The sequence below is a fragment of the Thunnus thynnus genome, chromosome 18, assembly GCF_963924715.1.
Source record: "Thunnus thynnus chromosome 18, fThuThy2.1, whole genome shotgun sequence".
In the NCBI taxonomy this organism is placed as follows: Eukaryota; Metazoa; Chordata; class Actinopteri; order Scombriformes; family Scombridae; genus Thunnus; species Thunnus thynnus.
In genome coordinates, this window is record NC_089534.1 from 12,516,841 (window position 1) to 12,661,019 (window position 144,179).

Genomic DNA, 144,179 nt, shown 5'->3' on the forward strand with positions numbered 1-144,179 from the left:
GAATATCATCTATTTGTGGGTTTGCCCATGCAGAGAGCATTTGTCTACACTGTACTAGCCCATTAAGCCTTCCTCCAAATGTAACACACATAAATTTTAAATACACACAGGTGAACGCATGTACACACAAGTCCACAGTGGGGAACACATTCCCTTGGTTTGCTCTCTCTCACTGACATAGTACGCGCATATTCACATGCACGCAGTAATATAACATCAGCTGCTCTAAATCAGGCCACTAAATGGCATGTGCCAGATACAAAATGACAAGACTAGGTCAAAACCTAGTGTATGGCTGAACTGTGTATGAAACACAAGAGGGTTTTTAATTTGTACGTTGCCTGGTTACCATCAGACATGGATATTGTCAGCATTTTTAAGATGTTTCTTTTTATGTAAGTTTCAGTTTATTTATTTGTATAGCCCTTTTCATACACTAGTTGTAACTCAAGGTGCTATACACATAAGAAAAACATTAAAAATACTTAAAATACATTGCACCAGATGTTGGGCATAGACTATATGGTGCTGTTGTAAGAAGGGTTGAGTTAAGATTATGCTATTTTTTATATGTTTTATATATTATTTCACTTACCCACAACCCGAAAAATAGTTTTAATGCAGTAGCTATTAAATTCATTATTAATGCTAAGTGTAAATGATCCCAATAGTGTGTTTCATGTTGTTATATTGTTTTTATTTTATTTACTATGAACACAGAAGTGCTTTATTTTGAATAGACACTAGACGAATGTAACATGCAGAAATTGACAGTAAGACAGCGCACAGATCCTCACATTGCACCTAAATGTCACATGACACAAACAAGCGTTATTTGGATAAACTGACCACATGTTGGGAATCGAAATGGTTACTTTCTCACCTGGAAAAATATTAACACTTAATAAAGTGACATATTACCAGTCCTACAGCACCCTGTTTACTAGTGAGCACATGTAAAATGCGACTGTGTGTTTTTAAATTTTATTTTGGGGCTGCGCTCACTCTCAAGCTTTGTTTGTACTTACGCCAGACACCGTGGCATGGGCCTCCGCAGATGGTGTGTGAGTAACGTTTTGTCCGTTGCAGTATTCTCCAAAACACCAGGGGGCGTACAAACAAAATATTCTGTGAATAAGCAACAAGTCAACAAGTGTTCTTTGTTACAATATTGGGTCTTTGTTTATTTTGTTCTGCATATCACGACATAGGAAGAGTTGTTGAGTTATTTTTTTCTGTTTTGTTGTGTGGTCACTTTCTGATAATAAGTAAAAGAGAGCAAAACACATGAAATGAACTACGAGAGAGAGTGGAAGTAAAGGAAAGTAGGTGGCCTGGCAACAGTAGTAAACACTGACGCACCACCAAACATTGCATTTGTGTAGTGTAATTACTATCGCTTGTTCGTCTCTCGATTTTAGATGAACTGGGACAGCCATCCCAGCTCCACCAGAATTGATGGGACCACTTGTGCAGTGCGTGCCTGGTAACAAGAGGTCAGAAGTGCAAGACCAAGCGTGGCGACAACTTGTGGAGCCTTTGTGCTTGACATGAAAGACACGATGACGTAATTTTTGCCACGCGCACCCTCACACTGAGGACACTGTGTCGAGCATAAACTTAGCTTCCGTCTCGCAGAGAGTGAGCTGCACTTTGGGCTGCACTCAGTCCCGCTGAGAGGCTGAATGCTTGCGGACATGACTGTGGAAGCGCTGTAAACGGTCCCTGCGGTCCAGCCAAAAAACTATGTACTCAGTAAAAATGCCCTATTTTGTTTTCTGTACTTCGGAGCTTGAGATAGAGTGAGGATAAATGGAGGGAACTCTTGCTGTTCCTTGAGCAGGGGTATAGAAGCATGCTGAGTGTTACTGTGATTTGCTATGACAGCCGTGCCCCAGTGCAACATTCATTTAAAGCACCAAGTAAGCTATGTCCATTTGTTGGAGTGTGTGTGCAGGGGTGGGCGCACAGTAGGGCTGGGCAATAAAACGATCTCGATAGGGGATCACGATAAAATTTATGTCCATAACGAAGATAAACTTTGGACATTTTTTACTCGATATGGATAGATCTAACAGAAATAAACGTGACAACAGCTGTTCAGTCTGCAGTATTTGGCCTGCACGTCAAAGAACACACCATTTCCTACTGCAAAGCATTGTTTGAGCTACTGGCCCACAGCTACCAGTGAAGAAAGTGGATGTGAAAGTGAATGTCCTCTGGAAAAGAGGGAAAAAAAATGAGTGGAACCAAGGGGCACGAAAGCGACGTGAAAGTGAACTTGCTTTATCCTCCAAAGCTGAGGAAATTGTTGACAAAAAAGGTAACACGACGTAGGGAGGCCGGCGGCTTCCTGACCAAACACCAGCGTTGCATGGCTGAGGATGTGGGGGGAGGGTGAGTGATAACGCCAGGGCAACAAGCCTGTGGCTAGCATGCTAATCTGCTAGCTCGCACCAACAACGACATATGCAAAATGTACCCTAACAAACTTTTCTGAGGCAGCACTGCATGAGAAAAAACACAATCCTGAGACAGTCGACAGATTAGTCTTTCTTGCAAGAAAACTTGTAGTCAACTTGCCAAGAATGTGCAATATTCAAATAATTTACAGTAGCATAATCATCCTCAATATTTACGTTTTTTAATCAATGTTCAGTATACTACCTCTAAAATGTTTGAGAGGTGAAGACATTTGATGTGATGGGAATTACAGCAGTTGTTTACACATTTATTATTTTATTTTTATGTTTGTTTTTTTTGTTCAGTGTTTAAATGTTTGTCACCTATTTGTTTTGATAATAAATAATTGTATATTATAAACCATAATTAACCTTTCTTTAGGGTTCTGTCTGAAGGAGAATACTCTTAAAACTGTAAATTGAGAATTATTATTATTATTATTATTATTATTAATAATAATAATAATAATAATAATAATGATAATAATAATAATATTGATAAATATATATATCATGATAATTATCAACATTGATCAATATAAAAAACCATTGTGATAACATTTTTGGCCATATCACCCAGCCCTAGTGTGCAGGGTGTTCAGGCAGGGTAGGCACTAGATGAAAGCAGAACAGTATGCATTTCCCAGCCAGGTGGAATCAGGACACTGTCTTCTTTAAATGACAGATGAGCTCGGAGACCATCTACATACATCATGTTTTGCTAGAACGATCAGGAGAGAGAGTGGGAGCCAGACAGAGAAATCCTCGTAGTGCAGGGTTTTGGACTTAATAATTTCATGAGAGGCTGAACAATGTGAGAATTACAGACAGACAGAAGAGCCTTCTTATTTTCAGCCCAGTTGGGTGGTATTTTTGCTCAGTCTCCCTGACCGCTTTTTCTGTTGAAATGCATCACTAGGTCAGACTCACAAGCACTCTGCCATTCCCTCCATTTTGTCCCATCTGTTTAACATGGCACATTACTAACACAATCAGCGGATCCTGGCACAGTGTGTGCCATACGCTGGTAGAACAACTGCCGCAGAAAACCACTGTATTTACACCAGATTTTCTTTCTCGCCACTCCTGTGTCAAAGGATTTATTTTGAAATTGTATTACTTCAGCAGAGCCAAAATTGCTTTCTCACTGGAAAACAGCTGCCTGCTGAGAGTGAACCAAAAGTTACAGGCCGGACAGCTTAACAATGAGCTGAAACTTGCTATGAAGTTCTGTAAAGCCAAGGGGATCTGCAGAGTCGGGTGATAATTCACTGTAGGTTCATCACTCTTAGCGTTTTTCCATTGATGGGATTTAACAACCCTTAACCTGGAGCTTCTGTTAACCAGAACCTTTGAGAACTTGCAGGGAAAAGGTTCTGCCTTGCTTTTCCATTGTATTTTACAACCCAGGAAGGATTGGATGTATATCACTGAAAAGGCAACACCGCTTTGATCATATGTAATTCCAAAGGCGCTAGCTTTGGATGTACGTCATTAGAAAATTAAAAAGTTTTTAGCTTAAAGAGTCCTGTAGATGGAGAGTCGATGTACACACAGATGTGAAATGGTAGTCACTGCTATGTTGTTGTGCTTGTTGTAGTCGAGCTGTGGTGATACATCTGCCTGACCAATCACGAGCGACAGTCCTGCGAGCCCCACCCCCATCCTGCCCCCCATTCCACCGCAAGTACCTGGAACCTGATTTGGTACAACCTCCTAAAGGGTGCCAAAGTTTAGCTTGCAAAACTTGTCTCCGAAGTAGGAGCAGGACAGTAGAAACAGAAGCAGAAACCAGGACAAAGGCTACAAGTTCAGTTATGGGTCAGTAATGGAAAAATCATTGGTTAGTAACTAGGCTTTGTCTGTAATCATTCCCTACATACTATACGTATAGCACACTATACGCCATTTCATTTGAATGACCAGATTCTGAGCATGAAATGACTGTCTGAAATCTCTATTAACTGCTTACTGTAGAGGAAACTACTGAGCGTTTATTATGTAGGTAGCAGTAATGGAGTGAGCGAGGGAATGATTTAGGACACAGCGTTAGTAATCATAGTGTAAATTGGTTGTTAGGAAACACTCAAAATAAATCTGCTATGTGAACACAAGGTTACTGTAGCATTACAAGATTTAACATAACTTCCAAAAATAATTATTTTTAGGGGACCAAATAATACTTTGTTTTATTTACACATGGAGAAATATGTGTGGTTTTTGTTTGAGTTTTTTACCAGTAGTATTCATGCACTTAGCCAATGTCACTTGGTCAGTTGGCGTAACATTTTGTAGTTAAACTGTTTTTTAATGTAATTTAAAATCTCCCCAATGTAAACTATTAATTAAGTGATTAAATGTCAGGGTTGGTTTTTAAATGTTGTTCTATGGGAAGCACATTAAATTTCTTTTATATTCGAAAGGTTTTATTCACATACACTTGCCTTGCCTGCCACAGCGTGATGACATCTGGATCCTGCATCCATGCGTTTCTAATTATTCACAATTTCTTCACAGTTTTGGGAGTTCAGTACTGTTTTGTTTGTGCAAGCTGTCTGAATTACTCATCCTTTCTATCTCTCATGGCCCTGACCATGTCCGTGACTCTGAGAACCATTTGTTATGCAAGTTCATGAGATCAAGTGGGTGTTTGTCATTCCCAAGCACACTCCTCCACAGTGGTTGGCTGCCTGTCTCCCGGTGATACCACAGTGAGGAGAAAACAGCATGACACAGACCACGGTCGTCTGCCTCGCAGAAGATGAATGTACAGAGGCCACTTCTCATATGCTGCTCTGATTTGCTCCAATGTTACATTGATTTGCCGGCAAGATGGTCGGGCAGACGGTATTCGCTACATTCTACTGTCAGTCATGCAGCAGCTGCTCATGCTCTGCCAGAGATAAGAGAGATGCACGCTGGAAAAGGGGGCTCACACAGACACACACACACGCGCGCACACACAGACAGTCACGGCAGGCATGAGTGTGACCCCACAAATAGTGATGAGGTCATTACAGCCGACACAGGCAGGGCTGGAGCTTGGAGACTGGAGGCTGTGCAGCAGTAAAACAGAAGAGAGTACAGCATGTTCCTCAGAAAGGCCAGAGGTCAGGACGTGCTAGTCCCCCGCGCTTGTCCTCGGCGGTGGATACAGAGGACGGGGAGCCGGTGACATCACACAGGGCCACTCGCAGTGACTCAGAGACACTAATTATGGTTTCAACCTCCTGCTCTCGCTCAGTTTGACTCCTCTCCACCTCACTGCTGACATTTCCACCTGTGACATTTTGACAATCTCTCTCAAATCTCTTGTTCTCTCTTGCTTTTCTCTCACCTTCCTCTGTGTTGTGCGCGTGTCTCTCTCTCAACACACATCTAGTATGCAATGTTTTAATACAACAGCAAAATTTACATTTGGTTTATCCTTTTTTCTGTCTTGCTGTCTCATTTTCCCTCGGCGTACCCCGCCATTTTTGGAATCCACGTTCTAGCTCCTGTGAGAGCAGAGAAGCAATTGTGAACTGCGACTTAAGGAGATGGACTGATTGGTGATAACACGCTGCCCCTTGACTGGAAAAAAAGGCAACATGTGCCGGGATAAAGAGGGTCTTTGGTCGGGTCTGTTGATATCCTGGTAAGGGATGATTCTCCACATATCCACTCCAAGACAGATGAATAGGGGTAGTAGAGGGGTTGAGGGGTTACATAGTGCAAAGCAAGATTCGAAAGGATGAGGCAGCAAGGAGTGGGGAATGTAAGGAAACTTTGTAAAAAAAAAGAGGTTTATATATATATATATAGGGAGAGAGAGAGGAAGTAATAGAGAGGGTTTGGTCGGCAGCAGCAGTGGGTGGGTTTCTGTTTGTGCTCCCGGTTAGCTCTCAGCTGGCTGATATGAAGGAGCCTTGGCAGAGCAGTCAGCCAGCAGCCAGCACACCTGAGGAGTAAACATGACAGATGCTGATAGACCCTGACACAGACTGATAAGCGCTCTCCCACAATCCCCCAGTGCTGTCCACAGCAGTGCAGAAACCTTATCGTGCAATGCACCAAGCCTGCCTTCCCTTACATCGCCACCATCGCAGCCACCGTGCGGCCGCCCTGATAGCCAGGCAGCACCGTGTGATCCTCTCCCAGAGCGAGGCGTAGGTTGCGCACGCTCTCCCTGGTGAGGCTGGAAATCATACTTGACTCCTGCCATTATTCATCTCATCTTGGTTATCAGCATATTTTATTAACATCCTGAGGCTTGATTGAGTACCACTCCAAATCCAAGTGTAATGATGTAGAGCAGACTATCGTAGAAGAAGAAAATGAATGATGAGATGCCAACATTACACCAGTAATATGTAAATTAGCTAATAAAGATAGCTCCCTATAAAATTATGTGTAGGCGGAGAAATAAGCAAATCAGACACTTAGGCTTGTTAATGTACAATATTTCTTTGCATGGAGAGCATTGTAGAAGCAGTGAAAGCGACACAGCCATTCAGGAAGAGAAGTAGTGGTGGCAGTATTATATGACCGTAGAGTTATAAGGTTTTATCTGACATGAAATATTCTTTGACAAGTTATTAACATTTTGTGTTGGTTTATTTTTTGTTTTCCACATTATTGGCACTAAAATTTGATAAAAGAAAAGTTTCTATCTCAAAAATCAATCTCTTACTTGGTTCTATTATTTTCCATCTGCAAAGCACCAATCAGTGCTCAAAGTGCAGACAGGAGGACCAATTACGTTCCACCTCTTTACTGTGTGAACTCACAGCTCTATGGCTGTGGTTATAGCAGCTGAAAAGATCATGAAATGTTGCTCAGTATTAAGTAAACTCAAATTTTCATTGAGAACAGAGAAACTTTCCACTTTCAGCAGATGAATGTGGAAACAGCCTTCAAGTGTCAAACTCTGCACATACATCATTCTGCACAGCGAAGCTCAAACATCCAACTGTAGGAACAAGATGAAAAACACATTTTTGACTGGAGGGGGGCTTTAAGTTACTGTGACTACTTAAAAAATGACAGCAATGAAAGCCAAAATTCTAATATGTAAGAAAATGAGATACATTCAGGCTGCTAGCTGCTGATGCTAGCTCTTGTTGAGGTGCCTTCTGGTGTACATTCTCTTCATTATACTTATGCATACAGTATATTAAGTTTTTTTTTCCTGAAGTCATAGTAGTAGTTGGAGTTTTGTTTTTCCACATAAGCTATAATAATGGCATTAATCCATAACACCTCTTAACTCTTGGTGTCACTCAATGGTACTTGTTAAAACATTTGTAATTTCTATTGACCCTTCCCCATTGATCTCTCTATCTGTTTATACACACACACCTAATCAATTGGAACCTGGCTCTAACTGATCCCTATCACTCTCAATTACACCAATCGGAGTTCGGTCTGCTGATACTGTACCCTCCGGCCTCTAAATATGTGGACTCTGCGTCATGTTAACTGGTAACGGATCCTCTGGTGGGCGGACAGGCTGGAATCAATAAACGCAGAGAGGATCCCAGTGCAGCAGCGGCTCACAGCAGAGAGCGGGCAGGTCATGTCGCCGCAGGCGAACAGACAGTGAATCTACTGGGAAAGACATATCTCAGCACCAAACAATAATGCACTATACTATCCTTTTCTGCGTGACTTCTTAATCCTGTGCTTGTCATTGCTATTGGCGAGGAACCATTTCTCTGTAACCAAGTGATTTAACCTCTCGAGATCCCTGAAGTCATGGAAAATATATCTAAAGTTACTGTAAAAGGAACATAAAGCAATTTCAGGGAATAAAAATGCACAGACTATACAGTATATTATGGTGTGGAATAATACATTATTTAAGTTTACATAACTTCCCATCTGAAGAACTGTTCTTCACAAGAACATGTCATTAGTATTGAAATTACAGCTTTAAAAGGCTTAGGAATCCTCTCTGTCAGGGTGACTGTTGGAAAGGCATCCTCTTAACACAGGTATCCATAAAGGGAGGCTTTCACTTAAAAAAAAACGTAATCAGCAGTGAGTGCTGAAAGGTCAGAGTGGCAGTTCATGCATAGATAGTTCAAGGAAGCCAGCATTCCACAACAAATAGTTGTTGATCTGGATTTCCAATTCAGCTTTGAATGGCAACCAAGCAGTGGCGTATCCTATACATTTTGACTGGGGTGGCCAAGATGGGACACAGAGCTAGTGTGGGGTGGCCATGGCATAGTGAACCTTAAAGAATGGCAGGTGATCAAAATGTGTAACTACAGATTTTCAATGCATTGCATTGCTTCAACCTACGCACAGATAAATCATAACTGAATTCCAAAACTCATGTTAGCTTCCATTGTAATGTTTGTACTCAAGGCCAGGTCGATGTTTTTACATTAAACTAAATCCACCCACAACAACTAAAATTAACATTATAACCTAGAACAGCACTAACCTGCAGCTTCCATTCTATTCAGTTTTCTATTTCATGTACATTACATTTTCCAATTCCACCTATCACAGTTTCTGGGAGGCAGTGGTTAGTTAAACATGTCTATTTTCAGTCAGTAATTATGATATGTATTCTTGTATGCATGTATTTCTTTGCACAATGGAGGGGTGGGGGTAATGTGTATGTGATAAATAAAACTTGAGTTGAGTTGGTCAGAATAGGCTACACATTTTCTGAGAGCTGTTTCTTGTAGTGGAGTAAATATTTTATTTGTTACAGGTTCAGTATGAAGCTCTGGGTCCAAACTAGTGCAACACATTTATTTACAGGGATCACCTGTGCAAAACGTATTTAAAACAGTTGTCAGCAATATTATTCAACTCAGCTTGCATCAGCTCTACTATCTCTGAACTGTGAACTTCATTGTAATAGCTTCAGCTTACAGTCCTGCTTTAAACTTCTCAATGGACTTCACTTACTTTAAACATCCCATACACAACGCTACAAACATCTACATGTGTAAACTGCACCTGAACATTTTCTACACAATACAGGAACAATATGGAGCATACACAACCATAAACATTTTCTCATCTGCAGGAGTAAAACTCTCTTATGTTCCATAGACTGCTCTTACTCAGTTTAACTAATTGAAAACATCACACCTTTAATTCTCTTTACTGAATGATAGGCAGTCTAACAATGGCTGGGAAATACAATAAACCCAGCTCTCTACAGGCTCACAGGTTTAACTTGGTTGCCTGTATTCTAGCAATAATCTCACTCTTATGCACTCTAAACACAATTAACATGACCTATATGACACAGTAAAATTCAATTAAACAAAACTGAACAAACTACTGCGGTGGGTGTACATAAACTAAATTTTTCACGGACTTTGTTGTATCAAAATGGCCAACACATTAGACTGTGAATTACACATACTAAACGCTAATGCTAATATTAGCCTGCAAAACACCAATGTTTCTAATGTGCATATTCATATTTTGAATACTCCTGTTATCTAGCCGCTAATGTAGTTAGCTGACTGGCTAATGTTAGCTGCTATCGCTAGCTAAACTACATTGGAAAGCACTAGCTAACGTTTGCCTGCTAGGTTAGCTAGCTTTAATCAGTGTCAACCACGAGGTTTCAGCTCAACTTTCATACGATGATGTCATAAATGACTTTGCAATAAGCAAGGCCAGGAAAGCAAAATTGTAACCTCGCCTAGGGCACCAAATGTGCCAGGGCTGGCCCTGATCACTCGAGAGGAAAATGGCTTTCTCTGCAATGATGGCATAAGGACTGTGTGTCATATTTAATGCCTGTCATTTTCTGACATGTAGGTCCGTCCGCAGAGATGTTGTGCGTAATAGCCAGAGGCATAATGGTTATGGTAGGAGTGGGGTTAATAAAAAAATAAGTAAGAAGGGCTGGAACTGGAGTGAGCAGGAAAGCCTGCTCTCTGTGCCCCCATCTGAGCTGTTGGGTTTTTCAAACTGCTCTCTGATCCTCTCTGGCTGCATCATGCACACATTCATCCTGAAAAATAGAGCTGCATCTGTCACATTGTCATCCTCCTCCATCTGAATTACCTACTTCAAATATTTAAAACAGGGAGGGGAAAGAAAAAAAAAAAAAGGTTTGGATGAAAAAGTCTCGCCTGCCCATTACTCCAAACCCCACTAGTAATCGGCAGAGGTGTTGTCACGGAAACCGGCAGCCACTTTTAACAATCAAACATGCGTGACAGTTCATTTTCGCTTCTGGATTAGAAGTGTGAGCGCCGACGTGCGAACAGACATCAATTGGATGGCAAAGACACAGACATTTCACGACTAGAGGCACAGTGGAAAGAATTAGCAACTACTAATAAGATCAGTGGGCGGCAGCTGTTCACTCACCATCTTCAACATCTGCTTATCATTTCAAACAATTAAGGAATTTAAAATTCAGATGCAGCAATTCGGCAGCGCCACATAACAAAATATTTACATACTGGAGTTGCAGACATGGAAATCACATATCGATCCATCATTTCTTCCTCTGCCTGTCATCTCTCCCTGCATACTGAAGATATCCTGCTTCTTTAATATGCACTTCAATATAATGTTCATGCAAATCATGTTAAATATTCAATTCCACTCAGGCTGCCTAAGAGATTCATAAATGTGGGCAATGAAAAATGTTAGCATGGGTCATATTCGGGCCAGCCATTGTGAATTCAAAGGTTAACATCGAAACCATTGTACCAAAGAGATTGACAGACGTGGTTATGTGCAGATATTTCCATATTGCATAAAGGGTTATGGTCATGTCTAGTCTCTTGGAGGCATAAAGTACTGTACATGAATACACCTATATTCATACCTCCAGCATGGTGAATATGCACCATACATGTGCGTGACCGTGATTGAGGATTATAGCGAGAGACCAACCAGTAAAGTTAAATATATGGTGTGATTGCCAAGCCGTGACCTGTGTGAGAAATAAATTACAATGCTGACAGAACATCACATCCTCTTAGCCTGGGGAGAAGCTGTAAGACGAGGTCCTCTGTGACACCATTTCTTTGCGGATTGTTAAATGCCACTATTTGATCTTTTCCATTTATGAGTCATATTTTTTTCCGCTGCCCCTGAGCACTATGCTGTGCTAAGCTACATACGACGGGCCAGTGAAACACTGAAACAACAAGCGACCTCCACCATCGCATTATAGTTTCCAGTGAATCTCCAAAGCAGAGTCTGAAGTTGTCTGACCTGTCATGTTGATGACTGATTTTAGCAACAAAAAAAAAGAAATTGCATTGATTCACTCTTTTTTCCTTCGTCTTTATTCCTCCTGATGACAGACTCATAGTCTCTCTTCCTCTCCCTTTCACACATTCGCAGGCTGCCACCAACACAACATACATAAAGACAGTGGGAGATGTCGAACACAGAGCAAAGATTAGAGCTATCTGTTGGAACATTTTATGTGTTCACTCTTTGACTTGTCTTTTTGTTTGGCGAAGGCTGCTCTCCCGCTGTGCCTGCCCTACGTTGGCTTCTCTTTTCTGTTCCAGATGTACTCTCCACTTCAAATAGCATGGCGTATTCAATTTGACGAGCCCCGAGCTGACAGCCTGATCGAGCCTGGTTCTTACCATTCTGCATCTCTTTCTTTTTCTTTTATTTCCCCCTGCGTCTGGAGAGCTCCTCCCCAGAGAGCAGCACAACACCTCCTGTCACCTCACCTTCCAGTGCCCGCCGCCTCTCTCTGCCACTCTCACCTGTGGTACAACACTGCCCCCAAAGGTATGTTTGGGCTTTGCAGCATCTTTTCACTGGTTGGTTGAGGAGCAGACTGATTTATTAACTGCGCAATTTCGCTTTTGAGGGTTGGTGTCATACATGATAATCTCAGTTAAAGGAATGTTTTTATTCATGGTGTTGTAAACTAACGTTTGAAGTAGGGTCGGTGGCATCCTTGTAAAACTCTGTTGTCATAAATGAGTTCTTTCATTCATGCGGAGAACCTAATATGTGTAAAAGCAACATGTCCACAACCTCCAAAGAACAAATCCTTCTCAGCGGACCAGCTGCACACAGTTATTTGATGGATTCCTCTGCATGCACAGTGTAATTTATGAAATTTACCATTATGAAAACCGATATAGTACATGCTGAATACCAAACAGCCTTACCCGGCTTACTTTTTCAATTTGTCATATTTGGTAAGAAACACATTTTTCATTTTTGGCTCTGCATTTATTACTTCGGCTGTGAAATTAAACAGTGACTAAGAGGTGTAAATGTACATCATCAGCCTGACATTGCAGACATTTGTGAGGCGTTCCATATCCTCCTATTATCCTTCAGGTGAGAGACTTAGCTATTCATATTCAGTGTGTTAGTGTTATGTTTGAACAGTATAGCCTTTTGAGCTTCATGGGCCAGTAATCTATTTTTTGTATTGCTTGAGATTGTCTTTCCCATATGACAACCAGCAGTCTGAGGACACATACAGAGTTTTGGTGTCATGTAGGCCTGGCAGAATCAGATTAAACTCTTCACCCCTTGAACTGAGACTTGCACAGGTGTAACTAATAACACTAACGATTGCTCTGCTCCATTTAAATGCCCCAATAAGCCTCACCAGTGAGCCAAAATGCAGCAGGACCCTGGAACTAGCACACTCAAATGGAAAGCAGCCATCATTAAAATTATTAATTACACCTGCGTGTTTCCTGCTGTGACACGTCAGCTGTGAAAGCAAATGCTCTGGCTCATGCTCTTTCATGAGTGGCTGATGTTACTGACATTTTATCATCTTATGTAACATTAACCTGAAGAATTTAGACTGGAAATGTCTTTACTGTGTGATATGGACCACACAGTTGACTGTAATAAGGTCTGCGTTGTGGGCATTGCCTGAGCAATTTCTGTCTTCAATGCCCCTGAAATCTATAGAGAAGTGAATGTTTGCTGAAGTCTTTGAATCCTAAATTGAGGCTTTACAGCCAGAGGATGCTTATTCTGTGGTGGTTTGAGAATTAGGCCCGGTTTGACTGGAACAATTGAGTCAGCCAGGTGCTCCATACTGGGCTGCAATAAGCTCAGTGTAGTGCTCAGCTCACTTCTCATGGGAATATACTGAAACATTAAAAAAAAAAAAAGGCATGGGGAGAGGTCTTAGAAAACACTATGGTCTGGTGATTTGTGTGGCTGTAGATATCACTGTTCTCTAATAAAAAGAATAAATGGCCTAATGAGGATTTTCTTTACCACTCCAATGACTATTGGTTAAAGAAAATGAGTGTATCATGCACAAAACATCCAGTAATTGTCAATACTTAGAGCTGCTTACATCATAGCTTCTTAGTCGCTGCATAATTTCACAGAAAGTGTAAACAGTTCTTCCTTTACTGTTGCTCCCTTTTTTCAATTAATCTTTCTATTTGTTCTTTCTGTCTCTGGCTGCTGCACTTTTTTTTTTCTTCTTTTTCGCCATCACTCAGTCAACACCGATCCCACTCAGTGGAAATTGAGGGGGAACATGAATGAGCCGTGTGTTTGCTCACAGTCCTTTTGAGGAACCTTACAGCGAGAAGTGCCTCAATTGAAAGCAGGTAAACCCAGAGGAATGTTTCCATGCCAACAGTGCGCCGTAACATTTTCAATTCACTTATTTTCCCTATAATCTAGGAGATGGATTGGAGACCTCAGCAATGTGCCTGGCAGTCAGTCAGGGCTGCACTGGGACTTTGGTTCCCAAACCATCACAGGAGAGCTCCCTTCTGATTTGTTTTGTTCAGGTTTGCTTTCACTGTTAAGACATGGTTGTTACCGCAAAGTGTGCAGACCATAATATATGTATAAGGGAGCATGTACTGTACAAGCTTCACTTACTGTACATACATGTGTGCTCAGAGTCTTCCACAACCACAAACAATTGATTTTCCCCACATGTACATCATCACTGCAGCATATTTGTCACTTAGGGATGATAAAATGGGAGCACGCAGCTTACTACCACTCCCACCAAACTGTCTACTCTCAGAGTAGCAGCACACTTCCTCACAGTGCACATTAACACAGGCATTGACAGCTGATGGAGAAGCAGTGGCCTCATCGTGTCGCTGAAGTGAAGAGGAATGAACAGCGTTGTTTACAAGATGTCAATAAATGTTTTGAGTTATTGATAGTTTTTTTTGCACTCTCTGAAAGTCTGCATTTTAGCTTTCTGAGTGGTTAAACCCTTATCTGTATTTGAATATCTCACAGCAGCACTATATTTTTTTTATCATACTAGCAATGAAAGATGTTATCGCACAACTCTGGAGCTTTACTGAGTTTTTGGGTTTTACACATGTACTGTATAGTGGAGTCTAAGGATGTTTTCAGACCTGCAACCTGTCTGATCCATTTTCACCCTAGGTGGGATTCATTTGGGCAGGTCTGAATACAGCAATTATACTTGGGTGCGGACCAAAACAACCGCTCCAAGACCCTTTGAGGAAGTGGTCTCGGTGTGGTTCTCTTTTGGCTTGTAGTGATGCATATTGGCTCGCTTGAATGTTTGTATGAAAAGAAACTGAAACAGTGGGGAAACACATCAAATTTGCCAACTCATCCACTGATTCAACCTAGAGAGAACAGCCAATAGGTTTGCTCTCATTAAAGCCATTTCCAGCAGCAGGCAGCTGTTTTCAGTAGACAAAATGTAGGCTTAAAACTAGCAACCAGCTAGTGAAGAAACTATGGGCAGCTAAAGACCTTGGTATATTTTAGAGCATAAGTCAAAAGGAGAGTCAATATAAAACTTACATTTGCCAAGCAGCCAGAAACAGAACTCAAAATGAATGCTAATGTTGTTCCGTGTCTACTGGATGTGTAAATATTCGTATTTGAGAACAGATTTGCCATAGTAACTTTTTAAGGCAATAAGACAGGTTGTCTTTGAGCTTGCTTTGGAATTCTTCTGCACCCAAGTTGCCACAAATCAATTAATGCTGCTTTAAGATATAAAAAAAGATGACTGAGAAAAAGAAGGAGAGTACAAACGTCTCATGGCGAGCAGGGTAAAATGGTCAGAAGATCCTTCAGGATGTGCATTTCACCTACAAACAGATCTGACCACCCAGAGGTATTGAACAAGAGGCTCAGACTGGATTGAAAAGACATCTCAACATGGCCTATCAGGCGGTTGTCTCAGCAGCGATGTGCTGAGGAGGCAGCATAACAAAAGCATTAACGCACTGCTGATAAAATGGAACTGAACTGAACATCAAAGACAACACCTTCCACCCACCTCCGTAGAGGACTGATGCAACACGGAGCACTTCTGTGTTCAGCTTCCTCCGTCCTCACAGCCTCAACCTCTACCGACCTGTGAAAAGCAGTGTTCCTGCACATACGGTTCACACAAGGTGTCTTTTATGCATAATGAGTTTCTTATACAATACATACACATTTTATGCACAATGCACATGAGCTTTGCAGATTTTTCTGTACATAGTGTGCATCCATGTGAAGGTCTTAATGGGACAATGATGCCCGTAATCAACTCCTGGCATTGTGTATTTGATAATGTGTTAGGTTTAAGGTCTGCACAGTTAATTACTTCATTTGAGTGTATGTATATGTTGCTGCTGACATTGGTTGAGGTTTTGAATGCACATTGGATTTTCTGTGCCATGAGGTTCAACTTCTGCAATTTTGCACACTGCCCTTCTCTTTTTATACATTTTGTTATTCTATACATGTTCTAGTACTAAAACTGTATGTTGTGCGTGTTCATATAACCTTCATTTTGCTATGATCTTTTTTTTTTTTTTTTTCCCACATTTCAGGTTCCCCAGTGAAATCATTACAGTTTCATCTTAATCCTGCTGAGCACAAAGAGATCTGTTATTTATGATAAACAGAATTTCACCAAACATGATTTATTTGTTGTCTCGGATAGACAAAATAGGACCAATCCCAAAACCTCCGGCTATATCATCAAAGTGTGAGGTGTGATCTAAATACACACTGTAGATTCAGAATGAATCAATTTGAAAGTGTTTTTTTTTTTCTTTTCTTAAATACAAGTAAAAGAGTGTCTACCTGACTAAAATATTTCCTGTGTTCTCTCAACCTGTCTGGAAGAGCTCATTTTCATCAACTTGCCTAAAACCTCACATTAACCGTGCAGTTGGGAGACCAGCAAGACGTTAAATTAAGCTTCTATAACTGAGACGGTGCAAAAGGTCTGGTTGCCTCACATATGCTGAATGCTGAAGAATATCTGAATGCATGCAGCATTGTTAAGTGCTATTTAGTGTTTTTATTGTCACTGGCCTTGAATCAAGAATGTGAAGTGTTGCTGCCATCTAGTGCTTTAAATTTAACCCTGTTTAAAAGACAGAGGACAAAAAAAAAAAAAAAAAATTACTTTAGTAAATCCTGGCCAGTATGGATCTGCATACAAACCCACACACCAAGGTGACTGGCTGCTGCTTGTGCTGATCTTTTTCAATTTCCAAAGTTTGGTAGCCAAAGTCACAAAGCACTAAGCAATTAGCCACGCTACAGGGGACTCATTGGATTGTGTTAAGTTTTGAACAGGACCAGCATCACAGCATGTTGCCAATTCTTGGATGTGAGAGGGGCACGCCTTTTCATGTGAATGCTTGCTGACTTAGAAATTAACGTTGGCAGCTGCAAAGGGACATCGGTTGCTCTTTATGGCAGTGCCATTTATTAAGATGTACTGCTACAAGGAATAATTGCAATACTTGTTTTCTTGCTAAGTATATCTGATATGTCCCTTTAAAGTTTGTTGGTGATGAAATGCAACCACATAATCACAAAATACATCCTAACGAGTAAGTTTCCATTTTAAATAGTTTGCCTCAATGCGGTAGTTTGTCATCAGACAGGTGTGGCTGATGTGTCTGAAAGCTGCTCTCCTACAGTGTTTCATCAGCTTTTCTATTTGTTTTCCTGACATCACTCATTAAATGGATGCCTGCATCTTTTACCTGAATAGTGCTGGAACCATATTTCTACTGGCAACAAAACTGAATCATGAGAAACAAAAAAACCCCACTTGACAGCTGTGCAATAAATTCCATCATTTGAATAAGTTTTGATTGAGACTGCATTCATTTTGTCATTATGCAAACACTTTTAGACACTGTACAGGACTGACAAGTGTCTTATATGTTGTACACACTTACATTCATAAGGAAGTGAACATATTACAATATGTAATTCAAGAGTGACACCACAAGCTACAGCCTGATCTAATTTCAGCTGAACATTTTAACAGCCAGATGTGTATTTAATGCAGGACTTGTGTTGGATTTAAGGGATTTGTATTATTCAGAATGATTTCAAAGAAGGCAGGAGCCACAGTGTATACCTTCAAAATGATCAAATTAAGTGACACCACCAAATGATAATAGTGGTAGTCCATATTTAAAACTGCAAATGCCCTACACCTGATAAATTTCCACATCATTCCACATATGAGACATTGCGAAAATATTGTCAACCATGCAGCAGTACAAGTATTATCATTTGGCCATGTACATTATAAATATATTCCCATATAACTCAAGGGTTGTACCCAGAGATGAAAAATCTGCACATCATTTCTCAAACAAAAATATAAGGCCACCCTTGTTCACAAATATTGCTTTAGTTAACAGATTGTACTTATTCTATTAAGATAACAAATTTAGTGTTTTGTATAGTTTAAAAGACAACTTTACTTCATGTTTACATTGTTTTACACTTCATAGTTTCCATTCCTGATCTTCCCTGTATATTACTAACTAAATCTATCCTGTATAATGTGTCAAAAACAGTGCATGAAATAAACACACCATACTTTTAGCTTGGAAAAAAAAAACATTTATTAGCAGTGCTGAATTATCCCATCTTGGTTGGCCTTCCAGATGTCACGTTGACCCAATATGAGGATATGTCGGCACAAGACCTCTAGTCCAGCTGTATGAAAAGGAAATAATCAAGGTATTAGTTAAGTGAATATATTTGTTGTCAACATCATTGTTCAAATCCACAACCATTCGCTATGATGGCTTGAACAGAGCATGGATGCTGAATCCCAGACATTTTCTTCGAGATGTAACATTTACTAAATTAATTCTTAGATTAACTTAAAAAAATGACAGTTGCTGTGAAAGAAAATTACAACTTGGATCGACTCAATTAGCAAAAATACTATAATTGTGTTCAGGCACTTCACCTGTAGTTCAGTAACAAAGACACTGTTGACTTTCAACACCTATAGACAGCAGAAATTTGAATTCACCACCACGGAAATGAGATGAAAATGAGAAGTAGTACTTGCCTTGACAAAACCGATGTCTTTAGCGTACTGCCTGAAGCACTGGCGGCACATGTTGAGCCCGTATTTACGGATCAGACCATGTCTGTTCGAGCATACCCGGCTGGACAAAGAAGAGGAAAACAAGTAGTTAGTCTAGTATGAACGTGGAAAAATGAAATATGAGTGAAAAGTACACAGGCACACAGGCTAAGCCGGTTTTAAGAACGTCATTCATCTGTGCATCACGGTTAGCTTAAGATGAACCGACAACTTCTATAGCAGCAAAAACATTACAGTTGCTGTTACAGCCCAACAAAGTGTACTCTGACCAACTCCAGAAATCGCTATGAACATGTAATCAGCTTCTTGGACATTCAGCGTGAGTAGTTTGGTTTTAAAAACAATGTGCAGCTAAATTTGAGCTAGCGCTAACAGTTAGCAAGGCGCATCCTTCGCCGCCATATTAGCTCGGGATCAGTTTCCATGCGGTGCACGTTTGGTGATAAATTATCAAGTACGAGAAGCCGCAAAATCCTCCAAACGGACCCGCTTTAGCACATATATTGATAAATGTTGCATTAAGGGCAGAACTGACCAGGATCGGGATCCCTGTCCGAATTTTCTGGGGTGACTCCAATAGAGCTGCTGGTGGCCCATCTTGTCTCTTTCGCTCGAGCGTCGGAAAGGAAGAAAGGTGGGCGCGCGTGCGCAAATGAAGCCCTCAGACGCTGTCTTCCGGCTGTGCAGTCTGCATTTGGCGCCCTCTGGTGAAAACACTGCAGCATGTAGAGGCACAGCCTCCAGGCGGCGTCATACAGGAAGAGTCCTGTCACTGATGAGTAAAGGCATTTATGTTGACATATGGCGAATTAGTGTAATGTGGGACACATAAGCTCGAATGCATCTATCTCTTTTCCTACCAAATGCTAATGATTAAGACTGCTGTCATGTAAATCACATGACTCCATCCATGTGATGCTATAGTTTGGAGCAGGGCAATCTTCTTCAGTGTTACCAATTGTCATCAGATTGTGTTTATGATATATTCATGCCTCAAAATAAGCTTTAATATGGTGAAAACATGTTTCGTATTTTTTATTTTAGTCAATTTTTCATTGTCCCACTTTAGAAAATGTATTTTGAAATGTGGGACAGCATGGTTTTAGTAATTTGGAACAATCATATATGGTGTTAAATTGATGAAATATGCATTTAAGTACATTAAATATGCAATGCCAATAGTTATTCAGGTTTTGCAATGCTTAATTTTAATTTATTTTTTGGCAGGTTGCAAATTATATTATTACTGATATTTATACATAATATAATACATTACTATACTATCTGTAACAACAAAAACATTGTAATTACTGAAATGACCAAATGCACTTTGGCCTTGAATGTTTTTATTGTATGAATTAAGAGATACAATTCAGCCTAGGCTTTTCAGCCTCCAAGCGAGTGTCCCAGATTTCAGCCTGAACTGTCCCACATTAGGAAATGCATATAAGCTGGTACAATTTGGCACAAGGAACACTTTTATATCTGCCATTTTTTCTCAGAGTGTAATATTTGCATTCTCTTTCCTGATATGATTAGAAAACTCCTTGGGGATTTCAGAATGCTATTGGGTGTGGATATAATGTACTGGCTTCATATCGAAATATATCAATGAAGTGCCATTTGCAGAAATTGTCCCACATTAGTCTTTTCCACCCTAAATGTATTTATGTTACCACCAAATGTTATTTGAATGAAGGAAATGCATTTTAAGGGGAGGAACAACAATCTGAAAATGACCAAAAATGATTTCTATCAAGAATGTTGGCCTAAGTTCTGCACACAAGTTTTGTTTTTACCAAAAAAGAGATAATATTTTCTTAAACAGTCTAAATTTTTACATTTGTTACAATCTAAAGATTACAATCTTTAGAAATATACACAAGTAATGTCTATACATGTTAAACCATTTCTGTGCACTGTAAACAGGATGCAAATAGTGCAAAGAAGCGAAGAGTGCAAGGAGTGCTGAAATAAATATTGAATTCCTTTATGTACATATAGTAGGTGGTTATGTACAGTAGCCTGTACGCAAATATACAGTAATGAAAGAAATTATTACACATTTTGTATTTTAAACCTATATAAAAATGTGCATAATTTGCAGTGGTCGTGCAGTGGTATGTTTTAGAATATAAACTTTATCCTCTGCCTATAATTAAATCACACACACACACACACACACACACACACACACACACACACACACTAGATTTTCTATTTAAATGTAAAGCCTTATTATGAACTTCTACTTAAAGCTATAGTAAACCCATCTCTGCCTATCATGAGCCAGAGGAGGGCTCACAACATCAGCAGGGATATTTAAGGTGTCTCGGGTGCCCCCCGCTGGACCGGTGCATTGTGGGACAGCGGCAGGCAGCGGTTCCGTATTTGGGTTTTTTTTTTTTAAACTGATAGTTGTCTCCATGCAGCCCGCTGGAAGGTATGGAGGAAAACGGGACGCCACCGTACTGATATCTCTCACCGAGAAGACTGCACGGCTGCTCCGGTTTTAGGTAACTGCTGCTAATATGGTTGCTCTGCTTCGCAATGGACGCTGTTGTTGACGAGGTTTTTTTTGGTCTGCTTGTAAGTTGCTAGCCGAGCCGTTGCTAACTTACTGTTAGCATGTTACGGATGCTCGCTGTCATAAAAAAAAAACAAGCGAAGCCGCGACGCCAACTGTTGTTTCCAGTCGCTACGGGAGCATTTTTTAATTATTATCACTCGGCGAAATAACAGTAAAATTATCTCATGTTAAAATCTGTTAAAGCTGTCGCTGGCTCCGTGTGGCTGACAGCGGCCAGTTCAGGACAGAAAAAAAACTAACAATGGTTAAGCTTCGAGGGAAACTGTGTGTTTTTTACACGAGCAGTGAAACATAAGAGACACATTAGCAGAAAAAGCTGCGTCTTGATTTAGTAAAAAATGCAGGGTTTTTAAGTACTTTGAGCTGCAGAGCAAACGTCTCACTTGATCTGGCACCTGATTTGGTGTGGAAACGATTCAACAAGAAAAAAGCCATATAGGGACATGCACAATGAAAACGTATTAGATATGAAACTGTGGGTTGCACAGCTGTGTCATCTAATCGATTATGAACGACTACAACTCAAATACTTTCACCTCAAAGTACTTTGTTGAGTTTTGTATTGATTTTACCTGGAGACTCTTTGACTGAATGGTCACTAATTTGATAATAAACAGATATAACCAGCAGCTATGACCAGACAGGGCCAATCATTACAGTTAAGATTTATACAGAAGAATATAAAGCATAGATCAATAATCAACAATGACAATATAACTTAAGCAGCAGTCCAGAGTGAGGCATGTATACAACCATGTTTGTGTCTATTCCTGATATGTGAAATGATATTGTTGTTATTTTTGTACATGCACTTCCTTTGGGGATGGACGATCTATTATTTATACAGTTTAAGCAGAATCATATCATGATGATCTAAATATGGCAAATTTCTGCTGTCCAAATGAATGATTATGAGCAGGCTGCGGTTAATTAATTCATCTTCATCTCACAGTGTTCATCAGTGAATAGAGGGTGCTCAGTTGTCATGCAGTTAGTTCAGTTGATCATCATGTGACCTACATAATGCATGGGCCTCTGTCAAAAGCTAATAAGTGGACCTTAAGTTAAGCTACTATTCCTGAGGTCAAGAATGAATTTTCGCACTTGTGTTTTAAGTTTTTGTTTTGTATGTTTGAAGAGTTTTGTCTCATGAACACGGCTCATTGGCTTGAACATCAGTTTGATTTGATTTAGTGTATATTTTCCACATTGTGATATACCGCGTGTTAATATCGGAAAATATCCTTGAAATTGTGATAGTTACTTCTCTCCTGCCATGATGCACCTAACTTTATGTATTGATTTATTTTTCATTCAGGCAGTTCATGCACACTGCTACCCTGCTGCCTCCCAGCGACCGTCATGCCTTACGGACTATTCATCTGCCACCAATGACATTCCAGCGGGATCCATGTTTACAACAACAGTTCATTGTGCCAACAATTAGCCTCATTGCAGCTTCTTTTTAATCAAGCTTGCTCGCTGCGCAAAGCACACCATCACAATCTCAAAAAACCTGCTCTTTCATTTTCTCTACAATCAACTTCTCTCCCTTCGCAAGAGGCTGACCCCCTATCATGAGATTCCGAATCTACAAGAGGAAGGTGGTGATACTGACTCTGGTGGTTGTCATCTGTGGCTTAGCTTTCTGGAGCAGTGGAAGGCAGAAGAAAAACGACAGTGGAGCGTTCCCCAAGGAAGTGGAGACGGCGCGGAGAAGCAGCAGCAGCATTAGCAGCAGCAGTAGTAGCATCAATAACAATATCCAGGTGCAAGCCACACCTGCTGTTAGCCGGGCACCTGCTCCACCCCCAGTTATCATACAAGCAAATGAAACACACCCCGAAAAACTAAAGGATAAAGAGAAAATACCCAAACCAGATGTAGACAACACTACTTTAGTCTACCGTGGTATTGTCTTCCAGCTTAACTTCGACCAGACGATAAGAAATGAGGAGAAGTTTAAGACAGCGCGACAGAAAGATGATCTGGTTGTTGTAGTTCAGGTCCACAACCGACCGGACTACCTTAAGCTGTTAGTGGACAGTTTGCGGAAGGCTAGAGGTGTGGAAAGCATACTGCTGATATTCAGCCATGACTACTGGTCTCCTGAGATAAATAAAGTGGTGGCCTCTGTTGACTTCTGTCAGGTCCTTCAGATTTTCTTCCCTTTCAGCATCCAGCTGTACCCCCAGGAGTTCCCCGGAAACGACCCCAGAGACTGCCCCAGAGACATTCCCAAAAAAGACGCCTTAAAGCTGGGATGCATCAACGCAGAATACCCTGACTCATTCGGCCACTACCGTGAGGCCAAGTTCTCCCAGACCAAGCACCACTGGTGGTGGAAGTTGCACTTTGTATGGGACAGAGTTCGGGTTCTGAAGGACCATAAGGGTCTGGTCCTGCTGATCGAGGAGGACCACTTTATGTCTCCGGACTTTATCCATCTCTTAAAGCTGATGTCGGCTCTCAAAAGGGAGCAGTGCACTGACTGCGACATCCTCTCGCTTGGGAGCTACAGCCACATCGGCTACTCCAGCAAAGCAAACAAGGTGGAGGTAAAAGCCTGGAAGTCCACTGAGCACAACATGGGGATGGCTCTGAGTCGAGAAACGTACCAGAAGCTCATCCAATGCACCGACACGTTCTGCACTTACGACGACTACAACTGGGACTGGTCCTTACAGCACCTGACCGTGTCCTGCCTGCCCTCTTACTGGAAGGTCATGGTGAGTGAGGCACCACGGATTTTCCACGCCGGGGACTGTGGCATGCACCACAAGAAGGCTTCTTGCATGCCGATAAGCCAGAAAACTAAAATAGAAAACATCCTGCAGAGCAGTGGGAACCAGCTGTTCCCAAAGAACCTCCTGATAGCTAAGAGACTGCCAGCCAACGGGGCCGGAGGTGTGGCCCCACACGTGAAAAATGGAGGCTGGGGAGATATCAGGGACCATGAACTCTGCAAGAGTTATGTTCGATTACAGTGACCTTAATTGCTACTATTATATATTATTGTCTCTTTTGCATCCTCTATAAAGAAAAAAGCCTTTTAAAAGTAAGTCTTTATGGACTATTCTTCATATTGCCTGTTTTATTGGACTGTTCCAAATAAAGACGAATGTTGGATTTTTGGCTTCTTTAACACAAATATGTCTTTACATTGAATTATTTAAGTGATTCCTGGCAAGTCTATATTTTGTTTTGTAAGTTGTAATTAACAAGAATATACTAAATAATATATTGTTGTGTCTTCTCTCACAAGGCTCAGATTAAAATTTATCTGGTGTCTTTAAGTTGCCAAAAATATAGAACATCTCTAAATAGTGGTAAATTGGGAAGAGCTGGCAAGTTATCTTTGGGGCAGTCAAATCTGGTGAATATGTGGACTTAGCATTCCCACTGTGCATGCATAATTAATTTGAAGATATTTATATCACACAAATTTGCTGAGATCAAAGGAGATCCTTCGAGACACCTTGTTCCATTTAAATAATCTCTCACTTAGTTCATCTTCAACAGGTTTCTAGAACACACTGAGATGTCTCATTAATACTGTGACTGCAGAAACGATGTCACTTAAGGTACACGGCATCGGTAAACCTATGGCCAGTGCAGGGTGCTCGTTTTATTTTGCTGCAGTGCATTACTGTCCAGCTTAACACACTGTGTAGAATATGGTGATTCAGGCCACCGTATCTTTGCGCAGAGATTTTGATTTCACAGATAAATGCACACAATGCACCCGGAGAAATCCCAAGACACTGATACAACTTTCTCATTGCTGTTGTTGCTATTGAAGATGCATTTACATTTTAAGTGCTTAGACCACAGCTCAGTATCGATGGTTTCCGCTGAGGACCCAGCTCGGTGGCTTCTCTGAGGCTGCATTGATCACCCCCCCCCCCTCCGGCAATGTTTAACAATCGGTTCTGCACACTGTTCAAAATCTGGAATAACTGCTGCAAACTTATCGCTGACTGGACTCTCTGTACAGTTCATATTAAATACAGACTCTGCTGGAGGCCTTTCAGTGTCCCGGCTTTCAACATAAAATCCCTAAACATTGCATGAATTATATATCAAATGGTTAATGTAAGGCATATATCCTTAGCACGGTTGTTCACTAGGACAACAACACTGATGAGGTCGGACAAAGCTTCCCTTGTGACAAACATCATCTGCTCTAAAAAAAAAGCAAACAAACAAACAAAAAGTCACATTCTCTGGCTTATTTTACTTCCTATGTGTGAACTTTAATACCTAATGCAGTGTGAAGACATTTGACTCTGGGCTGCTGTGCAGAGTTCATGTGACTGGCAAATTGTGCAGCTGCTCCCATGGTGGAGGCCCAATAATTAGGCCTGTACCTCAAGGGAGAGACGGCTTAGAATAGAATTGAGAATAGGAGGAAGTGGCACTGTGCTCCTGATTCTTGGTGACTAATGGTTAACTGATGCCGAGGCCTTTGAAAGTGTACTGTACTGTTTCCTCTGAAAGCTCTCGGTTCAGTTTCATATTTGAGGGCAAGAAATAGAAATGAAACCCACACTTTTAATTTGAACGCTGAAATAAGACAATCAGACCACATAGCAGACAAATAGACTGATGAAACACAAAATTAAATCACAAATAAGACACTTTATCTTAATAAGTTCAGTATAAGATGAAGTGAATGTAAGAACTACTTCTATGTAACAACCGAAGTCATGAGCAGGATGAACAGATAAGCTACTGTCATAATTTAAATGTTATAATTGGAATTGTGATGCGCCTTGAGGTAGCCACAGGCCTTATCATTCCTCCCAATGAATTATTGTTAGAGTAGAAAGTGTTGATTTTTTTTTTCTTCCTCTTCACCTCTTTACCTCTGCTGCGGAATAACATAATTGGAGCATGCATATATTTTTCACATGGTTTAAATCCTGAGGCTTGACTTGACAGTGACTATATGGGTATAAAATTAGTAGATTTGAAATTCTCAGACAATAATACAGTACTTTTAAGAGTGTATGCGTGTCATAATCAGCTCCTGAAGGTTTTGGTATTCCGTATCTAAACATGTGCACAAACAATACCCTACTCCTATGTTTCCTAATTTCCAGAAACACAGTTGGTCATACGCACATCTAAATTATTCACTAGTCGCTGGATGAAAAAAAATAAATCACTTAATCACTGGAATCCAAGCCAATTTACACAAGAGGCTTGGATTCCAGTGTCATTTACAAGTCTTTTTGCAAACTTAATCCTACGCATTCATTTTCTCTGTCCATTATCTTAAACTGTCAGGCTTGCAGCTCTGAGACACTGTATTAATCATTTATAGCCGTTGCACACATTGCTAGGTAAACAGAGCTCTGGGTCAATATATGGAGGCATTCAGACAAGAAGGGAATTGCATCAGATGATGATTAAAGCGAGGGCCTTACAGGAGCAACGGGATTCTCTCTCAATCTATTGAATTCCTATCAAGTGGGACCTATTTTCCCCGAGGGACACAAGATGAATGCCGCTGTTTCCCAAAGCTCTTACAGTATGCTACAGTGTTTTGATAGCTATTCAAGTGACTGGAAACATGAGAGTAGGTTGGACTTGAACGTAATAAACTAATGAAAACAACTTAAGAACATATATATTATAGTCAGTGTGACATGTTTTTTTAAATATAAAACATCTGCTAATCACCAATCCTGACTGATACCTGCTCAGGATTAATACAGCATTGATGTGTGCAGTCCAGAGCTGATCAGACAGTCAGTCAGTCATAGCCCATCAGCTGGTGAGTCACCCCCTGACAGGACGATCAGGCCTCTGCAGCCTGCCGATCACACGTCCAACCCCTTTCCCTCACACTAATACCACAAGCTGCTGGTTTAATGGCTTTGAGTGCTCGTGTTTCTTCTAAAAGTGACTCATAAATTATGGAACTGCGGTTTTATTCCCCACTTGGAATATAAAATATATATGAAGTATTAGAATGTAGTATGTAGAATTTGTAAAAAGAGAGAGACAGACGACAGGATATACATATGCACAATACATACACAATGTTCCCTCCATTTGATCAGGTGATTGGTTTTATCATGTATTAGTCCTTTTAATGGTTATGAAGATGGTAAAGTTTTTCATTTGTCTGAGCAACACTGCCCCCTACTGTGTGACTGTAACCCCAACCTATTGATAATTAGACTACATGTAGTGAATGGCACATGTGGGACTTGGAGTTAATCCAGACCAAGATTTCATATAAATTTAAAAGGGCCTCATAAATTTATAATGTTTTTTCTCCTTTAATAATGAAAATAAGTTCCATTACTTGTTAGTTGCCTAGATCAGTGACAGAGCATGTAAGGCCAGCATACATTTAGAGTACCATAGTACAGTTTTCCATTAAGGATATAAAAATAAACTCTATTGAGATTGAAAGAAGTGATGTTTAATAGCTCTTAATGGCCCTGCAGTGGCACATATTGAATGTTCAGATCTCCTCACAAGACCGTGATGTTGGCTATGAACAGATTTTGCTAGATAAGTCTTTTTCACGGCAGACTTGAAAAGCACAGGTGTTACGAATAATATTAACAATATTAACTCTGTTCTATTCAACAGTCCTATGAAGCCTTGACAGTGTGACAGTGAGTCAGCGTGTACAATACCAGGACCCTGAAACTGAAGCAGCTAAATGGAATTCAGCCATCAATGATTTCATTATTTACACCTTTGCTTTTCCCACTGTGACATGTCAACATGTATTTCATGCAAAAAGCCTGCTGATGGCTCCCTCACTCTCCTTGTTGACACCTAACCCCTTTACTGTTGTATTAAAACACCCAACTCACATATTTTTTTTAAAAGTGTTTTCAGTTATTGTGCCTGATTTGACTTCTTCTCAGGACTGTTTGGGCTTGAATTAAATGTGCCGCCCTGTTTCCTTACACCTACCTGTTCATGGCGGGGAAAATTACACCTTTACCTTTTTAGTACTATATGGATTGTAGTGACCTCATGTATTTACCATCATAGCTCCATCCAACTTCAGCCAGAGTAGAGGTCTAACCCCTTTAATAACTTCTCTAATTCCTATTGACAAAAAAAATCATTGAGTATGTTCATCAGTGTCTTATTTGCCTGGGTTTACACTTGCCAGGACCAGTAAATGATATATATGCACACAGCCTGTATTTCCTACCTATAAAAGCCTGATTTTACCATATTGACAGTCAAATTGTTACTCCTTTGTGTGTGCATGCTGTGGAATATATTTTAGACTGGACTGTAGTCCTGTATTTCTATTCCCATAACTTGTAATGGAGGTGATCATGCCAGGTCATGACCTCAAAGATCAGTGTTCATCTCTTGAGATAATACCAGTTTTGTCAAAAAGATCTATCAGGATATGAAAGAAGCATTTTTGTTCCATGTAACCAAATTACAGGTAAAATGTTGCACCAGCATACACGAGTGCCACACTTATGTACAACTGCCTGTGGAGTGATGAGTCAGTGTTTGGTTGTCTGCTCTGTCAGCAGGATACCTAATAAATTCATGTTGGGTGCTGACTCAGGCCTCTCGTGAAGCACGAACATATATTCCAACCCTAGACTAATAATCACACATTAGGTTACATGAAGACAAGGATTCATGTGATGAGTTTATACACTTAATAAGTGACACAGATGGAACATTATAGTCTGTCAAAGCTGTTTTAATAGGCGTCACATGGAGGAAAAGGCTCCCACTGTTAAAATCCTCAGTCTTCCTATATGTGGGTGATTCAGAAACACCCTCACTTCAAGCACTTGCACCATCATAAAGTGCTGAAATTATCAGTTGCTAATCAACACAGTGTCAGATGTTTTGTTCACAAGTTCAGCATCAGTTCAGTAATTATTACTCATAATAACAGGAGTCAGAGATTTCAGCCCCATCCGCAGAACATGGTTGTCAGTCTTGTTTGTTAGTTAAAGTGAATTCACATACATGTTGATGGATGGGACTAGTGCTAACGGGTGAGGGGAGGGGAGGGGAAGGGAAGGGAAGGGAGGGGTAGGGTGGGGTGGGGGAGGGACTATGCCAGCGTTAGTCTTCCTGTAGTTTACCTGAGCTCGGAGTGATGGCTGAATTAGACCGCTGCGTCTTGCGCCTACCTGCCTATGTATGTAAAGGAATCTGCAGCGGCAGGCTAGCTAGCATTCAGCACTACCTGTTAGATAAAGAGGATTTCATAGACATCTCCTATACCAAACATTTCATTAATAAAAATACACCTGAATTCTCTTTATGTACAACAGAAAAACATCTTCACCTGCATATTCAAGATTCATTTTAATATTAGGTATAGATTTTCTGTATTAGAAATATCTCTATTTTCTGAAATGAGGATCTTTGAACTAATGTAATGATCATTTCACCCATAAATCATTGAAGTACAATATTTACATATAATACAGAGCCCATTTAATCTGAAACAATATTAAAATAAATGTTCAATAGATACAAAGGTTTTTTTTTTAATTCTATTTATAGTTCAACCTTGTCAAGGAGTCCTTACACACTCCAAAAATGTAAAGCCATTCTCCTCTAACAAACTATTAAGTGCAAACAATTTTTTTTTCCATATAAAAAACTATGATTGCAGCATCCAGCGTTGAGACGGAGGGCAACAAAAAGCTGTTTCCCCAAGTGCTTCCGAAGCTGTCTTCAAAATGTTTTGCTTGTGTTCCACCGTCATGAACTCAAAATGGGGAGGGAAAAAAAAAAAACCCAAAACAAAACAGGAGAACAAGAATGGAAGAAAAACTAAATCTGTGCAAATACACTTAAAGTGTGATTAAAATCTTTGTAAAGGAAGTAAAAAAAAAAAAGCAGTCTCTCTTGAACAGGTGTTGGAGACTGTGGCTGCATGAGGGGATCGCCCAGGAGGTAAAAAAATGAAAGATACTTGGCATTGGGGGGATATGCTGTTGCGTCAAAATAATCCCTCATCTTATTCCCTTTGTTGGTGAATATGTTAAATAAGAAAGACATAGGAAAAACATCCGAATTAAACCCGCACAGAAGGTTAGGTAGAGGCTGCGTCTAGTCTTTGAAGATCTACAGGCACAAAGGATTGGGTAACAGAGTTTATTATTTTCAGACTAGACGTGACTTGATATGACCGTAGATGGAACAATAAGCCAGTCAACCCTTCCCATAAACCTCCTGGACGATATAAAGCTTGCCCTCTTACTTCCAATAGCACCCTTTTCACTCCCCCCCCCCCCTCCACCCCGAGACAAAAGGGGTCGAGTTTCTAAACCCTGGCTTGACCAACATCGGTTATCTAAACACGAGCAGTAACACAAAGAGAGCATCTGGTTGGTAGTAGTAGTGAGAATGAAGGTGACGCTGGAGGTCATGTGGTGTGTGACAGTGTGTGAAGAAGCGCTGCAGGGCCTTGGCCTTGGTCATCCCCGTCTCTGTTGCATGGAGCTGTCATTAGCAGCACCTGCACTGGGGCTATACTACTGTTCCACTGGGAGAGTTGGCTGGGTTGTTTTGAGATGATAGCAATCCCTGTGGAGAGACAGATAACACACATTGATAACAAACAACAGTGTATCTTCAGTGTAATCAAACAGGCAGAATAATGAGGCCATGAGGTTTACTGTCGGAGGAAATGTGCTAATAACCGTGAAAATGCTGAGGGTTTAGTATAAATCTTGAAATAACCAAAACCTTTTGGCTGCACACAGTGGAGATAAAGGCTTCTGAATGCAGAAAGAAATGCCTGTACTGGAAACAATGTGAGTTTAGAGGTGTCACATGACAGTATCCTCGAGGGGCCTGTCACTCACCACTTTCCCGGGCCTAGCCCATGTGCAAACGAAACCCTCCTGACAGGCTGTTACCAGACAGTCCTCAAGGAAGATTAACACAGTGAGTCTCTCGTGAGCGATCTTCTTGCACACCAGCGGCTCGAGCAGCGGCACTTCCTCCATGCGCGGGCACAGCGTGGTGCCCAGAGTCTTTGCTGCGTCAGCTTTTGCCGTCCGTGATGAGCTAAGCTGGTTGAGCTTGTCACTGCTTTTGCTGCTGATGTGACCCATGCTGTGGTTTCGCTTGTGGTCCTTCTCGTGGCGCTCCTTGCGCGAGTCGTGTAACGACAGCGTTGCAAACTTGCTGACGCCGGTGGCGATGAAAGCACTGTCGATGATGCTGTTTCCCTTGGTGGTGCTGCTGCTGTTGCTGCCGCCTGTGTGACTGTTGGGGGTGCTGCCCCCTGCTGGGTTGGAGGAGTGTGGCAAGCTGTTGGACCGAGGCAGGGTGTTCGGGAGGGAGTTAGCTGGGTTGCCACTGGTGCTACTATTGCTCACGCTGTCCTTACCGTTGGTGCCACTGGGATTAGTGGTGGTGGTGGTGGTGGTGGTTACAGTAGTAGTAGTAGTAGTTTGTCCAGTGGCTGGAGGGCTTGTGGCACTCATAACATTAGTGTGAGTCCTAGTGCGGGACAAAGGGAGATGAGGGAAGAGTATGTCCTCAGTAAGGTCCCACAGACACAGCTGGGTATCCTGGCCCACTGAGCCAAATCGGTAGGTCACACTAACAGGCCTGCTGTCTGTAGAGTTTCTCTTAGAAAGCCGAGAATGAGCGCTGTTAGCTCTGTCTCTGCCCGCCCCAAAGTGAATCTGCTCATGGAAGTCCTCATCACTACCACTGAACTCAGCAGGGGGGTCACCGTCTTCCACACTGGTGGTGCAGTGGTCAAATGCCACCACACTCACCCACGACTTGTGACCATGTCCCCGTGCGATTACTCTGCAGTCCGAAAACGACCACACTGTCACAAGGTCGTCCTCCCCTCCTGCCACAATATACCGTCCATCTGGGCTCCAACACACGCATAGTAAGCCACCAAAGTAGCTCTTCATTGTTCCATGGAGCTCTGCAGCATCAAAGCCAAACACCCGCAGGAAGCCGTCCTGACTTGCGCAAGCCAGAAACTTGCCATCTGGGGAGAAGGCAAACTCATTGAGCGCCCCTTCACCAACTGTCCACCGCAGTAAGGGGTTGCGGGCTGACTTGCTCTTGCAGGTATGCACAGCATAGTTTTCACCCTGCTTAAGGAGCTGGTAATGAGGTGCTGTGGTGCCACAGGTGTTTTCCACGTTGTACAAATACATACTGCCGCTGGAGTGAGCCACCAAAAACAGGCTCTCCGAACCAGGAACCCATCGTACACATGTTACTCGTGACTTGTCTATAAGTCTCTGAGGGGGAGAGAGAGAAACGGAGAGAAAAGTTGTCTTCAGCATATTTTAGTTTGTTTAATTAACAATACATCAGACGCTGACTGAAACCCACCTCTTCATTGAAGAGCTTGCTGGTTTCCTTCTTTATTGGGTCTATGAGCTGCACCTGGCCCGCTGAGAAGCCCACAAGCAAGGAGACGCTCTCTGCTGTAGCCGTGATGGGGTTGAAGTCATGACATGTGGGCTGCGTTCCTTTGTATATCCTCTTGTCTATGGGCTTACTAAGATCAGCAGCCTAAAATGATAGGAAATACACACAGATTAGTAAAATGCAGTGACAGATTGTGGGCCAAATTATTTCCCCCCCAACAAGGCCCCTGAACACTGAAAACAAGCCAACAACTCCTAAAACTGGAATGTGTTCCTTCATTGTTTGTTGAATCAGCACAACTGCTATTAATTTTAGTCAGTGATTTTAGGTATCAGACAAAAATTAAGTGTCAGTATTTTTAAAATCACCTGCAGTCACAAAACACCTCACTCCCACTCATCTCTTCAGCTAATCAAAGAGGAAAAGGGTTTTTTGGAGTTGAAGGAATTGTACTGACTGAACTTTTCTCCAAGGATTCCTCATACAGGAAAACTGACACAGTAACACATCTATCTTTGAGTCACAGTAAAGAACATCACATCATACCAGGCCTGGGAAAACTTATCCAGGATCAGGAATACCAGAAATGGTGTCAAACAAACGTTTAGCCTACAGAAAAACACTAAGCTAAAATCTCTCAATGCTTGTTAGGAGCAAATATATCAAAAGCACAAATGGCTGCTATCCAGTGTTCCTGATGCATGACAATAATTCACTCTGACACATGGGAAGTCATTATCCAAAAAGGGGGAGGAAGCCCAGCACTGCCAGATTAATGTAGGTTAACTTTAAACTTTGTCCTCCAACAGGTGGTTAAAGGCACATTAGTTGATTTAAACCAACCAAGCATGACACTGAAGTTTTCATGACATTAAACTGTGCTGTTAAATCTATCAAAAGTATATTTTCCATTATCATGTGACACAAGTTTGTAAATTCTAACAGAATGAATGCAGTCAGTCATAACTGCCATTCATTATTTGTGCAAGTTAACAGCCCAAACATAACCCATTCATCACTGAAAAATGTGTCTCATTACTTTAAATAAAAAGGAAGAGAAATGTACAACAATATTAGCTAAACTTATAGTGGGTCTAAAATGAAAATGACAATACAGACCCCGATGAACAAAGCTGCTAAACTAGGCAGGAATGCATCTGGCATTGGGCCAGTGCTTATTTGTTATTTGTGACAGTTTTATGCTTTATTGTTCTGAATCTCTTGTGGTTGATTTGGGTGCATGAAAGGAGGCAGAGAGAAAGCTTATTGAATGCAAATATAGAGCTGTCAGTGAGCCAGGCGGCTCTTAATGAAATTAAGATCTTTGGCAGACTTTGTCATTTCAAGTACCACAGTGTTGCTAAAATTGCCTTATTGACTACCAAAATATTTTAGACAATCTTGAGTAAAATCATTCCATAGCACAGCCACAAGCAAGAGACAGCAATCTAAAGAGTGATGGGTATAAACAACCGAAGACCTGCTTGGTCTAGATCTCCTCTGTGCACTTTGGTTAGAGATGGGTGGCATATTTCCAGCCAAGCTCGATGAAAATCCACACATAAGTAATTACTTCAAACAGAGGCAAAGTCTAGACTACTGGCTGTGAGTATGACAGTAACATTTTAAAGGTCCACTCAGCAGGGCAACTCCAAAGTCAGAATTGGAGCCAATTAAAATATATCTACGAAGAGACGAGCAGACTCAATAGTTATGCAGTGTTCCCTCACATACTGAGATTAGTAGGCAAGCCTGAGCCTCCTACTGTTGTGGCCAACCTGTACTCTAATCACCATCAACAATCAAGCAGCACGCCTTTTTCAACTCCTTTAATGCTGTTCTTACTTTCATCTAACAGATAACAGCTTCACCGTTTTCTGATCCGCCCTCATCTGCCGTGTTACTGGAGCTGTAATGAAGCCTTAGATGTTAGCAACCATGATCACTCATAGTCTGACTTCAAGTCTACTTTAAGATGTGGTCATCTTTCCTCACATGCTTTCTCAGCTGACCAAGTGGAAATATTGGAAGGGAGGAGAGTTAAAAAGAGGATGCAGTCAGAGTGAGCTAGTTAGATCAGGGGCTGCAGGCAACAGGCACTTATTACAATTAGGGCAAATCTCCGACACATCACCGAGGTAAACAACACCTTTTTGCTGTACTGGTACTGCCGTGATGTGATTAGGGTTGTACATAAGTATGACATTTTGCAGATAACTGTACGTAAAATCTACATATGAGGGTGACACTATTCTGACCAAAGAGCGCACACACACAAGACTTTCACTTTTAACCTCCTAATAAGTCAGTTGATCATTTCAGCTCTTCTTCGGTCCAGCCATCCCTGGCAGAAATGTGGTTTGGCTATGTCTTTCAACAAATTATTATGGCTCTGCTTCACTCGAGATGAAAAACACTTTCTAATGGGGACAGCCTTGTTTTTTGGAGATAATACCAATATTAGATATTTTACAGATGTGTTACAAGTAGCATCATTGTATTCTGTTGATACCCTGAACTGGTATATTATGACATTTCTTAAAAAATACTTACATTCTTAAGTCACAATCTGGAAAAATTTTTGGACAAACACCATTATTATCTCTTCTATAAGCTAACATTGGGCGACACTGACTAATATACTGGTGCATATTTAAAAATCAAATGCTGTGTTTACAATGTCTTTGGCTGGTTTAAATCTACATAAAGAGAGACGGCCACTTCCTCTTATGGTTTCTACTATTTTGTGAGATTGTTAAGAGACCACTGAGTAGACCTGGATCTAGTTCTCGGCCATTATTAGATTGCATATTATTCTGTAGCTGCCTCAGGAACAACCACATCATCATCAGCATGATCACCACTGCCAGTCACCATCCCTGCTACAACAAGACCAAACGTGGCTTGCTGCAATGACATCATCATCATCATCATCATCATCACAGTGAGCATCTAAACAGTGCTATCACATTGCATCACATCCAAAACCCCTGACAGTGGAGTGCACACATCATTACATCACGAGTATTCAAACACTCCTCACTTACAGTCTCATTACGTGAACACTTATTTCATATAGACACTGCTGGTGAGTGCTGCTGACAACTTTTCACTCACGTCTTTACGGCGTAAAGAAGATAAACAAACACATCATGACACATGACATGACAAGCCATTTCTAGAGTTACACAATTCACTGGATAATCTTTTGTCACTTGACTGACAACTCAAGCAAACCGAGAGACTTGCGGACTTTAAAGTGCACTTCACCTCTCAGCGAGGCAAAAAAAAAAAAAACAACAACTGTGGCGATGTTAGCTGAGAATGCTAATTAGCTCCTAACTTAGCTCGGTCTGCTACATGGCCTTGTCTTGACAATCTGCGCACTTCAATGACAGACGACAGGAGAGTTGACAGCCAGGGTGCAACACGTTTAAAGATGCCTAATCAAACTCCTGGACAGTGCGGGCTTCGCGGCTGCAACCTGTATTTGTTTACCTTCCTCACGCCTTTGTAGATATAAAAGTAGAGCTCCCGGCCCACATTGAAGCAGATCCTGTCGCCGTTGCCGGACTGGTCGTTTACATTGACGAAGGAGACCTTGACGGGGTTGGAGCCCTGCGAGTTGAAAGGCACCCTGTTCGGCCGGCTGTATTCGGAGTGAGTGAGGAGTTTGTAGACGCCTTCCCGAGTGGTGAATTGAGTTTTAATTTCGTTCATCTCCTTCCCTCCTCCCTCCGCCGCCATCTTGGAAATTGGCGTTCATCCTTGTCCGAACCCCCGGATGTTACTCACTGCGCATGTGTAGCAGTGGTGCCTAGTTGGTAACCATAGATTTGCGAGACTCTCGCGAGATTTGTAATGAAGCAGTAAATTTAACCCACATCACGTTTCAAATGATCACTTTAACCCAAACCATGATCTTTTCCTAACCCTAAGCAAGTGGTGTTTGTACCTAAACCTAATCAGACCTTAACCGTAACGTCGTCACATCATAAAACAGCGAGACAAGAGTGTTTTGAAGCGGCTCGCGAGAGTTTCGCAAATCTAGGGTTACCATCTAGACACCATGTGTAACTTTCTATTAAGGTCCAGCAGTCACGCGTACAGGGAAATGTAAAGTCATGTGAGACACAACTAGGAATATAAACATAGTACACAAGTGTGGAAACCGGCTTCAAATACGATAAACAGATGTTTAATATTGTTTAATAATATTTACATCTGACTACTTACTGTCTACTTACTAAAAAAAAAAGCTGTAATAGTGTGATAACTTGAATGTCTATACTACTGGAATATGTCTATAATACTGGAATATTACCAGCACAAACAAAGTAAACAATAAACAACAATAAATAATAAACAACAACTAAATAAATAAGTCACTATGACATATTAATTACGTAGAGAATAACAAGTTTAGAAATATCATATGCCAAGCAGCAATTATTTTTGGATATGTTTATATACTGAAACTGTTCTCTTTACCCAGAGAAAGCACTACAATAATAACCATATTATCCTTTGCATTGACAAAAATACAGAAAAACATCAGTCTATGTTATGTTATAAAATCCTCTTTGTAGTATTATTTCAGCCCATCAGTGGGGATGGTGGGAGGGTTATCGGGGGTGGATAGGATGGGGAGGGGGTAAGAGAAATGGTCTGCAGTTGTGGTTACAGCAAGATGTACGGTCCGATATGATATACTTAAGTGACTTGTTATGCATCCACCTGTGGATATAATCATGTGTTATGTAAAATTCAATAAAGAAATAATTACTAATAATCACTAATAATAATGATAATAATAATAATAATGATAATTCAAACCCAATGGGACACAGATGATCAAAAAGGTATAATAGACAGGACCTAGACTGAGATTTAACTTGCTGTGATCAAATAATTAAAGTAAGATCTACCCCAGGACGTAGACTTCCACCATCCAGCTCTTGAAAAGCACATGTCCTCACACTGCTCAGTTAACACAAGCATGGACTCACCGTCTATTCTTGCAAAATATTTAAAGGGGCTCTCCGCTTCAGAAAATATCATCTTACAGTGATTGCAACAGTTATAGCTCTAGTTACATGGACAGTCAGCTTCTAGTAATGTCTGCTATCAACTGGAAACATTTAGATTACATAACAGATCTGTGGCAAGTGTAATACACTGCCATCCTGTGGTCAGCTGAAGGCACCTAGTATGGACCAGAGAATTCTAGTCTTTTATCTTACAAAAGATGTACAGTGTAGTCATATACTGAAAAAACCTCTCTCTCTGAGTTCTTTATGCTATATTACAAATTTTATGGAGAGCAAGGGGGTCAATCAATGCTGAGTGTGCTCGTGAGGCTGAACCTTTTCCTTTTTGTCATGGTTCTCAAAGCTCTCATCAACATACTGTATGTTTTGCAAACTTGCTAAACCTAACGATATGTAATTATTATTCCCTGTGTAAAAGCATTTCCAAGGTTTTCTTCCTCCTTCAACTCAGAAACAAATTCCAAAAAATCATCTTGCATTGCATGACACAGAAAGTTCTTGATTATACTGGTTCTCGGTACATTTTAGAATCAAATTTTAAACTCTGTCCTACTATACAGTACATGTCAAAGTCCCAGAGTAGGGCCCACATTGCTCAACTTTGAAGCCCATACTTTCCCTCACGCTGTCTGCTCATAAGCCCATCAGGCCTGCTGATTGTCCCACCAAATGCACCTGTACATTTTATTAGAGTCCAAGCTTTTGCAATTGTGGGCCAATAGCTCTGAAACATCTTCAGACAGCTGATTCTGTTTGCTATCCGCTGATGACGGACACAAGATGTGACTGAAAGCTCTTGAAAATTGGATTTCATGTTAAGAGTTATTTGTCAACTTGCTATAATAACTTTTATTATCATTAGTTATGTTCAAAGATAAAAGGGAGATTCAGCGGCAAATTCTTGTGTAGCACTGACAAGAGCTTCCCTGAGATATTCTGCATGTGAGTTGTACTGGTCTCTCCAACTTCTTCAAATATGTGAAACGTGTAGTATCACCCCAATCTTGCCGACCAAAAAAAGACATGGGCCTGCTGTCTATAGGAAGCCCAATGGTCTGTGTGTGTCCAATTGGGCACCTCGACAGCAGCTGATAGCACATGCAATGCACAGCTGTGACGCTTGAAGGGGAGTATGGGGCCTAATAGCCAGACAAGCTATCAGGAAAGCTCTCATCCTGAGTGACAGGCACTCCTTGTGACTCCGCAGCCCTATAAGGGCACATAAAATTTAGGGCTCTGGTGTTTCATTCGCCACCCCCCTTCCTGGGTTTTCTTAGCAACCCCCCCTCCTCTTACTCTAGTGAACATATCTTCTGGAAGCTTCTGAATGGGAGCTTCTAGAAACCACCCCTTAAGTATAAAAAGACATTTGCCGTTCAAGGGGTCTGCATAGAGTGAAAAGACACTCACTTGAACACACCACCAAGACAGACATACTGCTCACAGCAGCAGCAGCAGCAGCAGCAAGCGCAGATTTGGAGCTTTTCAAGAAGAGAAGACAAGGTGATACATTGGACGACTATCTTCAAGAAGTGACAGAAGACCAAGTTTATATTCAAGGTAAGATTGGAACACCTCAAATACCTCTAATACAGCACTTTCTCAGCATTGCACTTTAAAAGAAACAATAATTATTGCAATAGTAAAATTAACAGTAAATTGGGTTCTTACATGGTAAGAGCACAGGAAGACAGGCACAAATACTCACTACTAAATAGATTACAGTAAAAAGAAAAAGAAAAAAGAATGATATACTGCTCAAACATAAATTAAAGTACACTTATTTCAGATGTTTGATATCAGTTATTAGTGGTATGACAGAATATTCTCTCAATATTCTCTCAGTATCTTTGTGAGACTAACATGCAAGGAGCACATGGCATGGAGGGTGACCCTGTGTGAGAGCAATGGCGGATGAGAGGGAAAACCAGTTGGCACAAAGAGCAGACATATGAGATTTACACCTTGGCATAGAATTTTTTTTTTTTTTTTAAAGAAAAAAGAAAACATCAAGGTAGAGGCTGTGTTTGAATGCAATTGAGTAATATGGATTCAAATCTTTATAGGGCCTATTTGAGTCACGAATGTGTTTTACTGAGGACTAATGTCAGACCAGTTTTCTTCTAAATACATACACATTCATGAAAATAATCAGCAAGTAATTAATGCACTATGGTTAAATGCCAAATCTGATTTTTCTTCCATCTTTGATTTTGTTCCACTATTCCTTCCTTTAACATAAAGGTGTTAAATGACACATGTTGAAGCTGGGGGGGTTGGGAAAAGGATCAGAACTCCACCCATTTCCCAACTGACAAGTCTTTGATTGACGGAAGGAACATGTGCTGGTCTACCATCACCAATTGCAACCTCCCCCTCCCCCTCAAGCCATATGGCTATCTTTATCAAGGGGGAGAAAGAGCCTTTAAATATAACAGGAAAGCAGGAAATCAAATCCAAACGTGGCACATAAATTTAAACTTTATTGAGTATGAGACACATTATACAGAATTATTATTATTATTATTAATTCAGATTCAGAGATTCGAGAGACTTTATGTCACATACATATACAATTAAGTATAGTGATACCTATATCTGTGATTAACATTTTATGATAAAACATAAAACATTCGTTCAAAACAAGAATCAGCTCCCACATACTGTCAACACTTATAAATTTACATCAGGTGTTTCTCACAGAAAAAGAAAATAAGCCTGCATATATATATACACATACACACACAAAACAACCAGCCAATTAATGTCATTGCTTTATCTCCGACTCACCTGTCTGTATACAGGTATGCAGGTGTCCACTTTTTCAAAACATAAAACATAACATAATATGTGCCTCCCTTTAGATGCCTGAGAACGCTGGACACGCCATGGAGGAGGACATGGAGACCTTTGCCTTCCAGGCTGAGATTGCTCAGCTGATGTCCCTCATTATCAACACCTTCTACTCAAACAAAGAGATCTTCCTTAGGGAGCTCATCTCCAACTCCTCAGATGTAAGTAAACTAAGCACTTCCTCATCATATGTTCCTGCCTTGTAATGAAAGCAGACAAATAGCACCTGTTTAACACCTGTATCCCTTTCTGACAGGCCTTGGACAAAATCAGATATGAGAGCTTGACAGACCCCAGCAGACTTGAGTCCTGCAAGGAGATGAAGATTGAAATCAGGCCCGACCTGCATGCTCGCACACTGACCCTGATTGACACAGGTATTGGCATGACCAAGGCTGACCTGATCAACAACCTGGGAACAATTGCCAAGTCTGGCACCAAGGCTTTCATGGAGGCTCTGCAGGCTGGAGCTGACATCTCCATGATCGGTCAGTTTGGTGTTGGTTTCTACTCTGCCTACCTGGTGGCTGAGAAGGTGACGGTCATCACCAAGCACAACGATGACGAGCAGTATGTGTGGGAGTCTGCAGCTGGAGGCTCATTCACAGTCAAACCTGACACCGGTAAGTTTTATTCTCCTCATTACCATAGCACTGAAATCAGTAACTGGCATGATTTAATACTGTTTGATTAATTAACTGGCACTGCTCTCATGATTGATTTTATTGCTACTTTTAGGAGAGTCCATTGGCAGAGGCACAAAAGTGATCCTACATCTCAAAGAAGATCAGACAGAATACTGCGAGGAGAAGCGTGTCAAGGAAGTTGTGAAGAAACACTCACAATTCATTGGCTACCCTATTACACTTTATGTAAGTTCTTATAAAAGCCCATTAGAAAGAGTTTGCCAACTTGAAACCTAATAAAAACCAATGATATTGACATGCTTTAACACAAAAATTCACTGTTCATATTTTATATTTAAGGTGGAGAAGACTAGAGAGAAAGAAGTGGACCTTGATGAGGGAGAGAAGGAGGAGGAAGTTGACAAGGAGGCTGCTGAGAACAAGGACAAACCTAAGATTGAGGATGTGGGCTCTGATGAGGATGAGGACACAAAGGATAGCAAGAACAAGAGGAAGAAGAAGGTCAAGGAAAAGTACATTGATGCTCAGGAGCTGAACAAGACCAAGCCCATCTGGACCCGTAACCCTGATGACATCACCAATGAGGAGTATGGAGAGTTCTACAAGAGTCTCACCAACGACTGGGAGGACCACTTGGCTGTCAAGGTAAGCTAAATCTACTGATGACTACTCAACTCTCTTTGCAGACAGTCATATTTTAAAGCTAATAATTTCCTACCTGTCTCTTGTCTCTGTAGCATTTCTCAGTGGAGGGTCAGCTCGAGTTCCGTGCCTTGCTCTTTGTGCCCAGGAGGGCTGCATTCGACCTCTTTGAGAACAAGAAAAAGAGAAACAACATCAAGCTGTACGTGCGCAGGGTCTTCATCATGGACAACTGCGAGGAGCTGATTCCAGAGTACCTCAGTGAGTATCCCACTGCATACATAATAGGATAATATGAGCTCTCCTTATTAGTAAGATTATTGGGTTTTTACCTTTTTGCTTCCTTTGTATGGCTGACAAGTCTGACTTCATTGTCTCCTTTCAGACTTCATTAAGGGTGTGGTGGACTCTGAGGATCTGCCCCTGAACATCTCCAGAGAGATGCTGCAGCAGAGCAAGATCCTGAAGGTCATCCGCAAGAACCTGGTTAAGAAGTGCATGGAGCTTTTCACTGAGCTGTCTGAGGACAAGGACAACTACAAGAAGTACTACGAGCAGTTCTCAAAGAACATCAAGGTAGGTTTATGCACCCGAGTTCCTTTTATTTAACCCTGACCCCTCAGATGGAAGATTTGAATTTCAGATTTGGATTTAATTTCAATATTTGTAACGCATCATTTTATGTTTCAGCTTGGCATCCATGAGGACTCACAGAACAGGAAGAAACTGTCTGAGCTGCTCCGATACTACACATCAGCCTCCGGAGACGAGATGGTTTCCCTGAAAGAGTATGTTTCACGCATGAAGGACAACCAGAAACACATCTACTACATCACAGGTTGGTTATTCAATTCAATTTCCTTTCTTTTTGCTTCCATGCTTTTGCTAAAAGTTTTCTCAACAGTGATTTAGTAGTTGATGTAATTGATGTAATGAACTTAAAATAACTTTAACAGGTGAGACCAAAGACCAGGTGGCTAACTCTGCCTTTGTGGAGCGCCTTCGCAAAGCCGGCCTAGAGGTTATTTACATGATTGAGCCCATCGATGAGTACTGCGTCCAGCAGCTGAAGGAGTATGATGGCAAGAACCTGGTTTCAGTCACCAAGGAAGGCCTGGAGCTGCCTGAGGATGAGGAGGAGAAGAAGAAGCAGGAGGAGCTCAAAAATACATTTGAGAACCTTTGCAAGATCATGAAAGACATCCTTGACAAGAAGATTGAAAAGGTAATATTACTTCTTAATATTATAATATTATTTGTCCAATATTAATAAGCTAATAAAATTGGATTTATTGCATTTTGATCATGACGATAACACAAATATTCATTTTTTACAGGTCAGTGTCTCCAACCGCCTCGTCTCATCCCCGTGCTGCATCGTCACTAGTACTTATGGCTGGACAGCCAACATGGAGAGGATCATGAAGTCTCAGGCCCTGAGAGATAACTCCACCATGGGCTACATGACAGCTAAGAAGCACCTTGAGATCAATCCCGTCCACCCCATCATCGAGACCCTGAGGCAGAAAGCAGAGGCTGACAAGAACGATAAGGCCGTGAAAGACCTGGTCATCCTCCTGTTCGAGACTGCCCTGCTGTCTTCAGGATTCACACTGGAGGACCCACAGACACACGCCAACCGCATCTACAGAATGATCAAGCTGGGTCTTGGTAAGTTTTTTTTTTTCTCTCTGACTGCTGGCATTACAAACATTACAGGAAGTAGTCTGCTTATTATTTACATTAATAAGAAAGTTGGTCACTAATGAATGCATTTCACATTCACAGGCATTGATGATGATGACTCCGCAGTCGACGACCTCATTCAGCCTGCTGATGAAGATATGCCAGTTTTGGAAGGAGATGATGACACATCAAGAATGGAGGAAGTCGACTAAAATACTTAGTAGACTCTTTCTTGCTTTCTTAATTTTTATTTTTGTAAGTTATTGCTTCTTCAAACAGAAATTTAATTCTAACACAACTCTAATTTCTTAAACAGTAATGTTAACTGTTATTATGATAACTGAATGATGAATGTAGCCCACAATGTGGTTTAGCGTACATTATATCAGCTGCTTACGTAAAACTACTGGAAACCAATACAAGTAATATTAAGTCACTGGAAATTTGACATATGTGCCTTTTTGTAACATTTTTTATGAAAAGCATTCAAATTTGTAATAAAATGTATTTACAAATAACACCTGCAATCTCTTGAATTTTTGTAATCCTTGCATACTTCTGATTTTAAACACTTTGTTCGGTTCCTACAAACTAAAATTGTTTGAAAGGTTATATTTTACCGGAAGGACGATAAAGGTATATTGACACGCATTTATAAACTCCCTCGTTGGTGTTCTGGAATTTTCAGTGAACACTGCATGGTTCAGTCTACTCTCACGCCTTCCTCACTCGACACAGTTAAGCCCCGCCCCCTCCAATCCAAATATTATGAGAGGCGTGTCCAAGCGTTGTGATTGACATTCCATGGGGCCTATCAGCGGTCACCATCGAGCTGTAGCGAGGAAGATTCCAGATGGTTCTGGAAGCTCAGGTCGGGATTTCTCGAACACTCTGGGAGGTTATAAACTCAGCTGAGCTAGACTGTATCGCCGTGTATCCAGTAGAAGTGTCGCTAACCGGGTCCTGTGCGCCGCAGAAACGACCTCCATACATTTCTCACCGAAGTTTTCGATACACCGAGGACCAAGGTAAATTAATAGCATCATTTTTTTTTATAACGTTAGTATTACAACGGGAGATTAATTATTATATATATATTGTGACATTCATCAGTGGTTAATATTAGCTAACGTTGGCGTAACTGTTACAAAGCTCGGTAGCATCCGTTTCCATTGAAATGTATATTTTATAAGAAGACGATAACTACTGTTAAATATTCTGACATATCTAGCTTCAAATGGTGATAATTTCATTGGAGGTAGCAAAAGATGCAATGTACCGGTTACATCGTGTTACAATTAGATTTTGACGGTATAATAACCATAGGGCTTCTATTTATGGCATTTAATAATATTGATACTCATATTTGTGCTGCACTTTTCATTTGTAGTTAATCTCAAAGTGCTACAGCATCAAAATCATACAACACACAACATAAAGAAAATAATGTAGCGTTACACATTAAGGCTACAGAGCCAGTGATCCTCGTTTGGCACATTAGCGTCATTTGCACATTACAAAACTTTTCCAGGATTATCTTGGCAACTATCCTGTCCACATTACCTTTGCATTACTCAAAGCTGGAAGACAGCAGCCACACGGACCACATGGTTAATTCGTGGTGCACTTGACAAGACAGGAATTATGTTAAAGGGCGCTACTTAATGAGATTTAATCTGAGATTTAATGAGATTTCCTGAGCAGAGGAATTTTTTCTCAGATTTTGTGTCACTGCGATGGCCCTCACAGTGTGTCAAGATCTGTGGAGTACGAGCCATCATTCACAAGAATATGAGCTTTCGATTTCTATGGAAACTGCTAGAGAGTCCTGTCGGCCTCCTGGTACCTTCTAGAAACTTGTATTTCGCCCGGGAAACCGGCAGGTGGAGTCATTTAGGCTCATTATGCTGATATGCAATTCCAGCCACGTGCTGATCAACCAATAATCAATCATGTCTATAATAGCAGAAGAGTTTACTTATATGCTTTAATAGCCTGCTGTCATGATTTAAATACATTTGTGGGCTGAAAACAGTTTTTCATTGCTGTTTTCCATTTCCACTGAGGTCTCGGCTCTGTAACTTGATGAAATGAACTATTTGAGACAATTCTGCTAAATACACTTTTAACTTTCAGCGTATACCTTTAGGGTATTTGCAGCTTCCCTGAAACAAAAATTATGTAATGTAATTTCTCTAAAGCCAGACGCAGGTGGGGTTAGTCTCATTTGCCAAAGATGGATTATAGACAGGTGGAACGGTGAGCAGAGCCGGACAGTCTGTCACACCACCTGCCTGCACGAATGATACATGCCTACACATCCCCTACCTATCCTTACTGATGCATACGTCACTGCTCCCTTGGTTAAGTGGTGATGTTAACTGTAAACTGATTATTTGGTCAGGATTTTGAGAATGGCATTTAAAGGTGATTGACAATATTAAAGGATACACATGTATTGTGTAAGATAATAGCCATGTAATAAATATGGATTTAACTATAAGTTGTTTGTTGAGACTGGCAGTTTGTGGTGATGTTGCTCCCATTATATTATATTGTTGGGTGTCACTTTTATTACTCACATATTACTCGCACATTTCCTGAGGGTGATCAATGCTTGTTGTAGGTGTGTCAGCGTAGTGACTCACTGGGCTGGAAGCATTATAACTGACCACAGTACATGATCATGCACACAGGCTGTCATTTCAAAAAGGAAATAAGAACAAATAGAGCTATTGGATCAAAATTTTGTCTTATGAAAGTGTGCAGTATTATTTCATGTGGCAATGCAATTAAGAGCTGCAACGTTCAGTTGATTAATGGATTAATTGATAGAAGAGGAATCTGCAGCTATTTTGATAATCGATTGTCAATTTTCAAACAAAAATGACAGACATTTTATGGTTCCAGCTTCTCAAATGTGAGAATTTGCTGCTTTTCCTTGTCTTATATTATAGTAAATTGAATATTTTTGGGTTTGGAACTGTTATTCGGATAAAACGAGAAATCTGATATCATCTCCTTTGGCTCTATGAAATTGTGATGGGCATTTATTACTACTTTCTAATGTTTTATAAACCAAATGATTATTCAATTAATCAAGAAAATAATTTTCAGATTGTTGTTAGTCCAATAATTCCGTTGGCTTGTATAAATGCTGCTTTAGAGAAACTTGCTGCTAGCTGATAGGACATCCCAAGTATTTTGTGTATGCATGTGTATTCCATGATAAACTTATGTTGTAACAAGCATCGTCCCCTCTGCTTAGATGCCTGAATCACATGACCAAGTGATGGAGGAGGAGGCTGAGACCTTTGCATTCCAGGCTGAGATTGCTCAGCTGATGTCCCTGATCATCAACACTTTCTATTCCAACAAAGAGATTTTCCTTAGGGAGATCATCTCCAACTCTTCAGATGTAAGTTTGTCTCTGTCCTTAATGTTTTGTGGTGTTTTATAGGCAGTAATGATTTATTTTTGTTATATATGTCATTGTACACCAATCATAAAGAAATAAAATATGACAAATACTGAATATCAACATTTATGAATGATTTTTATTTTAATTTCTTCTCCAGGCCCTGGACAAAATCCGCTATGAGAGTCTTACTGACCCTTCCAAGCTGGAAACTGGCAAAGACCTCAAAATTGAAATCATTCCTAACAAAGAGGAACGCACATTGACCCTGATTGACACAGGTATTGGCATGACCAAAGCTGACCTGATCAACAACCTTGGAACAATTGCCAAGTCTGGCACCAAGGCTTTCATGGAGGCTCTGCAGGCTGGAGCCGACATCTCCATGATCGGGCAGTTTGGTGTTGGTTTCTACTCTGCCTACCTGGTGGCTGAGAAGGTGACGGTCATCACCAAGCACAACGATGACGAGCAGTACGCCTGGGAATCCTCCGCTGGAGGCTCATTCACAGTCAAAGTGGATAACTGTAAGTAATGTAAATGCAATTACTTAGCAGCTAATTATCAATGAAGTTTTATTGGTCAAGGAAATAGGAGGTGCCAGGGTTATCTATAACCTGCACTGACCCATCTTTTTTTTTCCACCTAGCTGAACCAGCAGTACGCGGCACCAAGGTCATCTTGCACCTAAAAGAAGACCAGACAGAATACTTAGAGGAGCGAAGGATCAAAGAGATTGTGAAGAAGCACTCGCAGTTCATTGGCTACCCCATCACACTCTTTGTGAGTATTCATTCAAATTGACTAATAAATTAAAATTGCATTTAAAAACACGACAGTTTTTATGTTTTATATGGCTTTAAATTTTCACAGTAGACTTCTAAATTAAGTCACATCAGTTAATGTTAATAGAAGAATCCAAAAAACATGAATTTCACACATGTATGATTTAACAACAGTGCACTGTTTTTTGTAATGGACTACAGATGTCAGAAGTCTGGCAAATTGGTTTCTTTTTTGGTCAGTGACTAATGACTTATTTTCATTCAGGTTGAGAAAGAGCGGGACAAGGAGGTGAGTGACGACGAGGCAGAGGAGGAGGACAAGGACAAGGAGAAAGACAAGGAGGAGGAAGAGGAGAAGGACGAGGACAAGCCCGAGATTGAGGACATAGGGTCAGATGACGACCACGACCATGACCACGACCACGACAAGTCTTGCGACAAAAAGAAGAAGAAGAAGAAGATCAAGGAGAAGTACATTGATCAGGAGGAGCTGAACAAGACTAAACCTCTGTGGACCCGTAACCCAGATGACATCACTAATGAGGAGTATGGAGAGTTCTACAAGAGTCTTACCAATGACTGGGAGGACCACCTGGCTGTCAAGGTTGGTCTCTTGCATATTTTGTCCAAAATGGATATATTTTAAAACAAGTAATATAATCAAGATTAATAACTGATCCAATCAACTGTTTTTCCCGCAGCACTTTTCAGTAGAAGGCCAATTGGAATTCCGCGCCCTGCTCTTCGTGCCTCGACGCGCTCCCTTCGATCTCTTTGAGAACAAAAAGAAGAAGAACAACATCAAGCTATACGTACGCAGGGTCTTCATCATGGACAACTGCGATGAGCTCATCCCTGAGTACCTCAGTGAGTATTAACCCCAGTGTGGAATTATTACTAATCCAAGAGTTTAGAGAGATGTGGTGTGTGTGTGTGGGGCTTCAAGAAATAAATGAAGTAATCTCACTCAAATTATTAGTTTATATAAGTCAAATATAATATAGAATCAAATATATTATTTTAGTAATTTAATTCTGGTGTATTGCTAACCAATGTGTCTTTATTCTTCCGATCAGACTTCATCAAGGGTGTGGTGGACTCTGAGGATCTGCCCCTGAACATCTCCAGAGAGATGCTGCAGCAGAGTAAGATCCTGAAGGTCATCCGCAAGAACCTGGTTAAGAAGTGCCTGGAGCTTTTCACTGAGCTATCTGAGGACAAGGAAAACTACAAAAAGTACTACGAGCAGTTCTCAAAGAACATCAAGGTCAGTGCTCTCACCTTGCACTGTGCAAGCTGCAAGTTTTCCTAATCTTCTTTCACTCTCAAACTTTTGGCAGGCACTCTGTATTAAACCCTTGTGCCTTGGTTATGATACTCAATTAAATGTCATTACAAATCAGGCCAAATATATTCTGGATTCTGGCAGGATGGAGCTTACAGATTTACTTTAAAATGTGCAAAGCCTAACAAGAAGCCTTGGAATTTTAGTCAATCATTATCTTTTGTTCCTCTGACCTTTTACACAGTAGCCATCTGCCTGATCCTTTGGCCATATTGTCCTTATGAAAAGCTGCTTTGAGCCTTGTTTGGAGCTCCTTACTGCCACCTTCTGTTTAAATGGTGGCACTCCTGTTATCAGTGGTTACACCTCATGGCCAATATCAGTGTTATTACATGTTTTAGTTAAAGAGATAATATAATTGTTTGCCAGAATTAAATGTCAACATCATCTTTGTTTGCAACTGTATGTTACTGACAGTTGAATGAATGTTTTCTTCGTTTTACAGCTCGGCATTCATGAGGACTCGCAGAACAGGAAGAAGTTGTCTGAGCTGCTGCGATACTACACATCAGCCTCCGGAGACGAGATGGTTTCCCTGAAGGACTATGTGACACGCATGAAGGACAACCAGAAACACATCTACTACATCACTGGTGAGGATGATCTTCATCTATAAACTGTCAACTTAAATTAAAGCATTTTGAAATCAATGGAACTGAGGTAACTGATATCTGACAATGTATCAATGTATTATGACACTGTATTTCAGGTGAGACCAAAGACCAGGTGGCTAACTCTGCCTTTGTGGAGCGCCTTCGCAAAGCCGGCCTAGAGGTTATTTACATGATCGAGCCCATCGACGAGTACTGCGTCCAGCAGCTGAAGGAGTTTGAGGGCAAGAACCTGGTTTCAGTCACCAAGGAAGGCCTGGAGCTGCCTGAGGATGAGGATGAGAAGAAGAAGCAGGAGGAAAAGAAGGCTCAGTTTGAAAGCCTGTGCAAGATCATGAAGGACATCTTGGAGAAGAAGGTGGAGAAGGTGAGCACTTAAATAATTTAAAGATAATCATTATTAAGTTTGTTATGGTGTAAAATCCAATGTTGGGTATTTTAAGTAAAATGGCATTAATACTTGTTTACCTCCACAGGTCACTGTCTCCAACCGCCTCGTCTCATCCCCCTGCTGCATCGTCACTAGTACTTATGGCTGGACGGCCAACATGGAGAGGATCATGAAAGCCCAGGCTCTAAGGGATAACTCCACAATGGGCTATATGGCTGCTAAAAAGCACCTTGAAATCAATCCTGACCACCCCATTGTAGAGACCCTGAGGCAGAAAGCAGAGGCTGACAAGAATGACAAGTCTGTGAAGGACCTGGTCATCCTGCTCTTTGAGACCGCCCTGCTGTCCTCAGGATTCTCCCTCGATGACCCCCAGACCCACTCCAACCGCATCTACAGAATGATCAAGCTTGGTCTTGGTGAGAATACTATTTAAAGCTTTCATAACATTTTATCTATACTTATTGCAAATGACTGAATATGCTATATTGACATATTCTTATTCAGTAACATAATTTTACTTTGCACCACGTCTTCAGTGACTCATAATTCATGTTCTCTTCTAGGTATCGATGAAGATGATCTGACTTCAGATGATACTATCTCTGCTCCCACTGAGGACATGCCCCCTCTCGAAGGGGACGATGATGACACATCCAGGATGGAGGAGGTGGACTAGATGTTTCTATTGCCTGCTAGAGTACACAAGTAGTGTTATATAAAATTTCAAGTTTAATGTTGTAAATGATCCTGGAATGTCGCCCCTCAACCCCTTTTTTGACCAAGTTCACTTTACATCCCCCTTACATTGACCATACAGTTCAGATTAATTCCTTTAGGACTTTCATTTTTTTTGTTAAGTTGTCAACTTTTTGTATGTTCAGTTGTATCAATGCGATTGTTTTTGTATTTATTGACATTCTGATGTTCTTTGTGTGTTCTTACTTCAACTGTAAATATATCAAAATTGATACTGTTATTTGAAACGGTGGGACCCATGAATAAAGGTTTACCATGTTAACCAGTCATGTTTTGTTCATGTGTACTGAGATCTCTCATGGGGATGAAACGGTATCTCTATCCTTTGTTACTTTGAGTAGTTAATTGTCACAAGAAAACATGTGTAGCGCTGAAGTACTTTTAATTTCTAGTCAAAGATAAGTTGAGTCTTACTACATTTGAGGGTCAGTTGTAGATTATTAACTTCAAACTGCTGTGAATGGGTGTAAACAAGTGATCAATGAACAAGAAGTGATAACTAATTACATCCCTGGGAGGAAATAAGCATGCATTTATTTAAATCAGTAACACATTTGCTTCTATGGGCATTTGTAATTGACCAGTTGCCTCCATGGTTGACTCAACAACTGGCTAACATACAGTAGTTCATGGCTGCTCAAGACACATTCAAGGACATTCATGGAAAAACATGATTGGTGGATGATAAACAAACATTACAGTACTGTAACATGTTTAAGATTTTAGCCATTGTAACAGGATCTAGCAGAATTTTTGAAATTAATCAACTGAAAAGGAGGGTTTTGTTCTTAAGGGACATCACCCTACAGTCTTCCACTAGATCAGTCCAATATCCTCCAACAATCCACTCAGTGTGGACAAACTGACCAAACAAGTATTAAAAAAGGAAGTCCAGATGTCACAGAGGTCACGGTGACTGTATCCTAGGCCTACATATGGACCTTTTTCACAACAGCCTATTTGACTTGTTATAGTAGGAAAAGCACATGTGTTACAGTGGCTCCATTATATTCAAGAGCCACATTAAGCCAGTGTGACAGTGAGCCAGCATTCACAATACAGTACCAGAACATACAGAATTAACTTAATAATAAACACAGGAAATGCTTGTTGGATTTCTTGGGGGGATTTGGATGAATTAATACAATTTGAGGAACAGTCACTGTAGGAGTCAGTTGTTCAACAAAACAGTCTGGTATGTGGGGATGTTTACTAGCCAGAAGAAAATAGAAGTTATACACACTAAAAGTAAAAAAGAGGAAACTGTAATCATTGCCACAGTGAATCAATATGTAAGATAAACAGAAGAATGTAAGAGATATATAGTAACATCAAGGAACAGACTCAATTATGAGCAGGTTACAGTGGTGGAGAAAGTATTCAGTTCCTATACTTTAGTAAGGGTATCAATATGGAAACACTACATTACAAGTAAAAGTCTTACATTGAAAATGTCACTTAAAAAAATAAAGTACGTAATTATTATTAGCAAAATGTACTTTCATATCAAAAATAAAATAAAAAATAAAATGGCCTCTGAGCACTTTAATATTATATATGATATTATTGCATTGTTAGCATTTAACTGTTGTAGTTGGTAGAGGTGGCCTTCTGAACTTAAGTGGAGTAGAAGCATAAAACAGCATGAACCTGAGTTATACCACACTAATACAATTAAATAATACAATCTTCCCCTGTATGCTGCACTACCAAATATAAAGTTTAAAGTTGACCATATCTGGAAAGTAAATGTGGCCATAATTATGTACAGTTGCTGAAATTGCATACACAAACGATGTAGGCTATGTTTAAAAACAAAGTATACTTTTTAATAAGTTTTTAAAATCGGGAACTTTACACATGCACACCAAACACAATAACACAAAGTGCAATCTAACATCTGTGCAATATTCCAGACCAATGATTGTATATGCAATTGTATATGCAGCCTTTTCAACCTTTTATGCAATAACTGCTGTCTGTATAACAACTTTTTATAGGGTTTAAATTCACTGAGTCTGTCTTTTTATATATTTTATTCATTTATTTATTATTGCGTTTTATATTTTATCATATTTTATATGTCTTTTTATATATTTTTATTTATGTTTTTACTGTAATGGAGCCTCCCAGCCAAAGTATTTCACATGATTGTAAATAACTGGAGTGACGATAAACATCCTGAATCTTGAATTATTATTCCATCAGTATTTACAACATAAAATTTAATTAGCTAAGAGATAAGTGACAACAGATTAATTGGGAAAGGGTCTATAAGCCAGAGCCAGTCCATCATGTTTCATGTTCTGCTATATTATGTATTGCAATCATGGATGTACAGTATAAATCATAGGTATAAATACTGTACTGTAATAGCGCCTGTCACTGGCAGGGGACGCTCAGTGCCTTCCGATGCTGAGCGTGTCAATCTGAGACGTAGGAGTCAGCTGACAGACAGCAGCCAATCACACGCTGAGGACAGGCTGAACCGCCTTGCAGTGTGGGTCGTGTCTAGTTGGTAACCCTATATTTGCGAAATATCTCGCGAGAGTGATTACATTAGCCCAAACCCTGATCTTTCCCTAACCCTAAGCAAGTGTTTTTTGTGCCTAAACCTACCGTAACCACAGCATTATCACATCATAAAAGGTAATTATTTTGTACAATGACAAACAACGAGCACAATGAAGGAACAACGCGTACATGTCTCGCGAGAGTTTCCAAATCTAGGGTTACCATTTAGACACGACCTGCAGTGTGTGGTGCCCTGAGAGTTGTCAAGGTTTTGGTTGTGTGGAGTATCCGAGAGGGGAGCAAGGGCGGCTACGTTTGTACAATGCCGAATAAAACGAAAAAAGACAAGGTGAGTTTGAGAATTAACCAAAAGGTTGTAGCGGTTGTGAATAAAGTTCGCAGGGGGTGTAGTTCAGTTTACTTAACGATAAGCCAGTGTCCCATCACGTTAATGTTAGCCAACCTTGCAATTATCACCAGCTAACTTAGCCGCTATCCTGCCAACACGTTAGCAGTTGGTTCATTTAAATGAATCGCCGTTACCGAGAAGTGAGACAGTACAGTATAATGTGAATGCACATGCTTTCCCGGACATTTTGGGTGTGTTTTTAGCTTCAATTTTAAACACTCTTTCTCATTTTAAAGGAGAAATCCGGGGTCGTGTGAGTGCTGCTGACTATTAAGTAACGTTAGCTAGCAGCAGACGTTCCACTGTGTTCAAACAGTAGACTAGGTGGGCAGGCGTGCTATATTTGGCTAGGATTTGTGCATGTCGGCATTGACTGGTAGCCTGCTTACTTGTGTTGTGTTGTTCTTCTTATCCGCTAATGTCTCGTTCATTGAAGTATTTCAACTTTTTTTCTTTCAGGAGTCCCCTAAGTCTGGTAAAGTTGGCAAGAGTGGAGGACAGGAGAATTCGGAGCATGAGGTAGGCTAACCCAGGACACCCTCTCAGACATTTCCTGGAAGACAGGGGACTTTGTCTGACACAAGTTCATAAGCTACTGATAATATCTATTTGAAAATTGACCGCATTATCAGTATGCATTGCAGTGATTCTGGTGAAGGCATTTGCTTGTTGATGATCAGATGGGATCCGATCATACCCTCAAATCAGTAAACCATTTAAAATGTGAAGAAAAATCAAAGTGATATGGCCACACAATGTTGTATCACATAATTTTTCATAGTTTAAATATGTGATTCAGATTTAGATGTAGCTTATATTTGTAATATTCTTTGAGACAGTGTGGAGGATGGTACAAGGCTGTAGTTTGTGCTCCTATAAATATGTCCTGCTCCTTATTATTGCTTGTAGTTTTTCCACAGAGAGCCCCGAATGAACCGGCACTTCTGTTGTCATGTGCCGGGCCCTGCCTGGCATGACCTGTTTCTATGATAGTGACAGGTGGTGAGTGTGTGTCTTGGGTGGTACACCTGTCAAGTAGTAAATGAGGCAAAGGCATAGTGAGAACAGAAGATCTTCCGTGTAGTGGAGAGACAAAAGCTTGCTTTATTTTGGCCTCATGATTTATTGAACATATTATTTTAGTAGCTGAGGGGTCAGAATAGTTAAAAAGGGAAATGTGCTTGTAGTGGTTGAGTTTTGTAGTGTAGCAACGTTGGGTTTTGACCCTTTAATCACAGCTGTGCTTATCGTTTGTTGTATAGAAGTCACCAAGTACTGATGTTCAGATCATTGTGAGACAGGTTAGTATACCCTACTAGTGATGTTGCATTTGCAATCTTGTGCAGTAAGAACTTAACTAAAGGTTTAGATATTTAATGTATTTGCTTGGTTTAAGAGCCCATAGTGCAAGGCCACTATTAGTGGAATTACAACTGAACCCTTCTAAATCAGTATCTCGTGTGGAGGCACCATGCTGCAGATCTTCGGTTGGATAGTCTGTTTCTGTTGGTGAGTTGAGCTGTTCATTTATGGACCTGGGTTGTAGCACTCTCATGACTCATGCTGCTGTTTGTTGATAACCTGGTGCTAAATTACTTGGAAGTTCAGGACACCAGCCAATCAGTTGAATTCACCAAGATATTTCCTCCATTTGGATTGTTGACTGGTCATTCTGTGCACACCTTTTCTAACAGGGTATTCATATTAGTACACTTTCCAAATCCTTTGCTGCTGAGTATGTGTTATAACACTTACGCAGTACGCAATACGCAGTTAAAATATTGATATTTAATTAAATGTTAGTATTAATGCTGGTCTTTGTGCATGTCTTACTACTATACTATTATCAGGGTTTCCCTGGATTTTTTTGAGACAAAGGTGGCTGGAGAACGTGAGTGGTCCGGCGTACACGGTTTGTGTGTACACCTTTAGAGTGTTGCGCGCTTACGTGGAAAAATCATAATTTGACAGACGAAAGTATCTATGGGGATTTAAATTTTATACCAAGATGGAACAAAGAGATGAAAAATAAAGGTTGTAACAAATGACTGTGTTTATTTTGTGGGCCTGGGACGATGCTTATCTCCCGATTCGATTCAGAATCGATTCTTGATTGAATGAATATAAAAGGAGACACTATTTTCAGCTTCTTACTCCAGTATACTGGGTGCCAAACCATTCACTGGTGTTCTTATTCCACTGAAATAAAATATGAAACATAACTGGCACATAAGATAAATTGTCTGCAGCCTTTTTATTTTAAAAAGTTAACTGCATTAATGAATTAATGAATTAATATGAGAATTTTGAGAATAACAAACTGAGAGTGAGGCGGAGTGCTCCACTGTGTTGTTATTAACGTCATGTCTCCAGCAGTGGAGAGCAGCCTCTCTGCTGCACTGTTAGCTTCAGGGAAAGACATTGCTGTCCAACACGCTGAGAGGCCGCAGGGTTTTTGAGGTGAAACAGACTGAGCACGGAGTTATTTTCTTCACGCCGGAGTTGGTTTAAGTTGTTTAATGCTGCAGTGTGAGTTGGTCAGCCGGTCTTGTTTGTTACTGCTGGAGTTTGCTGCTCCACTCCACTAACATTAGTCTCTGAGTGACGGCATAGAAAGTTCACAATATACAATATACTTGCAATGGTAATTATTTAGTCATTAAATCAAAACATGCTTGGAACCGCTGCCTGTTTTGAAGATGAAGATGCACTGCCTTGGCAGTTGAGCTCTGCCTGTTTCGTTCCGTCAGTATCACATGCTGGAATTTTCAACAAAGGCAGGGGCCAGTAATACTTTCAGTTAGATAGGCAGGGAAAACCCTGCTATTATCATACTACTTTACTACCCACCCATAATCCATAAGGCAATCAGTAGAGTTTCAAAGAAACCAAATTGCCCTCACTTGAACTGCGCGCACACGATGATAACGTGAATAAATAATTTACTATTTTGATGATTCAATGTGGGATGGAGAACAGTCTCCAACATCTGACAAAATATGTCAAAAATGAAAAAAATGCACTGGCAATGAAGACTAGTAGTTTCACCAAAATGGGAGGGTGTACACTTCCGTGAATCAACAAGAGCTGCAGTGATTAATCGATCAGTTGATTGAGAGAGAAAATAATCAGCAGATTAGTCGATAATGAAAATAATTGTTTGTTGCAGCCCTAGAATCAATTACTGTGCCATAATGTCAACAAATAATGTGTTGAGCAACAATGTTAGTGCCACAAGGCTAACCATTTGTATCAAAAGCCAATGCACCAATCTACCTAACCTGTCAAGGTGTACAATGAAACAATGGAAAAAATAGTAACATGGTCAGTTGCCTTTGACTTTTTTGCTTGCATATGGATTGAGTCACATCTGGAAAAGCCAAAGGGTACCCTCATTCCACGTTCCAAATTGTTAAACATTGTGTTGGTCTTGTGTTGTAATAGCATAGGCATCTGGTGTGAATCATTGCATCAGATTATTGCACTGTATGGTCATATACTGTATTTATATAAGAATATAGGGGCATTGGGTCCATGTGCACATTAAATAGTGAATTTCCCTTTTCCAAGATAAAATGCACCTGTTAACTAATTCAACAAACATAAGTATTAAGTCGGACATCTTCATTGACCTCAATCACTACGTCTAAACATCACTGAGCCATTATGGAAAGATTTAAACTTCCTTCATTCTTCAAAAAAATGTAGTTTTTTCATGCTCATTTCTGGAATGACCGCTGTTCGAAAAGCAAAAGTTGGTCCTTTGACTTACTAGAGACTTAATATTCATGTTGTAGTGTCGGTTTACCACTGTTTTTTTATTGTAGTGTCATAATACTTTTTGATATGATTTCAGTAGCTGCTGTCATTCACAGTTTAGTGCTTTGTAATACAAAATTACACGCTTGTCAATAATAAGGCTTAAAGAATATATCAGTTTCCCATTTTGGATCCCAGGTAAGATAAAACTGTATATTTTATTTAAATGATTCATTAGTGTGTTAAGCAAAACATACAGTTTGTCCTCTCAGCCTTAATTAGCTATATAGAGTTAAGAGATTTGATCCTACTCAACCTTATGAATTCATTTTTTCCTAAGCTGTGGGTTCATCCTCCTGTCCGCCTCTTGTTGGGTAATAATCCTGCTTGCTGTGGTGTGTCAGCAGCATGCAACAGATCTACTAATGCAACAACCTTGTGTCTAATTGAAATTGCTGGACTGCAAGCTGTTGTTATGTTACCCTCTGCCCCTCCTTTGGTCTCGTAGGAGTGCATGAGACTGAAGCCTATGTATATAATATATATATATAGGAGGGCCTCATTGCTGTCTTTTACCAAACAAATCTGTGAGCAATACATTAGAAAATCATAGATGACAGGTTCTTTTTTGGGCTGAGAAGAGGAAGAGTTATCTTTTGTATTACATGAATATTTAGTGTAGTTTACTTTACTGAACAGCTTGCTCGTGCCCCAGTTTCTAAGCTCCTGTCTCGTAGTGCTGCAGACTGCGGCCAACTTGAGCTGGGTCTTAAATGAATTTGATAAATCCCTTGTGACTCAGACTGATACAGCTCCACAGCTGCATCTGGTGAAATAAGCACTGTGCCATCAAGTGTGTGTTGATGAATGGATCCCACCAGGCAGGTGGAGCCAGCTGTGAGAAACTTGCCACATTCTTTAGACCCAGATCTGGCTTTTGTCACATCTGTTGACCCACACCTGGGTGGCTTGATTCATGGCTAAGAAAACCATAATAGTTATTTTTTTCCGTGTTAAATGTTAGCTTACAAATGCATTACTATATACAGTATCCATACATTTGGTAAAGTGTGGGTTATGACCTCAGTTACATGATTGCAGAGACTATCTTGTTGAGTAAAAAATGACATATAACATAAAAGGACCCATCTAACGTATGACATTCAAAGTGCTTTATTATTGGCTACATGCACACACTTCTGTCAGATTACTAAGGAGGTAATTGCCCTGTCTTTCACACTTTGTGCACCACTATAGGCCTGTCAAGCATGAGCTTGCTCTGCATCACTGTAACTTACATGTGGTTTCTCTCTTCTTTCAGCAGGGCTCTAACAGGAAGGCTAGCAATAGTGTTCCTCCTACCACTCAGCTGCTAAAGGGGAAACAGCCAGGTTCTCAGACACCTGTCAAAAAGGACAAGAGGCAGAGCTCCTCTCGCTTCAGCTTGAGCAACAACAGGGAGCTGCAGAAACTGCCTGCCTTCAAAGGTATTTACCTGTACAACAACTCTAAATCCTTTCACCCTAATCACATAATGAACTACCCACTGCCCCAGACTTGGTTATGGAGCTGTTGCATTCACATACAGTATATACATATACAGAAGTATTAAGCAGATAAATTGGTGCTTTATAGGCAAAAATAATGAATTTAAGATGTTCGTAAGCCTGAATTTAAGATCATAAATCACCCAGAAGCTTTACATAGAGCAGAATCTTCCTTTAGGCCGGGGTAGGTAAAGACATGGGCTGCCTGCTTGTGTTGTAATATGTAAGAAATGCCTGTAATCTTGACACAAATAAGTGCATGTTTGTATGCTTACAAACACACACTCAGTTATTCACTCATTCTGTCCACGCTGAATGTCTATGAACATCCCCTGCTGCATCACCCTCTGTTTAATAGCGAGCTGAGCATGACATTATGCAATACATGGAAACAAACAGAGGACGTACATGGCATGGACTTTGCGCTGGATTTAGCCCAAGCGTCTATATTTAGTGGTAATCCAGAGATAAAGCTTTAATTCCACGGTCCTTGTGTTTCAGGATGTTGCCAGTGACTAGATAAGAAATGTCTGGCAGCTCTACTACTATTCCTTCACTCCTCGTCCCCTTGTACAAAACTTTTTGGCAGATCTTTGCAGATGTTTATTGATGTTTACTTACACGTCAAAGCCCGGTGCCAGCATAGCACCAGATGGAAAAACAAGAAGTGGACACTGCCGTTAGGCCCCTGGGCATATTGTCTATGCATGTTTGTGTGTCTGCATGCATGAATACACAGAACAACGCTGTCCCCTGTCTTTTCCCAGCACATTGAAAATAATTATCTGATTTAAAAAAATGATTTTGGAGCTGATAGTGGAAAAAGATGGCGAGAGAGACAATTGCTCTATGAAATGCAATAAAAGGTTGCTTATCAGTGCAAAATATAAAGTTCAAATAGTTCTCTGTCTGGAAATTATTAAAACATAGGAGAAATGGAGAAAAAAATCAATCCAGGGCAGTGTTGTCATTGAAAAAAGTTAAAAAGCCTTTTAGGAGGAAACTGAACTAACCCATGTTGACCATACATTTTAATAAGCTAAACAGAGCTCTTAAATAGTTTTGACTTTGGAGGTGTTGCTTGGCAGCTTCAGAGGAAGAAACAGAACAATGCATCTCTTCTCAAAGACACATCTTATTTTATTTTTGGATTGTAAAATGACAAGAGAAGGAAGGCTTTTTTGCTATCATTATTATTATTATTATTATTATTATTATTATTATTGAATCAAAAGTGTGGCACAAATTAAATGTATTATTATTAAGACTACAGGGCTGTCATAAACTAGAATTTTGTTGAATATCATCTCGTTTCGTAAGGTGGTGGATTGCATGCATAATGCTTATATATACTTATTTTTCTTAGAAAAGAATGCCTTGGTTTTGTTTTTCTTCCCACTCTTTAAGTCTGAATACTCGCCTGGCAGTGAGCATCATCTCCACTACACACTAGAGCAAAGGCAGAATTCCTCTTCAGGGAGAATTTACAAATGTTATTTCTGTCTTTGCAGGACTTGGGTAATAGGACTTGGGTAATAGTAACTATCTGGGACTGGGACTTTAAGCAACAGCTGCAGTTTTGTTACTGTGTGCCATTTTTTCACCATTTAGACTTTTCTGTGAGATTAGAATTAATGGACACATGAAGAAGTTGATTTTATATATATGTACACCAGTAACATTATCTTGGTTAGCCATTACCCTTGTACTGTGTCAAGAAACTAATAAGTGTTACTTCATTTCTGATAAAGGCTGCTTATTTCCCACACTCTATTGAGAGCTTCGATAACACTCTGCAAAACCTTATCCCACAGTGGCCCGGTAGATGTTATCACTTAGTCCTGTCCAAACAGGCTCCTCGCTTGGCCTGTTTTCATTCCAGGCATGTTCACCACCTCCTGATGGAAACACATGTCCGTGAGCCTGTCCTGCAGAGCCACAAGGTTGAGGCGAAGCCCTGACCATAAGCAGGCTATTCCCATGAACTCACCCCAATATCAAGTCTATCTGTTGGTACTCCAGAGCACATTTTTAAATGTCCCAGCTTTTACATACAGTAGCATAAGAGTTAAATTGCTTTCTGTTGAAGGCCTTGTTTGGTGAGCTGCTGTTTGTGCCTATATGTTTGTTAAAAGACACTACCAAAGTACATAAATTAAGAAATCTGCGTTTTGAATAAATGGTTGTTGGAGATTTCCCTGACTGCAGCTCATAAAACAGGAGATAAATGCGCCACAGCTGCCTGTTTGTCTAATTATAAGTGTGTACGTATTTGCCAAAAAGCTCAGAACAACAGTTGTTGCCTCTGTATGTGTTCTCTTTTATAGCATGAGCTATCCTGCATGAAGCATCTTTCTCTCAGGGTTTGTTGCCATCTGCTGGTTAGAGTATGAAATATTTGAGTCAATGTTAGTTAACTGGAGCAAACATTTTAATTGACAAGACAGTAATGTGATATAACCTGCACCTGATACTATAGCTATACAAAACAAACAAAACCAGGTGGGAGGTAAAATAGATTCTTATGTTTAATAAATTGTTTTTGCAGATTATTGCATAATGGTTGTGTATAGTATAGTTTAATAGGCCAAGCAGCATATAGAATCTGTAGACATGTTGTCCACAAAGGGAAGAGAAAGATAAAAATGAAGTTTCTACTACATTTGTCATTTCTAGGAATACTAAAGATTTCAGGAAACAATCTCCATGTTGCATCAGGTACTACAGAAGTCACATCACTTGCGATAACAACAGAACAAAAGAGTGTGTAACACTGTTTGCGTAAGACAATGAATGTACAATAGTGTTTGCTTAACATGTATCAGACCAGTATGTCTAGGCAATGCATCAGCAGCAGCAAACCTCTAATACAATAGCACTCAATGTTAAGATCACTTACACTGATATGCTTTTTTTTTTTTTTTTAAACACAGTTGGCAGATACAGAAAGCAAGATGTAGACAATACATATCCTCCTCCAGCTGGTTTTAGGGAGGATTTCCTCTGCAACACACAGGTGTTTGTGGTAGAGGAAAATCCTCACACACCTTATGAGAATTACTTCCCGGGTCACACATTGTACATAAAAAAAAAAAAAAACAAGAAACAAAACTCACTAGCTCTGATCAAACTGTTGATGCAGTAAATAATGTGCAGTGATTTCGGGACAGCAAAAAGATGTTTGGCATGACTCTGCTCTTAGATATACTCAAGTAATATGAAAAACAAGCCATAAAAAAACAAAAGAGATGCAAATGTTAAAGTAAATCATTTCAAATGCAAATACACTGGGCCTCATGCAAGAACCACCTGTACTGATAGATTCATTCTTAAATATTATGTACAAGTGGTTTAAGAGAATTTGTAACATTTACCAGTTTTCTCATACTTTTTTCTTCGGTAAGAACGGCATTCTTGAGTGGAGTGGTCCAGTCCTCTAGAGACATTGTGCATTTTTCCACTGTGCTAAAAAAACTAATTTGACCTGAAATCATGTTGCTTCCCTCAAAATGAAATGTATTTAAATATGATAGCGAAATTAAGGTAAAATATTTAACTAGGAAAAACTTAATGCAAAATTAGATTCTGTTCACCATATTATCATCATCATCGTCGTTTGCTGATTTACTGTGAGATCTTTTTTTTTTTAGATGTTATGATTTTTATTGGCATATTTCAGCATTGCAACTTATACATTTCAGTAGTCGTTAGAAGAATTCTTGCACTCACAACAGTTTCCTCAGCATCTTGAAGCAGATGTCTGTCCAGTCATCATCATCTTTTACACAACAGTGTAACACCACCTACTGTAGGCTTTCTCTTGTCTAATATCTCTGTGACTGTCACATCCCCCTTGACAGCTTCTCATATTATTCATGGGCTGCTTTGCTATAGCAAGACATTTTTAGTATCTAACTTCATATCAGACTGTATATTCCATCATTATTTATGTCACAGTACAGCGCTGCTCTAGTGACACATTGTTGTAGCGTTGAGCTACAACAACGAAAACATTACTATTTTCAAATTTTTTTGGGTCACTTGTACACTTGTGGCACTGGCACTGCTACATTTGTTATGATTTTGTCTGCTGATTTCCGACAGTAGGACTTGAAGGTCTTTGGTGTTCACACCAAAGACGTCTTTTACTTTTACTTTTATTCGTCTTTTACTCTTTCGTAACATTTTTGTGAATGAAAGTTTTGCACAGTCGGAGTGAAACACATATATTTAGCCACATATTGCAATTTTAGGGTCGTTGATTATGTTAATGATGAATAAATAATGAGAATGTGCACCTTCTTGTGAACAGGTGGCATTCGTCAGGCTGAAAAGAGCAATTTTTTATTTTGTCCAGTTCAGAGAGTTTGGTGAATCCGACTCGGAACACGTACATGCAAATCTCGCAGAAAAAAGTAAGAAAGATTTAAGATAAGAATCCTAAACTTTTCTTGCATGAGGCCCATTATTTGCTTGGCCTGCTGAGGAAGGCTTATACCTACCCAAGAAGATTTTTCAAAGTGTTAATCTCGCTCTCAGGTTTCTCTGACTGTAGAGAGTTGAAAGTACAGCTAGCAGTTTGAAATTGCATAATTTTTGTATGACAGGTGAGGAGGTAGTTTATCTGTAATCCACAATAAGCCACAGTATATAAAAACTGTAATACATATTCATTTATAGACACACAGACCAACCCGCTTGCCACCAACTAGAATCACCCAAATTAAAACTGGCAACCTGTGGACATCATTGTGATAAATTGCCCCGTAGTAACACAGTCTTAGTAGCACCATTTGTGATGATATCTAGTGAGTGTATTCAGCCTACAGTCATGCGGTCACAGGTGTTTGTACTTGTACACATTGCACAGTTTTCATTGTGAGTCCCAATATAAAACTGACAATTGCAGCTGAGAATCTTAGCTGTCTGCCCCCTCATTTTTTCACTCTATGTGACAGTAATACAGAGCGGCTGTAATGAACACAACTTCTGTAATTTGAATAAATCACTCTTGAGTAAGCAGATAAATAAAAATTCATCTAAGATACATCTAAGATTTCTATCCTTAGAAGCTGCTAAAGGAGAAATTTAATTTCTGCTACTGTTAAAAGAGCATGTGTCCTCAGCTGTGTTGATGGGTCTGTTTCTCCAAATAGATTCAAGCCTTACGGGCTTATTACAGAAGACCACGACATTGCGATGGGAAGATCAGCAGACCTTTTTAAATTAATCACTCAACGGTGAATTTAGAGAAAGCTCTGTCATAACACAAGCAAGCTCTCCATCCCATCCCGGACAGACTCATGATGTCTCACAAGTTCACTGTCTTTCCACTACCAGAAATAGCACAGACACAGCAAAAAGCTCAAGCCTGATGAATGCACGTGCCAAAGAAGCATTTGGAGAGTATTTGTAATGAGTGGGTGTGTTTAGCGTTGTCTTGTCTTGGTCAGAACAACAGATCTTCAGATTGGAGGTTGCCTCATGACTAGGGAACAGAATGGCAAGAAAAGAGCCCTTTATACACTCTGACTAGACCCTCAGTCTTAACAGTCAGTCAGTCAGACTTTCTCTTTCTTTTGTCTAGATTAAAAGATTTGTGTTTGAAGTCCACAACTTCTAGAAAGGTTTGCTCTAGCATCAATTTGTATCTTTGTAAGTGTAAAGAGAAACTAAAAAATAAAGTCCAATTCTGCACTCAACAGCCAAACAACAAGAACATGTGTATGTATGAGACATCACTACTTATCTAGTAGCGATTAGGAGGTATACTAGCCGACACAGGCAGACTGTAGAAATCAAGTGCTCTAGCCAAATGTGACATCCCATCTTGAACCACACCAACACCCCCAAAGCAGAAGTGCAACCAAAGGAGGAGCTGATGTGATAAAACAGTTGTGTTCTCTAAAGACACAGTGGATAATGCATTTTCCCACGGGCATTACATAAAGTAGCTGTAGACATAGAGGAACTTTGACCTAAAACACATTGCTTTGGTTGTACAGTTCAGATACAGCTACATCTTCTGTGCAAAGAAACATTATTTATAACAAATTAGGATGTTTATCCATATAAAAAGACAGATATGAATTTAACGTTCTATATGCAACAAGTGCAATATTGAACACTTTGTTTCACAATTCATCCTGCATGTAACACAGAAATAGTATACAGAAAAAGTGAAGTCTGCATGTGATTAAGCATTAATCCTGACTAGCAAACACTGAAATAGAGTGTAATGTACATTTTTCTTTCACTATGAGAGTTTTTAAAAAAGAGAACCATACACTGAGCTTTGTAAACTATACACAATCACTCTGTTTACATAGAAAAAAATGTGTGGATTGACATTGTCAGGTACAGGTTATAAAATGCTAATCCTCATGTTGTAAGCAAAGTCAGTCCTCCTAAAATGTGTGGTGCTGCAGCAAATGTTAGCAAATATCAAATTTGGACTATCACTGTGTGCATCGGTGTGCTTTTGCTTGGTACTTCAGTGCCTCCATATCAGCACAGGGTATGAGTTGTCCCTGTGTCCACTTAAAACCAATTCAAATAGTATGACACAATTTGATCCTATCAACCATAAAAACTTGGAGGGCATTATACAACATCTGAAATCCTCCTCCTGCTGCCTTGATATTCTGCCAACAGGCTTTTTCAAAAATTTTTCTAATTGCATGGCCTCAGATCTTCTACAAATTGTCAACACATCTCTCAGTTTTCTTCCCACAGGCCTCGAAAACTACAGTCATCAAGCCACTCACTAATCTCTCACTAATGAACAATTATAGGCCCATATCAAACCTCCCATTTTTAAGTAAAATCATTGAAAAAGCTGTTTTCAACAGCTGAACAACTTTATGGCACTAAACAACCGTTTTGGTGTCTTCCAGTCAGGATTTTGTCCACACCACAGCACTGAGACTGCACTTTTTAAGGTCTTCAGTGACATCCACTTAAACACAGAGAGTGGCAGAATTTCACTCTTGGTATTATCGGATCTCAGCATTCGACAGTCGACCACTACATATTACTAGACCGACTGGAAAACTGTGTGGGACTTTCTGGCACAGTACTAAACTGGTTTGAATCCTACTTAAAGTACAGGGACTACTTTGTATCTACAGGTAATTACACATCTGAGCAAACAAAAATGACATGAGGAGTTCCCCAAGGCTCCATTCTGGGGCCTCTTCTGCTTAACATTTACAGGTTCCCACAAGCTCACATTATGGAAAACAACAAAATGATTCAGACCGCTGCTGCTCGAGTCCTCGCTAAGACCAAGAAAGTGGATCATATCACTCCAGTTCTCAGATCTTTACACTGGCTTCCTGTCTGTCAAAGAATTTATTTTAAAATACTGCTGCTGGCGTATAAAGCGCTGATTGGTTTAGGGCCAAAATACATTTCTGATCTTGTGCTACATTATGAACTATCCAGACCTCTCAGGTTGTCTGGGACAGGTCTGCTTTCTGTTCCTACAGTCAAAGCTAAACATGGAGTTTTTATGCACCACATATCTGGAACAAACTCCAAGAAAAATGTAGGTCTGCTTCAACTCTCAGTTCTTTTAAATCAAGGCTGATGACTTTTCTGTTTGCTGCTGTCTTTTATTAAATCAAATTTGAGGCTTTTGATTAATATCTTACACTGCACTGTAACTTTTACTCCTGTCTTACCTGTTTTATTCTATTTTAGCTTATTTTTATTTTCCATTTAACTATATTTAATTGTATTTAAATGCCTTTTTATATTACTTTATGTTGCTTTTACAGTTTGTCTAGATACCTTTTTATGTTTTATGTAAAAGACTTTGAATTACCTTGTTGTTGAAATGTGCTATACAAATAAACTTGCCTTGCCTTAGTTGAGGAGGCAAAAGGCAGTAGTTGAAATCATTGTGCCTCCACCTTTTCTGCACCTTGTGCATGTGCAGTATGCTTGTGTACATATGCTCCCCATTCTCAGAGCATGATGTTACATACAGTACACATGGGGTTTGGTGGTCGTATGTAGTATGCCATGACTGTGTAATAGCTCGATGCACACTATGATTCAACCCTGCTCCCTGATATGGTGCAAACGTTACAGGATTTGTAGTGCAGTGTTAGTGATTGGCAGAAGCGTTATCTTGTTACTTGCTTAATATTTATTTATCAATATGCTTTTTCTGTATTTGAAGGACTTGTTTAATTAGACATAAGTATCGTTTTATTGTGTTGAACTGTCTGCGTCACTGTAGAGTTGCGCTTTTCCTGCACAGCCCTTACAGTGCAGGGTTTTGTCGCCCAGTGCTTTTGAGACAGACAGAGTTCTGCTCACTGCATATGCACATCCTGTGTTGCTCACATTGAGACTTCCTGCCTTCCTGTTTCTGTCACATACACCTGGGCTCAGGCTGAGAGCCATCTGTCATGCAAAAACCCATACGCACACATGCACACACAGACACAGACCGTCACAGAAGTAAAAAGGGCTTTTATCTGACAAGCGGTGTCAGACAGCCTCTTGTCTTGCTCAGCTAATAGTTGATTTCTAGTTAACCTGTTACATTTAGTAGCTGTTTTTATATTAAACAGAAATTCTCAAGATTGTCTAAGCTTGGCCTGTGGCTTACATGCTTAACACTTGTGGTTATAGATGTGTTATTTTCAGCATATTGAACTTTATGTGTTGCTTTTGGGTGTTGTAAGTTTTTGTGTCATATGTGGTGTTGAGGTTTGTTGTTGGGTGTAAGGCTGTGAATGGGAAATTACAAACATCCTGCATGTTGGTCAGTAATGTTTATTTCCTCTTCTTGTATTTCTGTACCTTTCTTGACAAGCTGAACTGACGTCAGAGCTGTATTTTGTGTTTTTTAAAGTCTCGACAGATGTAGCTGCTCTTGCTCCAGTCACAGTAACAATCCCACCCCTTCCCCCTTCAGCCCACCAGCCAATCCCTTCCCTCATGTTTATTTATTCTGACAGCCAGCCCATGTGATTGTGGCCAGCCAATCAGGCGGCTGCTGTGGGGGATGACATCACTAACTAGCTGGTTCCCTCCAGCAGCAGGGGAGCTTCATTTTCTGCTCCGAGTGTTCGTGCTAAAATGGAGGCTGGCTCCTCGCCTTAGCCTGGGCAGCCCTCTTCTCCCCTGTCTCCTGCCTCAGCTCACTGATGTTGGCATGTACTAGAGCTGCCAGTGGGATGGTTCTGGATGCACCGAGCTCCAATGGGCCTTTCCAGCCTGTGGCCCTCATGCATTTTAGAGGTGAGAGTAGGAAATTTGCCTCCTCTACTGCTCTGTGTGTGTGTGTATGTGTGTGTGTGTGTATTTCAAGGGGAGATGGGCAAGAATGTTGCTGCCATTCAGCAACTGCAGTTGCTAATCAGAATGTTGTAAAAGGAAATATTTGTGTCAGCTGACTTTTCTGAAAGTTCCTGCAAGAGACTGAGAGTGTTTATCCTCTTACTGGTGGTGGCAGGAGTAGTTTTGGAAGAGGAAGTGGGGGATTGTGTTTGTGTGTCAACGAGGAAGGGTTTTTGCCAAGGCATTGCATAGTTTAGCCTCAGTAGGGAGGGAGGGCAAGAGAGTAAGAAGGAGTGCTAGTTTTGAGTCTCCCATCCCCCCATCAAGACTGCTGATGTCATAGGAAGTGAGGTCAAAGCTTGTTGTTGGCGTTTGTGTGTCTGTATTGTGTTGTACCTGGGTATCTGGTGTCATTTGACACATGTGTAAGTCGAAATGAACTGCTTGTTTTTGCTGAATCTCCAGTAGGCTTCTGAGTTACTGTCTCAGCACACAGGGTGGAAGTTGGGACCTACAGCGTTTTAACTGTATCGGATTGAGCATGGAAAACAGAAACTGCCACTAGAAGAATGCCTGCGTCAGTATCACCAGTTGAAAGCTAACGTTTGTTCATGTGTTGTATTATTATTTTCTGCAATCAAACTTGCAACATGTACATGCAAACACAAAGCATGTGCAACACACACTTGCTACTGGCACCAAGATGTTAGTCCTATGTTGTGACTTGTGACGTGTTAAATACGACATGATGATTAAAAGAACTTGGTGTATGCTAGCCAAATATTGGCTAATAGACAGCTGTCCATATTTGTATTGGTTGTAGTACGTACATAGCATTTGACACTGATGCCAAACCTGGCATTGTGTGATTCGGGATTTGTACTCAGGAGCAATTTGTGTCCACAACCTGTTTCCTGTGTGCAAGCTGGAGCCTTCAGATGAGTAAAGGTTATTTGCCCATCCATGCAGAGAAGCCTGTGTGTTTAGTCTGCTGTTGCACAGCATGTCTCTTAATATTTTAGGCCTGTTCAGAAACCCTAGTGCTGTTGTGTAACTGGAGCTGGTAGACCTCTCGACACTCAGGGGATGAGATGAGGTGTTCATGGGCGGACCCACGTTTCAGCTTGTTAGTAACATGCACAGATACCTTTCAGATACTGGTGTATTTAACTTATAATTACCTGTTCTGTGATTACACAAGTGATCTCCATTTAACTTAATAAACTTAAAGACTTCTAAAAAGATTTAGCTTCCAAGGTGATGATTCACTAGTGTCTTGGTTAAAAGGCTGAATACTTTTGCATAATTCTTCTTTTTTGTGTGTTTTGAGATTTATTTGCACCGTGACGTTAAAGAGCTGCTAGAGAGGGAGCAGGCAGGGCAATAACACAGTAATTGACGCAGAAGGTAGTAGCAAGTTTTTCCCCAAAATTGTTACATGACCCCGTGGCAGCTGCTTCACAGTTTAAAAAAACTGTGGCTTGTTGGAAAGGAAGACTGAATAGAAGAATCCTACTGAATAGAAGAATATGCTTCACTCTGCCTTACATAAACAGTGCAGAAACATTAAACAGATCCCCATTAGGGTTCTCCACGGATGTGGTAGCCAAAGCTCATGAGTAAAGCAAATTGCCAGCTGTTTGACCTTTGATGCGGTCGATTAGATCCTGTTTGTGGCTAGTAGATTGGATAGAGAGACTAATGTTACTGCAAAGCTACTTATAGACCACTCACTATTATTCACTGAGTTTGTATATAGCCACAAAAGTGTTTTGTAAGAAGCTGGCATGACCCTTCCTTTTTTCTGAGGTGCCATTCTTCACAAGCAAGTCCTGAAGTACTAACAGCTGTTTTAAACTCAAAGAACAAGTCATGTGACGCCTCGCCCACCACCTCTAGAAACTCTAGTTGTATACTTTTTTAGAGTGCTTTGTGGTTCAAGAAATCAAAATATAACTACATGGCATTTACAGGTAGCACACAGGTAACAGCATTTCCTGCTGTGTGTCGAATACCAGCTGCGCCACTGTAACTCAAAAACCCAGAGGTGTAGGGAAAGTCCATCTGATGGTGCTGCCAGTCCCAGGTTCAGGTTCCAGCCGGTGTGGGAGTGTGGACAACCTACAGTGCTGGACCTCTAAGAATTGACTTATTTCATTAGTGTCAAGTAATTACATTTGTCACCGGATGCTTGTACAAGTGCCTCTGTATGCCGTACATGCAATATTCAAAAGAGGGCTGCACTGAAAATGCTGCAAATGTAGTAATTAGAGATCACTGTATCTGTAGTTTCCTCATTGCAAAAGTAACTATTTGATAACTTTGCATGTTTTGAAATATATCTGATAGGGGACACATTGTTTCATAATTGTTTTTTAAAACACAACAAAACTTTACTTATAATGTCAGCAAGTGATATGTTATTTTTGTGTATTAGGGGGTATTGTATAATGTTCTGATAAGTGGAGCATGCATGTTATATCTGCAAGTATGTATGTGGTTGTTCCTTGTTATGTAACAGCACTTGTAGAAAAACTGGTATTTGCTCTGTTGGTTTTTAGAGGTAGAATACAGGGTGTTTGTTTTTTCTTTGTTGCTGGTGTTTGTGGTTAACGGTGTGTGTGTGTGTGCTTTCTAGATGGTTGGGGTTGTGTGATGCACTCTTCCAGTGAATATAATCTCCTCTTTTGTTTGTATCAAATGTAGCAGGGGCCTCATGTTTTGCTAGAGAAAAGTGAAATTACCTGAATACACCACTTCTTTGGGATCTCAACTTTCTACTCTTTTAAGTAAATGTTGTGCTGTAGAAAAAGCGTTGACTAATTGGTGTTGGGGGGGTTCTTAACTCCCAGTCGCTATTATTCACATTTTATGAGGTCTATTTGTCTGAGCAAATCAGCAGCATATGACCCCAGCGCAGCAGCAGCTTGCATGCATCTCTGATTAGCAGCGGTCACCCCCTGGTCCAAAGTCCTATCTCTGCCTGTGGTCACCATGGTGACGTACACATGTAGGTTGTTAATGGGGAGACAAGACTGACTCAGAAATCATAGACTGTGACGAACAACTTAATGCTGCCCCATAGGTGGGCTTTATGAGATGACATTTTATTTTAGGTCACTAATGAGCACCATTGCAATTCTTTTTTCGTTTGAGGGAGCATTTTATATCCAGGGAATCTCACCAACTAAGGAAAAATGATTTGCAGGACAAGCTGTATCTTTATGGCTTGTGTCATTTCTTATAATTTGTGTTGGCATGTCCCATAGCTGTATGTACATCACGACAGAGTTTGTATGATTATTACTGTTCTCTTGGAGCAATAGTCATTCGTCTCCCACTCTGTCTTCCCAAAAAAAGCCATAAGTCAATTACATTTGATCCAGAAACTCCGCTGCCTGAGTGTTCAAAAGAGCCCGAGAGAGAGCATACATACATTTAAAGTTCTTTTACTTGTTTATAAAACACTGCGTGGCCTTAGACCTGGATATGTCTCTGAAACATTTTTGATATACAAGTTGGGAAAGCCCTTCAGGTCCTCTGGGAGTAGACTTGTAACTGTTCCAAAGTGCAGAACAAAAATCTCTGCTGATTCTTTATTTAGCTCTTGTGCTCCGTGCTGTCGGCTCTGCCTCTTAGAAAATCTGAGGGTTGCTGAAATTCTCACTATATTTTAACATTTGCTCAAAACCTACCTTTTCACTGTGCTATTATTACATTATTAATTATTCACTTATTTCATAAGAAATTTTATTTACTTCATTGATGTGTTAAAACTTGCAGTGCAGAACTTTTACATGTAAATGAACATCCGTTACATTCAAACCCTAGTTGAATGAGTTCACACAATGCTGACTAAGCCTGTCAGCACCAGGTAAAATCTCTCTGTATTTCACAATATACGGAGTTTTTAAATCTGGTGTCGGATGATTTATTTGAGACAGCTGTGTTGATGATGCATGCATGCTAGCAAAGAACAGAGGTTGGCTCATGGACAGTGAGTGTGCAGTAGTTACCAAAAAAAAGACTATTATTGATTCATGACATCTTATAATTCAAAAAAAGTCAACACATGAACTCTGCTGTACTGAACCCAAATACCTCACAAGGCTTTGGTTACAAATCATCAGTTATTTGAGAGAGATGGGAGAAAAAAGAAAAAGATTTTAACACTGATTTTTGACAGGGTTAACATATTAATGAACCAGATTTGAACCGTACAAGTCATTAACTTCACAAGTGGAGCAGAGATTAAAATAAAGTATTACTGCATTGTTTGTTTTGGAATACTTTGTCTCATATAGTGTTTCAGGAAATTTTGGAATGACTTGTTGTCCTTCAAGTCCTTAATAGGTTGTCTTAGAAACAATTCTCTTACTGCCCTGAGATACACATATGCAACCTATCCATGCTGATAAGATGGGATTGATGTAGCCATAACCTTTCAGCTGCCAGTCAGATGACATGATGTACATGATAGCTGCTTGTTTCGCCAGTCTACAGTGTGTGATAATAACATTTTCTTCCATGGCTGCTTCAGAGACAATGTTATCAACTTGAATGAATAGTTACACAGCTGTTCTCTCAGGCGATATGAAGGATTAATATTCTGTTCTATAAAGAGAGTTTGTTTCTGTTCATTGATGAAGGAAAAAAAAAAGGAATCTTCACACATGACTGACCTGTTAATTCCCACCTTCCTTCCCTTTCTGTCTTGTAGATGTTCCCCCTGCAGAGCAGGAGAAGCTGTTCATCCAGAAGTTGCGGCAGTGCTGCGTACTCTTTGATTTCGTCTCGGACCCACTGAGCGACCTGAAATGGAAGGAGGTGAAACGGGCGGCGCTGAGCGAGATGGTGGAGTACATCACCCACAACAGGAATGTCATCACCGAACCCATCTACCCAGAGGTGGTTCACATGGTCAGTATTATATTTTTGTGAATGAGCTCTCTAAAGTCATTCAGGCGGGTAAAGCAACAGGTTTTATTTATTCCACCCTGTTTATGTCTGGATGTGGTTACATGTTGGTTTTAATACCCCATTACTTGACTTTGCAATCAGTTCACAGATAGAGTTTGTCATATAAAGCCTTGATATGCCTTATAAATTGTGACCTCATAAAAATCTGGTGTTAAAATATCTGCCAGGTTGTTTTTGTTTTCTGTTTAGGGATGTAACTCACGTACACATGCTCTTAATAATAAATGAAATTTATGTTTCAACATAGCACTTTGTGCATCTAGTAAAAACAACAATCATAGAGATGGTGATACATAGTGGTGGTCATTATGGTGATACAACAGTTGCTAATAAAAATCATGATTTGCAAGTATCCCTTGTATCTCTTTAGGCCTGCACAGAGCACTATTTTGATGGTTTTTTTGTGTTATTACATCTCAGATAACATAAAATGCGCATTAAACATTCCTAAAATAGCTCTGATTTCTCAAAGTTCTTGTTAGCCATTATTCACACTATTGCTGTTAACCAACAAATGAAAGTTAAATGGGTAAATTAGCAGCCATAGTCATCATAAAATGGGCTTATGATGTTATTATCCAGCTGGGGTAAGTCTATTTGATATAATAAGCCCATATTACAAAACTCCATCAAACATATCGTGCCTTTGTCTTAGTGTCAGGTGAATTGAACAGTTCGTAAGTGTGGTTCAAGATGCATTAATTCCTCAGTTGCATGTTCATGAGTTGTCACGTCTTGCTGAGGTGAGAAGGGTTTGTTTTTATTGTCTTGGAAGCATGTAGCCTCCACTGTACATCACTAAATTAATTCAATTCTAGTTTCAGACTCAATTTGACTTTTTTTGGCTCCTGACTGAGTCATAGGAAACTCACATGAGCATCACTGACCTCAGTTTCAACCCAAAGATCCATGTCACAAAAACTTAACTCTGTTATTCTTTAAATCATTAGTAAGCCATTAAGTGATCCATTTTATTTTGTCTCCCTGAAGTGGTCACTTAGCGGTGTTTGCCTGCAGATTGTTAACCCCTATAAAGTCACTTTAGTTCCTACCTGTGCAGATCTGAACTAATCCCATTCAGTCGGGCTTTTGGCTGTCATTGAGCTCCTACTGTATATTTATTAGAGATGGGTTTCTCTGAGGTTGTGGCCTGGATGTGTTCATGGTGCCAGGTTCGCTTTCCCAAGCCAAATTAAAAATCCTTTGATGTTAATCAAAGCCCTGCCTCAATGCCACATGGTAAACTGCAGATGATCAAGGTGCAAATTTACCCCCATCCTCCTCCTCGTGGTTTTATTTGATCAATGCAGCAGAAAATGCAACCGAGCTGCCAAATCAGCATGAAAATATGCTCTTATTCCTGGCAGCCCCTTCCCCCCTGCCCCCTTAAAGACAAGGACTCTTTGAAGTCCACTGATGGCTTTCATCATCAAAGTGTGGAGATTGACATGACAATCTCCTCTACAACCATAGAGAGTGTATTCTTATGTTAAGGCTGTATGCATTATTTCCTCCCATAAGCACTTGTTCTTTCAGGGCATGTTTGATGCCTCAGCGTTGAGGGTTTAAAACAATATTTTGGCAGAACTTTGGATGACACGACAGCGGTTGTTCCATTAGTCCTGTTCTCTGGGGGGAAGTAAGAAATGGTTTCTACTAAGAATATAAACATGATGGTGAGTGAGTGTGTTTTGACCTCTGGCCAACTACACTCTGGAGTTGCTGTCTAAGTGTGCTGTCTGGAAAGTGAGATTTGGAGGGAAAATAGATGGATCCTTCCCCGTTAGAGGAATGGTATTGCAAGTTGCACATTACATTCTTTCTTGTTTCATTTCAAGAGAATATATTTTTCTCATTAAACATTTTGAAGACAGATTATAAACATGGGTTAACATAAGGTAAACTTAATTTGACAAACAGTATCTCTATTGACTAGTCCCGTTTTGGACCATGTGTTGAGCACGTAATATGATTTTAGCGAATGCTCATTTTTTAGTGGACAAGTAATTTCCCAAAAGCAAAATAAAGTCTTATGATAACCAGTTACAGAACATTGTACCGGTGTTTGGTTTAATGTGTATTTGTGTTGTTCTGCAGGAAAACAACATCACTAATTTAGTCCATTTTAATTTAGTCTGAGTCCCTCAACAGAATTGCAGTGAGGTTTTTTGGCCATTAATTGCCCCACAGCCTTTTGATTATCAGAGGTAATATTGTGGGATAAGTGATTGATGACAAACAACTTTGTTTGCTTGTCAAATACTGCAGCTGATGGATTTCAGAACTTCTCCACCAGCTTCATTATTTCAGTCATTTGTGTTTTCAAAGCAAACGTTGGTTGTCAAAGTGACAGGTGGGGTAGACAAACTTTACAGCCAGAGCTAATGTTTACGAGGGTTTGGCAATAGCAACTGTCTCTACACTAAGTGCAGTATAGAAAAGGTGTTTCTAGGTCGATGCACAGTGTGGGTTAACAGAGGTGTGTTTACTAAAATACATGCTCAGGATACTCAGTCACCTGATGAGAGCAACAATAACCAGAGAGAGAGATTAGAGATGTTTTTTTAGATTTGAGATGTTGATGGGTTTTCTTCATATGTATGTACCCCTGTCCCATTCTTGTGAACACGATATCTCAGGAGCGCCTTGAGGGACTTTCTTCAAATTTGGCACAAACGTCCACTTGGAATCAAGATGATGAACTGATTAGATTTTGGTGGTCACTGTGACCCAATAAAACATGTTTTTATCCACAACCCAAGAATTCATAAACTAATTATGACAGTTTCACCTAAATGTCTAGTAGGATAAAATGATGAAGTGATGATATTTTATATCCAAAAGGTCAAAGGTCAACTTCACTGTGACATCATAATGTTCTGCAAAAACACTTTTCTGTCCATTATTCATCAACATAACTCAGGAACAGAAGGGGAGATTGTGACCATATTTCACATTTGGTCGGATACTGAATTGGTGACACTAATCTTGGGTTCCCACCTTGAAACTCTGGTGATTGTATTGATCTTCTGTGCTGCCGGGTTGAAGATGTGTGTGAAGCATCCACGTTTTAGAATTTGTAGCTTCTTCGCAGCAACATCCATATCTGAAGCATCGTCTACTGTCATGACTACAACTTCGTGTTCTATCAGAATCAGCTTTATCGGCCAAGCATGTGAACACATACAAGGAAAATACACTTGATGCGTCTTATTAAATTCCTTCAAAGTCTTCACTACAAATATTACAGTATATGAGTCTGGACAGACATGGATGTAAACTGCAACTTGACTGGCTGACGGAGGCGTACAACTGTCAGGTGGTGTTTCTAGTTTCATGCTAGGTCATTCATCTGTGAGTGAGTGAGAACCAACTGGAACATTGTTGTATTTCACATTGTTTAATTGTTTTTTTTATTGGTCTCATTGATCTTCATTTGTTTCATTGGCTTTAATCAGCTCTGAAACTCTGAAATCTGCATGTTAAGACACAGTAAATGTAGTCAGATTGCTTGATTTTTCTGCCTTCTTCAGGCACATTTAGCCGCTTCTTACCAGATTAAAGATTTTCTGTTGTATATATTGAATCTTTCTTTATATCTGTGTCTGTATTTGAAGCACGGTATCATGAATCCCTAGTCTTAACTGAGAATCTCTGAATCATCAGTGGATTGATCTGCCTTTCTCTGTCTTGTCTCCAGTTTGCTGTGAATATGTTTAGGGCATTGCCGCCATCATCCAACCCCACAGGTGCCGAGTTTGACCCAGAGGAAGATGAGCCCACGCTAGAGGCTGCATGGCCACATCTACAGGTACACAACACACACACACATACACTCACACACCTTGAAAAAATATTGCTTATTATCTATAAGCTGATTATTATAAATCCATTCAGCTATTACTCTTGAGTTTTTTTAAACCTCTGCTTTTCTTTCACAGCTCGTCTATGAATTCTTCCTACGGTTCTTAGAGTCACCTGACTTTCAACCAAACATAGCCAAAAAGTATATTGACCAGAAGTTTGTAATGCAGGTAAGAACATATTGATAAATGTTATGATATATAATGTTAAGAAATTAAGAAGGCATTTTTCTCTCTCTCTCATAGATCTTTCTATTTGGTGCTCAGTTGAATTCACCTCCCAATGTCTCAATAACCTTTTTTTTATGCACAGCTCTTAGAACTGTTTGACAGTGAAGACCCAAGGGAAAGAGATTTTTTAAAGACTACTCTGCATCGCATATACGGCAAGTTCCTGGGCCTGCGAGCGTACATTAGGAAACAGATTAACAACATATTTTATAGGTAAGTACGTTGTTAAATCATGTGTATGAGCGTGTTTGTGACTGATGGATGGTATTTTGTTAAATGTACCGCTATGATGTATCACCGTGTTTCTGCTGTTGCTGTTTTTCAGGTTCATTTATGAGACTGAACATCATAATGGAATAGCAGAATTACTGGAAATATTAGGCAGGTAAGATCTTTTTGAGAGGTGAACCCGTAAAATATTTTGCTGTGTATGTTTCAGAATGATTAAATTGGAAAAATTATCTTTATGGTGTATCCAGAGTCAATAGGAGTCGAGCTCCGAGGTACAATCCTAGCACTGATTTCCCTAATGGCCTCCTTTCTCCTTACAGTATAATCAATGGATTTGCATTACCATTGAAAGAAGAGCACAAGATATTCCTGCTGAAAGTCCTGCTGCCTTTACACAAAGTCAAATCTCTTAGTGTTTATCACCCACAGGTAACCATTTGACAGTCTTAAATATTGTGTTATGCTTTGCTCTGCGATAAACAAGATAAGACATCTTAATGCTGCAGTTGTGTTAGAAGTGGTTACATTATGTTGTCTTTCTCCCTCAGCTGGCCTACTGTGTGGTACAGTTCTTAGAGAAGGATAGCACCCTCACAGAACCGGTAAGATTTGATTTATTAATGTTGTTATGTCATTAATATAGTTGATTGAATTATCCCTCAATATCCTGTCTGCTCAAGATAAGTTAACGTCTGTATGAACCCAAGGATTCCCCTGCCAAAGTCTACTCTTTGATATTTCATTAGTATGCTGAGTTGTACTGTGACTTTTCAGCTGCTCATGTGCACTATATTTGGCTGACCACCAGAAATGTGTTAAAGGGCGGGTACATTAGTTTTTGAGGTTTTTATATCATTCTGTAGCTTCACATTAGTGTACCATATGTATTTAAATCACTGCTGAGTGGGCATTTCCATTTGAAAAACCCGAAAAAGGAACGCAGGTGGAATCATCCTTTAAGCGTTCTTTTATTATTTCTTTAGGATTGTCTGCATGGTATTTTCTTCACATCTTGATAAAGACCAAGAGAAATGTAACTGAATTATTTAATCAAAGAATAAGAGGTGATTAAAAGAAAGATTTGCTTATGATTGCAGTGCAGCAAATAGCTAAACTTTTTTAAAAAAATGCTAACTTCTGTAATCAACAGTTGGACAAATCAGCTGTCCAGACATTCTTCTTAAATTCTTGTGTTGTCCTGTGTGTGCAGACGGTGATGGCTTTGTTAAAGTATTGGCCAAAGACCCACAGTCCAAAAGAGGTGATGTTCCTCAATGAACTGGAGGAGATCCTGGACGTCATTGAGCCTTCAGAGTTCGTCAAAGTTATGGAGCCCCTCTTCAGACAGCTGGCCAAATGCGTGTCCAGCCCACACTTTCAGGTCCGACATTGATTACATTACCCATTTTGTACACATGTGCAATGGTTATCTTTGTATCTGGGTATTTCTTCTTTTTTTCCATCAAAAGCTTTCTTTGCACATATGTAACCTTGTTCTAACGTAATATGATGTCAGGTGGCAGAGCGAGCTCTCTACTACTGGAACAATGAGTACATCATGAGCCTGATCAGTGACAACGCTGCTAAGATCTTGCCCATCATGTTCCCAGCCCTCTACCGCAACTCCAAGACCCACTGGAACAAGTGAGTCGATAACACTGGCTTGCAACTGTTTCTCTGTTACCAAGTGCATAAATCAAGTGACCCGTGATAATCTTTGTGTGTTTCCAGGACGATCCATGGGTTGATTTACAATGCTCTGAAGCTCTTCATGGAGATGAACCAGAAGCTGTTTGATGACTGCACCCAACAGTTCAGGGCAGAGAAAAGCAAGTAAGAAATGAATCTGCTGCTGCTGCTGCTGCTGCTGTTGTTTACTGATATGTTTGCATATGTTTAGAATCTGCTTTTTTTTTGTCATTTTGTGACATGAAATACATTATTGACTGGTTTATTATTAGAGCTTAAAAAACAGAAAATAAATGGAACAGACGCCTTTATTCATTTGCATTCTGGGACCCATTTTGTTGTTTGTTGCATAGCTCTTATTTCTTGCCAGCTGTCCGTGCATAGACAATGAGATATCATGTCTTGTTTCCAGTACAGCTATGTCTCTCTTGGTATTATTGTTGGACTTAATCTCAGTCTTACACTGTTAGAAACATCATACCTAGAGATGGAAAAAATGACTAAAACATACTAAAAGAATAAAAGAAAATGAGTATACCAGCAAAGTAAACTGAACCACGAACTCCTGCTTTCTTTTTAACAGATCCATGACGTCAGTGTATCTTTGAGTAAATGTTTCCTTTTGAAGTAGCCTCTAATGATTTTCCTGTTTTGTTTTGTGTCTCAGAGAGAAAGCCAAATGGAAAGAGAGAGAAGAGGCGTGGGTAAAGATTGAGAATCTAGCAAAGTCAAACCCACAGGTGAGCAAAGAGTTTTTAACCAAACAATTCTCACTGGTTGATGCTTAAAGGGAAATTTGTCCATGTTTCATGTGGATGTCCAATCAGTGTTGATGGTAAATGTTGTTTGAATTGAAGCAAGAGATTAATCAGTGCGTGCTATATTGACTGAGAAAGCTGAGTTTTCCTGCTCCCAGAGCCATGCTGGCAGTGCCTACATGTACCAGGATGCACTGCGCGTGAGCTTCTGACACCCAACCACCAAATCCACTCTGGCTCGAATAAATAGAGCTGAATATCTGAGTCAGCCAAAACACACGGAGAACAAGGAACTTTTGTTTTTGAGCAACATCTAGAGCAAGCCAAGATGAAATAGCCTGTAATTCGTCCTTGCCCCCAACTACGTCACTGTACACGTCAAATGACGACACTGGTGTTGGAAGAACAACAAATCTGTGACCCAGAGACACAGAGAACATCGGCAACAACTGCAGGCGTTTTTCACACTATATCCCTAATTCCTAGATTGCTAGAGATAAGAATGAAAATCTGCAAAACAGTCCTTTAATTCTGTACATACCAGAAAAGTTCCATCAACGATTTGGTGTTTTATAACCTTTCCTCCTCTCCTCTTCTCCCCGTACAGTTCCTGGTGTATGTCGACTCGATAGGCTCAGGCAGTCCGATGGACATGGAAACAGACGGGCCATTGCTAGAAGATGTCAACTTGCTAAAGAAAACAGTCGAGGAGGAGGCCACACAGGTAAGGAGCAGAGAATACGTGTCTTGTAGCACTAAATATGTATGTTTGTATGAGGTAGGTGTTGTGAGGGCTATGTATAAAGACACTAGACTGATGATTTAATAACAAGTTTGACAGGGTTATTCTGTATCACGCTTTATCATGCTCACTATTGTCTTTTGTTAGTCTGGAAAAAGACATCCTTACTTTATCTTAATATATTCTTGCTTCAGCAAACACACCAGATGATTGTCTTTCAAACGCAGTGAATATTTGTCCTTAATGACTATTGGAAGCTACTATAATAAGTCCATGTAGCATGTACAAAAACAGTCACCACGCATTTTCAATTTTACAGATGTACAGATGATGTGTATATATTTTTAATTATATCAAATTATTGTAGGCCAATTTTATATCTGTGATGTACATTTTTATTTTAATGTATATATATTTTTAGTAATTGCACCATGTTTAAATATAATCCATAAAGCTTGAAAGTGTTCACCAAGCTAAATATCTTTTGCAGCTGAAACATTTTAGGATATTTCAGGTCATGTTACACATTTGGATGAAAAGCAGTCTCCTTCACTCTGCCCCATAAATAATTTATTCTGTCAAGCTGCTTACTCAAAGCCAACACACATGGGTCCTGCGATTCACAAAGTACCAACCAAGCTGTCTTCCAACCTCCAACAAGGAACAAGGGACAAACCGAAAGAATTTAAGAACTAGAAGATCTTATTGCCTCAAAAATATTTGCTCACCATTGCAAGTAATTGTGCTCCTTTGCATAATGACATTTGCTCACGTTGGTATTTATTCTGTCATTGGCCATGCAATTATTTCCTTATCATAAGCAATTCGGCATTTGGTGTGCAGCCATAGTGAGGTATTTGAATATCGTACTGAAAAGACAGCTGTTTAATATTTAAGAGGAGGGTGCTTCAGAAGGCAGGTGTGTGAGGCGCAGAAAAATAACACAAATACATGTCACACATTTCTGTTCATCCTGCAGACAAGCTACTGCACAGAAGTTGCATGGACTATATGTTATTGATCCCCCCGTCCGTCCCGCTTTCTTCCATGTGTTCAGATCGAGAGAAACCAGCGTAGAGAGCGCCCATTGATGCGGAGGAAATCGGAGCTCCCCAAGGACATCTCCACTGTCACAGCCTTGGAGTTGCACCGGAGAGCCGAGGAAATGTTGACAACGCACGACGGCCACTAAGAGACCACCCCAGATCCACCGTAAACCAGCAGCAGCAGCAGCATCCACAAAGGAACCACACAGGCCCGCAGAGGCCAGCACAACCGAACTCTTGGTATCTCAGTGCAGTCCAGCACAACACAGAACTGAATAGTCCCAGCTCCACCTGACACAGAAAATGTCTAAAGCCGCACATCTAAGCCTGTCCGGACAAGCGGTGCTCTGTCCTTGCCCTGACCCCCTCCTGCCCCCGCCCCGCCCCCCCCAACACACACACTCTCCCTTTCCCCCCACCTGGCTGTTGTCCAGCAAAGATGTCTGTGGTGCTGGACGGTCCTGCATGACCACGACATGCACCGTGCCCCGAACTTCACCTGAGATACTGTATTGTCGTTTTTTCTCTTCTCCTCCTCCCTCTTTCTTTTTACTCTGTCCTGTCCTCTCAACTCGTTTGTGTTTTTTCGGGGTGCTGTGCTGCCCCCTTCTGGTCATTTCTCTCAGGTGTTCTTTTCTGTGTGTGTGAGCTGTCTTCTCTTCTTGCCTCTTCTTTATAGATGTCAGGTGCTTGTACAAATAATATGAGCCCCCCAGCTGTCACCTCTAAAGAGGACTTTAAAAAGGCTTAATTTAAAAAAAAAACAAAAAAAAAAAAACATCCGTCGATGAGAAAATGTCAGTTGTTTCTATATATTTAATATTGGCTATTTTTCTCATAACATTCAAACTAGACAGCTGTTTATATTCTTTCCTACATAGTATATTAGAAGCTCCTCTCAGAGTGAAACACACTTCCTATCAGTATAACTGTTCTGTTTGGAGCTTGCTGTTCATTTTCCATTCGCTGTGAAGATTCATTGATCATTCTGTTAATCAGGACAGTGTCATCTGGGACTCGCCGGTAGCGTGTGTCCGGGTTAAAAGCGTTACAGCACAGTTGTGTTCATCGAAGTGCTGGCCTGACAGAGGTCCAGGTTTTTTTTTATCAAGCAGATCCTTTGTAGAAGCCTAGTTCGGTGCCAACTTCTCTCGTTAATTTAGTTCCTTTCTTAAAAACGATCTTTTTAATTGTTTTTTTGGCAATAAGTTAACACAGGTTGCGGTGTGTGTCAGTGGCTCAAACAGTGGTGGGTTGTTTGGTTAAGTACAGGTTAAGCCCGGTTTGCCGCACATGACGTGAAATGGGATTGAGGGATTTATTTTTGGTTGCCCGTGTACATCCTGTCATCATAGGAGTGTGTTAAACATGGTCTTTAGCATTCAGTACAAGTCACTGTCATTCATGTGAGGCTCAGGAGAGCTCAGAGAGATCTAGTCGCTCGTCTGGGATTTACACAACGTGACTTAGAGAGAAGTCAAACCGAGGCAGATTCTACGAGAACTGTGCTGATGGCGATCGCTTTTTCTACTCTTCTCAAGCAAGACCCTTTTGTTTATAAAACACTTGTTAGAGATGCGACTGCTTCGTAGAGGAGGTGTGTGTTTGGTTAGAAGAGGTCAAACATGAGCCTTTCTTTTCACAGTGCCTTTTATAGTCTAAGGGGATATTTGCTCCACTGAGAATCGAGTAGTAGCATTGACTTAAAACACCAGACCATTTAAAAAAAAAATCGTAACATCCGTTTCCAAAAAAAATAAAAATAAAAAACAAGACGCGTCCAAGACTCCAGCACATGCCTTGTTGAAGCTACAAAGTCAGTTTGTAGTGAAAAGCTCTAGAGGAGAAAGCAGAGTGGTCGCCGCCCCCCCCCCCCCCCCCCCGGCCACTTCAGCGACGAAGCACTTCCTGATAAAACTTGAAAGAAAACAGAAACACAACTGAAAAAAACCAAACTAGTAAAGAATTGAAATCCGTGATGCTGTCTGTCTTGGTGTGTGGGGTCACCTCGCCTGGGTGCCTGTTGATAAGAACTAGCCTCCACAGGAGAGGAAATCACCTCCCATTGTAACTTCCCACTCTGTGGCCCCACTGTCCCATTCCACTTATGATTTGTACCATTGTTTGACTCCCTCTGCCCCTCCCTTCTTCCCCCTCCCCACCCCCCCTCTAGCTAAAAGCCTACTTCTCTGCAGGGCTTGTTATTTTGGAGATCTGTCTGATCTGCTTCTGGATGCTTGCAAATTATTTTTCTGTTGTGGTTTTATCCTTCCTTTTGCCTGCAGAACCTCTTGTCAGTGTTTCAACTGAATGTGCAAATTGTAAATAATACTGCAGTCACGTTGTTCTGTTTTCTCCATGTTTATCTTGAAGAACAACATTCACCAAGACTTTTGCAGTGGATTTGATGAAAGGAAAAAACGACTGCATCCTCTGATTGTTGGTTGCTGCAGGAGCACAGTGCAAGTGTCCCATTGGTGACTGTTCTTCTTCTTGAAATGGCTTTAATATTGGCTTCTTTGGAGCTTTCTTCATTTCACATAAGCTTTGTTTTCTTTTTCTTTGAAAAGGATGATTATTGCAAGTGTCCTTTAGTATATGTCTCATACTAAATGGCTTCATCTAATATTGTACATATAATGTACTTTTATTTTATGTTATAACTATTATTATTAAATGGTAGATTTCATATTTTGTACAAAATACCCCCGTGTACAGAATACAGAGGTTATTAGCAACTGCAGACAGTTGGTATGTGGCACAGACTTTAACACATGTGACTATTTGCATTTAGAAACCGTATAGAATTTGGATAGTTTTTTTTTTTTTTTTTTTAAATCTATTTGTAATCCGACATCTTTTCCGTTTTTCGTTTCCATCTCCAGACATGTGTTGAGATCCTACATACATGAGCTTTTTGTGTGTGCTTTTATCCAAATCTCCAGTGGTGTACATCTATCTATATACAGCAAATAAAGAGAACATGTGAGTTTTATATTTTCATCCTAAAAAAAAAAAAAACTTTGCAAGTTGTCATTGGTCTTTTTAAAGTTGTCTTGTCTTTTTTTTTTTTTTTTTGCCTTGCAGCTCTGTTTGATGGACACCAGCCTACCTTTGGTCCAGAAGGCCTGTTAGAGGCTTTTTAATCAAAAAAACCTGTACGTTTCTCTGTGGAGAGCTGACATGTCGCAGCTTTTTTTGTCTTCTTTGTCAGGTTAGCATAACATCAGTTTCCATACCGCATAGGAGGGGTGGCGATGTAGAAAGGTCATAGCCGGCAGCTGAATGGTTACTGCACATTGCATAACTGCAATGTCCCTGGTTTGATTCTGGGCAGGGACTCTTGTTGCATGTCATACCCCTTTCTCTCTATCCTCTTGTTTCCTCTCTGCCACTTTGCTGCTCACTGTCCAATAAAGGCAAAAATGCCACAGATTTTTTTTTTTTTAAATTAAAAAAAAAAAGAAAAGGAGAAATTCTCACTTACCCTCAACTAAAAAAAGACACTGCAGCTGTTCTCCAGGTTACTGTATTAACATGTCTCATTTCTTCTTCACTTTACTTCCACCTGTAAAGCTACCGATGGTGTTAGCAAGCCGCCATTGTCTGTACTGTCTGTAGAAAATTATTAGTCTGAAGTTACAAGTGTCAAGAAGAATGAACGAAGAATACAAAGTCAAGTCCACGTCACTGATATCATCCCTAAAGAAAACGTACAACTCAGAACAAACCAGTCAGCTTCAATTCATCACCTTATATAAAACAAAATATCTCACACTTTTAGACATAATTTTATATCAATAGGTTGGAAACATTCTCAAGTTATCAATACTTAAAATTCTGACGTTTGTCAACAGGCAACATGGTTGCATTAGTATAAATTTGGACAGCTTCTTCCTTCACTTTTTAGTCTTTTAAAATTCTGGCGCAAGCATTCAATTGAATTTTATTACATTTCATTATATATTTTAAAGTGACAGTTGTAACTTATTACCAACTAGTAATAAAACAACTTAAAAACCTTATGAAAGGAACCAAACATTCTAATCCAAAAAGTAGATTCTCAGACACAAACTGAAATGAAAATCCTTTGCTGCCACCTGCTGGACAAAACCGGTAAACATTTAACATTTGAAACTTGAAAGCCACATGATTCATCTCCAGAGGCTTCTCGTACTCTAATCATACATATATATGATCACTGCGGTGTTGAGTTGGACTGCAATCCTGTTTTTTTTTTTTTTTTTAAATAGCTTTTTTTAATTTCACAAACACAATAGAGGTCTAATCAGTATTTTCTGACCATGTAACACCATTAATATGAAAAAGATAATTTTATCATATTGCAACACTAAATCAAGACACATTAACAATTAATTAATCCATTACTGACCGAACTGGCATTGATATTCTGCTTTAAATCATCGCAGTCAAAAGTTGTCTTTCATACAGCATGATGTGAAGGACATCGCTTGCTTCTCTGCAGGAGAGGTTGCTAGGTGCTGCCATCAGCCACTCACAGTTGCACTAACACACTTCAAATCAAAGGGGCTTTTTATTGGCATGAGAAACAGACGTTTACATTGCCAAACCAGGAGAATAATTTGCTTCTGTTTTTGTTTATTTGGTTGTCAATTAGGGTGCTGAGGGTGTAGATATGGGCTGTTGTACGGCAATTTAAATTGGCTTGTCTGAGGTCACTTAAGTTCCCCCATTCATTTGAAGACAACAGTGAGCTTTGGCACCCGCCCACCCTCTTGTGTCTAGCACCCCTGCTGGGATCTGTGCTTGAACCCAAATGAACTTACAGGGATTTAGGTTTAGAAAACAAACAGACTTGCGCATTTTTCATCTGTAAACCGCAACCGTTGGTCGGCTGTGACAGTGATGATGACACGCTGTAAGAGGCGTTGCATCAATCAGTGATCTGTACGTGGTTCTTTGATCTCATTAATGTTTCATTACTGTGTTTTTAATCTCATGTATGAACCCTCATCGCATTCCGCAGAACCTATTTTCAGGGTCAAACATATATTTCTGTATTTACTGTAAACGAGCAAAAATAATGTAGCATAATAGCCTTTGTCTCTAAATTTAATTACTGCCCTAATGAGGATGCAAATTGTCTCCCTCCAAAAAACCCCATTTGCCTCATTATCAACACATTGTACCCCAATTATCTAAGAAAAAATATTGCTCTGGGCCTGATGCGTCACTGAAAATACGTCAGTGGTTTTTGTGGGTGGTTAAAAGACTCTGTGTATCTCTCTCTCTCTCAGCTCTGAGATGAGGTCACTCGGGTTCATTGTTTTTGCCTGCAGTCGGAGTGCTGTACCGCTCTACTCGAAATATGGTGTGCTGCTGACAGCTTTCTTTGACTGTCAGTGTTAAAATCTTGCTGTGCGACTCCCCCCTGGTTCTTGCAACCTAAAAAAAAAAAAAAAAAAAAAAAAAAAAACCCATCTCGTCACGACAGGAGATGTCAGAACCTATTGCCATGGAAACAGTGCTCAAAAGTTTTGAGCGTCAACCCCCATTGTGACTACATCCAATCAGATTTTAGGAAAAGCTTTACTTTACTCTGAAGCGCGGTGTGGGTACATCTGTGTGGACCTAAATCTGTCTAGTTCTGTGTGTGTGTGTGTAAGTGTGTGTTTGTGAGGTGGAGGGGACTGGAAGCCAGAAAGTGACTCATCACACCACCCCGGGGGTCCTGAGATGCATGGCTGCAGAAATTGGACTTTTCTTCATACTCTTGTATCAGTGTCTTTATCTTTTGAACACCTAAGTCCTCTTGAGGAAAGCGAGTGTCACCAGAGTCGCACCTTGCTCTTCAACCATTCTCCCCTGAGGAACCTGGTGTTGGGGTGCAGCCCAGTCCCAGTTTCTTTGATGCCTGACACTCTGCTTCAAAGTCCGCAGCATCAAAGCCGGGGACTTGGGATCAGGCCCAGGAGTATCCTGCATCCTGCCTCTCTCACACAAGAGTGAGGCAGGAGAGAGGCGCCTTCGCTTTAGGATCATCCGGCTTTAATAAGGCTAACTTCCTTACAGAGAGACACGACAAGACAAAGTTAGTGAAATTACACTTGAGGGCTGAAAATTGAAGCTCAAAACAAAGTATTTTCCTCATGAGAATATGCAGAGATGAAGTACAAAAGTACAAAAAAATGTAGTGAAATTTGTAGTGATGGTAATGATTTGTAATGATCAATAAAAGTACAGTGAAGTGGATTAATAAGTAGTCTAAAGTGCATAGATTTTACCTCTATACAGTAGATATATACCTAAGAATAAACATGCATACACAGGTTCAGACTGGAAGTGTTCTATATAATTTTGAAATGAATTGTATAAAGTGTGAATATTTATTTTTATATGACATTTGTTGAACATTTAATGTTCCTTTTTTTTTTTATAGTTGCTCCCTGCAGAGCTGCAGATGTTACAAGAATCCTGGGAGAAATTATGAGGAACTTTCAGCCAATCACTGTCAAGACCCTCGATGCTTCAAAATCCCGAGATGCAAACACTTGAGGAGAGAATGATTGCAGATATGAATGAAGACTGTGAATACGAAGTAAGGACATTAAGGACAGTGTTGTTCCATGTATCCATTTCATTTCATTTCAGAGTGCAGGATGTAGTTTTGGAAACCTGCATTTTCTACAGACAGCTCGACGTTGACAGTGTGAACACTTAAAGGAATGATAGTTGAGGAGGGCAAAACTCAGAAGGTGGCAGAAGCTGTGAGAGACAACAGGGAAAATATAGTTTCTGCACGAGGCTTGCAGGAAGCTCTGCTCCTTTTTCTCACATGTGAACTTCACACACTGACTTGTTCTTGAAGTTGCTCTGGAAAGATGCAGTAAAATAGTATCATCGGAAAAGCTGATATACGGTCAAAACTGATTTTTTCCAACAGCACCACTCATTAAAATGTGTGTTAAAAGTTAACTCAGATGAGAATCCAATTCTCTAATGGCTAGACCACAAACATCCTTTTTTCCGAATTAGTGAGCTAAGGATGACACAGACTTAAGAGGAAAATCATGTTGTTTGTAAAGAAACAGCAGCTCACGTGCAGAATCACTATGGAGGTTTTTTTTTTATTTGCGTTTGTATTCACAATGGAGTTTAAACATGATGATAATGAACATTTCAGGTGATAACCTGTGGTGTATTCTTCCTTTACTTTATTCTTTCCTTCACAGCTTATTCTTGATTTTAGTTTACAGGTTAAGCAATTAGTCAGTTGATCAATCAACAGAACATTAATTCATTGTTTAATTCATTTTTAAGCAAAAACGCCAAAAAATCCACTGATTCCAGCTTCATAAATGTGAATATTTGCTGGTTTTCTTAGTCTTTGGTCGAACAAAACAAATGTTTAATCAATCAATTGAGAAAATAATCAGCAGATTAATCTATAATTAAAATAATACTTAGTTAGAAGCCCTGTTGTATTCATGAGTTTTTGATCACAAGTTATTATCTTCTGCACGTGAGATAATATATTGTGTGCACAATAACCGTGTCTTGGTGTGCCAGATGGGGGCTCTTTACTTTTCTGATTGCTGATTTTAAACTGATCTTATCATAATTTCATCATTTTTTTGATATGCATGTTTCAAAATGTTCAGTAAACAAAGTATTTCTCCTTTTCTGAAAAAAAAAGACTTTTAAAAGTTAAAGTATAACATCATTGCATAATAATCCACATGTGAAAGATCCATTCAACAAAACACCGTATCCAGCTCGGCTCTGACTGGACTACAAGCTCTGGTTTCACATCAGAAAGAAACATCCAACCCTGAATGCCAGTTCTGCCTGATCATGGTTGTGTTGAAAACTGGACAATATACAGTATGTGTAAAAACTGTGGACATTATTAGTCCGTTCCACAAAAACATGTGTTTGTGTGTTTGCAAGCGTGCTCCACGTGCATGTGTGTGCACGTGTACGTGCATTTGGCAGATAAATCTGTGGTAACTACTTCAGCAGTAATCCTGCTGCCTGTCAGTCTGGGCACAATAGAGCCGTACCAGGACACTCCTTTACTGTGACTGTCTGGAACATACACACACAAAAACCTTTATTATCTTGCAGTTTCTGGGGCATCTGGGGACAATCCCATTGTCTGCTGAAGCCACGCAGACACATAAGCGTTCCATCTGTACAGGGGACACAGGTAACTGTCTGACTATATGTGGGGCAGATTAACCAGAGCAGTGCGGACGCGGCAGCCTCACCTGACTGTCTGGAGCCCTGCTGCTCTCAGTGCACAAGGTCAGAACACACTTGAGAGACACAAAGGGCAGAAAACACTGAGAGCTGACTTCTAGCTTGTATTTGGAAATAAGACAAGGAAAACGGAGGGAGTGGGAGAAGCAGACGAGTAGCAACACACACACACACACACAGAGGTCTTTCACACTCTTTTGCTCTTTTTCCACTTGGGTGAGCGATAGACGGATGTGCAGAAAGTGATGGAGGCAACCTTTCACAGGAGGGATGTTCAGATGAGACTTTATCTAAACAGCACGGGTGAACAATTTTTCTCAGCATGTGCATGGATGCATTCGTTGATTGTGGCTGTTTTGCACTTACTGTGTCGGTAACAAGGGGTATGCTAAGCAGGTTGTTCGTAGGTACATTTTCCATAGACTACAGTCTATATATTACAATGTTTGTTTAAAACATGCACCCTCATGTACACTGGTGTACTTAGAGTGCAAACAGACCCTATGTTAAGCTTATTTCTAGGGCCTGTCATCAGCATGAGCTCCCACACATTATTGCTGGATGTAAACAAACACTTTCAATTCAGTTCATCATCCATTTCTGTGAATACAAACATTATAAATAGGAAGAAGCATGCAAACTAGTAGAAATGACAAACTTGATTACACTGAGTACATTCTGCAATTTAGATGTGATTTTGTCCGTGAAAGTCATGCCAGCCACACGAGATCTTTTAACAGATGCACTCCATTGATAGAGCATCAGAGAGCGAAGCCTCCTCTGCTGGATCTAATTGAAATGTTAGCCTGATCTCTGGCAGTCAAGTGGGGTCAAGCTGATTTAGTGCGGCTCAGTCTCTACACTGTCTCACACAAAAACAGTCAAATCTGACCCCTTTATTGATTTTGTTGTGTGTTTGCCGTGTGTCGACCCCCAGTTTCAGGAGGAAGGATGTGGACTCCTGTCCCGATTGCACCAGCTCTCCACTCTCTCAAGATAATTCACAGGGCACGGTCATTTGCTACACCTGTCCGCACGTGCTGTGTGGACTTGGAAAATCACTTATGAAAACATGTCCCCTCAGGTTACCTGAGGAGTCTTGTGAGAGGAGCTGGAGGAGGATGTGAGAGCTGAGTCAGAGTAGGTACTAGAGTGACAGGGAGGGAGGGTTTTTGTTTGTTATTTTCATTGTTGAAACTTCAAGGTGCATCTGAGGTCTGGAGAGCTTGGTGATTGCTGATTTTGTCCACATTGGTCAGACAAGAGGCCAGAAGGTTAAACTTAAAAAACATGTTTGACTACAATGACTGAGCATCCGAGGCTTGTAAGGCTCAGGATACACATGCTTTTTCCCCAACATGTAGACAAGTGGCTGCAATGCAAGACGCAGGAATGGTACCTGGAGGATTAGAACGTATATCCACAAATAGGCAGCAGATCAAGGACGGATAATTCATGGCTAACACTGTATATCCTCCTTGAGAACTCTGGATTTGTAAACATGACGGCAACACTCGAGAGAGGTTACTATGTTTAGTGTTAATGTTGAGATCTTGACAGGCAAGCCTCCAAGTTTCCTGCTATTGATGTCTTTGTTTGTTCATGTGCTTAACTGCTTCTTCATCAATATCATCGTGCTGCATCAACACGCTGGCCATCGTGTGCATGTGAACGCTTTGTTAAAAACAAGTAAATGCGTGCTCTAAAGCCTCAGGTGTGCACATACTGTACTGTTGCCTTTTTGCCTTTATCTTGATGACTGCAATGAGCAGATATGATGTTATTTTCCAGAGAATGGCTGTGAAGATTCTCAGTCATCCAGGTCATGGTTATCCAAGGAGGGTTGAATTGAGGGCAACTGGACTTGGTTTTCCAATGGACCACTGGTGCAGTATGGGGGCCCGTTAGATGTATTTGTCCTGAGTGCCCCTGCAGGAGTTGAACAAACTGAAAACACTGTTAGTTCAACAACATTGCTAGATAGGCAAGATAAACAGATTTTCAAGGACCTCCAGGAGAAAAGTCATCAGAGGCTGAAAGTAAAATCCAGCAAAGCAACAATGAATGCAGAGCTTTGGTGATTAAATCTGTTTGTGTGCTGTTGTCTAAATATCAATCGTAAAATGTTTGAATTTAGAAATCAAATAAAATGCTGGACTACCACCTCAAGAGAAATTCATGACTGGTATTTGGTCAACAATTTCTTTGACATTGGGTGTGTTTACATGATGAGCAGCACAACAGAACATCCATAGATCAGATGAAACTGTCAGTTCCACCTTAATTTTTCAACACACTGTCATTTATTATGAGACGAGATGATTAAGTCCGATGTCGATTTGAAAAATATACAATCTCAGCTTCCATAGTGCACTCCATTATGCTAGTCGCACAGTAAATACAACATCAATTTCACCATGTTGTGAATCCTGACATTAACTGGGGGTCGACCCGGCACCTGCACCGCATCAGCTGAGAGATGAGGATGATGAGGATTTTAATGAATGGTGGAGAGGATCTGCAGCTGTCTTTTCAAAGGTGCTCTGCCACAGTTTCTAATGTGCGGTGATTGTTGTTTGATTGTGTTAAAAATAGAATCATTCAATAATTGTGAATTTCAAATGAATACATGCAGCACGGCTGCTGTAATCACTGAGCCAGATGCCTGTTACCAACTCATTCATAGTAAAAAGAAAATATATTGTTACAGCCATATTCATGTTAATGCAATGGGTTAAAACAAAACACAGAAGAAATCCACCACGCAGGCTTTAAAACTGAAATTTGTTTAAATTATGAAACAACCACCAATCCTTTACAACTGAAGAGTCCCAAACAGCCAAATCCATTCATAACATCACACACAATGTGCAAAATGCATATATCTGTCTCTAAAAAAAGGGTAAATGACTTTATAACAGTACTGTAGCATCTGTTTAGTGATTCCACCCAATGATATTTGAAAAACATGATGTTATCCAAACTCAACATTTACACACACATGTAGCAGGTACAATTTTTTGGCTAAATTTTGGTCAGTCAGCTAGCTGCACATTTTATTATTACCTTGTTTCTTTTCCACTGGAGTGACATTTGAATGCCATATCTTCCTTTAGCAAATTGTTAGGCTTCTGAACTAATATCATAATTTTTGAATGATTTCTGTCTGTCTTAGTTTTGGTTTCGTTCCTGTTTCATCCTCTTTCCACATATGGTGCAGAAGATTGTTTTGAAGCCTGCTGTTTTTTACACATAAAAACTGAAACGTTTTGCAGTTGATTTCAATGTGTGAAACTACAAAAATTGTTTGAACAAGCTTTGACATTTTTTTTGCCAGAAAAGCAGCAAGTTGCTGCTGTGATTGCCTGGGAGTGGAAGCAATATTGCCCTTAGCAAATTTAGGCAAAGATGTTCAAAAATGTTTGTCTAATTTGCACTTAGACTGAGACTTAATGACATTAATTCATAAATGTATAAAGACAAGAGGAAAAAGGACAGACTGTGGAGGAAAACAACTAAAACAAGCAGAGTTATGGTGCTAGCTGGCTAACAGCTAATGTCTGTACACTCTGTATATCGACTGTTTAGGGAGAATAAGCAGCCAGTCAAAGCAAAAATTCACTTTACATTCTGTCTGAACTCACCGTTACATGACTCAACCACACAGGTGTCAAAAAATTATTTTTAGTAAGGGTTGTTTTCCATGTTGCCCTACCTGATTTGTACTTGTTTCTGGGACACCTTGGTACATCTGTCTCTCAACATGCAGCTTCAGATCTCTACCTACACCACATTATATCTACAGGTGTTACTCTGTAAGTTCTTTTTCCTCACCTTTGCCTTTATGATGCAGGCTAGTATGGCTAAATGAAGCTCAGCTGTTCACAGGCAACAGTGTCACCACTAATGAGACACACTTTGGCCTGATGTAGACTTCAAACCTGAGCTACTCAGTCTCCTGTTCCCTCATTTCACTCACACAAAGTTGTACTTGTGAGGACATTTTGTTGACGTTCGTTACCTTGAGGGACCTTGACTCTAGCTAACCTAAAAAAAGCAGCTATAATTGCATAAGCAATTTTCAGCAAAGTGAGTTCTGTAGTCAATTGTTTGAAATGTCAAATTAGCAAATGTCAATAACCTGCATGTTCTCATCTAAAATCATAATTATATCAACATTCTTTTATTATAAATCTAAGAACGCAAGCCAAATACCTAAAATTTGGAATTGTTAGGACGTTGAGGATGTTTTTTCACCATTCTGTTTTCCCATTTCCTTTTATTCTCAATGATTTTTAACACAAACACAGGATTCTCCCATGTAACTATCTTAAAGGTTTATGTTATTAGCACAAGTTTTTAATTATATCAACTTTGTTTCAGAATAAACATAATTTCCTCTGTCAGTTTGGTCTAAACACAATACCCATAAGCCTTGGCCGCCATTGTTATGAATAAGCATGAATTAGAGCTGTAGAAAACTCAAAATGCATCCAAAACTATCCTAGTTGTTTTGATAGCGTGACATTTAAAAAGGAAAGAAAAGACAAATTTCATAGAACTCATTGTACATTATTGTCATTTTGGACTGTTTATGCAGTATTAAGTAGCTCCACTGAAACCAGCCACAGCAAAGTAAATGGAGTAAGCTTAATAACTGGGGTAAATTTCTGTTACTGTTTGGTTTTTCAAATGGAAAGTTTTAATGCTTAGAGCACCATGGACAAAAACTATTTTTGCCTTCATTATATGGGACAGATCATTACCACATAAAACACAACGATTTGCACTGTTAGGTATCACTTGAGAAAGTGATTAATTTTTTGTTTGTTTTGTGATTTTGTTCTACCCTTCACGGGCCATTAAAGATTGTTTTTGGAAAACTGCTATCAGAAAAGGGGCATTCTGGCATGTCTGACAAACATCCAAAACCTTGTTTTCCACACTTCCAACAGCACAATTATAATGTGGAGACAGGTCTGACAATGTAACGTGTGGTACGTGATAAACTCATGAAGGACTGAGGAAAGTTTGTAAAACAAACAAACAAACAAAAAACTCTGCATTTCACAAACACTGTAAACTGATGCAGAGGCCTTAAAGTTCGAGTAAGAAGGGTGACAGTACAAGAAGTCCTGTGATCAGTAAGACTAGATGCTAGATTTGTGTTAGGTGACCTTTATACATTCAAAATGATCTATCAGTGTACGTTTGTGCAGCATCTACTGTTAACCATACTGCAAACAAACAAAAAACAAAAAAACAACCCTGATGTTATTTTTAAAATACATCAGTATATAAACAATATTATTATATAAAAACGAGGGCAAGTCAAGCTAGCTGGCTCCCTGTCAGACAGCTTTCCCATCTCCAATGTCTCGTCCCAACATTGTTTTCCATTTTCTCCAGTAGATGCTCTGTGAAGCCAAGGACAACACTGCAGATGGCATCTACATCAGTTTCCGAACCGATGGCAGCATCTTCAACCTACAGCGTCAGCTCCCCAAGATGAAGACCCTGGAGCAGCTGGTCCTGGAGCTCCTGTTCCCAGATGACTGCGCCTTGATTGCTCATATAGAGGAGGCATTACAATGCATAGTCAACTGCTTTGCAAAGGCAGGAAAGGCCCCTGGCCTTACAATCAGCCTGAAGAAGACAGACGTGATGTACCAGTCTCCACTTGGTGTACCCTATAGCCGCATAAAAAACGAAGGCACCAAGCTCAACGCAGTGGAGCACTTCACAAACCTGGGCAGTGTCATGTCAAACGAGGACAAAACCAGCAAAGACCTAGACAACTGCCTAGGAGTGTGGCAAGACCACTCTCTGTGTCTCTCCACGAGCAGAGACATGGGTCTTGTACAGGAAATAGGTGCATCTACTAGAGTGTTTCCATCAACAATGCCTACGCACCATCCTCAACATCAAGTAGCAGGAGTACATCTCCAATGAGGAGGTGCTAGAGAAAGCACATCTACCAAGCATCAAAGCCATGTTACTGAAACACCAGCTGTGATGGGCGGAGCATGTCGCAAGGATGGAGAGCTTGTGGCTGCCAAAGGCTGTCTTCTTTGGTGAACTCCGGGATGGAAAGAGCAATCGAAGGGCCCCCAGAAAGCGCTTCAAAGACCATCTCAAGCAGCTGCTATTATGAGCTTGCATCCATCATCACTCATGGCACCAAGAGGCAAGCGATAGAAAAGGCTGGCAACACTGCATCAACACAACCAGCCTGAAGTTTGAAGCTGAGCAGCTGCTGAGGACAAATGAAAAAGATGGAAAGAGAGTGCTGCGCTTCAGGCACCACCAGCCCAGGGCTTTACCCATCCCAAGTGTGGACAGGTCTGGGCTCCACAGCCACCTAAGAGCCTATAAAATAGATGGACCGTCCTCCCCTGATCCTTGCAAGTGAGGAACAAGCCAATATATATCATTGTATAGACAACATTCTTATCTAAAAATGTATATGAAAAACGGTTACATAGTATGATGGTATAGGTCAAATATACCTGGAGTACAGTCACCTCCCACCAAAAAAAATTATGGCTTACTATTTTGTCATTTTTAAAATGGGGTCTTTCCATATTTGAAAAGTTTGTTTGTTTTCTACCCATAACCCATATCATGGAAAAAGCTATTTTGTGCACTGTTGGAGTATGTCACTTTCTTATAGTGATAGGTTCTCTGTCACTATTTGTTTGATCCTTTATCTAAATATTTAACTCAGTAGATTTCCGGCTGTAAACACTAGGAGTAAAAAGCCACTAAAGGATGTGAAATATACTTTTTTTCTCCCCCAAAACTTTCTGTGTACTCTTCTGCAATGCCGGGGCAAAAAAACAAACAACTATCTTTCTTTTTTAAAACTGTATTTGAAAAGACAAAAATTGAGTTTTTTCCTTTTCTTCCTCACAAAAAATATTAAAATACAACAAAACAGTAAAAATGAAATGTCATCATATCTATAAACAAATTTGGAATTGTTTGATTGAAAATTGAAACACAAAAATGATTACATTATTGGATTAGTCAAACACACATGTTTTCTAAACACAGCTGTATGGAATTTGGTTGACACTTTATTTCCCCTTAATCAATAAGCCAGACTTGATATGTGTTTCTGATAAAGTCTGATAATGGTGTCTGGCACTTCTTATCATTTCTGCTTCTTCTCTCACTGTTTCACAGAAATCTGACTCACATCTCATTGACAGAATAGTTTCTGCTGCTCCTAGAAGCTTATTGTGGTTGATATTGGAGTCATCTGTTATTCTAACATACATGTATTCAAAGGCTTCAAACAGCGATGGTCTAAACATCACATCACACAATAATCCACAGAGTTTGTTATATTCTTTATCCAATGATTTCTGCATATGAGTGTGGTTTATAGCCTCTGCTTTTTATACTGCAAATAATCTTTTTGAGACATGCACAGATAAACTTGTCAAACACATACATGTTTTCTAAACACAGTTGTATGGAATTTGGTCAACACTTTTTTTCCCCCCTTGATCAATAAGCAACAGTTGATATGTGTTTCTGATAATGTCTGATAATGGTGTCTGGCACTTCTTATCATTTCTGCTTCTTCTCTCACTGTTTCACAGAAATCTGAGTCACATCTCATTGACAGAATAGTTTCTGCTGCTCCTAGAAGCCTATTGTGGTTGATATTGGAGTCATCTGTTATTCTAACATATATGTATACTAAGGCTTCACACAGCGATGGTCTAAAGCGATCAGATCACACAATAACCCACAGAGATTGTTATATTCTTCATGCAATGATTTCTGCATATGAGTGTGGTTTATAGCCTCTGTTTTTTATACTGCAAATAATCTTGGTTAGACATGCACAGATAAAACTTGCAATGATATCTACGACATCTTCTGTAATTTGTGAGGGTGATTGTTCTCTTACTATAGCAGGCTCAGGGGTGGTGAGGGTGTGAAGATGTATGCACTGATATGTGTATATATCTTATAGGTTTATGTTATTAGCACCAGTTTTTAATTATTTCAGTTTTGTTTCAGTATAATCATGATTTCCTCGGTCAGTTTAGTCTAAACACTACAATACCCATGAGCCTTGGCTGCTGTTGTTATGGATAAGCATGAATTAATTAATTAATTAATCCAAAACTATCCGTGTTGATAGTTACATGTGTCATAAAATGTTTTAATAGCGTGACATTTACAAAAAAAAGACAAATTTCAAGACTCATTGTACATTATTGTCATTTTGGACTGTTAATGTAGTATTAAGTAGCTCCCCTGAAACTGGCCACAGCTAGGTAAATGGAATAAACTTATTAACTGGGGTAGTTTTCTGTTACTGTTGAGTTTTTTAAATGGAAAGTTTTAATGCTTAGATCACCATGGACAAAAACTATTTTTTCCTTCATTGTACTGGACAGATCCTCACCACATAAAACACACTGATTTGCACTGTTAGATATCACTTGGAAAAGTGATAAACATTTTTATGTTGTGTGATTTTGTTCTACCCTTCACAGGCCATTAAAGATTGTTTTTGGAAAACTGCTATCAGAAAAGGGGCATTCTGGCATGTCTGACAATCATCCAAAACCTCTTTTCCACACTTGGAACAGCACAATTATAATGTGGAAACATGTCTGACAATGTAAGATGAGGTATATGATGAACTCAAAGAAGGACTAAGGAAAGTTTGTTAACCCCCCCACCCAAAAAACAAAACAAAAACAAAACCCTCTCTCCATTCTTAACTTACAGTTTGAGCAATACTTGAATATAAATGTTTCCTGAAACACTTCTTATCAGGACAAACCAAATGTAAACTGCATTTCACAAACACTGTAAACTGATGCAGAGGCCTTAAACATAGTAAGAGTAAGAATCAGTACACGAAATCCTGTGAACAGTAAGACTAGATTTGTAATGGGTGAGCTATTTATTTATAAAAACATATTATATGTAAAAAGGTGACATAGTATGATGGTATATGTCAAACCAACCTGGACTATAGTCACCTCCCACCTAAAAAAATGATGGCATAGTACTTTGTCATTTTTAAAATGGAGATTTTCCATATTTGAAAATTTTGTTTTCTAACCATAACCCATATCATGGAAAAAGCTATTTTGTGCACTGTTGGAGTATGTCACTTTCTTACAGTGATAGGTTCTCTGTTATTATTTGTTTTACCTTTTATCTAAATATTTAACTCAGTAGATTTCATTCTGTAAACATTAGGAATAAAAAGTCACTAAAGGATGTGTAATACACTTTTTTTTAATTCCCCGAATCTTTCTTTGTACTCTTCTGCAAAAAAACCCCAACTATCTTTCTTTTTCAAAAACTCTATTTTAAAAGAAAAAAGTCACTTTTTTCCTTTTCCTCCTCACAAAAAATGCATTAAAATTCAACAAAAGAGTAAAATTGAAATGAAAACAGATAAAAACTTGCAATGATATCTACGACATGTTCTGTAATTTGTGAGGGTGATTGTTCTCTTACTATAGCAGGCTCAGGGGTGGCAGGGGCGTGAGGATGTACGCACTGATATGTGTATATATCTTATAGGTTTATGTTATCAGCTCCAGTTTTTAATTATCTCAACTTTATTTCAGAATAATCATGATTTTCTCTGTCAGTTTGGTTTAAACACTACAATACCCATGAGCCTTGGCTGCCATTGTTATGGATAAGCATGAATTAGAGCTGTAGCAAATTCAAAATGCATCCAAAACTATCTGTGTTGATGAGACATCCTATACATTTGTCAGAATATGTTTTGAGAGAGTGACATTTTTTAAAAAAGGACTAATTTAATAGAACTCATTGTACATTATTTTCATTTTGGACTGTTTATGCAGTATTAAGTAGCTCCCCTGAAACTGGCCACAGCTAGGTAAATGGAATAAACTTATTAACTGGGGTAGTTTTCTGTTACTGTTTGGTTTTTCAAATGGAAAGTTTTAATGCTTAGAGCACCATGGACAAAAACTATTCTTTCCTTCATTGTACTGGACAGATCATTACCACATAAAACACAACGATTTGCACTGTTAGATATCACTTGGAAAAGTGATAAATATTTTTATGTTTTATGATTTGGTTCTACCCTTCACGGGCCATTAAAGACTGTTTTTGGAAAATTGCTATCAGAAAAGGGGCATTCTGGCATGTCTGACAAACATCCAAAACCTCTTTTCCACACTTCGAACAGCACAATTATAATGTGGAGACAGGTCTGACAATGTAACGTGAGGTACGTGATGAACTGAAATAAGGACTGAAGAAAGTTTTCTAAAAAACAAACAAAAAAACAAACTTCTATCCATTCCTGCCTTACAGTATGGACAATGCTTGAATATAGGTATTTCCTGAAACACCAAACCCAATGTAAACTGCATTTCACAAACATCTTAAACTGATGCAGAAGCCTTAAAGTTAGAGAAAGAAGGGTGACAGTACAAGAAATCCTTTGAAACATAAGATGCTGGATTCATATAAGGTGATCTTATTGCATTCAAAATGATCTATCAGTGTACGTTTGTGCAGCTTCCACTGTTAATGGTACCTATTTCTTTTATCTTTTATTTAAATATTTAACTCAGGAGATTTCAGGCTGTAAACAGTAGGAATAAAAAGCCACTAAAGGATGTGTAATACACTTTTTTTTTCTCCCCCAAAACTTTCTGTGAACTCTTCTGCAATGCCGGTGCAAAAGAAAACTAACTTCCATTTTTTAAAACTATATTTTAAAAGAAAAAAAAAAATCACTTTTTTCCTCTTCCTCCTCGAAAAAAAATACAACAAAAGAGTAAAAATGAAATGACAACATATATATAATATATATAATAACAACTCATATTGAAACAAAAGCGAAATGACATGACATCCATAAATAAATCTGGAATTGTTTGGTTGAAAATTGAAATACAAAAATGATTACATCATTGGATTAATCAAGCACATACATGTTTTCTAAACACAGGTGGGTGAAAGATACACCCTATGGATGCGCTGGCATCATCAGTGATGTTTCCTGGGTTCATTGGATGTTTCAGATCTCACAACATCGTACACCTTCGCCCAGGCGACCCAGCCATGGTTAATCAGGCCCCAACTTGCGTCCCAGCAGCATTAGTCCATGGATCACCCCTCTTTATCCACAGCCATCTGGAGGCTCTCTTTGCTGCCTCCATTGCAGCCCTGATGGCTGTTCTCTTCAGAGGCCCACTCATAAGCAGCAGAATTTAGTCTCTGTAGAAATAGCGGCCGACAAAGCCTCCACAGCCTACTTGTACTGGGTGGCAGTGTGCTTGCCAACCCTGTTTCCGGCGGCGTTCCTCCAAGAGTCTCTGGTACTTGGCATGCTCCCTTTTGAATGCCTCCTCTATGCAGTCTTCACAGGGCATGGTCGATTCTATCAGGACGATGTCTGGTAGCAAAATGTTACTGCGATCTGTGCTGGAAACTTGAGTTGCTTGCCCAGATCAACCATTAGCTGCTAGTCCGGTGCAGTGGTAACAGACATGTAGAAGCTTTGGGTTGTGGTTTAATAAATGTTGTCTGCTTTCTGGGGGGGGCAAGGGTGCCTCCTGTTTGTTATGGCTAAGGAGATACTCTCGGCCACTGCCTTCAGCACTCAGACATGACGCCAGCGGTAGCAACCATCCCCAAGGGCCTTCGGACAGCTGCTCAGATGTGTTCGAGTGTGCCTCTCCCAGGGCAGAGAGAGCAAGACGATGTGTCAGCTTTGCCCCAGAGCTGGAGGTTTGCCGGGCTGGGTAAGATGTCGTAAATGGCATGGATCATAGCTGTATGGAATTTTGCCAACACTTCTTTTTTTTCAAGCATTTCCAATAACGCCACTTCTTATCATTTCTGCTTCTTCTCTCACTGTTTCACAGAAATCTGAGTCACATCTCAGTTGACAGAATAGTTTCTGCTGCTCCTTATTGTGGTTGAAATTGGAGTCATCTGTTATTCTAACATACATGTATTCTAAGGCTTCATGCAGCGATGGTCTAATCATCACATCACACAATAACCCACAGAGATTGTTATATTCTTCATCCAATGATTTCTGCAGACATGAGTGCGGTTTATAGCTGTCACTTGGTACCGAACATGTGTAACAGCCTCTGCATTTGTATGCCAAATAATCTTGTTAAGATGTGCACAGATAAAACTTGTAATGATATCTACGACATCTTCTGTAATTTGCGGGGATGATTGTTCTCTTACTATGGCAGGCTCAGGGGTGGCGGGGGTGTGAGGATGTATGCACAGATATATGGGGTCTCCTCCTGCCTCTCACTAACGACGTGCTCTGGTTGTGGTAGTGGGTATGGATGAGGAACAATGGTGTTTTCTTTTTCTTCTTCTTCATAGTCTTCGTAAAAGAAATGTTTGGAGTTGTTTCATCAATGTAGAAACAGCATTCTATAAAATCCTCACCAGAAAACAGATGAGGATTTCTTAACACAATTACACACAAGATCATGAAACCACATTTTGTAAAGCGTAAGTTTCTATATTACTCCATAAAACTACAGGTATCCATCATATATACATAATAGGACACTGTTGTCTGTGTGTCTGAGGATTTTCACTCAACATACACTGTGAAAGGAAAACACCCAAGCTTGCACACTGCCCACAATATCAGACAGAAGAAGATATTTTCTATCCATCTCCTTAAACTCTTTTGTGTCTTTTAGAGTGACTAGGTATGAAGCCATGTCATTACCCCATCCATATCCTCACATTCCCTGATTTTTTTTCTATTTCAAAAAATATTTTCAGAGAGGTCCAGCTACATAAGGTCTGCACAAACAAAAGTCACAGAAACACTCGGTCATAGTCTTCTACAAACTCCACCACCTGCACACAGTTTCACTATCCCTGGATAATATTTAGACAAACACTAGACATACCTTAACACCCCATATAGACACACAGGTCAGTCTCTAAAAACTTAACTCAGACACACTGAGGACAATCTCCTAGGTTTCATTATTAAAACTGGGTGGAAACAATTAGAGTTTACATTCTGCATTACAGAACCAATCCAAAGTCTTTAGAGTGGCCCTTCATATTGGGGCAGTGACATGCAGTTCACTATGGAGGAGAATGGGGGGAAAGCATCATTTCTGGTAAGGGCTGTAGGTTTGTTAGCGGCCATTCTTGCCACCGTTCAAGCAACTACTGTGCATTTAGAAATCCCCAGACTTCGATAGGCGGAGATCTCTGATTGTCTGGTATTGCGAGTCTACACCTCATAGTCTGGGAAGGGGGTTGAAATCCCTGGAGCTCCTCCTCAAGGACTGCCTAGTACACTGTGTCTCACCAGCTGATGCTGTCTGTAGCTGCAGCAGAATTTAGCCAATGTACTCCTCTTTGCTCAATGTTTCTCACCACCAGAACAAAAACTTTTTAGGATGCTGTCCATACAAATGTTAAGCTGTGAAGTAAAACAAATTGCCATCTTAACATGTTTTCTTACGCAGTAGAGCGTCAGACTCCCAGGAGAGCATCATTGGTTATCTGTTCCTTGGACATTTCTAGACAGGAAGGTGTGCTGGAGCAGGTTGGTCATGTGATGGAGCCTCACCAATCACCAAATGCATCAGTTATTTACCTCAGGGCCATCAGAGAGAGAGGACGTGAAAGAGAAGTTTCTCTGATTTCATTTATTCATTCTTTTCTTTTTCTCAGGTCCACTTTCACCTGTCTTTCTGTGTCTTTACACACCTGTAAGCCTTAAATCTTGTGCGACACTGCATGGCGAAATCTCACCGTGTCATGGAAATATTTCATTCACTTCATTCATGTTTTTAAAATTATGTGTATTTAACTTTTTTTTGCAAAACTAAACGCCTTCTCTCATGCTTTTCCTCTTCCATGTTTATAGATTACACTTATAGTGTTCATTTTTTTTCAAATCATGTTCTTATAATTTTTTAACCCATCTATTTTTTTTTTTAAAATCATGTTTCCTAAATTAAATGTCTCCTCTTGTGCTTTTTCTCTTCTACGTTTCTAGTTTACACCTGTAGATAGTGTACATTCATAAACTTTGTTGGGAATGGTCTTACAACTTTTATATAATAGGAAAAAGCCAATTTATTTTAAAAATTATTTTATGACCCTTTATTAACTTGAAAACACAAACATTGTCACACAATGGAGTGGTTCTATTTTGTACATGCACCTGAGAAATATCTTTGCACTCACCGCCCAATTAGGAGTTAGCACCCATGTGGAATCCTCCCACTATAAGACCCCAGTGTTTACGCTGCTCTTCTCCCTTTTTCAATCAGCCACCTTGAAAAACAGATCACCTTTGAGTAGAAGTTCACCCTTTGTTGTCTCAGTACGAAAATGATGACTACTAGCAAGTCCTGCGCCCCTTGTGCTTTCCTAATGCTACCGGCAGACTCCCATGAGTCTTGCTTCTGCTGCCTCGGCTGGCGGCACCAGGCAGAGGCTGAGTCCTGCCTCCCGGAGGAGCTCGAGAGGTGGTGGAAATTCACAGAGTCCGTGCGGTCCTTTCACACCAACCCAGTGCTGGCAGAGGGGATTGTAGCGGCTCAATCCAAACCATGGAACAAGTATGACGAGGAGGACGACTGCTGCATCTATGAAGAGGAAGAACCTGCTTCGCTCTTCTGCAATGACAACCCACTAGCAGCCCACCGCTACCCTCTGGACGACCTGCCTGGCCTGTTCACCTCAGCTGCCAAGAGGATGGGGACAGAGTGATGGCCAACCTTTTTGACTGCGGCAATGCTGGTGCTGCCCAGGCAGTGGCACACAGGGACCCTACAGCCGAGCCAGCACTTTCTCTACCTCAGTCTGCACGTAGACTCCCACGCCATGACTGCATGCCTGTCAGAGGAGTGTGTATAGGGGCTACTGCTACTGCCTTTGTGCTGGTGGGGAGCATCATGTCGCCACTCGGGATGATGTCAGCAGCCCAGGGTCCCTCAACGTGGGAGCAGAGGATGTCCACAGGGGGACCGCTACAGGAAGAGTGGAGCATCTCCCTGTGCATAGCCACAGAGCTCTGCCAATGGTTCAGACAACTGGACGCCAACTGTTTGCGAACAAGGAGAACATCCAGTGTCCCCTCTGGTTCTCCCTGAAGACAACCGACCTGGGGGGGCCTTGTCTGGAGCAGACTGGAACCTTGTTTATACACATGTGAAACACTGTGGTGCAGGCCTTCATAGATAGCACGTGAGCTATGAGCATTCACGGAGGTGTTTACGCTCAATGTGTTGTTCGTTGTAGTATTCTACGAAACACCAGGGGGTGTACAAACAAAATATTCTGTGAATAAATAAGATGAGTGTTACTGGAAGAATGTCATTATTCAACATGGCATGATGAGGAAGAATTTATCTGCTTATGGCTATTGAAACTACAAAGGTAACACAAGAGGAGATGGTCTGTCTGTCCCTTATATGCATTGCTGTATTGTGAGTAGGATGTGTGCTATCGATGAGGAAATGCACTTCAGCTACTTCTGCATGTCCATTTGCAGCATGTAACTAGTTACGAAAATTCAGAGGTGCATGACCAAGTGCTGCAACAACTTGCGGAGTGTTCACGCTCGACGTGGAAGACATGACGACATTGGGTCATTGCGTTGAGCATAAACCTAACTTAAGGTGTTGGTAAGTACCCAGCTTGTTTTCTGGTTTTTTGCAATGTGGTGTGAGACCCCCAGGCAAGCGGTGCTCGACCACTGGACTGCTGCTATTTTTTGGGCTACATCCACACTAATACGTTTTCATTTCGAAACAAAAACAATCTCCGTCCACACAAGCGTTTTAGCACTGTTCCAGCATTAATCTCTGTCCTTACTAACACGCCTGAAAACGCATATCAAATGACCATTCACGTACACATGGGCGGAGCTGGGAGTACATCTCATCCCTAATAGCCTTTACCTTTGGTGATAACCAATAGCGAAGCCCGTTAGAGGGTGGAGCACGTATGAAATAGAAATAGTAGTTACCTGGATGTAACTCCAGTTCTGTGAGTACGTGTGCAGCCCTCTAACTACAAGCCCAGCTGACCTCAGTCGTTTGTTGCTGAGTTTCAAAGAGAGACAAGCAGCACAGATGTTGGGGTCTCAAAGTGGGAGGATGCTGTGCGGTTGCAATCTCCTGATTGGTCAGTGAGTGCAAAGATCTTTCTCAGGTGTTGAAGCAGAGCCTTGAAAGGGTAACCCAATAACGAAGCCCGTTAGAGGGCTCCACATGTACTCATAGAACTGGAGTTACATCCAAGTTACTACTATTTCACTTAACCCGTTGATTCTCCCTAGACCCTATTTTGTGGTCATAAAGCCCATTTACACCTAGAATAAAACTAAAGCTGTGTCTGTGAGCCTGTGTGTAGGAGAAGCATTTTTGAAGTGTTCATTTGTGGCTTGTTTTTCTCAATCCTCTATTTTTAATGGTCTATAGTAGCCTATAAATGGTTTTTTCTCCCCACCACTCTGCCTGAGCCGACACCGGTCTAGCTGTTGTTTAACCTTAATTAATTAATTAATTAATACATATCATGAGAAATCCGCTTACTCACATACTTACTGAGGAGTGAAGACCTGTGAGTGTGCCACACCCAATGAGGAGGAGGCGGGAGGTGAGGGGAGAAAAGGGTCAAAGGGGGGGATAAAGGTCAAAGGTCAAAGTCGTAAAACTGTTAAACAAAGCTTTGACAAAAGCTTGTCTTTATTACTCTCTGCTGTCAGTTGGGTTCAGGATAAGAAATGAGTGTGAGCTTTAACTGTCTGTAATTTGACCAAGGCTTTGTTATTAAGAGCAGCACCCAGTGACATCTGCAACTGCCAGATCTCCAGATAAATTGATCTCATAGCAACCGGATTGCCATGGCAACCGGGATACAGATGCCATGCTGAGGTAATATGCAGAGTGACTGGCTGCCAGACTGACAAGAAAAAAAAAAGATAACTGAATGATTCATCTAGTTTCCATCCGTAAATTATTGTCTGCATCATTGGCCTCCTGCTGCTTCTTCTTACTCTAATTACATTTTACCTTTTATCCAAAGCAACCTCCTTTCACCATGATTAATGTGCCCTCTTCGTCATGGATCAGCAATGCTTATAAAGTTGTTTGGCTGCTAGATGTAACTTTATTCTTACATTTTTATTGTTAATATACCTCAAACAAAAATAATTAGGTAAAAAGATAGATGCGGCTTTAGGGCTTTCAATACACTTCTAGGTGAATGTGCACATGTATTTGCACTAAAAACTAAATATTACATAAAGATTGCCTGTATATGTCATCAGTCACTAATAACAGAGTTAATTACTCCCATTTTGTGTACACAGTGTAATGAAGAAATAAGTAAAATATAACAGAAATTCAGTTTCAATTGTGGTTACTTGTAATTGATGCAAAATAGTCAAACCACTCAATACATCTTCCGCATTACTGTTATTTATTTAATTCTTACGGTGACAGTAGTCACCTTTTGAGAAACAGTAATACTGTAAAAGGTACAATTAAGCCATTATATGTTTCACCTCACTACTTAAAAAAACCCAATATGGAACATTTTACCTTGACCTTGTTTTTTTTTAATAATAATGTAGATTATATTGTTTCTATGTGTTATTAATCTTTTAAGTTTATTAGAATTCATTTCAACACCATGTGCTGTTTAAATAACCATAGAAATACTAATAACCTTTGATTTACATTGTTAATACAGTAGAATTACAGATAACCATGGTGAAGTGTTGATGTAAACTATGAAAGAAAAAAAGTTCAGCTTTCATTTTGTTTTGGGTTTTGGTTTTTTTTTTATAATGATGCAACCCAAAGCTTAATTGCCTTTATTTATTTATGCGATCACCTATGAATATTCTGCACAAATCATGTAATTTTCTTTTAGATGTGCAAGGATGCAAATACCAATAATAAAAAAAAATCAATACAAATTTCAAATAACAGTCACAAACTGATAACTGTACCTTCTACACATAGTAGTTTACCACATTTGTAAACTTATATCAAAGTCACAAAACTTACTGTAATCTCTGGGCGACTCTCCAGAGGAAATGACTATTCATTGTTCCCGTGTTTCTTTCCATCATATTGTTATTGCTCATGCTGTGTGTGCAGCATAACACTCTCCAGTCTTTCCCATTTATTATTAATATATGTTGTTTTCACAAGGTACAGTATATTGTCTGCACATTTCTATGTGACACTTTACTCTCAGGATCTAATATCCCTGCCTCTCGAGGCTCCGACTTGATTCTATTAAAATTCTGTCCTGTTCAGTGCAGGTACAGGTGTGTTGTCCTGATGGGATCTATAGAAGCCTCTATAATGATGTGTGTTTTATCAACATCTTCTTGAGTCTGTATAACCTGCAAAAAAAAAAAGCCTCCTGCATATTTATTCTTCTTTGTGAATAAGGTGAACCTGTCTCTGACAACCTAAATCATGTCTTCAGTTTTGCACCAAATCAAAAACTAACGTTATAAAACTGTTAAGTTACCCCGTGGGTTGCTGAGGTCAGGGTGTCTAAAATTGTAAAGTGTGTCATAGAGTGACTCTCCACACTGTTACACTGTCCCATGGTTACAAACCTTGTTTTCTACATCATATGACTTCAAGGGCTTGCGGCTAAATGGAAGGTCATGAGATTGGCTTGATGAAGAGATATCATTTCAACAAGGAAGTTTATGTCCTTCCAAGAAGTACCTTTTCACAAATAGCATAACTGCACACACCACTAGATTTCTTTTTTTACTCGCACCAGATCAATACTCAGGGCATTGGGTCAGAGCGGTGGGGGGTGCTGTTTTCTGTTGCACCAAAATGTGACTGCTATAGGCTTCTTGTGGTCTGTAGGTAATCTGGCATGCAGGGGGTGGAGTCATGGGGGCGGAGTTGAGCAACAACAACAACAACAACGACAACAACAACAACAACAACAACAACAACAACAAAACAAAATAAAGATTAGCAGATTATGCACATACTTAATCCAAAATGCAACCTATGAGACACAATAAATGAAAATAAATGACAACAATCCAACACTTTCACTGGTAAACCTCTTCAGTATGATGATAATAAAATATATTTTTATAAAGAAATTCTTTCTGTGGTAGATAAGTTTACTACTAGTGGTGATTTAAAGCTACACTCATTGATTTTTTGGGGCAGCATCTATAAACACAACACAGATCTATTACCACTTGTTATGGCAAACACGTGGCATAAGCAAACAATTGCTTATTTACACATCCAGCAGACACAGAGCAACATTACTATTCATTTAGAGATGTGCAAAACTGCAGAGTTAGGCGATAATTATCCATGTTCGTCACTACGAATGACCAATTTCACATTACACGTTAGTCATAGACCCGTTGCTTATATAAAAATGCTGACAAGTGCAGCTTTAAATGCAAATAGCGTTATGTAAACATCCAATTTGGGAGCATAGGATGCAATGGGACCTTGAATCATAAGATGATACATTCTGGGAGTCTAAAGGAGAAACCCATCTGTGGCTGGAACATCTTATCTAAGGCATTTTGTTATAATTGATATTTTATTTTATCTTGATATTACGTACCAGTCTGGCCCTCTGTGGAATTTCTCAGCATGCTACAAGAAGGATTATGAGTTGAGAATGTTGTTATTCAACAGTTAATAACTATTTAACCAGAAAATGCCTCAGTGAGAATTTTTTCTTATGCTGGTTTGTTCCAAATCATATCACATTTCATAATATTGGAGCTGCTCACAGCTGAACAAAATTACATAAAGTTGTTGATTGACAGTGATAGCAAAAACATCAAAAATGGTTATGGGACAGTGAGACATCTTGACTTTAAAGGGGAATAGTGAAAGAGGTACTCAAATCCTTTAATATGTAAAAGTACTAATAACATAGACAGCAGAAAAACTCTATTACAAGTGAAAGCCTTAAAACTACTATTTAACTTAATTACTTAGTAAATGTAATGAAGTATAAGTAGGTAAAATGTGCTCAAATCTTATTGTTGTGTAGAGAAGTTGAGTCTATAAACCTTTTATCTTCAGTTTTGGAGATTTTCAAGATTTTCGCTAGGTTGAAGAAGAAAATGATAGGAAATTAATTAAGGAAGGAGGGAAAGATATGAGGAAAAAACATAGGAAGATGAAAAAAATAAAGGCCTTGGCTGTTAATTTTGCCAAGGCAACATGATATTACTGTCATGCAGAGGCGTCACAGACCGAAGACAAGAAGGAAGAGGCACATGTCGGTCACATTTCGTGACTCATGAGTCACTGTTGAGGCAGAAACCAGCGCCTCCTACTGTGTGGCGTCGATGCCCCGTCACTGACCTGACATGAGTCAAAAAAAAAAAAAACATGCTCAAGACCTTTTTGTACACGCTGCATGCCTCATCTCACATCCCATCAATTTCCATTCTTTTCATTGTGCATTTGGCATATGAACTATGGACGAGGATAAATAATTTTGTACCACAGTAAATGAAAATGAATTGAAAGGTCAAATTTGTCTCTGATCAGAGGGAAGGACACAGTTGTCCCTGTTGTGCTGAAAGGGATTGAGATGGTCAGTAGCATTTAATTCATACTGATATGGGAAAACACTTGCACACACACACACACACACACACTATAGATCTCTGTGTATTTTCAGAAGGAGCCCTTACACAAGAGCTGTGAGTTGTCACAGCATTACTTGGTCCTGTGGAAATAAGATTCCCTGGAAGACCGTGCTGTTTGACGCAGTGTCATGATCAGATAAAACACATGAGATATATTGTAGTGTATCATCAGTGTTTGAACTCTTCAGTCCGACAGCCACATGCCTTATGTACGCCGTGTTGCATGTACTGAAGATGTTACATGAGACGAGAGCATGTTTTTTTTTTTTTTCTGTGGCCAGATAATACAAACCTCATCTCCTCAAGACCACTTTTAAAAATCCTGCAAAATCTAAACTGTGATTTTCCTTCATTATTTCACCTGTTTCCATTACAAATGCAAACGGAGTGTCATTTTCCTGTTTCTTGTTTGTTGCAAAGACACACACACAGAAACTTCTGTAAAATTCCTGAAACAAGGGGGTAGTGACTTGAAAATCAAAATCAAGATATTGACGAAATCCTTGAACGTTTTGTTGTGTGAGGAAAAATAAATGACGAAAGCTGATTTCAAGATAAAATGACCTGTCAAAACAGATGTTTTCTGCAGAGCATCAGGGGTTCGTTGTGCTTGCCCCCCCCCCCCCCCCCCCCCCCACCTCCCCTGACTTCTCATGTTATCAGTCAGTCTCAGGTCACCACTGTAATTTTAAAAGCTCTTTAGTCAGATGTCACTGATTGACTGACCCTCTTTTATCACTTTATCACTATGTTTGCGCCTGAAGGGCTGCAATTGATTTGAAAGGGGAGGTTTAAACAGGGACACTATTTTTCTTCTTTTTTAGCATAGAAACAGTGAAGGAGTTTACAGGACGGTGGGCGAGGGGGCATGTAAGTTCCCCTGCTCTCAGTTCACCCTCGCTGCATGATACATTTATGCATGAGCACATGCAGCCATACAGTACATGCATGTAGTGATATAATGAGAATCAACTGAGGCCCGAAGGAACCTGAATACATTAAACCACACAGAAGAGACTTGGGCCACGTGGGATCTACAGTAATCACATTGCTCTCTAATCCTAATTATATGTGTGTCTGCGAGTGAATTCCTGCGTGTGTGTGTGCGTGCACATATATGTATAAGAGAGAGGCGGGAAGGAGGAGAGAGGGAAAATGAGAGATTCCAGAAATAATGAGAAAGTGAGAGTGAGTTAAAGATAGATGGATTAAAGATTAAAGAAACGCCTTGATCGCTGCATCACACCACCTAATCAGCTCAACTCTCCATTGTTTCTTCAGACCGATCTCTCCATAGAAAATGTCATGGCTCCGTATAGTTAACATAAAAGAAACATTTGAACAAAAAAGGATGTTTTTCTAACAAGCATGTTCATGATCTACTGATGACAGTGTGCTTTCCTCCAGATAATATTGTTTTTGGCGAGAACAGACAGTTTTCTCCCTTCAGAATCTGAAAACCAAGCTACAAGGATGAATGATGACTCAATTCCTCAAACTAGCTGCCTCTCCCCCTCCCCACAGAAAAGCAAAATTTAAATTCAATAAAGTTAATGACTGACATTAAATTCAGAAACCCCCCTCTCCCCAATTTCAAAGCACTTTTTGTAAAAATTTGAAATTCTTCTGAGGCTTTTTTCTAACCCTTGCCTTTCAATTGATCATCACATTGCTTTCATGAGTCTTGATCACTTCTGATTAACCATTTCACACAACATTAAACAACCCTCTTCTATAGAGCGATATAAATAAACATGACTCGTCCTTTGCCCCGCACATGAAAAAGTGATGCCTAGCCCCCCTTTTTTCACGTTTCACGGCTGAAAGTGGGTTAATTAAGAGTGAATGATTTACTAATTAGCCATAAGGACACAGTATTACACTAGATTACTATGCTAATGGTGGATCACTTTGACCTGAATATGCCTGAATAGAGGAGACTAGAGAGAGGAGGTCAAGTCTGAAAAAACACCACAACAGTGAGATAAACAATCATAGAAAGGTGATCACATGAACAAACATGGAGCATCTGATAAAGGTGCATGACGTCACTAAATATGGGGGCAAACTCATATTGTAATTGGCCACACACAAAAATGAGAGTTTAAACGTATATTCATCCTTTTTTTTCTTGTGTATTACCCGGGAAAAAAAAGATAAATAGGAAGATCTTTAAGATGTTTTTAAGTCGACAGTGTATCAATGTGTGATCTGACATTTATTAAAAACATTTGTTCAATTACATCGTTTGAACATTACATCGTTTGGCAGTCGATCGTCGAGGAAGGCATCCTGCTAATATGGACCCACTCCCGGTGTCAGAAACATCAGTGTCGGTTTTCTGGCTTTGCCTTTTAAAAACCGAACTTCACAGAAACACCAGAGTGAGATATTAGCCTGACACACACACACGCACACGCACGCACACACACACACACACACACACACACACACACACACACACACACACACACACACGCACACACACACTTACATATCTGTATTGTAGAAAAATAGTGATCACTAACTGAATCCAGTTTCACCTGATTCAAGACTTTTCCATACAAAAAAAAAAAAAAAAAAATCGCTATGAGCAATCAATTAAGGTCAATACAAGCACAACATAACAGCCTACAGCCTATAGGCTTCAACATTTTCTCAAAGAGTCCTGAATATCTTTACGCGAGGAAAACAACATAATGTGCCATGTGTGAACATTTGATAGCAGCATCTGAATATTTTGCACTGTGGGTTGGACATCTAAGCAGAATGGGCAGAGCAGCAGGCAGTTCAGCATCTTCAACTACACATGGAGCACCGCTGTTTGTGAATTCACCAAATCGTTCCTGTATTGCTCCAGCCAATTTCTGAGCTCAGAAATCCGGTATCCTTCTGGACCTCTGCCCCCCTGATACACCACTCTCTCATCCCTCACGATGTAAAGTCTCTCAAAGTATGCTCCGTACGCGGCGTTGGATGAGTTGTCCATATTATCCACCACGACGTTGCTCCCGGGCATCTCGGTGAGCATCAGTTGAGCGGCACTCAGTCTGTCCTCCAAGCAGCGGTGCTTGGGGATCTGATAAGGAGCGTCCGAGCTCACCCAGCCGTCCGACGGATGCGCCTCCTCGATATATACTACTAAAAAGTCCGCAATGTCTGCGTACTGGCTCATGACGCGCTGAAACGCCGCCAGGCGCGTCATGAATGGCGGTCAGGAGCAGCTGCCAAAGTTAAGAATGAGCGGTCTCTTCTCTTTCATGCAGTCTAAGATCCGAACCCTCCTCCGCTCCTGGACCAGCACCACTTCGGTGTTGGGCGCAGCGCTCCCGAGGTGCGCAGATTTGAGAAAGTCCAATTTCTGGCCGTACCACACGGCCCTGAGGGACTCCAAGGTGAACATCTTATTAGAGTCAGAGACGCACACCGGCGGGTCGTCCGGGCTGTCCTGCCTCTCTCCCATTTTCAGCAACACTTTTTTCCTTATGCACAAGAAATCCAGGAGCCACAGCATGACGGCGGCAAGGAGGAACCGGGGCAGCAGCATCAGGCACAGGGCTGCATGCTTCAGCGCCCTCGCCATTTGGACACCGCCAGAGTCGTGCATCATCTCTTCCCCTTCCGATAGGATGCGACTGGGCCGGCGAAAGAGACAACTAGTAGCCTATTTAGTCACCTTTACCCATTGGAGAAAACTATCTGACGCACGTAGGCACTCTTTTTATAGGTACAGCAGCATTTGAATAATGGGGAAAAAAAGAGAAAAAACACGCCTCCGGTACCCGCACCGCCCACTCACATGGTGGGGATTACCTCCCGTCAACTCTGGGCTTCAAAGATCCAGAGAGAGAGAGAGAGAGAGAGAAAGAGAGAGAAAGAGGGAGAGAGAGAGAGAGAGAGAGAGAGAAAGCGAGAGAGAGAGAGAGAGAGAGAGACAGAGAGAGAGAGACGCTCGAAGCTGTCTGAATTACAGCGTCTTCAATCCACGTGTCGACAAAACATGACAGTGGATGGATGTTTTTTATATCAATGTCAGACACTTGGATTAGTTTTAATTGGTTGTAGCTGAACGCACGGATGGTCATGAAAGTCAGAAAGGAAAAAAAAAAAAAAACATCTGACTTCACTTCATTCACAGTCTGTGAACTCACTTCTCCCTGTAGCGAGTGTAGGAGCCTCTGCAGCCACTAGACGGAGCTGGATTCACACAGACTGTAGGCTGGATGAGTCATTCTGCTCTGGTTGGGCCCCTGAACATTGAACACAATATGAGAAACGGTAGAGAGTCTAGTATAGTGTTGTATAATCTGCTAACAGCACTTAAAAAATGTCAAGATATTTAAACATTTAGAAATAGTTAAAACGTGATTTTTTAACCCATTATCTGTATATTTAGGCCAATATCTTGCACTTTACAAAGGTAGCAAGACTTTTGTATTAAATTGTATTAAATGAATAATTTAATAAGTGATACCAATTAAGGGTCCAGAAGAGCCACGTTCAGTTGCAGGTATGTTTAAAATGACTGTTTCAGTACCAAATTGAATTGAGGTATCTGATATTTCAAGACGATCTATTGTAAATAAATAATTGTCTCAAGCTCATTTTAGCCTTTTTTAGTTTTAGCGTATCTATTTGTCTGCATTTGTATTATCATGTCTGCAGCTTTTTATGCTGCCATCCAGGCCAGGACTCCCTTGCAAAACATGTTTTTTGGCCTCAGCGGGGCGTATCTGGCGAATAAAAGGTGGAATAAAATTAAAAAATGATTACTGTGTTCTTCTTTTTCAGGCTTGTTCTGTCCACTAAGATATGTAGAGATAACAGTTTATATCCGTCAGTGAGCAAAGTGTGATCTTAACCTTGGCCGCAGCTCACAGTCTCACCATCTCCAAACTTTACACATCGTCACAGGTGTCAGCGCACCGAGGTGGAATCCATGTGACGGTTGGATCTGTTTCTCTGATGCCATAACCATGCCAGCGTGTGGCAGATCATCTGTAAAACCCCCACCTCCGCCCTGCCCCCTGTCCTCCCTCCCTACTGTGCCGCTCTCCTCCTCGTCCCTTCCTTCTGCTTTCTTTCTTTTTTTTATTTCTCTCACTACCCTCTCCCCATATGTGTTGTGTGTCATCCACCTTCTCTAAAAAACAGATGGAAATATAGGCTAGAACACATCATAATCAGAAAGTGCGTCGTTGCTACAGATATTTTTGTTTGCAGTGAATAACATTCTCACAATCTGTGCTTTGAAATCAGCAAACACATTCGTCAGAATGATGCAGAGAGGTGGAGGGGATGCTGTGCACACCGGGAGGCTGACCCTAAAAGCAGGCAGAGGTATACTTACAGGGTGAACCGCAGAGATGGAAGGTAGATGCAAAGCACAGGACAATGAAGAGGAGAGATGGTTTATATAAGTGAGGAAAGTGGCATCTAGAGGCAGCAAAAGATGGAGAGAAGAGAGGAGGCAGATGCTTCAAGAGCTCCTTCATCACCTTGCAGAAAAAAAATAAGGATAGTCGGAGAGGCGCTGTAGTCCTCTCATGCATAAAAATGTCTGGGCCTTATGTAAATGTACCACAAATCGATTCATCAGTACACTCAAATCAGACATAAAAACCGTCTGCATATGTGACAATGTGAGTTGAATGACAAGAGGAAGAAATAACCAGGAACACAGGGAGGAAGCAAAACAGGTTTCTTGTCTGTCTTGCTGAATCAGTCGTTACGAAATTTTTTGAAAACCACTTTGGGTTTATGCATTATCCCACTGTGTCTGTTCACCTCTGCAGGATTCCCTGAAATGGAAAATTTGCTGCAGAAAGATACATCATAAGATTAGTCCGATTTCAACAGCTTGAAATCAACTATTATGTCATGTGAGGACTAGAGTGAAGAATGCAAATAGAAGACTGTACAGTTCTCAAGTCAATGAGAAACTGAAAGGAAACCAGTGGAAATTAACAAAACGTCTACTCACTGTATGTGTCTGATTTCCAGTTAAGGGATTGCTGAGATCTGGGAAGAAACACAAGCACTTGGCTAACCAGAAAAACCAAATGTTTAGTCATATTCAACAATAAAACGTCTTTCCCAACAGTAAGATCTGATTCCTCAACTCAGGGCAGCTTCCAAAATTCCAGTTTCCTCTTTCTGCACATTTAAAAACTGTAAACTTGACTGTGCAGAACTCATTTGAATACTTTCTATACGTAAGTCAACATGAGGCAAGGCATTGCTGTGGCATTAAAAACTTTGTTGGCAGCCCGCCATGACTGTATAAATGTAACTAATAGTGTAAACGCTGAATTTTACAGTGTAACTGCATCGACAAGGAAACTATATTTGATGTACATTCTATTGGTCATGTTATGGCCGATGCTCGTTCCACTACCGGCAGATTGGATCAGTGCATCCCTAATCTAAACCAATTTTTTTGGAGGTGAAACCAAAAGTGAACACACAAAACTGTATTTGTGCATAACTAAGGAAGGTAGTTCAAAGAACTGGGAAGACCGGGTGTAAACTGCAACGGATGTTTGCAACAGACGGTCTGAATCATTATTTCCAAGTAAATTTGACTAACCTGCAGGTTTGTCTGATCATCCGGTTGCTTGTGTTCCCTTTAAATCTTTGCACTTAGCTTGGTGAGTACAGTGTAATCATGTAGGATAAAAATGATGGTCACGCCCAAGAAAATACAGTTCAAGTTGTAATAAACCAGAATTCTGCTTAGATTTAAATACATTTTTCTGAGAACTACACCTGTAATCACAGCACAGGCACCCAGGCTGACAGGAGGCACCTGGAACTATTTAGCAGCTGTGCTACAGGAGGCCTCTGATGGTTTTCAGAGAACTCTAAAGAGAACAGCAGACAACCTGATGAGAAACGACCATAACAAACCAGATGTGCAACAGCTACACGTTCATCTGCAAGCGCGACGCTGGTTTGTTTAGTAAACAAAGTAGTAGAGAGAGATGCCAGGTGCGATACACCATGAAACGCCATCATTTTGTACCATTTATCTCTAGGGGAGATACTGCATCAGAAAGTTAGCTATGTGTTTCACAGAGAAGAAGCTGGAATGTCGCCACCCAGTGTGACAGATTTCACAAAAAAATACTGTGTGTACCATAGTTTTAATTCATATCTTAGTTTTATAATGTCATGGCAAATGTTTCTGTCATTTCACACTACAATTATGTGAATATATGGTTATACAGTAAGAATTAACAGAATAAGTCCCATGTAGGAGCTTTAAATTAGATTACAGCATACTTTTCATCAAAACAATGTGACTATCGGCCCACTGGATTCACTTCTGACCATTAAAAACTTGGAGAAGAGAAAATAAGAATGTAATTCAATATATTGATGTCATACCGAAAAGGGCACTCTCCTAAATGAAATACATTAGATTTTCTTCATTATGTCATGAATTAGTGTGCCAAAGTGCTTTAACTTTTTTCCTGTGACAGAGTGGAACAAAAACAGTTCTGACGTCTGAAAATAAGAACTTTGTGCCGAAACTTGCGTAAAATGTTTTCTTGCTCATCTGACATGCATATGTTGTGCAATTCGAACGACAGACTATATTTGGTGGTGATGGAAGTTCTGGAAAAGAGCAAACAGAATGTTTTCTATTGAAATGGAAGTGACTCAGATGCTGATTAGCAAACAAACGGCCCTCAGGCCCCCGAAAAAAACGGCTAACTGATGACATACTGTTTTGTGTCATGAAGCCTATCATTCTTACTTTAACATGCAGTTTCAATTCATACGATCCCAGTCTGTACTGGGATGTAATTACCAGTAAAACGGAATATTTGAGCAGTGTGCAGTTAAAAAAGGGATTTAAATCAAATCCTTTGCATTTGATTGGACTGCTAAAAAAGTGGGTGGGACTTAAAGAGTTCGGCAATACGGAGCTTCAGGGTAGGGATGACCGATACCAAACTTTTTTAATTTGACGTGATACTTTTGTTACTTTTGTTGTTTGGAAAAAAATGTTTTTCTATTTTACTTTGATGCCATTTAATTTTATGAGTTCAATACTAAAAACATAACCCCCGTCACTTCCTTGGCAGAGCTAATAACTAATAATGGTGCTATCTGGATATGCTTTGCCTGGTGCAGGAGACTTGGATGTATGGGCATCTTCTTTTTTTTGTTCAGCCTCATAACTTTCAGTTTGTGTTGTTTTTAAATGTTTGAGGAGGGTACTCGTGTTGCTGCTGTGTGGCACTTTCTTGTCACAAATAGTGCATCTTGCTGTATTTCTATCTACAGGTGAAAAGTAGCATCGCACCACACTATGTTTCCTTTCTGCCATTCTCTCACAAGTTTGGAGTGCAAGTGTGTGAACACTGTGCAGTGTGCACTCTCGGTTCTCATGTTTCCACATTCTCTATGTTTCCTATGGACCTCTACTCCATCTAAAAAAGATGAATTTAAAACTTGGAAAATGTATTTTTCATTTCATTGGGACTTGAAAATAACTTGGTTTTACAAGATGACGAACATTCTGTGTGCAAAAGCTCTGCATATGACAGTGGTGAGAAAGAGGCTTGATTAGTTTAAACACTTGTTACAGAGTGAACGCAGTGATCTAATTACTGTCAGTCTTGTATGCTTCCATGACCGCTGAATAAACTGAAAAAATTGGTTTTCTTTGCGCTGTGTGGATGATGCAAGATGTACACATGTAAGTTGCTAAATGTTGAAAGATAAAACAATAAAATAATCCTACCAAGAAGCACCAAGAACAGTTTCTTTTCATGTATGATATTAAATGCTACTTAAGTGTGTAATTTGTCTTCAACATCTTTGAAACGCTGCCAAACAAGGGGTTTACCATAAAAGTGAGAAACGCTGCTCATCAAGTACAAAGCGCCTGATCTTAGTCTGTAATAGAGAAACCATTTAGATGCTTAGCGCTCTATAATCAGGAGTTCCTGTGAATTTGGTCTCGCCACACCAGTCTATTAAACGGCTGCTGTGATCTGGATTAGACCACTGGCGTCTTTCAGTTGTTTACACCCAGGCTAAGGAAGAAAAGAGCATGTGTGCAGGCTCGTGGAGAACTCCTGGCCAGTGTCTGCCTCTTGGGCTGAATCTGATTTTCCCAGAATCATTAGGGCTACAAAGATCAGCTCGGGTTTAGCCTTGTGTGACCTAGCAGTCAAAGAGGTCATCAAAGAAATGCTTCCATAAACTCATATGTTGTATGTTGTACAAGTCAACATAGAAATACTCAAAAACACACTTGAACTACTGGATACCTTCTAAGCACGATTACAAATGTGACAGGATGAATAAGACGCTGACTTACCTTCACTTTCACTTCCTCTACCCCCACTAACTATCACTTTTGCCTCTCAGGAACCCTCATACAGTTTTGCTTGTTTTTATCAGTAAGATGTCAGGTGATCATGGTATGTTATTTGGGTCTAATTTATACAGCGTCAATGTGCATACCCACAACAATAACATATAAATTGCACATAACAAAATAGAACAAAGAAATCATATGAACCCGCTTTTCAACTGCAGGAAATTTTCCCAGTTACTAAGAACCTTTTGGGGAACTCAGGTCCTCTACCTCCATTTCCACCGGAGGAACCAGGGTCTAAATTAAGTTCCAGAGAGATTGTTTTACCCCCCCAAAATTCCCTGCTGAGGAGGGTAGTACTTTCCAAAAGTACAGGAGCTGTGCTCTAGTATTGATTAAGGACCAGTTTAGGACAAGGACATTTCTCTTTGTTTGATCATTTTAAAAGTTTTGTAATCGGCTTCCCAACTCTTTTTAGAAAAAAGACGAGAGAAAAAGAGAGAGAGCGCGCGAGCGAGCTGAGAGCACTAGCGACAGAGAGAGAGAGCAGCGGTGGTCAAGTGAGTTAGAGGGAGCGGCTGAAGCGAGAATAAAGCAGTGCATGAGAGAAATAAAACACCATTTTCCGATTGTTTCACAGCAGTTATAACAGACACTCTTAGTTTCATTTTCTTAGTTTCATGTCTCCTGTTCATTCATTCATTAAATTCAACTCATGCAGCATAAAAACACAGAACAACAGGACAACAGTGTGTTGTTTTTTTTCCTCATGTGTGAATGTTGTGTTTGGGTTTAAGCTTGGCTGTAATTTTCAATTCCTAATGGATCTAATTTGCATGATCTACCTGGTTCCTCAGATGCGGTGGAAACACAAACGTGACTGCACAACAGGGACTTAAAGTTCCAGGTTTATTAGTTCCTCTGGGTGCAAAGTACTTGGGACTTTTGGTCAAAACAGGGCTTAAGATGTTAGAAAAAATATATGAAAAAGTGATTGTTTTTTGTAGCTCATTAAGATTTTTCTGATCGCCATTACCACATTATTTGCTCAGAAAAGCAAAGTAGAATCGAAGGTCTCCTTTGCTCGGAAAAACTCACAAAAGCGCCCTTATTATTGCGTAAATACCTCTTTCTCTTTAAACCTTATAGCCTGCACCCACAATCCCACAGCTACTGCTACTTTCCCATTCTCAACCGCCGGCTTGACAAGTATGGCTTAATGAAACACTGGCGGAGTGGCACTGGCCTGAGCCTTGATTCTGTTTTTTTTTTCTTTTTTTTTTTTTTTTTTTTTCAGAGATTTTTTTTTTTCCTGAAATAAACTGCTGGAACCCTACTTTCATTAGACACAGCCCGGATTTTGGCATGGAAGTGCGGGTCATGCAAGGACATCCCAGAATAGGAAAAACAGCCCGGACAGAGCCTGCAGCAAAGCACTAAGAGTGGCAGGGATCCAGCCGAAACCACTACTAGTACACTGGCCACTGGAGAGTCATTGAATACACACGTCTCAGGTAGGATACACAAACACACACACACATTGCAACACTCCAGTTTCAGGGCTGCCAGGTGATTGTAATGTCATATATATCATGTGTATGTCACCTCCTTTGTACATCATGTTATATGTAGTTCAAGCTTAGGTAAGGTTGCAATAAAAAGCACTTTTGACTATTCATGGTCAAAATACAGCCCTGTCCCCTATGTTCGTCAAGCATTTGAGTAGGTTTGTAGTTACTAAGCAACCATCATGTAGTCCCTCTCAGGCTAATCCGTCTGGGCCGCTGTGGCTGCATGGAGCCTTCGATGCACACTGATACATCACCTTGGATCACCAGCGTCCTTTGTCCATGAGAACAGCGCTGATACACCAAACTGCACGTCTTTAGAGAGGGTGGCTTTTCTTTAAGGGACCACACAGCCTGGTCATTTAGCCCTGAGAAATAACTAATCTGTTGTATTGATAGAGAGGCAGTGCTCAGAAGATATGTACGCTTTACACCGTGTTCCTCTCCGCGGTCATCAGTCTGCTCAGAGACGAGTCGCACTGCCTCCTTTGACTTTTCAGCCAAAAACACCACCACAACTAAGCAGATAAAGCTGGAACACAGTGCGTCAGCTGAGGCTCCATACGACATTGTTGTGAAAATGAGACACTATTCTCAAATGTCAAAGCACATAGTTCTTATCCAGAAGAGATTTCCAGTAAGGCTACTAATGTGATTTTGATTTGGACAGGAATTTCACTCATGTTTTGTTCATTTCCCTCCCATTCCCCAAGACAATCTTTTAGTGTGTTTCGAAGATTGCTTGTCATTAGGGCCTGATAACAGAGGCTTTCTCAGAATAAGTCTTCCTGGAATTGAGTGTTTATTTGACCTAGTTGGAAAAAAAAACTATTAATGAGAAAAGAATCCCCCAAAACAGAATTCACATGTCATTCCTATAATGTTGGACAGCTGGCAGGTTTCAACAGACCCCACATGCTACTTGTTCACATTTTTGGTGTCTATACAAGGTCCACTTAACATAAAAACGTACTCAACATAAAATGCAGAAATACAAAACAGGTCTTATTTTTACGCCATGTTTAATTGTTAACATCCAGGGGTTGAGAAGGCTTGGGACACTTACTTACTTTCATCCACTCTGTCCTCTGTTTTTGTACTGTTTTTTTTTGTTTCTATGTTACGCTGTCTAATAAAGCAAGCATGTGAAGTAACAATCTTAAAAATAGGTGCTGTGTGTCTAGATTAGGCGCAGCACAGATTTGCCTTGGCCTACTTATTTATATAATGTAGCTACATGTGTTATACCACACTGGACACACAGACATATACAGTGGATGCACATAATTTTTTAAGGGAATCATTCTACAGGGAAATACACTTATTCACTTTCTTGTCTGTGGGGTAAATATGAAGCTACAGCCACCAGCTGACTATCTTAGTGAAACAGCTATTCAGTCTCTGTCCAAAGTTAACTAATGAACAGATGATATTTATTTCATGTGAAGTGCAAAAATTACATATTGTGGTTTGCTGGGGGGTTATGTGTGAGACTATTTCGCAGAATCTTATCATTGACCGTGAGGTTGCTAGGCAACCAGCCAGACTCCAGGAAGTTACTGCTCCTGGCTAAGAAATAATAAAACTAAAATGTGTTATTTTTGCACTTTGGTTTTTGAGCAAGTGATATAAATAAACAAATAATTGTGTTATTGAGCTTTAGAGTTGCTGGTAGGCTGAATTTGTTGCTGTTGCACAGAGCCAGGCTAGCTGTTTCCACCTGCTTCAAGTTTTTATGCTAACTTACACTGGCTAACGATAGCTTCATATTTACCGAGAGTGGTAATGGTCTTCCCATTTAAGTCACAACAAGAAAGAGTATTGTGCAAGAAATATCAAACTACTCCTTTAAGAGTGTTTAAACAACATATGAATGTGATTTCTTAAACATGTCAAAAATAACACAAATGTGTTTCTGACCAAAATTAACAAACATTTTGCCTCCTATGGGCTATAACTGTAGTGACCTGACTTATAGGTCAGTCTTTATTATTTGCTCTTCTCCAGAGACTGACCAGGTAGCCAAAATGGTTTTTCCCCATAATGGCCCAAATCCAGCAGGCCAGAAGAAATAACTCCGCCTGAGTACGGTTGCCAGACTCTTGCCAAACCCAGTTTGAACGATGCCCCAGAATCGTACACTGGTACACCCAGACCCGGACACTGGTCCTGAAACTGAACCAGCATTGCCAGCATAGGGCCGCAATCACTCCAACAAAAATGGCAGACCTAGCCTATACTGGTCTGAGTCTGGGTGCCAAAATCTAACTGACACTGGCAGCATTGGGCTACAATCACCCCAGCAAAACTCTCCAGAACTGGCCCATACAAATTGGCCCAACTCTGGAGGCCAGCTTTGCTAGAACTGGCCCATATGTAAGCCAGTTGACAGCCTGTAAAAAATAATGACTGACCCAATATTCTGCCAATATCTGCCTGTGACTGACCTTGCATATTGCCAGATCTAGGAAATGTTTGATTAGTAATACAAAACCCACATGGATTTAATAAAAACAAGAAGGGCCCTTCCCTTTAATAATGCAATATTAACTTGCTTGTTAAACTGAGTATACACTTACTTACTGTTCTAAGAAGATAGTACTTCACATATGACAGACAAAGCTAGGTTATCAGTCAAGTAGGCCGGTGTTTCAGATCTACTAGTGACAGTGTTAACTGGCAACTTTCAGCTGAGTGCATCGTAGTGATGACAGCTGTTGAAAACCAATGCCATTCAGTGAATGGCATATAAAATTGTCCCCCCCTCCGATTTCATTTGGTGGAGGACAACCATATAGTATGATACGGTTTGTTGTAATATTTCATGTAACATTCTGTTTGACTATGGGTTGCTGTTTGACTATGGGTTGCTGTAATTCATTAGGTTATGCTATAAGTTATGTTGGTGTGTAGTGTTTTAAAATCTTGTTCTTGTTGTTCTTTTTAAGTTTGAGCACCTGCCCCTCTAAAGGTCTCTGCACAGCCCTGCATATGAACATAATAACATAACATAACTTGAACATAAGAAAGAAGAGATAAGCAGCCAACTAATGTAAAATAACATGACACCACGGGTTGGTTTTCCTCCTGTCCTCCCCAATTTTTTGAGTCACCAGCCACCTCTGCCCATATTCACATTAAAATTAACCTCCTCTGTCACTGTGGACTCGCACTGTGCATGATTGTATTTTGTGTGCAAACTATGTGGTGGTAGCACTTGCCAGATTTGACCAGTTTCGCCTGTTTATCCTGTGACCATCAGTGTTGGGATACTGCAACGAGATGCAACGTTTCCTCTCAAACAAGCAAACATTAAAAGAGATTAATTTCAGAAAAAAAAGTGAAATTGCCTTAATTCAACATATGAAAGACGCTGATAACACAATAATGCAGTTTGACAAATTGTGTATGAAATGTAGGGTATCTGACTGACCGATACTCCATAGTGGATAGCAGCCTAAATGTTTTTATACTGGCCATGTAATCTGTGAACATCTCCCACAACATTTGATTCTGATACATTCCTGAAACATCCATGGCCTTGAAGTATCAAGGCCAAGTATCAAGACAGTAATGTCAAACCCTCATACACTCAAACTAACTTTAAGAAAGGTGAATGCTTCTTGCTGGTGACAGTTTCATTTACAAACTTAGTAAAACAAAAAAAATCTGACGAATATTAAAATTGAATCACTTCTGTCACAAAGTCCTCCTCTAAGTCCATGTGATATTTTTGTCATCCTTTTCTTTACTTGTCTTTACTTTGACAAGCAAACGCAGCTAACCAGTAAGCTGGATGAAAACTTTTGCTGCTGCACCGCGCCGCCACATTCAAACACAACATAATGACATAAATCATGTTTTTACAAGGAGTGTTGAAGCACAGTGAGAAGCACTCCTCATCATGTCTGCCCCCACGTCACAGGTAGCTTACTCTCCTACATCATGTTTACTGTTACTGTTTTTTTTTTTTTTTTAAACTCATGTCTCGTGAGGCCCCTGGAGGCCCGGGGCTTAAGCTCCTGTAAGCCTGTGCATTAAGGCGCCACTGCACGTGCACAAAATATTCCAACTTCAGTAAGGTTGCTGCAAACTGCTGCTCAGTTACACTTGGCAGTACCTTGTGTTGATTGTTTCAGTCTACGGATGTATGACAAACTTCCTCTACCACACACTCCTCGTCCTGGCTATCAGCAAACAAATCATCTAATGACAGAGAGACTACTGTAGTTGTTCTCACAATACCTGGTGAGAGTTCAGTTAATGTGTTAGGTGTGTTTTAAAGGTTCCATAAATACTGGTTTGAAAACTACAGCCAACAAACAAGCAACAGACATTTTCATTTCTCTTCAGATGTGTGTTGTTATGAAAGACAAACTCCCTTTCATTAGCTACATTCTTACATGCACATAAGTGACAGCTGAATATAGACGACTCTTTTTGTGTCTGATTATCTTGTGTGGAATGCACTCTACTTTGGAGAGAGGCCAGGATCTTCCTGGTGACACTGGCAGGTTAGTGGCACCTCAGTGGCAGCCTGTGGCACTCTGTCGGCAGTTGAAAGACTCACTGTCAACTAGGGCGGGGCCAAATTTCCTGGTTTGTTTTCATGGCAGGTCAGCAGCCGCAAGTCTGTTTTAGGATGGTTGTTATGTAACCATGTTCTACTTTTTTGTTTTTCATTCATTTTATGTCATTACCTCCGCCAAGGAAGTTATGATTTTGCCCGTTTTGAAATAAAAATGAACAAAAATACATTCTTTACTAATAATTAATTTTATAGTCATTCATAACAATCAGCTACAATAATGAAAAACAAATCCTCAGTTTTCTTATTGTAATAGTGAAATTGTCTTATGTAAACGCAATTACGTAAACACAGGTTTAAATGTAATTGAGCAAACATAAGTCTAGTATATTCCTATTTTATTGCTATCTATAATCTTGTTTACATATATTTAATGGTTACAGTATTGTTAAGTTGATATTCTGGTATCAAGTATTCCAGCTAGTGGGTGCTGTGCAGTTAACTGGTAGTTCATGGGGTGGAGAAAACGGAGGAAGACGAAAGAAAGGAAGAGCAGGGTACGTAGGGAGAGAGAGTTTACGGGGATTGGAAAGAGGCGTGTTGGTTTGACTGAGCTGTGTTCGGACTTCACTAAGTTATGAGGAAAACCCAGAATGTGTTGGACTGATTTGAGTGTATAAAAATTAAAAATGTATAAATATTGTGTAGGCTACTTAATAAATAAAAAATAATATTCTCCAAAAAAGTCAGCTACATGGTGTTTTCACATTTTTATTTTTGTTTTTCACTTTTTCATCTTCGTTTTCACTTTTTTGTGACATCTAAACAACAGCAGAGTGACAACTGACCCTATATGGGAGCTACTGGCACTCCTGTGGTATCTAGTGGCATCTAGTGGCTCTTTTGTGGCTGCTAGTGGCACTCCTGTGGCAGCTTCTGACACTCCTGTGGCAGCCTCTGACACTCCTGTGGCAGCTAGTGGCACTCCTGTGGCAGCTACCGGCACTCCTGTGGCAGCTACCGGCACTCCTGTGGCAGCTAGTGGCACTCCTGTGGCAGCTACTGACACTCCTGTGGCAGCTAGTGGCACTCCTGTGGCAGCTACTGACACTCCTGTGGCAGCTACCGGCACTCCTGTGGCAGCCAGTGGCACTCCTGTGGCAGCTACTGACACTCCTGTGGCAGCTAGTGGCACTCCAGTGGCAGCTACTGGCACTCCTTTGGCAGCTAGTGGCACTCCAGTGGCAGCTACTGGCACTCCTGTGGCATCTAGTGGCACCTGACATCTAAGCGGCAACAGAGTGACAACTGACACTGACATAAGTGGAGTAAATATTAAAATATTTTCAGAATTGTATTTTTTTTTTATTTAATATGTTAATATTTACACCACTTAACTATGTAAGTGTCAGTTGTCACTCTGCTGCTGCTTCCAAAATGAGGGAAAAGATGGTGTGTAATTACACAGCAATAGTTTTCTGTCCTGCAGCCTGCCCCCAGGAAGTGGGATTTCCCATTATAAAACATAATAAAACATAACTACTTTCATTTTTCTTAACATGACTGAGACTAGCAGAATTTAAATCCCTCAAGACTGAAATAATTTCACAAGATTTAAACATGTTCAGAAGATAAATATAAATCAACTATGTAGTATATAAGAACTGCATATCTGTAAGTTGAACAACCCTCCATCTTCAGTTTTTTCAGTGTACCAGTTTAACCTACAGTGCTCTTATCAGTCAGGTAACTTGCAACAAGTGTAATCAACCATGTGTAAACCCTATACTGTCAATTAACAACAAGAAACATATAATTAAAAGAGCTCCCATAAACCTTTGCACTTTAAAAGCTGATATAAATTTCCTGAAGGAGTGGAGCTGACTGAAATTGTGCATAATTTAGAGACCACTTTTCCTGTTCCTTCATGAGCTGTCCTTACCTCACATGACCTGCAGACCGGTTTTATGTGGCTGAGGGTTTACAGGTTCACCCACACAGAGTGAGAAAGGCTAAGCTTCTAAACAGTCTTGCACACATTTGCTGTGTTTGCAGCTTTGAATCAACAGAGGCAATTTAAAAAATGTGTCAATTTGTTAGCCTGTTTTACGTGACATGCCTGTTTCACATTGTCAACTGTTATGTTAAATGTTAACAGTAAAACAGGATGGAATGTATGACAGATAGTAATATATCTATGCTTTTATCTTTATTACAGCATGTCAGTGCCCATTTGTTATCAAGGAATCACATACAGTATTAATGAAGGTTTCCAAGAAAACAGACACACACATATGCACTCACACGCGTGCACACACACACACACACACACACACATTTTGTATGCACAGAACATGCATCATTCGGTACTCCTACTTGCATGAATATAAAGTTTTTATCAAATGCATAATGCAAATGCGTAATGATTAAAATAGGACATAACGCTTCGCTCTGGCTTTTGTGACAGAGACATATTAAGACTTGACTAAGTCTTGTTTTAGACCAAATCAAACTATACCACGTTGGGACTTTCCCCCAAATAATAGTCTTAAATGCATTCTTAAATCACAAGCCACCGAAACAAAGGGGTTTCCACCAACACAGACAAGACTGCAAGGGGATAAAGGCATTTGCACAATTAAAATATTGAAAGTTATAGTAGTTATTAGGAACTGCACAGGAAACAAAATACTTGTTACCACAAGTGCAGCAAGGGAGAGTGATAGTTTACAGGATGTGGCCAAAGATTTCCTTTATTTTTCTTATTGTCAACAAATCTCATGTGCAGATATGTAGCACAACAACTTGTGAAGCTTTGTAAATGGAACTGCCTTCCCACACATGCTCAGTGCTGTCTGCCTTACATATTACTACTTTGCGGAGACTGAAATCGTGATAGCTGCTATTAGACTTTGGAGCCATTTCTGAACAAACTATCTCGCCCAAACTCTTTGTGGTAAAGTAACATGTGACCCGTTGCAACAATGTGGCACACTGACATGTTCTTACTAGTTTTTGGACAATAATGGAGGTCTACATCACAGAGAACTATGATATATCTGGCTTTGGATATATGCACAATACTTGTAAGGAGGATCAGGACGCATATAGTGTCCTGCTGCTGTAAAAACTCACTAGAGCACCCGATCCGTGGCTGAAAATAATCCCTAAAAAATTCATTACTGTTTGAGTAAAATTCGTAAAATCTGCAGTGCCCAGCTGTTTCAGGAAATTATTTAGCACTTTTAAAAAATGAAAGTATATATTTGTGATGCATTTTTAAAGGTTTAAATCTTCAGAAGGACCAAATGTACTTGGCACTGAGAGCCACAGGCAGGCTGGGAAAGTTGTGAAGTATTGAGAAATGTAACGCATTGTTGGTTTTGGTCTCTTTTTATGGGAATTCAATAACAATATAAAATGTATAGATGTAATGTCACCAGCTTTATCCATCAAGGCATGAGTGGAGTGGTCAGTGATCATGCTTCCCAAAAAGCAATGCACATGATAATAGTTCCTATACTCAACAAGGGATACATGAACAAAACAAATATCTGACCTAACAAAGGCATGATAGTTATTAGACAAAGCAAGGCAACAGTAGCAGGCCCCTTTGAATTACTGAGATCTTGACCTGTATGTGGCCTCTGCAACCCTGAACACTGATTCACTTTTTTTTGGTCTCCTTGATGACAGCACTGAGAAAGATGGTGACACTGCGGAACAAGTGCAGACATGTAAAGCCAAGGAATGCAACATGACAGCAACAAGTGAGTGATGTATCCTGTTGTGGCAATTCACCTTTTGCACTTGACTTCAGTTACCTTGCGAGGCAGCTGGATTGGCAAGATCATGACATCATGAGATCACGCGAGAATCCGTCTTGTCAGGCTTCTAGTTATGCGCATGTATCCAATCGGCGTCCTTTGAGGATTCTCGTGTGATCTCGCCAATCCAGCTGCCTTGCAAAGTAAGACGGTGATAGATGGTGATAGACGACGATGAACAGATGGTTCAACCAATCACCTGCCAAGTGTTTTTTGAAAGTGCCTGCCCTTTTCAAAACAGTTTCCAAGGACGACTTCTCAGGTAGTTCTGTCTAACAAACCATCTGGCACGTCAGGTTATGACCTCAATGAGGAAAGAAACAATTTCTCTTGTCACACTTTCTTTAATGCTCAGAGCATGGCTCACTCGATACAGACATGTGCTAGAGAGGAGTGAGCCCTGAAGAGTGGGGTAAATACTCATTTATCTCTTTCACACCAACATCTAGGAATTATTTGGACTACTCTATGCATGGTTATATTCAAACAGACATGGCAGAATATGCTTCAACATGATAAGATATTCTTTGTTTCTCTTTCACACAGGAACTTACTGTGCAGATGCACAAACATGGTTTCTATGACTGTCACTAAGCATTTTTAACCTTTCAGAAGTTCACACAAGCATTTATACATATTCATACAATAATTTCCCTCCTAAGCCTCAGTGGGAGGTTAACATTTCTGTACTTTCACACACCTGCTCAACTGAATGATGCCACACACAGGGCAAAGAAATAAAAGCACCACCAGACCTACCGGTTATATTTTGTTCTGTGCTGGCAATTAAAAGGTCACGTCTTACCTGAAGCCACTTTGACTGTTCTGTTCTTCCATTCATATAATTTCTCGGTATAATATTGTTTGTGGTTTTGGGATCACATATCGTATGCGTATTTTGCAGAGCCTTGAAAGCAAAAATGGCCTGAATGCTGCTGAATTTGGAGGTTGAAACACAATTGTTTTTTTTTAGATTGGAAAATGCTAAATTAACTGCACTTAGCATAGCATTTTTCTGGTCTTATTGACCACTCAAAGCGCTTTACAATACATGCCAACATTTACCCATTCACACACACATTCATACACTGATGGGAGGGGCTGCCATGCAAGGTGCTGACAATGTTACTGTGCTCACCCATTCACACACACACACACACACACACACTCACACACCAATGGCATAGCCAGCAGGAGCAATTTGGGGTTCAGTATCTTGCCCAAGGACACTTCAACATGCAGACTGGAGGAGCCGGGGATCGAACCAACAACCTTCTGATTGGTGGATGACTCGCTCTCCCTCCTGAGCCACAACCGGTTAATTCAACTACTCAGATTAATTCACCTTGTTTATTCTGAAATCTTCAACAAATAGCAGAATTTGTCCTCTCTCTGCAAATTTGTTGCAGGTTAGTGTCAAATACTGCCAGAGCATCGATGAAGAAAAACCTTTTTGTTTCACAGTCCAGAATTAGCTTTAGAGAACAAAATGATCAGACATTAAATAAATGAATATATGGACTCTGTTCTCCCATACTGTTCAAGGGTTTTGGACATACTTTATTGTCATACTGTACTGTATATGGTTTAACATTAAAAACTGGTAATATACCCTGACTTTTTATGGCTCCCTTTTGGTTATGATGTTGTATCTCTTTAATGATGGGTATCAATGCTGTTCTGATAATAGAGAGAATAGAGAATAGAAAGCAGAAGGTTCAACAAATGAAGTGCAAAACAGTATTGATTGAATGACAGAATGACCATTTGAAAACACTATTCCTGAACAATATTTAATTATATCACCTCAGGATGTTTGTACTGATGTTATATTTGATGCAAAATTATGATTTATGTAATAAACTGTTATAGTGTGACCTTTCTTTCCTTTTGTTACTCCTTTTTTACTAGGTTTCTGGTTTGCAAGAAATGGGTTTTTACTATTGTTTTGAACACCTCCTGGGGTTTCTTTTCTTTTTGAAGTTGGAATTGATTTTGTTAGTGCAAAGAAATATATATTTTAATCCTTCAAACAGTCCTCTTTACTTTATTAATTCAACAGTTCGCTCAAATGTGCTTCAAGGAACACACTGTATCTACACAGCACATACTGTATTATTCTGAAGCAAAGAGAGAGTTACTTAATTATGTAAAACAGTGTCATCCTCTTTGTTTGATTTCAGTTCCTTTCATCTGAATTTTTTTTGAATGAACTTTCGCCTGCATTTGTTATGCTCATCCTGTGTTTCTGGTCCTCATGGGGGATCCCTGACAGGCTGCTGCATCTTTAGATGGATCCCTGACAGGCTGCTGCATCTTTAGATGTTCAGTGCCTTCATGAAATGAGAGGAGGAGGGCTGAATGCTGAACTCAGTTACCACAACATCGAGCTAGAGGGTGTTTATACTGCTGTTACCATGGAGATATGCCTCTCCACTCTCCGTTATGTAATAAAGATTTTAAAATTCATCCTTCTGAGGATGAAAGAGCAGAGCATCAACCCCTTAGAGAGAAGGGTGGGGGGGTTGCAGAGACAGAGAGAGAGAGTTAACAAAAATGTTGTTGTAACCCTCAAGGTTGTTCATGATCTAAACAACTCTGAGGATTCTACTAACTTGCTTTCAAGTTCATTACTTATCACCATATAATACATACGTTGATGGATTTTCATTGAGCAGAATTTATGAATTAATGTTCATTGATGTTTCAGTGAATCTCGAAGATGTCTGCAGCTGTCTTTAATATCCTTGGCTCTGATACCATAAACAACACATGATCAGAGCTAGTGTGTGTCTGATGAGGATAGAGGACAAGCAAACTAGGACTTACAACAGAATGTGCTTTTGTCATTTCTCATCCAACAGTCAGAGGAACACTGCGCCGAAAATCTGCCTATTGAGAATGAAATACTCACCGCTCCTGCAGCGTGTTCAGCATACACTACTTCTGCACCAACCAGATTCTCGTCTGTTCAGACAGGCTGATCAGTCAACACACCACTCAGAGATAGCTCAGAATCTTTCCATTGCCCTATGATTGGTTAATAATGCGGCATAAAATGTTGAGACATTGCGGCTAGCTCCTCTTGTGTCATTTGCAAGTACTATCACTCTAATGTAACCTGTGTGTCTTTGGTGTACGCTGTTAGGCTATACATACAGTATATTGCACTGGCCCTGGTACAAGCACTGATTTTGCACTGAATTGTTCCTTACCGCTGTCGCCAAGTGCTTGCTAATAGGGGAATTGATGGGTCTGTGTAAATTAAAGAGTATGGTCTAGACCTTGTTGTGATTTGGTGCTATATAAATAAAATTGAATTGAATTGAACTGAATTATTCAACATATTTACATTGAATATATGCATTTTTAAATACACAGTAAGAAAAATTGTGTTTCTCCAAGAGGCAGCTGAGAAGAATATGCTCACACATAAAACCACAAGGATAAAACAATAGTGTGTGTTAACTGTAACAATATGACCCCTTGACATTTTTTGCTGCACCCCCAGGTCAGACAGTCACCGTGTTTTGCTGGTGCAATTACTTCTTGGTGTGTGACGGGCCACCAATTGTCAATCTGTGGAAGAACATGAACCCATTAGCAGGAATCGCATCACCTGTATCCTCAAGTGCGTGCCTGTGCATCCTTATGTGATGTTTACGTCTCATCACTAAGGCCACAATTACGAGCAGCTTCCTAATTCCAAATTGGAGATAAACCTGTGGAATTTCTAAACTGACTCCATCTCGCTGCTGCAGTGAGAATTACTGTATGTTAAGGCAGTGTGTTTTCACACATTGCACAAATTATCATATTTCAGAGGGCAGCTGCTGACGACGGTGTCATTTAAAAGTTACTGAGAAGCTGTTGCATAAGAAGAAAGGGTTACACATCAGTGTTCTACGGGAATAAATGACTGATTTGTGCTTTTACAGTGAAATGAGCAACTAAAGGAAAAATTTAAAACTGACTTTTTTAAAATCAAACAGTAGGCACTTGCTCTGATACATGAGAGAGGCAACAGGAAGGAAGAGGCGTGAAGGCAGATGTTGCACAGAAGGACTGGGGTCACATGAGGCCAGGGTGTCTTCGAGGAGCAGGGCACAGCCTGGGTGCATGGACTGGATGGGTGACTTGGATGGAAAAAACTTGGGAAAGGATGCGGGCAGAAGGAGGTTAACGGAGGGGAGCAGGCGAGACAACATGAGTCACAAAATAGGTTATTGATTTGCCATGGGGCTGAAAGAAAGAGAGTAGTACAACCCCAGATCTTATCATAGGGAAAATTTCAATCATGCTACTAGCTACAGTGACGTATTTCATATGCTTCTAGAGCAGTGGTTGCCAAAGTGGGTGAGGACAGGCCACACATCATTGTTCATCTATTGTGCATTTTTAATCACCATATTAAAAAAAAACCACATTAAACCTACATTAACTCCTTTTTATGTTATGTTTTTGAACATATCAAAACAGAATGAATAAGTAATAAATAACAAAATTACCATATTAAAAACTCAGTTTAATATGCAGGTAGTTGCAGCTGGCATGACAACTCATGGTTACCGGTTGTCATAGTTTCGCAACACGCTTTCCGGCTGGGGAGTTTTGGAGGAGCTCAGCAGTCACAAAGAAAGTGAGTGTCAGAGCAGCGATGTTAAGATTTGAGATGCTCTCTAATTGCTGGTATACATGAAAACAAGACAAAAGACGTCCTGTCAGTGGAGTCAGACTTGCAGGTTTGTTCTCTCTCCACATCAACATGTCCCATTAAAATTCATGCAGCCTTTTTTGTTTGTTTGTTTTTCCTTGTAGGCTGCATCTTACATATAAGCTCATTTTGACTGAAGTAAATTAAAGTATCATTACTTCATTTGAATACATTCTTCAGTGACATGAAATGAAATACATTTAACATATTCGCTTATTTAATTGCCTTAATTGTTTATTCTAAGTAAAATGATTTATCTGTAAATCTGTACAGCACCTATTGGCTTTTCTTCTGGGTAATTGAGAATAAGCCTATCTTATTTAACTTCATATTGATATAATATAGCCTTATATGATACAATATGGTATATAATATAATATGAATTGTTAAAACCGAGAAGCTTCTGTGTACATATAGATTATACCAGTTATATTGGGGGTTGTATGGCTTGGGGTGCCATGATAAAAAATTTCCTTTGAAACGGTGCTGTGGTTTAGAAAAGTGGGAAGCACTGTTCAAGAGTGCTGAGCATGGTAGCACGAGGGCTGCGCACACACACACACACAATTGACATTCACATGGCAGAATGCAGCAGCACAGGAACAGTGCTTGATGATTTGTGGTCATTTATTATCAGGACACTTATCAGAGCACAGATTCATTTATTTGGTCCATCGGATGACATTAAATAATGCTGGTGTTATATTAGTTTAGGGCAATGAGAGAAGATGAGTAGAGGAGATAGCAAGAAGTGCACATATCCAACGCACTTGGGTAGTAGAGTTACTCTGTTAGTGTGTGTCTTTCTGAGTGAGTCTATATCTGACAAGGTTGTTTACTGTATAAAAGGGAAGGGCTGTTCTTTTATTATGGGACTGCAGTGTTGCTTCGGGAAAGTGGGTCAAAAACAACTTTTTTTTTGTTTTTACAATATTTTTCTGGGTTTTCAAGCTGTTAAACCTCATAAATGAAGAATGATTGATGGACTACTTTCAGGAACTGCCAGCACTTCTCACCATGATTAATAGTGAGATTTAAAGTTTTCAGAAACTGCAGTTGACAAAACTCACCACAGGGTCTATTTAGTAGCTGTTGTGGCACTTTGGATTGTATCACATGATCTTCCCCAGCTGAAGGAGTTTGTAATTATTTATTCTGAAAGTGGAATTAAATGACAACACGGCAGGTTGCTCTTATGGTTGTAGATATTCTCATGTCATTACATGATGTATTATGAACACATGAGCAATAACAGAACTGTCCCTCCTGTGTGAGTCACAGTGTCACAAAAGCCACAACATTGAACTGTTAATATGTAACCATAAACCAGAAAGACCACACAAATAGGACATGAGTGGACCATGCTATAACAAGAAACCATATATATATATATATATATATATATATATATATATATATATATATATATATATATATATTGATACTATACTACTATAGAATTTACATGAGATACTAAGGACATTTGAACCAGGAGATCCTCAAGATCACCAGCCTGGATTCTTATTGTGTTAAATCCGTCCTCTGGTAACAGAAACAGATTGGATTAAGTCAAGAAAGGTAAACATGCCATTAAGTTTAATATAAAACAGTCAGTAACTATAAGCCTGATCAAGGCTGCAGAAATAGCCCTGCCAATCCTGCGGCTCTGCCTGCTCCCACTATAAATACTGCTAGGATTTTTTTTGGATCATTTGGTCCAAGATTTATTTGGCCACCTATAAGATCAAAAGTTCACAGTTGTAATCACTGTTCTCCAAATAGAGAGGCTACCTCTTCACCTTATTACATATTGCACAAGGAGACTTACCCACTGACATCAAGTGACCTAGTTAATTACTTTAAGACAAACCAAGTGGTAGAAGAAGAAGGTTGCACACAGCATAAAAGCACATGTGCTTCTTATCTTCACTGATCCTCATTTTGAGGTAAAGGGTCTCTGAGTGGCCTTGAGCAGCACTGATAGTCTCTTTACTCAGAAACTATGGTTACATATGTAACCTTCAACTCTCTATTGAGTAACTATCTCCACCTAGTTACATATTCTATAAATAGCTTACCAGGAAGACAGTCGAATTAAAAATGGAGGTGGCATCTACAACCTAATGTGATTGTCAGCCAGCCTTTGAGAGTGTAGTTCAAGGTGCTCTGGCATGGAATAGACAAACAACTGGTTTGTTTTGTTGGACGGGATAGATTTTTTTTCACATGACCTTGATTTAAAAAAAAAAAAAAAGTCAGCGACAATGTACAGAAATAATAAAAAAACAACACAAAAACATTAATCTCATTAATAAGGTAGCCACTTTCCATCTGCACTCTGCACAGGTATGCATGAGTACTATGATGTTCAATCAGATTATTCATAATTGGGTTGGCAAAGTGGAAAAAATACCCCCCAAAAAGTATATATACAAACAGGACTACTGTGCTGTTTAGTCCAGTTGCATTGGAATCTGGTTTGTTTTCCTCCTTGGTATGATCCTTTTTGGCAGATCTGAACATAGCAATCATACTCGGGTGTGGAACAAAACAACTGTACAAAGACCCGTTAGAGGAAGTGGTCTCGGTCTGGTCACAAACGAGTTCTGGAGCAATTTGTTTGTGGTGGGAATGTGAGCTGACCTCAATCTGACCCAACTAAAGGCTTACTCTGCAGATTCAACCTACATGGCTCCTCTAGCCAGGTGCACTTTGCATACTGGAATATAGATGAGCAGGATTTACCGTTGCTAGCAGCTAGCCGGAGAATGAATCAAGGTCTGACCTGGAGTAGCACCAAGGTACGTTACTGTCTTGATATTTGGGTAGATAGAACATGGATGTATAACAAGAATACATCCATGACATAGAACCTCCCTCCTCTTGTGTTTACATTCTTCTACCCCAGACACATCTAACCAATGAGCAGAGTGGACGTTCTCATGCGACTTTTAGTGATGAATTTATCTCTCTGTTGAAAGAAAGTGAACCAATGGGAAAACTAAACAAGTTTACTAACTCATTGACTGATTATGATCAGAGCATATTAACTATAGGTTTGAAAAAGAGTCTACAGTCAAGCTAGCAACACTGTGAGACTGTACTGATTGGAAGAGCAGTGCTTTGAGCTAAATGCTAACATCAGCATGCTAACATACTCACAATGGCAATGCTAACATGCTGATGCTAAGCTAACATGTTTACTATCTTAGTTTACTGTGTTAGCATGCTAACATTTGCTTATTAGCAGACAACACAATAACAACTGAGGCTAATGGGAGTACCATTACTTAATGGTTATTTGGTCATAAATATTGGACAGATTAAATTTTTACCTGATGATTGCACTAAATGAAAAGTTAAGGAATCACCTCGCTTTTTTTGCCATGCTGCTAACACTGATAAAAACTACAAGCCCCTAAAACATCAAAACCCAGTTAAGACAAAACATTCACATTCCCCAGAGTGCACACGGGGCCACAGTGACCTGTATGAAATTCACAGGAAATCCAAAACACTTTTACACCCACTGTGTGATGCACTTTATTGTTCATTCACATTTGTCAGATGCATGTCATAAAATGAGGTAATACAGTATGCAGTTCATCTGAGGTGAGCCTTTATATCAAGGGGACGCTTAAAGCAGTATGCCCCAGAGTGTCCTCCATTTCCCTTTGAAACGCTGCCAACCACAGACCTTAAATTGTGTCATGATACGCTTCACGGCCTGGAATGTGTGTGTGTGTGTGTGTGTGTGTACGAGCCTTCTGACACAAACTCGCAACATAGCTGTTGCAAGTGCCTTGATTCATCACTGTGTGTGCATAGTCATATGATTCCCTTTATTATTTCACTTTCAAGATCAGTGTATGTGTGTGTGTGTGTGTGTGTGTGTGTGTGTGTGTGTGTGTGTAGGAGTGTGTCTGTGTGCGTTTGTGCATGTGCTGTTTGCCCATTCTAAACATCCACACCATGTTTCCATAACCTCAGCAAGTACATTTTGTGTTTGTTGATGTGTGTTACACAACCTTTTTCAACCGGTAATTCAAAGTTATCTGAAGTAGCTCCCTCCACTATCTGAATAACATGTCAGCCAAGTCCGCAGTGCTATCACGTACTGCAGTGTCCCAAAGGTTGACTGGAAATGCTGTGTTACACCAGGAGTAAAACTGTCATGTTTTCCATCTATCATTTGAGTCATAAGTTAAACCTTACTGGAAGCAAGCAAAACTCTGAGGCATCTGATGTAAAATGTTAAGAGGATGAATCATTTTGGTTTCTTGCCAAGATACAAAGCTTTTTTGTTTTCTAAGGCGGTGCCTTAGATTTGTACCTTTGTTAATTCTACCTGCGCTGCCTGTGCCTTGTGTGAAATATCTCAACAATGTTGGATGGATTGTGATTAAATTTTGTATTGCACATTCATGGTCCACAGGGGATGAAGTCTACTGTCTTTGGTGACTTTTCATCTAGCGCCATCTAGAGGCTGACTTTTGTTTTGAGTGAAATTTCTCAACAACTATTGGATGGATTGCCATAAACTTTGGTACATGTAGTACATTTATTGCAATAGCTTTGGTGATAGTGAGGACGTTTCATATACAACTACTTTATCTATGGAACTAATTAGCTAATTTTAGCATAACTCGCTAAACTAAAATGGTGAACATGGTAAATGTTCTACCTGCTAAACATCAGCATGTTAGTGCTTTGGGTACAAAAAGCATCATGTTGACATGCTTATAATTTTTCAGAGGAAAAAAATCCAACAGGTATGCAAAGTCTCTTCATCTTGTGTGGCTGATCAATAATCTGATTAAATCAGGTATTGACATAGTTTCTTATGAGTTACACTGCAGTCCGCTGTCTAGTATATTTTGAAGAAACAGCAACAAGATTTTCATTTATGCTAACGTTACGAATACAACAACCAGGATGAGATTGTCTGTCCTGTACACAATATTTTTTTCCCAGGATGGTGAAGTCATGACCTGCCCTACTCTGACTCTGATTGGCTTATCCTGATATTCTTACCCTAACCCTAACCAATCTCACTTCTCATGCCTAAACCTAACCAACCCAACCAACAAAGGCAACGAGTACTAGCCAATCAGAGGCAGAGTAGGGCGGGTCATGTCTTTGCCATACTGGGGAATGAAAAAAAAAAAAAAATTGGCGTCCTGTACATCAGTCAAACAGCAGGAATTTTTTGCCAACGTTATGTTTTTATTTTTTATGTTAACGTTACTACTATGAGGGAGGACTTGTGTACTTGGTTGCTGGTTCAGGACTCTCAGTTCATTTCTGACTAGAGCTAACTGTGTAGACTGCATTAGCATTATCACTGCTACTAGCTGCTGTCCCTTACTGAAATATGTGTCATGTTTACTAGCCAGTGCTGACAGACATTTATCAAAGGTGGCATATGGTTGAAAAAAAAAGTGGAAATCTTAGTGTTGCATACACATTCACATCTAAACGTTAATTTTGCTGGCTTCCAGCCAATTGCTTCATGTCTTAATGCTAAAATGTCCATAAATAAGCTATCATGACACATTGTTGACACTCATTAAACCCAATCCTGTGCTCCATTTTGGTTCTTAATATGACTGATTTGCATGTGTGAACAAAGTGTCAAAGTTTGTTGAAACAAGGTCAAAGTAGCTTAGAGTAGACTTGGCTACAGTAAACTTGCAAATTGCATACAAATTGTTACAATTAATCTTTTTTTAATATTTACTGTTCCTACTATACTTTGCAAATCAGCCACAACTTGCTCAGCAGAAGCACAATGAGAAAGACACAGACAGAGACAATACAAAATTTGCATATTGTATGTGCACAATGTTTTCCTTGTGGGCATGTCACTTCTGCCAAAAGAGAGGTTCTGTTTTTTTCATATCATTCCATTTGTTATGTCTTGATGTATTAGCAGTAGTATTTCAAGTTACTGTAATTTGCATATTTGAACGAGCATATTTTTATCATTTGAACAAAGGAGGGAGTGGCAGCTAGACATTCCCATCACCTTACAAAATAGTTGTAATGGTGTTATGACCCAGAGGTTGTATGAACATTTTCTGTGTATTTCTGTGTATGTGCTTTAGTCCTCTGTGTGTTTGTCGATCTCTCTCCCTCTCTCTGGTAATCCTGCTGTGGTGCCTGTGTGAAATAAGCTGCAGGTGAGCTTCCTTGATTGGCTGAGTGAATGATTGGGGCTGTGTGAGTGTGTAGATTGCTCCAGGGAGCTGATTGGTTCCAGCCTCAAAGCTTGTGGTTTAAAGGCCGGCTTCCCCCAGCTCCTGCGGGTTCTCCTCTCTCGACTTCTGACCAACCTGTCAGCCAACATTTTGTTGTGTCGAATGTTGCAAATAGCTTTGCAAATAACAGCCCAGGTTCCACAGGGGGTGGCCAGCATTTTGGTTTAACCTCTTTTCTCCTGTTTTTATTGAGTTAGGAGTTAGGTGATTTGTACTTTAGTTTCTTTTATTTGAATGAGTAATTTTAGGTTGATTAGCTTTAGTTTCGTTTTGATTGTTGTTTTGTTGTTAGTCCACCCTGAAGCCAAAAAAATATAAAATAAACATTTAAAGGGCTGCAAAATTCCTCGTTGCTGGTAGTTCTTGGGAGCTAGGAAGAGGCGAGTCTCAATTTCATGTTGTGCCAATGTTTCCCCCAGGCAGGGTCATAACAATGGTTAATTAAAAAAAGATCTGTTTTAATGAAAGCAAACTATTACATGACATTAGCAGAGGTATGATGTCTACTGAGTGCCATAGTTTATTCATTTGTTATCTATTGCAATTGCAGTTGATACTCATAATCTGAGGCTGTGTTAACATTACCTCTCTTCACCTCTTTTGTCAGCTGTTAACTGACATGCCACTGGATGTATCTTATCAGCATGCAGCACATACAGTACACAGTCTTAACACGCGAAGGTGGCAAAACACATATAGAGATTATGACAGGTTCCAAGTCATAAAGTGGGGGAAAAAAATGTAACAAGGGCAACTTACTGAGTCAAAGGTCAACATGGGTTGAGATGAAAGGAGAGGGTGTAACATATGAAGTTTACTCTGTTGATTAGAGACAAGTTGGACCCAATAAGATGTTACCTTTGGCAGACATCCTTATCTCTATTGTATTTTACACTTCAATTGTTCTTGTGCAAACCCTTGTTTCCACCATACACAAACAGACATGAATATAGATTCCCAGTAAAGTCTGCCACAGCAGCTGTTTGCACTGACAGTTTATGAAAATCACATGTTCCTTTAGGAATTTGGAGATCCTTGTGCACTTCACATGTCAGTCACATTCTTGTGACCCATGTGTTCAGGACACATGTAGAGATCGGCTCCCATCTCTTTTCAAGAGAAGTAAAGTAATCCATTCATTCAAGGGAATAGTTTGACATTTAGGAAAATACGCTCATGCACTTTTTTTGCTGGGAATTAGATGAGCAGATCAATACCACTCTCATATTTGTCTGTTAAATGTGAGGCTTGACTGGCTTTGAGTATCTGATGATCTTGGCTGCCCACTGTGCCGCCACTTTGGTCGTCATCTCTGCAATCCCGATGCAGCATTGTCGGGGCTGCATGGTGTTCTGGGCACTGGCATTGGACCAGATATCCTGAAGGTGCGCTCGTAGTGGCTGGGAATTTTGGCAAGGCAAACCTACCTTACTTCTATCAACACATTATGTGTCCCATCAGAGGGGTAGAACCATTGTTATTCTCCACTCACGGGGTGTTACAGGGCTAAGACTTTCCCACCATCCAGCAAGCAAGATCATGCTGCTACTTCCTCGTAACAGGATGTGTAAAAAGGATGATATAGGAAGTTGTGGTGGCAGGAGAGGTCAAGTCAAGTGTTGGACTGTCCTATTGGAGGCTATGCTGCAGAACACGTTGAGTAACATCAGGAAGTATTCCAGACCAACTCTGACAACATCAGTGAGTCTGCAGAAGTAGTGACAAGCTTCTTAACAATGCAGAAAATCATACATCATTGGTGATTGTACTGTATTTTCGAAACAGAATCTACAGGTTGATGGATCCAACTGTGCTGTTTTAGTGGGCCGTGCAGCTGCTTGCAGATGTGGAGGAATATAAGGCGGCGACAGGCTGAGGCATGTGGTCAGAGTTGCTGAGTGGACTCTATTCTAGTTATTATTATTATTGTACACTTAAGCTTTTAATACATCCTGTGGAGTATGCCACCCCTGCATTTCACTACATATATTAAGAAATATAAATATGTGACAAATAAATCTTTGTACTGTACTTGGGCATGTCCAGTTGGCACACTGTGTATGTTAATACTAACATAAACCGTGAGGCCAAGTACACATGGTTGAGACATTAAAGTTTATGAGAACAACCAAGACATCAAACTTTGCGCACCATTCAAATGATGCTGAATAGTGTATGACATCTGGTGGTAGACACACTGGTAATGGGAGAAACAGCTGGCCTCCTCGGTTTTTATGTACCCTAGTGTCTTGCTAAGAATAATGTGTTAAAAAACATCTTTTAAGCAGCAGACCTTTGTGATCGAAGAGGTGAGAAGAGAATTGCCAGACTTATCCTACAGTGGGTCACAAGTAAGTACGTATATAGCACACAGTATATTTATAGAATATACATCCTATATGGAGTATATCCTTATTTAGGATATGTCTGAGATTATAAGATGAATGCATGTTATTTAATAATCACTTTGAATCAGAATGAGAATGCTGCATGCTGCAAGTGTAGACTTTTTCAAATTGCAAAATAGTCAGATATCAACCTTTTGCACAGCACTGTGCTGAAGGTGTTTTGAAAAGAAATCTACAAATGAGTCACGGCAGCCATCCGACACACATTACAACACCCTCTGCCCCTGTTTTGTTGTGATGTTTATGAGAGCAGACTGTCCTGGTTTAAGGACGAGAGACATGTGCTTACTTAGTATCAACAACTTGACCTCAGCTCACTCCATCTGCTGAGAGTAAATCTGTCACCTCATTTGAACTTTATGGATCCCCTGAGCTCTGGCCTACACTAAACTACCCATCCTCCTCCACCAGACTACAACTGTTAACACCCACGGTGCAATAAATCTCCATGCTGCTGGAGTGAGACGGAATCCAAAGGGTAATGGTGTGAGCTGCAAGAATAACATGGTTAAAGCAAAATGATGGTTAAATGTTTAATGGCTGATTTCTTGATTCATTGTTTATTACTGTAACAAAGTAATTAAAAGCACAGTTTAGGTGCTTG

At 40.1% G+C, this 144,179-nt stretch overlaps 7 protein-coding genes and 1 long non-coding RNA gene across 10 annotated transcripts; 5 read left to right on the top strand and 3 right to left on the bottom strand.

The window, feature by feature from the left end:
- Positions 1–9,038: 9,038 nt before the first annotated feature.
- Positions 9,039–14,583, top strand: LOC137169011 (uncharacterized). The gene is made up of 3 exons (XR_010924376.1): positions 9,039–12,194; positions 13,898–14,008; positions 14,085–14,583. It is a non-coding gene; the product is annotated as an uncharacterized lncRNA (long non-coding RNA).
- Positions 14,584–18,265: 3,682 nt separating this feature from the next.
- On the bottom strand, positions 18,266–19,476 carry rps29 (ribosomal protein S29). Its single transcript, XM_067571944.1, has 3 exons — positions 19,316–19,476; positions 18,742–18,841; positions 18,266–18,377 (listed from the first exon to the last, which is right to left on the bottom strand). The coding sequence occupies exons 1-3, from the start codon at positions 19,375–19,377 to the stop codon at positions 18,369–18,371; spliced, it is 171 nt and encodes a 56-aa protein (XP_067428045.1). The 5' UTR covers positions 19,378–19,476; the 3' UTR covers positions 18,266–18,368.
- A 1,627-nt stretch (positions 19,477–21,103) lies between these two features.
- On the top strand, positions 21,104–24,499 carry mgat2 (alpha-1,6-mannosyl-glycoprotein 2-beta-N-acetylglucosaminyltransferase). The gene is made up of 2 exons (XM_067571943.1): positions 21,104–21,296; positions 22,689–24,499. The coding sequence occupies exon 2, from the start codon at positions 22,948–22,950 to the stop codon at positions 24,358–24,360; it is 1,413 nt and encodes a 470-aa protein (XP_067428044.1). The 5' UTR covers positions 21,104–21,296; positions 22,689–22,947; the 3' UTR covers positions 24,361–24,499.
- Positions 24,500–29,069: 4,570 nt separating this feature from the next.
- On the bottom strand, positions 29,070–36,876 carry wdr20b (WD repeat domain 20b). The gene is made up of 4 exons (XM_067572516.1): positions 36,254–36,876; positions 32,717–32,899; positions 31,210–32,622; positions 29,070–30,928 (listed from the first exon to the last, which is right to left on the bottom strand). The coding sequence occupies exons 1-4, from the start codon at positions 36,500–36,502 to the stop codon at positions 30,872–30,874; spliced, it is 1,902 nt and encodes a 633-aa protein (XP_067428617.1). The 5' UTR covers positions 36,503–36,876; the 3' UTR covers positions 29,070–30,871.
- Positions 36,877–39,175: 2,299 nt separating this feature from the next.
- hsp90aa1.1 (heat shock protein 90, alpha (cytosolic), class A member 1, tandem duplicate 1) lies at positions 39,176–44,152 on the top strand. Its single transcript, XM_067572515.1, has 11 exons — positions 39,176–39,366; positions 40,671–40,820; positions 40,916–41,282; positions 41,398–41,531; positions 41,646–41,951; positions 42,044–42,209; positions 42,334–42,524; positions 42,639–42,786; positions 42,905–43,173; positions 43,286–43,619; positions 43,737–44,152. The coding sequence occupies exons 2-11, from the start codon at positions 40,671–40,673 to the stop codon at positions 43,844–43,846; spliced, it is 2,175 nt and encodes a 724-aa protein (XP_067428616.1). The 5' UTR covers positions 39,176–39,366; the 3' UTR covers positions 43,847–44,152.
- A 351-nt stretch (positions 44,153–44,503) lies between these two features.
- hsp90aa1.2 (heat shock protein 90, alpha (cytosolic), class A member 1, tandem duplicate 2) lies at positions 44,504–51,205 on the top strand. Its single transcript, XM_067572514.1, has 11 exons — positions 44,504–44,662; positions 46,903–47,052; positions 47,213–47,579; positions 47,702–47,835; positions 48,103–48,441; positions 48,539–48,704; positions 48,914–49,104; positions 49,628–49,775; positions 49,892–50,160; positions 50,270–50,603; positions 50,751–51,205. The coding sequence occupies exons 2-11, from the start codon at positions 46,903–46,905 to the stop codon at positions 50,861–50,863; spliced, it is 2,211 nt and encodes a 736-aa protein (XP_067428615.1). The 5' UTR covers positions 44,504–44,662; the 3' UTR covers positions 50,864–51,205.
- Positions 51,206–53,644: 2,439 nt separating this feature from the next.
- ppp2r5cb (protein phosphatase 2, regulatory subunit B', gamma b) lies at positions 53,645–85,004 on the top strand. Of its 3 annotated transcripts, none has more exons than XM_067571610.1 (16): positions 53,645–53,806; positions 54,326–54,385; positions 58,950–59,112; positions 73,190–73,389; positions 77,150–77,260; positions 77,391–77,483; positions 77,626–77,756; positions 77,869–77,928; positions 78,095–78,203; positions 78,323–78,376; positions 78,985–79,155; positions 79,291–79,418; positions 79,506–79,607; positions 80,131–80,203; positions 80,829–80,945; positions 82,021–85,004. In XM_067571610.1, the coding sequence occupies exons 1-16, from the start codon at positions 53,780–53,782 to the stop codon at positions 82,153–82,155; spliced, it is 1,734 nt and encodes a 577-aa protein (XP_067427711.1). In that variant the 5' UTR covers positions 53,645–53,779; the 3' UTR covers positions 82,156–85,004. The 3 variants fall into 3 exon arrangements, with proteins under 3 accessions (XP_067427711.1, XP_067427710.1, XP_067427712.1); XM_067571609.1 differs by having other exon boundaries at positions 53,648–53,806; positions 58,947–59,112; XM_067571611.1 differs by lacking the exons at positions 53,645–53,806; positions 54,326–54,385; positions 58,950–59,112 and adding an exon at positions 68,221–68,430.
- A 28,128-nt stretch (positions 85,005–113,132) lies between these two features.
- Positions 113,133–115,250, bottom strand: LOC137169627 (thyroxine 5-deiodinase-like). Its single transcript, XM_067572903.1, has one exon. The coding sequence runs from the start codon at positions 114,541–114,543 to the stop codon at positions 113,737–113,739; it is 807 nt and encodes a 268-aa protein (XP_067429004.1). The 5' UTR covers positions 114,544–115,250; the 3' UTR covers positions 113,133–113,736.
- Positions 115,251–144,179: the final 28,929 nt, after the last annotated feature.

Bases quoted from the DNA above. Each gene is read 5' to 3' on its own strand.
- mgat2 (XM_067571943.1), top strand. From the start codon at position 22,948: ATGAGATTCCGAATCTACAAGAGGAAGGTGGTGATACTGACTCTGGTG.
- hsp90aa1.1 (XM_067572515.1), top strand. From the start codon at position 40,671: ATGCCTGAGAACGCTGGACACGCCATGGAGGAGGACATGGAGACCTTT. The intron at 41,283-41,397 runs GTAAGTTTTATT...TGCTACTTTTAG, and splicing joins CACAGTCAAACCTGACACCG to GAGAGTCCATTGGCAGAGGC. The intron at 42,525-42,638 runs GTAGGTTTATGC...TTTATGTTTCAG, and splicing joins AGTTCTCAAAGAACATCAAG to CTTGGCATCCATGAGGACTC.
- rps29 (XM_067571944.1), bottom strand. From the start codon at position 19,377: ATGGGCCACCAGCAGCTCTATTGGAGTCACCCCAGAAAATTCGGACAG. The intron at 18,842-19,315 runs GTCAGTTCTGCC...TTCTTTGTCCAG, and splicing joins GGACAGGGATCCCGATCCTG to CCGGGTATGCTCGAACAGAC.
- ppp2r5cb (XM_067571609.1), top strand. From the start codon at position 53,780: ATGCCGAATAAAACGAAAAAAGACAAG. The intron at 77,757-77,868 runs GTAAGTACGTTG...GCTGTTTTTCAG, and splicing joins ATTAACAACATATTTTATAG to GTTCATTTATGAGACTGAAC. The intron at 79,419-79,505 runs GTGAGTCGATAA...GTGTGTTTCCAG, and splicing joins TCCAAGACCCACTGGAACAA to GACGATCCATGGGTTGATTT.
- hsp90aa1.2 (XM_067572514.1), top strand. From the start codon at position 46,903: ATGCCTGAATCACATGACCAAGTGATGGAGGAGGAGGCTGAGACCTTT. The intron at 47,053-47,212 runs GTAAGTTTGTCT...TTTCTTCTCCAG, and splicing joins TCATCTCCAACTCTTCAGAT to GCCCTGGACAAAATCCGCTA. The intron at 49,776-49,891 runs GTGAGGATGATC...ACTGTATTTCAG, and splicing joins ACACATCTACTACATCACTG to GTGAGACCAAAGACCAGGTG.
- wdr20b (XM_067572516.1), bottom strand. From the start codon at position 36,502: ATGGCGGCGGAGGGAGGAGGGAAGGAGATGAACGAAATTAAAACTCAA. The intron at 32,623-32,716 runs GTGGGTTTCAGT...TCTCCCCCTCAG, and splicing joins GCAAGCTCTTCAATGAAGAG to AGACTTATAGACAAGTCACG. The intron at 30,929-31,209 runs GTGAGTGACAGG...GTCTCTCCACAG, and splicing joins GGGCTAGGCCCGGGAAAGTG to GGATTGCTATCATCTCAAAA.